This window comes from Pteronotus mesoamericanus, unplaced genomic scaffold, assembly GCF_021234165.1.
Source record: "Pteronotus mesoamericanus isolate MK-2021 breed Mesoamerican mustached bat unplaced genomic scaffold, CSHL_Meso_final contig_52, whole genome shotgun sequence".
Lineage (NCBI taxonomy): Eukaryota > Metazoa > Chordata > Mammalia > Chiroptera > Mormoopidae > Pteronotus > Pteronotus mesoamericanus.
Window position 1 is genome coordinate 10,310,899 of NW_026555189.1, and position 144,179 is coordinate 10,455,077.

The window sequence follows — 144,179 nt, forward strand, 5'->3', positions numbered from 1 at the left end:
ATATACTTCAGTGAGATATATTCCAAGCCCCAGAGTGATGACATTTTAGGAGAGAACTGGTTCACAGTGGTCCATGGAGTCTCCAGGAGTAGGGCATCCTGTATCCTAGGCACTGCTGGCAACATTTGGTGATCACTGGGATCTGGCTTCTTCCTCATGACCAGGTGCCTGAAGGATAGGGCTTGGGCAAAGAAGGGCTCCTAAGGCACAGATTTATGGATCTGTGCTCCCAAGCAGGGCCTCTTATCTAGGTTTGGAGCTGTGAGCACAGGGCTCAGGACAAGAGTTGGGAGGAAAATGGATTGGGAATACAGAATCTGGGGGTCTCTGTGTCACTTTCCCATTGAGCTCTGAGGTGCTGGGGGCCAGGCTTTGGGGGCCAGGCTGCTGCCTGACTATACCTCTTATGGAAGGGAGGGTCTTTCCCAGCTGAATGAATCTCTTAATTGATCTACAATTACTGTTAGTTCCATATTGTGTGTGTGTGTGTGTGTGTGTGTGTGTGTGTGTATGAGTGAGAGAGAGAGAGAGAAATTTTCCTTTTAAATGCTTGTATTTCAAAGCAAGTCTACATATTCTTTAGGCATGAAATTCTGAAAATAAGCAACAATTCAAGGTCCACTCTTGTGCGGTTAAAATTCGCAACAGGCTTTTCCAAAATAACAAAGTTTTACACAAACTAGTAATTCTAAAATGGCTCCTTTGTTCTTGACTTGTTAAGAGACTGAGGGTTATAAATGTCTTCATGATATAATATTTAATATTTTCAGAATAGAAGATACATCCCTTTATATTAAATTGATGTTTATGTATATTTGCCTCAACTTTTCCAGGCACAAAGTGTGTGTGCATGTGTATGTGTGCATGTGTGTGCATATATATAGGTATGTATGTACACTCTATATAATGTGCTTGTATTTACATTTGTATGCATGGTGTGTATGTGTGTGGTGTGTAGTGGGTGGTGGGAGGCTCTAAAGGAGTCTTTGCTGCACATTGAGTGTGCACTAGACTGAAGTGTGTGCTTCTCTAAACCACCTGAGATCAAAGATGTTGTAGTCCACCCTTCTGTTAAAAATTTTTTTTATTGAAAAGCACATTTTCATTCCAAAAGACTGACTAGGATGGCACTTTAAAAATAATTCTAGGCATTTAAATTTAAGGGCCTGAAAAAAGTCCCATCCATGATCCAAATCTATTCTCTGGCCCAGAGCCCAAAGTGTTTTCATTAGATTGAGAATTGAATACAATTTCATTCACTTTAAGCTTTTGCTGCTCAGAATTTTGTTCTTCAGAGACAAGCTAACAAGTGTCGATGGCCATGTTGGCCTCAATAATAGGTCTCCTATCCTTGAATGATCTATTTCAGTTGCATTATTACCATTTAAACACAGCTTTGTGCTTACAGACACATTTTCATTGAATGTATGAAGAATGCTGATATTTTCTTTACATGGTTTTGTCTCTACAGTTAGTAACTTGTTTGGAGAAAAAGTCCTTAATTTATTTTCTATGAAGCCATTTGCCAGAGAAAGGCTCTTTGAAGAATTCTCTTCTGTACCTTATTCTTGCTATTATCAAAGGAGATTTTATCCAAGTATATCAAGATTCCTTTGAGTTTTAAAAATTAATTAATGAAAATTTTACTGTGTTGTTTTCAGTAAATAGCAGTGAAATATCAGTAAGAAAAAGACAGATAACCCACAGAAAAATGGGGAAAAGTCACATCACAAAAAAAAAAATCCAAATGGCCAATTAGTGCCCAAATTCACTGGAATTAAGGAAATGTAAATTAAAAGGTGATGGACTTAAGGCATGCTAATTGGTAGTTAAAAATAGGCATGGGGATGTAAGGTAAAGCATAGGGAATAGAGTCAACAAATTTGTAATAACTATCTTTAGTGCCAGGTGGGCATTTGAATTATTGAAGAGAACACTTTATAACCTATATAAATGTCTATCTGCTATGCTATACACCTGAAACTAACACAAAATAGTGTTGAATACAAACTGTAATCGAAAAATAAAATTAAGAAGAAACACAATGAGAGACAACTTCCATACTCACTGCCTTGGCAAAAGTTGAAGTCTGACAATAACAAATGTTGGCATGAGAGTGACAGAACAATAGGATACTCATACACTGTTGGCAGGATTGTAAAGACACTACTTTCGAAAATGGTTTTGCATTATTTTGTAATGCTGAAAAGATGCCTGCCCCTTGACCCAGAAAATCCCTTCCTATAACTTAAATCAGTTGTTCTCAACGTGTGGTCCCTATTCCTGGCTGCAGCATCAGCATCACTTGGGAATCTGTTAGAAATATAAACTCTCAGATTCCACCCCAGCCCTACTGCGTTAGACACTTTGAGGGTGAGGCCCTCTAATTTGCAAGCCCTCTGGGTGATGGCAAAGAGCTCTCAAGTAAGAGAAGCACCACCTGAGAGAAATCTGTGAGCACCTGCACAAGATACATGAGAATGGTCACAGCAGCAACTACATGCCATCAACAAGACACTTTCTATTAGTTCAGTGGAATAGTACATGTAATGAAGATGAATGCATTCTGTGAATGAATCTTATAGTCATTATGTAGAGGGAAAGAAGTAAGACACAAATGAAAGAAAAAAAACCTCTTAAGAAAAGCAAGGAAATGATGACTCTAAGATCCAGGAAAATGGTTACATCTATTAGGGAGGTTATGGTCAAGAAGAAGCTCACAGTGGGGGTTGGGGTTGCTGAGGGGCTGGCAACATTCCATCCTTTGACATTAGAGGTGATTAATACTTTTTCTTTATGACTATACTTTAAATTGTACATATGCACTCTTTCAAATACATATTACATTTTAGAATATAAACAAACTATTGTATCTACCAAAGCTTTTCAATGTTGCTACCCAAATCAAACAAATTCTAACCACCTACCTTCACAAGTCTGCTTAATTCTCCATCCCACCATAAGAAGTTCTCCATCCTATCGTATCATTATTTTTATTATTCTTTTTTCCCCTCTCCTAACTGGGAAAAAGACAGTTAGGAATAGACTCTAAGATGATCATTTATATCAGCCAGAGTCATTGTCCCTTCCTCTCCCTAAATATGTGGAGGAGTCCAAAAGCAATTAGGCAGTTGTACAAATTCTCAGTGAGTGAGCATGATGCCACGCATCCGATCCAAGCTTCTGCTGCTACTTGCAAGTGACTTTGTTGTTTATTTGCAACCTTCTTTAGTGATTGTTGTTAGATAGACTTCGTGCAAAAGAGTTAGATGGAAAAAACAAAATATTGTCTCTTTTAAGTGTAACAGTGGCAATATAGGAACTAGTTGGCTCATACTTCAGCTGTCTATGTTTAAAGAAGAAGGTATTTTTCAAACAATTTTGAAACCAAGTGCTTATTTTTCTTTTCTTTCAAGTAAGACAGGTGTACTTTGCTAACTAGTCTATGACAATTGCATGATAGCCATTTATCTGTTCATGTACGACATCATTCTTTCATCAACAGTAATCAACACTTTAGCACTAATATATAAAAAATATAGCTATGCATTATGATACAATGTACCAAGCACAGTGATTGTACATACTGTACAGTGTACTCAATGAACACTAAGCTGATCTGAGCTGTTCTGTTGTATAAAAAATCTGAAATAAAAATATTATTATGAATTGCTATACATCTTAGCTGTCCAGTTTTTTGATGTGTGTATTTATTACATTTTTAGTGTGTGAAAAGATATAAACATAAAATTTGCCATTTTAACAATTGTAAGAGCACAGCTAAGTAGCATCAATTACATTCATGATGTTGTGCAACCATCTAGCTGTCCAGTTTTAACCCTCACATTAATGTCTTTGTTAGAATCAACTTTTATACTCTACATTTACTCTAATATAGCCCCTCCTTCTTCCTACGCTCTGTCTTTTGCCATCTTTGCCAGGTCCTTTGTCTCATTTACAGTCTAAGTCCATGTTTGTCACCTCATGCGTGGGGGACCAGAGATTTCTGTGTCAATAGGACTTTCTTTCCTTCTTCAGTTCAGCTTACAGTTGTCCAGTAGTGGAAGCTGCTACATTAAACTAACGAGAGTTAAAACTCAAAGAAAGAGTCCATTCTTACCAGGAAAAATGTAGACTGTTGCTTTCAGGATCCTCTGGGACCCATCGTGGGTTATCTAAAGTGCCAAAAATTATTAGCTTGATGTCTTAGTGGAAGTACTCAGGATATTAATTCACCAGTTGTGTATAATTCCCAAGTTAGTCTCTCGTGCCAAACAGTGAATAATTAAGCTGTGGATAATGTCATACTGCAAGCGTGATACAACAGTAACAGTGATGATGGTAACAACAGCTAGCCCTGAGCCTGCTGGGGCGCAGCGTGGCTCTGAGCCTGTTGAACATATTACTTTATTTAGTTATCATAGTAATCCTATGGCATGTATATAATTATTAGCCTATTTTATAGATGAATAAACCAAGGCTCAGAGAGGTAAATTATAAGTCCAAGGTTACAGGATTTGAACTCAGGCAGAAAGATCCCAGAGCCTTGTTCTTAGTCACCACACTATGACCCCTATTTGAGAATCTAACAGAACGTTCTGTTTTCACAGCCTTTATGGGAGGCTGGTTGCTCCAGATGAAAACATATTGGACGAGGTTAGGAAGAAGAATAACACACACACACACACACACACACACACACACACACACACACTTTGTTCCTTTAGGGGTCAGAGAGGGGTAGGTGTAGGAGGGAGTTGGGAGAATTAGCCAGTTAGTAATCAGTTAGCAATAAGTGCTAAAAGAAAGACATTTAGGGAAAAAAAATATCATGGCAGTTTAGTTGGGAGGAGATTATTTTTAGCTACTAGTCAGGAAGGAGTTGAGTACACAATGTAGAGCCATCAAAGGTTTTTCAGCACAAAAGGAGCATAATGAAAGCTATGCTTTTAGGAAAATAAAACTGCTATCAGTGACTATTATGGCCTGGAAGGAGAAAAGGCTCAAGGTGGAAAGGCCAATTTAGAGGTGTCTATAGAAACCCACAAGGCAGGGAGTGGGGGCTGAAGCTAGGGCCGCGGCCGTGGATATGAAGAGTCGGGGAGAGACTGGGGGAGAAGGATGGACAGGTCGATGGAATGAAGGGTCAAGCTGACTGCAAGATGCCACCCCGAGTGACTGGCAGAATGGGGTCTCATTAAGAGAAACGGGAAAGCTGCGAGGAGAAGAGGCTATGGGAGGAAAACGCAGGCACAGAATTTGAAGCTTTGGCAAGGTGCACAGGGACAGCGTCTAGGAATGTAAGTTTGAGAGAAAAGTTAGAGTTGGGATCTAGAGCTTCTGCAGGGCATGGACAGGCGAAATCATAAAAATGGATGAGAATGTGAAGGGGAGAACATAGAGTCAAATTGAGATAGATGAAGACAGAATGCTACAGGAACATTTATATTTAGAGGTAATGAGAAAAGAAGTCAGAAAACATGTCAGAAAGACAGGAAGAGAGTTGAGAGCAGCCGAGGGTCCAAGGGAGGAGAAAATGTGGAGTGAAGGGGTGACAGACAGCTAAGACAATGGGTCGCAGAAGGTGAGACCCAAGATAAGGCACTGGGTTCAGCCATACAGACCTGTGAGGAAGGGCTTCAGCTGAGTGGTGGGGGAAGTTGGGGAGAGGGGATGAGCGTCTGGTAAGAAGGGGGAGGGTATGCCAAGTGCAGAAACATCTCTCTGCGGTTTGATGAGGAGGAAAGGTGAGATCCATGAGGACAGCTCAGAGGGGTACCAGGATCAGTGAAAAGTTTAGTTTAGGATAAAGAAGCCAATGTTCATAGACCAAGGGAAAAATCTCATGGAACAGAGAGGAAGAAAAATGCATGAGCAAGAGATGGATGACAAACATAACCAAAGTAGGCAGGGCGAAAGCAAGAGACAGTCCAAAGATGGGGAGCTGTGGGCCATGGGAGAGAATTGCCTTTCTCTGCAAGCTGCAGAGGTGAAGGGGGTACCTGGGGACCTCATGTGGAGAGGCCACCCAGAATCAGGGAGGGTATGGGCAGTATAGAAGGTCCTGATGAAAGCAGAGCATGGTGAGAAATGCAACACAGAATCAACAAGGAAAGTGAAAGATGACTGAGGTGTCCTGAAGATCGTCTGATGCTGGATGACGCCCACATGGCAGATCCCTTGGCTTGGTTCTTTGACTTTCTTTAAATTGTACTGGGCAGGGAGGGAATAAATGTGTACACGAGGCAGAGGCTGGAATTTACTCTGGTTTGGGAGTTAGAAAATGACCCTAACAGAGGAACAAGGGGTCACGGTCACCAAAGGGCTCGAGAGGAAGGTGAGAGGACAGAGAAAAACACTGCCTGAGGTATGGTGGCCTTGGAGGTGTGCTGCTCAGCTCTCCCTGTAAGATAACCTGCTCTGGGAGCATAGCTGGTCGACAGCCTCCAGTTGTCTTTGCACCTTTGGGTTCACCTAGTATTTGCTCCAGGCCAGGCTGCCCCAAGCTCTGGTGGTGACTGAACATGGTGGGGGTATAAGAAGTAGGACATCTTCCCCCACGTGGGACTCCTCTAACAGGAGAATTTAGCTCAGGGACTCCTTACGGCTTGGTTGAGATTTTTCTCTGATTTGTGTGTAGTCTGAGGCTCTTCCTACCCAGTCCTTCCTTTCTCCCTCTCACAAGTGTTAGAATTGCCTGGCACTTGCAAGCCTCTCCGCACCCTCCCTCTCACTTTATGCTTCCCAGGCGTTTCTCCCAATAAATCTCTTGCATGTCTAATTCTGACTTGGCTTCTGCTCTTTTGGAAGTCCTGAACTGACACACTTGCACTTGCTACTATTACTGGAGGGCCTAGTGACTGGAAGATGTAGGTAGTGAGGTGACTGCAAAGATGTAGAGATTGAACTTCATGTGATTCTTCTTTGAAGTAATTATAGACTAAAAGAGAGTTGCAAAAAGAGCAGGTATTCTCACTATATCCCTCGCCCTACTTCCTCTGGTATAATTCCTCCTTATATAATTAAAACCAAGAAATTGACATTGATATAATATTAACAAATTCTTATGAATTTGTGTAATCAGTTTCTCATTATGTTTCTGTCTACCTCATAGATATATTGATCTCATTTTCATTGCAGAGAGCCGCTTAAGTGACAGTTACCGTCCAAGTCAGCCAGCTGTATAACCACAAGGTTTGTAAGATGCATAAACAAAACTGTGAATGGAGGGACAAAGAGGAAATGACAGGTGTCCACTGAGAAGAGACCTCTTTATCCATCCGCCCACCGACCCATCCATCCGCGTTTGCTAAGCTTTTCCTACGTGTCAGGAATGCTGCACTGAGCCTATCGCATTAGGATACTGACATCAAAATGGAAAAAGTGGCCACACCTCTGTTTGGGCTCAGATGCCCAATGAGGAACCAAGGTATATCATTGTTTAGGGGGCAAAGGATATTCTGGTCTGTCCTGTGACCATTTCTACATAGGTAGTAATTCAACCAATAGCAACCTCATGCTCAAGGGCCATGATCCTGCCTTTTTATGAGTCATTGTAAAGCTCCAAGTACATTGACATATACTTCATAAATGCTAAATAATAACAAGTCAGTGAACCTAAAAGTATTAGATTCAGTATTCGAGACATTAAATCCAAGTTATGCTGTTCTAGAAGCAAGGCAAACAAATAAATCAACCCCAAATCAAATAAAGCCCACATCCATCCCCAGCCAGTAGTGGGTGTTGTCTGGAACGCTCTTTCTGGGTGAGTGGTTCTCTCATGCCCAGGCACTTGTTAGTGTTTTACCTGACACATCACTCACAGTGCCTTGCCTGTGATTTGGGAGGAGAGTTTTATATCTCTACCCACAGCAGACAACAGCTATGCTATGTTCTTAAAGCTCCAATTCCCTTTATTTGATGCCAGAAAATAATATCTGCTGAAGCTCTGGAGAAGAGCCACAGCCACCCCACTGTGCAATTAGCCTGATCCTGTCAGGGAGTCTCTGTTGGCAATTTTGGGAGACCCTGTTTGTATTTCAAAGCTAGGATTTAGTTTTCCTTTAAGATGTAAGTCTCTTTAGGGGTGCCTGTGGTTCATTGAGGGTTTAGGTACACAGTCTAGAAAGCCGGAAAGGCACATATCCTATATTGGCATCCACATGGTCTCAATGCTTTTCTGATTCACAGTCTAGACTTCTGCGCACAGGCTGGTGCCCTGTGACTTGGGATCTCTGGGCAAGACCTCTTCTCTCTAGGAGTCGGCCATCCTGGTTCCACATACAAATATGGTTCATCCCCATCCACATCACTTTAGTCATTTCAAGGTGATGACACTCTCAGGAGCAAAGCCCAACCCTCTATAGCCAAAGACTGACAGCAAAGCCCATCGCACATGAGGAGGCGATGACTATGACATCTCTGGGAGCGACACAGGCTGACAAGGTCACATTCTGAAGAGAGCCAACAGGAGAGTCTATCCTTCAATGACTATTTCCAAAAAGATTTTACTCTCATTCAATTGCAGCCAAAGGGAGGTGAGCCAAGGAGCCCGTGTAAGACACCTAGATCTGGCCAAGGAAGTGTTGAGTGGAGGGTGGTGCCAAAGGGGAAGGTACGGAGCCAGGAAACCAAAGGTAACACAGCCTTCAGATGCCAACCTTGTTAATTCTTCCACAAATACAAGAGATTCTGGCTAGGTTTTGCCTGGCCCAGACCTAGCTCATCACATCTCACAGCACTGAAGGTACATGTGAACAGATCGGAAGGATGCTTTCAATGCCTAGAGCAGAGGTTCTCAAACAGTACATTGTATCTAATTCACCTGGGGAGTTCACTTTTTAAAAAAAAAAAAGAAGGAAAAAGTTTTGCTCTTCAGCCTCAGAGATTCTGACCTGGTAGTTCTGGAAAGGGACATTTTAGCAAGCACTACTCATCATCCTTTGGAAGGCATGCTCCTTTAAATCAATGCTTTTCAATTTTTATGTGAGTGCAGTATTAAAGAGTTTAGGGAAATACCTTCAAAATAATACAGTACAAGTTTCTCATTTTGCAGATGAGGAAACTGAAGAGTTAAGTAACTTTCTCAAGTTCATTCACGAAGTTAGAAGTAGAAACTTAGTCCTAGAAGCAAAGTTTAGTCACAGTGCCTTTGATAGTTACTATACTTTTTGGCTAGGTGAATCTCCTCTCCTTCAAGTCCTGTAGGACATTTACACACATATATAGAAACTAGAACACATATATATTATTTTAGTAATTTTTAAATCCTTTGAAATGATTGGCAAGAGCTTCAACATTGCCAAAGCAAACATTAGAGAAAAAAATTGAGTTCAGAAAGAAATGGTACTCACCCTCTCTAAAAATCAATGGTGAAGAAGAAGATACCAGGGACTCCAAAATCACAATGTCTGGGTTTCCCGAATCAGTGCCTAGGATAAGGCAAAAAGTAAACAGTTGAAAGAAATTGTATGTATTCTTGATGTTGCATTAAAAAAATAATAAATGCTGTTCACAGGCTGGGCCAGAATCAAATCAGCTTGAGTGCCATAAAGATGCTCATCATCTTTAGGTCAATTCCTCACTTTACCTTGTGTAGCCATGGTCAGTTTAAGCTGAAAAGTTCTATCTTGGCAAATTCCATGGCTGGGGCGACAAGTGCCATTGGAATATTAGCCTAAAGTTGTTAGAGGACCACCCGCTCTGTCCTGATATGGGCTACAAGGCTCTGAGAACCTCTGACTCACTTGTTTTTTGATTTTTCTCTTTATATAAGAAAATGAAAATTGAGTAGGCCCTCATTTCAAGTGAATGGGAAATCAGAGAAGTCGTATGACGAATAGTGACTAGATCTGTGTGATTTAAGAGGTTGCTCTCATTGATGGACTAATTCGTTCATTCAAGAAATACCTATGAAGACCTTCTATATTCCAGGCAGTTGTCTTCTCTGTACCATTAAGTTTTACCCAACATGAAGCTGGTTGGCTACAAGGAGGCTATATACCCATCACCTGTTACTTTAGTTATTCAGTAGAAAGTCCATGGTCTGATAACCTGATGCATTGTAGAGGTAAGAGCAATCAACTGGGAGTCAAGAGGCCCAGCTCAAGTTCTGGAGACTTTGGGATAAAGCAGGGTTTCTCAACTACAGCACTATGAAGACTGGGGGCACTATCTTGTACACTGTAGGATGTTTAACAGCATCCCTGGCCTATACCCACTGGATTCGATTAGCATCTCCCTGCCCCCATATTTGTGGCAACCAAATATGTCTCCAGACATTACCAAATATTCCCTGGGAGGTGGAGAGTGGGGCAAATATTCCCAGTTGAGAACCACTGGATTACAGTAATAACTACTATGTTGAGTACCATTAGGGCATTATGCCAGGGCTTCAGACGCATCGCCACATTCAGCCTTGACACCAGCCTTCCAAAGTTAGCCCTCTCATTCCCATTCTGCACATGGTGAAACTGAGGTCCTCAGAGTTAAGAAAACCACTGAATATTACCCAACCAGTAAGTGTGGGAGGAGCTCTGAACCCAGGATAATTTAACCTCAAGACTTATGTTCACTGTTCCTCACTTTTTTCTGTTGTTATGATATATTTTAAGTGCTTAGAAAAGTACAGAGAATAATCTAATAAAGACCTATGCACTTAGCACCCCAATTTGACAAATGCTAATATTTTTGTCATATTTACTTTATGTTACTGGCAATAAAATGTTACAAATACAAGTGACCCTCCTTTTAAGACTTTTTCCCTCCTGTTCCTCTCACTTTCTTCCTCCAAATAACCATTCTATTGAAGTTGGTGCTGTATCTTCTCCGGGGAAATTTTATACTTTCGTATCTGCATGTTCACAAACAATATAGGACACTCTGAAAATGCACAGAAACCGTACACACTCTTCTGCAATTTGCATTAACTCAACATTATGTTTTTGCATTTTTTTCTATGTTAAAACTATAGTTCTAATTATTTTATTTTAATTACTGTATTGTAATAAATAGACCACAATGCATTAAACCATCCTCCTTTTTGCAAACATTTAGTTTGTCCCCCATCTTCACAGTCACAGGTCCTAATGGTGGGGACGGGCCTGTGAATGTGTGTGCCTTTCTCTAGGACATTGAGCGGGAATGGGATAGCTGGTGGCAGGATGCGCACATCTTCAGCTATAGTGAACATTACCAAGTCGTCCTCCAAAATAGTTGTAGTAAATTATACTCCCTCCAATGGACTCTAAGAGTTTTTGTTTCTTCACACCCCTGCCAACACTTGGTAGCATCCAACTTTATAATGTTTGCTAGTCTGATTGGGTTGAAATAGCATATAATTATTGTTTCAAAGTTCTGTGTTCTTAACCACTATGCTTACTGCCTACATACCTGCAGCTTTAATTATGTAAAATGAAGAAAATACCTTTGCTTATTTCTTGGAGTAGCAATAAATTCTCCTGGTATAATGTGTGAATGTATTTGGTAAATACAAAATGCGACTTTCTGTACATTTGGTGGTGGAAGAGGACATCTCTATAGTAGGCAATTTGATAAAAATCTATCAAAATTTCAAATCCACATATATTTTCTTTTAACTAAAAAAACCAATCTCAAAATTCTAGAAAAGTTACAAAAACAGTGAAAAGGATCCCTGTGGCCATTGTTAGAATGTTACCACTGTATTACATTTGCATTACAATTCTCAGTCTCTCTCCCTCTCTTCTCTCTTTCTGTATATATACATGTCTATAAACGCATCCATATTTACATACATATTATTTTTCTAATTACTTCACTTCTGAAAATTTTCTAAAAACAAAGATTTTATTTAACCATAGAGAAGTTGTCAAAATCAAGAAATTAACACCAGCATATTATTATCTAATCTACATATCTTATTAAAATTTCTCCACAGTCCTAAACTAATGTCCTTCATAGTAAAACTTTTTCTCATCTCCTAGGATCCAATCTAAAACCATTTGTTGCATGTAGTTGTCATGTCTCTGTCTCCTTTAGCATGTACTTCTTTAGTCTCTTTTGTCTGTTAGGACTTCGATACAATATTTTGGGAGAGTACTGGCCAGTACACTTGTAGAATATTTCTAATTTTTGGTTTGTCTGATGTTCTCTCATGATTAGACACAGGGTATACATTTTTGTCAAAAATGTCACAGAAGTGACATTGTCTCTTTCTCAGTGCATTGCACGAGTACACACTTATGTCACAGCCTGTTATTGGTGTTATTATTTTGATCACTCATTTATGGTGGCGTCTGCCAGGTTCTCATTTTTTTCTTCTGTATCAAGTCTCTTCGGAGTAGATATTTAAGACTACAGAAATATCTTATTTCTATCAATATAGACTTATGGTTGTAACAGATTGTATTATGTTACTATCATTATTTATTTTGATGGCCAAATTGGTTTCATGCTTAGTCAGTGGGAGCCCGTTCAAGCTGACTTCTTTGTCCTTTTGACATAATTTTTCTGGACATTTTCTTACTTTCTGGTACAAGAAGATGTCCCAGGTTCATCTCATGTCTTTCCAGCTTTTGTCCTGGAAATGACCATTTTCCAAGGAGCTCTGGTTCCTTTAAGTGGAGCATGGTATTTAGAAACCCAGATCTAGTGCTAGGTATGTTCTTTGTTACTGGTGCACCTAACTTTTAACCTAGTGATTTCTCTTTCCGGAATTCTTGCAACAGATATGCATACGCATTTATTAAAAGATTTATGTACAAAGTTATTAATTGTAGCATTATAGAGAATAGCAAAAGGTTAGATATAACTCAAAGGTCCATCAGTAGGGGACTGGCTAGGTAAATTATTTAAATCTATATAATAAAATTCTATGCATCCATAAAAGATTCAGAAATTATTCCCCAAATACACTGTTAAAAAAAAAACAAAAAGGGTACAGGGAAGATAAATAATGATAGAAGGAGACTCGAGTTGGGGTGGTGAACACACAATACAATATATACATGATGTATTATGGAATTATATCCCTGAAACCCATATAATTTTATAACCAATAAATTCAATAAAACTTTCCCTCCTTTATATATAAATATACATATTTATTTGTATATATAACTGTATATCTGTATTTTACCATTTATGTTCTAAAAGGTAAAAACATAAACCTATTTGTATATGTATATGTGTTTGCTGACAAATGTGCTTGCTGATAAAATAGGTCTGGAAAAATGTGAAAGAAACCAAAAAACATGGACTGTGGGAAGGAGAATGAGGCAGCTTGGGGAACAGAGAGAAGAATGCTTTTACCATAAACTTTATTGTATCATTTAAAGTTGGGACCATATGAACTATTAAAAAATAAAATACTATAAAACATAATGTATCATTTTAATGTAAAGTATTCATTACAAACTCACATATCAGAAGAGGAAATCTGCTTTCTGGGATAACAGGCTAGCAAAGTGCATAACTGTAATTTGATCATTATCTCTTAGTATAAACATAAACAGTCTTACAACATTTTACGGTTTAATTTGCCAATCTGTAATATGGGTATAATAATGTCATTTACCTACAAGCAGAGGAAATAAACTTGAAGTAAGAGTAATAATGAAGGAAGCAGCCCGAAAGTATGAAGTGCCAGGCTGCGGGGACTGTTAATAATGGCACATTTTCACATTTATGTAAGCTTAAGAAATACTCGTGTATAAGAGGATAGATGGATGGCTGGATAAAATTATGAGAAAAGGAAGGTGGGAGAAGAATTATGTTTAACCACTTGAATTTCAGGGAAAAAATACCTTTAAAAGCACAGGCACACATTGAAAGAGCAGTCCGAATGCAGGCGGATCATCTCTGATGCACTGTGGTTGCTCAGCGCTTCACGTAGGCACTGTGATGCTCAGACAGGCCATGCAGTAAAGATAATAGGTTTTGGAGTCAAGGAACACGTGTTCATATTCTGGCTCTGCCACACTATCTGGGTGACCTGGAACAAGTTATTTAACCTCTTTGCGCCTCAGTTTCCTCTCCTGTAAAAGGGGACCTCTGGGGTTGTTTTTGAGGATTACATAAATTATTAGAGGTAAAGCACTTAGAACCCTGCTGATACATGGTAATCACTCAACAAATATAAGGTACAATTTGTTTTTATTTTATTATCATGAGAACATTTAACATGAGATCTACTTTCTTAGTGATTTTTTAAAGAAGTTTTACTAATTTATTTGTTTTTAGAGGGGAAAGGGAGAAAGAGAGGGAGAGAAACATTGATGTGAGAGAGAAACATCAATCAGTTGCCTCTCGTACACACCCCAACCAGGGACTGAAATCACAACCACGATGTCTGCCCCGGCCAGAAACAGAGCCAGCATTTCTTCACTTTTCCTTCGCTCTGTGGAACGATGCCCAGCCAACTGGGGCCAGGGCTGGCCACAGGTCAGGGCTCTCTTAGAGACTTTTGAGTGTATAGTACAGTATTGTTAACTATAGGCACCATGTTGTACAGCAGATATTCACAACTTATCCTGCACAACTAAAACTTTATGCCCATTGACTTTCAACTCCTTTTTTGAGGAACCTTTATACTGCTTTCCATAGCAATGTACCATTCTGAATTCCTGCCAACAGTTTCTCCACATCTTCCCACTATTCACTGTTAAGCTATAATTCTGATCATCATCAAATTTTAGAGCTAGAAGGGTCCTCAGAGATGATCTAATCCACGTCTCTTGCTTTCCAGATGAGGAGACAAAGTGGCTACCCAAGGTGGCATAGTCAGCCAGAGAAAATTTAACCCTAGAACCTCAGCGGTGGGAGTGCTAGCTGTGGTAGATTATAAATGACCAGAAATTGCTTGTAGCTCCTTCCCTCCTGAGGATGACTCTGCTTCCCCACCCCTTGAGGGGCGGGGAAGTGAGGTTGTGTGAGACCGGAGTCTTGGCCTCCAGGGGTTCTGCAGCTTCTGCTTTTGCTCTCTGGGATGCGGCTGCCCTGTGAGAGGCTTGGGCTAGCCTATGGGTGGACCAGAGGCTGTGTGGAGTGGAGGCGAGAAATCCCAGGGGAGAACTTCTAGTTGGCCAGCTGCCAGGCACATGAGTGAGACTCCCCTCCCCAGACCACCCAGTTCCAGCCAAGCCACCAGCAGACCACAGAAATCCACTGAGTTGGCCCAGAGCACAAGAGTTGCCTGAGCAGTCCAGCCATTCCATGGAACCACGAGCTAAATAACAAATGATGTTTTAAGTCGTTAGGTTTTGAAGTGGTGCTTTATAGCAAAAACTAACTGATAACAAACTCAGTGATGGCCTCTCATCAGTGAGATCACAGTTAGGATGGGGGGGACCCAAAAACCCCGGGATTATATTCTGGAGGGCGGGCCTCTCGTAGTACAGGCCTCCCTTACTAGGTGAGTGTTCTAGGAACCCATCTGTATCAGTGGACCAGCTGGTGTTGTTGTAAGAGTCTGCGTTCAGCTACAGTGAAATTTTTTTAGACTCTTTCAACCCGTTTGCCCATTTAATGACGTGTGACTAAGGAATGCACCGGCCCACGCCATGCTGAGTGTCCAGCAGTTTTTGACCAAAAATGGCATGGCCCCTTGTGCCCCACCCTCCGTATTCACCTCCCTATTGCCCTGAGTGACTATTTTTTTGTTTCCCCGGATAAAAAAGTCCTCAAAGGGAAATGTTTTGCCAATGTGGAAGAGGTGAAACAAAAAACAGCGGAAGCACTAAAAGGCATCAAAATTGATGCCTTCAAAAACTGTTTTGAGCAGTGGAGAAAACGGCTTGATAGGTGTATTGCATCAAATGGAGAGTACTTTGAAGGTGACTGAAGTTTAAACATATGAGAATAAATACACAATTTTTAATAAATAAATTCCATTTTTTGGGGTCCCCCTTCGTGTAACTCATCGCTAGGATGCCTGGGAGGACCACCCGTCCACCGAGGTTGACGAAGTCTTCCCACTCACGTGTTGGACAGTCCATGTCCCAAACCGACTACTTTCTCAGTTGCTCCCAGGAACACCCCTCGCCTCTGCCTGGGACACTGTCAAGGGAGGGAAGACCGTGTTCTCCAGAGGCAGACCACTGCCCCGCAGCGGCAGCAGGAGAGACCGGCGCCGGGCCCAGGGAACTGCGGCTGCAGAGCCCGTCTTGTCCCACCTCCTCCTTCACAGACTCAACCCCTGGTACTGGCCGTTGTTAAATTATTTCTGTAGGAAGAAGATGTAGGGGGAGTTTAGCTGGCACGGGCTGGGAGGTGCAGAGCAAACGGGGAAGGATATCCTATAAAAACAGGAGCCAGGGAGCAGATTTCTTGAGTCGCATGATCTTCAGTTTTCACTCTCCATCCTCTTTTCCTCATTTCCCTTTTACTTGACTTTCATTAATAGCATATTCCCCCATCCCCTCAAGGTGCCCATTTCCATTTCCAGAAATAAATTAAGGGTTTCTTGGTTCTCATTAAATTTTATGCCTCATCCTCCACCTCTTCCCCTTCCTTTCAACTTTAGGCATCTCTTTATTTTTTCCTTTTACAACTTTCCTAACTGCCCTCCTGTAGGTGATTCTAGAAATACGAGGCTCCTGACAAAAGTCTCAAGGTTCTCCAGATCGGAATCTTAGAAAGCTCTGCCACCTCTGTTACTAGGAGGCCAAGTGCACAAGTCAAAGGAAGAACCTGGCTTTGGAGAATCAGTTGAGGATCCAGAAATCACAAGGGGAGGAGAGGCTGAGGGGACAAAATAAGCTGGGGTCAGCTTGGCACTTGTTCCCTCCTCACCAGGTGAGTTCCCTTGCTTCAAGCTTGGTGCTTGACACAGTTTTCAGAATTCCAATGTCCTTGAAAGGCACATGGTGGCTCTTTGTGACGGCAAGTTCCTTCACAAGACTCTTGGGATGACTATGGAGCTGTTCTGACCATGCAGATTGGAGGGGCGTGGTCTCAGCCAGGCCCATCAGTCTCTGGGGTGTTTGGTACTTTTGGGAGGTACTTAGAAGAGAGATGAGGAAATTTCTGTGTCTCACCCTGGAAGCTCTGGTCTGTGACCTCATCCACCCTTCTGGAATTTCCCTGGTTGGTTTTCTGTCCCAAATGCAGATCATCCCCTTTAACTGAAGTTTCTGGGCACTCATGCAGAAATGGGCGCAGTAATTTGCAGCATTCTGATGGTGAGAGAGTAGGTAGTTCTGGTTGTAGCCCTTGTTTGCTTGCTAAGCACAAAACGCTCTGAAGAGGAAGCAGGAGTTCCTGAAGACAGTGGTGACAATGTAAATAGCCTCCAGGTATGGATGTCACATGAGCTACATTGTCTTCCAGCAGGAATTTCCAAAACCTGACTACTGGCTCAGTTGCTAACAGCGCAGAAGAAACATGGCAATCCAGCAGTCAATCGTGAAAACAAAACAAAGCAAAGAGATGAAAGTTTTTCAAGAGAAAGATCTAGCTGTTCTCTAATTTATCAAAATGTGACAGGGCAGTGATTACAAATGCAAATGTAACCTTTAGGTGCTATAAGCAAAGAAAACGCTCACAGCAGAACTAGTTTGAGGGTTGCCAGACTGCACCCAGTAGGCCATTCAGGCTGCGTTCTCTTCTGAATTCTGGTGTGTTTACAAGCCTATTAAAAATTCTGCATTTTTTTTTTTTTTTTGGTTTGGGGAAAATGTAGCTATTATACATTTTAAAGAATGACTATATTTTTCCCTTTCTGAAACAAACTTACATCCATGATAATATCTAGTTTTCTCTTTGAGATTCCAGAAATATATGAACAGCTATGAGGCGCCAGGCATCATGAGAAATATTATTACCTGCAATTTGCACAACACTTCCGTGAAGGAGGAATATTCATCAGTGTGCCCCCATTTTACAGATGCAAAGACAGTCTCCAAGCACTTAATTCCTTGGTTATTGACAGGGAGAAGAGGGACCCGAACCCTGGTATCTAGAGTGCAACCCCAGTTTATGTCCAGAACACCACTGCAGCTGAGTGCATAGTAATAAAAATAACAAAAACATGATTTGTGACTTGACTGTATTTATTTTGTGACAGACTTAGGAGCATAGTGAAGTTAAAGAGAGAAAAATATCCATGGCAGAGAAGCTAATTGGGAATAGTAGAAATGGAGGAAAGAGAAGGGGGTTCTGATCCATTTTTGATTGGATCAAACAAGCTATTCAATTACCATCTCTCTCTTCCATTTCTTAATAACTTCTTATTCCTTTGTGACACTATCCCCTTCTGCCTGTAATTGGAGAGGGTCATCTTGCGTTCAAGGGCACAGAGCATGAGGGCTCTTCTTGCTTAATCATGAAAGAACATGGCTTCAACACGAGTACCCAAACCTTTGATGGGACGGATAGGTTTCAGTGCAGAGAATAATCGGGAGAAGTGGGATTTGGGGATAGAGAGTAGTCCTTGGGGATGACTAACCAGGCTCAGATCCGTATTTACCTAGGATACCAGCCTTGAAAATGGGACATTCACTAAAACATGGCATCAGAAGGCAGCTTGGTTGGCATGGGGTGCTTTTCCCTCTGCAGTCCTGACCCCCTGCCATGACACCTTTGCATCCGGCGTTCTTCAGCCTGACAAATCTCTCCATCAGAAAGCTTGGCACCCTTGGGGGCAGGCTTGAGGGGCACCTGGGCTAGACTCTTAGGAGCAGGCCCAGTTCATACCCAGGAGATTCTGCAAGACTCAGCATTGCTGTTTCCATTTACTTTTAAGCAAATTTTCATTAAGTGAAATTTTTCCTGCTTTTATTTTTTCCAGAGTTGCATTTTTAACTATAGAAGTAATTAAAAATCACAAAGAAGAATATTTGTTTGTTCAATTCATGAAGTCTCATCACCACTTTTGAGTGAACAGTAATAGTAGTTCTATTGTTGACCTCCATTACTATACTTGGAAGATTTCAGAAGATTTGGTTTATTGCATATTTTTATCTCCATGTGTCTATGGTGATTGTTTGGAAGATAAGAAACGTGAAGAAGTAGGATGTGCACAAATTATTTTCCACAATAAATAATATTGAAATCTGTCATTTTTCCTAGACTTGCATTTTTGAAGAAGTGTGTGAGTTAAACTTGGCCTACAATTGGCTTTGCTTGAGTACAATCATTCCCTTACAGAGGAAATTCCATATACTGCAGAGTTTGGGGGCAGATGCTTTAGAATGTGCCCATTATTTCCCTAACTCTTAGTAAGTTTAAAGAACAGCACTGAATGCAAGTGCTGAGTGTATTACAGGGGAGGAAGAAGGGTGGGTGGTTGCCCAGTTACCCAACCAGAGTCCCGTTGGATTCCAGGCTCCTTCCCAACACCCTACCCACAGGAGACTGACATTTAGACAAACACGTTCTCAGTCACAGGCACAGCACCCGACACAGGGTATGGCTCTGAAAGGCTTTGGCATCTGTTTTGTCTTGCCTCATGCCCACATACTGGGGCTGCTTGTTTTCATCCAATAGCAATTAGCACCGTGCAAATGCCTTGTGCCCTGTGCTAATTCAGAAGAATAAGCGTGTCACTCTCTGCCAAGAATTACAGCTAATCACAGAGGGCTCCAGGCACACCTGCCCTTTGATTAGGCTTTTGTTTTAAAATGAGGGGTTGATGCAACCCGAAACACTGCATTCTCCCCTTGGGTAGGGATAACCATGGAGACTCAGGGAGGCCTGGAGCGTGGCCTGGTTGCCAGCCTTGAAGACGCACTTCCTACAAATAAGGACAGACTGTAGCAGAGAACCCAGGCAGCCACTTTCAGTGGGGCAACTGCAAAGAGGGTGGGCCTGGGAATTCTCCAAGACTGCGCAGCAGCACGGCTTTGAGCAGTACCCGGCACTGGAGACTGCTCAGAAACTACCGCAAACACTGAGCGGAAGTAAAGACCTGCAATGGCTCTACCTTTGGGGTGAAAAGCTCTTTGGTAATTCTTTTCTTTTAGTCTCACCGGGCACCAGCCCTTATTCTAAGAATTCACCCTTTACCCTAATTTGATATTTATCATTTATTGAAGAGTTGCTAGTGTTTTTTTTTTAAGTCAGATTTATTAAGATATAATTACATTTAGGAAACTCCATTCTTTAAAAGTGTGCAGTTCTATAAGCTCTGACACATGTGAACAGTCAGGCATCCATTAGCCCAGTCAAGACACAGACCAGTTTTGCTACCCCTAACCAATCCTCTTTACTCTTTCCTTGTCAATCTCCCTTTCTGGCCCCCAGATCAGGCGATGACTGGTTTTATTTTTGTTCCTATTATTCTGCTTTTTCTAGAATGCCATATAAATGGGATAACTTGGTAAGTAGTTTTTTGTTAGTGGCTTCTTTCACTTAGCACGATGCTTCTGAGATTCATCCATGTTGCCACGTGTATCAGCAGTTTGTTCTTGTTTATTGTGAAGTGGTTTCCCATGGATGCACCACAATATATCCAAATTTGCAGTGTTTGCAAATTTGGGTTGTTTACACATTTGGCTATAAAAAAAATGTTTCTGTGAATATTCATGTACCAGTCTTCGTGTGGGCACATGCTTTTACTTCTCTCATGTAGATGCCTAGAAGTGGAACTCCTTGGTCCATACATTTAACTCTCTAAGAAACTGCCCAAATATTTTCCAGAGTTGATAGACCATTTTGCATTCCCATTAGCAATGTATGCCAGTTATGGTTGCTCCACTACTTTGTCAGTACTTGGCATTTTTAGTGTAAAACGTTTAGTCATAAGTATCTCATTGCGATTTTAAATTATGTTTTTCCTAATGGCTAATGATGCTGAAATTCTTTTTAGGTTATAAAGTATGTAAAAATTCACTTTGAATCCACTGTGCCTAAATTCTGGTTGAAGCAAGTTCTCATGCAACTTATTGTAGTAAAAGATCTGTCAAATCTCTTCCAAGGGCCTTAAAAAAGTGTAATCCAGGAAAGACAAACACAACAATAACCAGTGATATGCCTTGAGAAGAGCCATTGCTCTTAGTTAACTTTTCTTACATGCTGAACTCATCTTAGAGCAGGGACCAGGTCTTTGCATTTCCCATAGCACCCAGCTCAGGGTCAAGCACATGGCAGGTACTTCAACAAATATTTGATGAGTTACTGAGGCAAGATGGGGGCTCATGTTGGGGTGTGCTCATATGTGGTAGGAGATATTAAAAGCTCAGAGTTGATTGGGTACTTAAGAGATTCCCCTGCCATGTAGAGGACATTAATGCTATATAGAGATCAGAAGTCCTCTATCAGGCTGCTTATCAGAATCATGTGAGGAGTTTTAAGAACTACAGATTGCTAGGACAAGATTCAGATTTCTTTTGAAGTTAAAACTAGAGTGCCTCACTTGAATGGTACCCTATGAGTGCTGAGAGGGACTGAGAGTGTTCTAGGTGGGGAAGGAAGAAACCAGGCTGCAATCAGGACATCTGAAGAGATCTCAGAAGCAATAGACCAGAATCTCAGTAATTTACATGATTTGTGTCCTCATTTAAAAGAAAACACTAAGCATGGGATTTTGTTGTTGGTGAGGGGGATTTTGTGTCCTTTTTCTCATTAGACGTTCTCATGAAACCTGGATCTGTCCTATTGGGCTTCCGTCCAGAAGTTGTGATTTAATTTTTCTGGAGTATGATCTGGGCATGGGCATTTTTTAGAGGTTGGCATTGAGTGGAACATGCTCCTGGGTTGAGCCATGTGGTTATACAGTGTCCACTAATGACCAAGTCTAGGCTACAGGCCATGAGGAAAGATCCTTGGCATGCGAGCCCTCGCATCATTCGAGGCAGCAACCACTTCAACCAAATGGGTCCTTTTTGTGTCCCTCTAAGCCAGTCTTCTAGTCTTCTTGCTTTTACTCTCTCCCTATTTCATTGTATCCTATATACTGTCCTCCTATGCCACCCCCTTGGGTTGGTCATGCCCCTGCTCACTCGGTGGCTTTTCCTGGCCTTCCGGCTAAAGCCCAGACTACTCTGTAGGGCAGAAAGCCACTGTCAAGAGCATGGAGCAGACACCTGGGTCCACACTGTAACCTGGCTTTCAAGTCAGAAAGAACTGGATCAGAATCGCACCTCTGCCACTGACTAACTTTGGGACTTCGCACCTCAGTTTCTTCCTCTGTAAACCGGGTTTTTGAATGGGGAGGAAATGAGAGGATTGTAAAGCACCTGGTACAGGCCTGGTGCAGGCAACACCTGATAAGGGGCAGCATTCCGTCCTAGCTGACTCAGGCCTGTGTGTTTTCTGGGCCACTCACCCCGTGACTCCCCACACTCCTCTGCCTCTGTCCTCCTCTGACAGCACCTTTAAGCCTCCCATCGTTCACATCACTCGTGGGGTATTTTCTCGTTGAGTGCTTCTCTTCCTATTTAAATGCTGAGTTCTTGGCATAAATGAGGTCTTAGTCTTGCTATCACTCTCTGTAGTGACAGCTCCAAGACAACAATATCATTATCCCAACAATAACAGCTCACATTCACTGAATGCTCACTATATGCCAGGCACAGATGGGTGATTTACATGCATCACCTCACTTAAAATAACCCCAGAGCTGGGTACTATTATTGCCCTGCTTTATAAACAGACAAGCAACTGGAATATCAGGAAGGCTGAGTAATTGGCTAAGGTCACACAGCCCATGGATAACATCCATCCCTGATGGAGTTTTCAGTAATCCAAGGCAACAATGAGAAAAAAGGAGCAGTAACTATATTTATTTAAAGAACTGCTTTTATTCTGAGATTATAACCCCCCCTTTTTTTGGTGTTAAATGCCTTTTCATTAATGACATAGCAGTGATAGCAGAGTGTAATAGGTGATTTTATATAACTTTATATTGCAAAAAATAAAATTGGATATCCTATATTTATCTCTCATTACTCTGAAGAAAAGCCATGTATAAAAAGATGTACAATATATATTTGTTAAATCAACGAATATGACACTTTATCATCTAGTGCAAACATGTTGCCAATGGAAGAAGAAAGAGAAAGTCCATCAGCTTCTAATTTAATTTCTTCAACCAATAGTTATTGAGCATCTAATCTGTGCTAAGCACTGTGCTGGAGTCTGAGGAAGGGCATTATTCTGAGGAAGAACATAAAACAAATAAGACACAATTGCTGCCTGCAATATGCTAAATGCCATTCCCAAAAGTTAGCTGGGAAAAGTAAAAAAGAAAACAACAAATATGTCTGCTAGAAATACTGATATTAGCAGTATATTACCAAAACATTCAATCAACATTTGTTATTCTTTTGACCCCTAAAGGAAAAAAATCCCGCTAAACAACACACGACATTCCTTCTTTGTATTGGTCTATCAGCTTCCTCATTAGGCTAAATTTAAAAAGGTATCCTAACACTCGCTTGGTCATATCCTTGGGATGCACCTGCTACAAGGAGATAGCACAGATGGCAATAGATATAACTGAATGAACTACTTGAAAAATGTTTATTAAAATATGAATAATATAAGTGGTCCATAAACCTACTATCTAAAGAATCTGTTGGATATGAACATAAAAAGTATTTTTATCATGTGGTTAGAAAATTCAACTTACAAATAGAAAGACAGAAAATAAAAATAAGTTCTTGCGCCTTTCATCAGGTCATTTCCAGGTAGCTCTGTTCAGAAACATTTTCCATGTGTATGCAGTTGATGCAAATACATGACCCATCCTTTTCTTTCTTAAAGGATTCATACTAAACCACATTCTTCTGTACTGTGTGTTTTCCGCTTGACACTATATCTTAGGGATGATTCCTTATTAGTCCATTCAGATTCACAGCCTTTTAAAAGGCCATATAATATTCTATCATAGGTTATCCATATTTTTTTAACCACTCCTCATTTGACAGACACTTAGTTTTTTGTCCTATTTAAAAATGATGCTTCAATGAGTGTCTTTGTATATGGGGTGAGCAAAAGTAGGTTTACAGTTGTTCATACAAAAAATAATATAATAATTAATAAAGAATACAAGTATAAACTGTGTTTTGCATACCCACACTGGAAACATAGTTTTGTCCACCCTGGTATATATCTTGGTATACTTTTGAGATATACTATCCTTATTTCATGTTTAGGTCTATTTCTGGAGTCTACCTGGATTCTATTCATCTGTCTATTTCTTTAGCCCTACCAAATTGCCTTAATTATTGCTGCTTCTTAGTCTGTTTTAATAATCTGATCAGGATAATTCACTCCATTACTCTTCTTACCTCTCCCTGAATTATCCTAGCCTATATATATATATAAAATATATAATAGTCCATATAACTATAAATATGTATTTAATTACTAGTATCATTTTCTTAATTTTCCCTACACTCTCTCCCCAAAAATGACTCAATGGGAATGCTGTTAAATGTATTTGTTGTGTATTTTAAAAAAGATTTTATTTATTTTTATAGAGAGAGGGAGGGAGGGAGAAAGAAAGAGAAACACTGATGTGAGAGCAACCACACCCCAACTGGGGATTGAACCTGTAACACAAGCATGTGCCTTGACCAGGAATCGAACTGGTAACCTTTCGCTTCACAGGATGACACCGAACCAACTGAGCCACACTGGTCAGGGCTGCTCTGTACTATTGATAGATACACTTTATGAGGGTTAAGAAACTGTCATATGCTAGGTTGCTAAAAATTTCTATAGGGAATATAAATTTGTTTAATTGAATGATTTTTCTCTCTGTTGAGATGATCATATGGTTTATTCCTTTTATCTGTTAATATGGTAGTTTATATTACTCAATTTTCTGAGTTTGAATCATTTTTGTACTCCTAAAATAAACTTTTTTAATAATATGAATTTTTATATTTCATGTACTACTGAATTCATTTTGCTAGCTTTTTGTTTATTTGCTTGCTTCTTTGGGACTAGGTTCATAAATGAGTTTGGTTTCTAACTTTCATTTCTTGTTTAGGTCTTGCCAGATTCTGGTATTATACCAGCCTCATAATATAAATTGTGCAACATTCCTCTTTTTTTGTTCTCTGAAACAGATTGTTAGGGATTTTTTGGTTGTTTAAAGTCTAGTAAAAATTTGTAAAACTTTCTAAATTCAGTGTGTCTTTTGTGGTGGGAGATTCAATTACACACTCAATTATTGAATTGTTATCATTTCTGTTCCTCCTTGAGACAATGCTCTTTATATTTGCCCTTGATAAATAGAAATTTCTTCTCAGTTTCAAATTATTGACATAAAATTATGATTATTAAATTGAATATATATATTTTTAAGTTGAGTATTTTGGATTGACTTTTTCCTAATATAGCAGTTTATAATATATATTCTCTGATCTAGTTGGTTGTGCTGTTTGATTTAGAAAAGCTGGCATTGGAGCAGTAATTGTTTTTTAATGGATGCATTTCTTACAGTATTATTACTTCCATGGAATAGGTTTGCATAACATTGTAATCAATAAAAGGTAAGGAAATTATACCCTTCCCTCATTTCCTTTTCCTTTTTTTCAAAGGTAGACAATATTTTTTCCTGCCTGCTGTGGCTCAGTTGTTTGGGTGTCATTCCATAAACTGAAAAGTCGCCAGTTAGATTCCCAGTCAGGGCACATGCCTGGGTTCCAGACCAGGTCCCTGACTGGAGATGTGTGTGAAGCAATGGATCCATGGTTTCTCTTTTACATTGATGTTTCTCTCTTTCTCCCTCCCTTCTCCTCTCTCTAAAATAAATACAATTTTTTTAAAAAATAGAAAATACCAGTATTTTCCGTGTATAATGTGCATTTTTTTGGTCCAAATTTTTGAGGGAAAAATAAGGATGCACATTATACATGGGTATAATGATTACACACCACGGGTATAATAATCCCGTGAATAATGCCCATAAAAATGTGGGTGCACATTATATACAGCAAAATACAGTACTCTCATGCTTTCCAGGGGAAACAGTAAAGACAAGTGGCAGAATTTCCAGGACTGTGGAAAATCTGTGTCTACATGAGGGCAAGGCATGTTTTTGAGATGGCACAAACGTCCCACCTTATGGGCTTAATCAAGACTTTCAGGAACTGAATCCTTGGAAATCTCTTTCTTCTTTCTACCTTCCAAAGTTTAGGAGGAAGTTCTGATGATCAGAACAGGTCAGAGATTCATAAAATATCAAGTGTCTTAAAGGAAGAATTCTACAGAAACTGGGAAATTGGTGAAATTATATAACGTATTTTGGATATTTGAATTTGTTTTTATTAAACCTACTGGTCTTATACTTAAATGAGTGATTAGGCCTCACATTTTTTTGTTCATTTTTCTCAAAGATAAAAACTTTCTAAAGGCTTGCAAGACACGCAAGTTGACTTAGGAAACACTGTTGGTACAATCTCAGCATTTTAGTCATGATAAATCGAAGGGCTGACAAACTGCATGTTGATGTCCTTGTTTTCTGTCTAATGAAAATATTTAATTTTCAGAATGAACTGCAAGTCACCCCGGATTTACTTAACACCAACCTTGCCTAGGATGATGAATCATTGTCAAGGGCAGTGCTGTGGCTCCTGAGTCCCTGAGAAAAGCCAATGTCTGGCTTTTAGCCCTAGGAGGCATCCTACTTGTCTTTCTTACTTGGTACATGACATCTTAATTAAAATCCAAAAGTATGATAATGTTTTCCTTAGGGTCCACCATTTGTAGAGGGAATAGCTCCCAAAATCGTAGGATGAATGAAATTTTCATGACTTGTTTCACTCTGTGTTTATCACACTATGAGAACATTTCTGTCTGTAGGATACCAGTGTACCTAATAAAAGCTGGGAGAACAATCACTCAAGATTTTCTGATTCACTCTACTTTAAATTCTTCTTCTATGCTTATAAGGAATGAGAGATGTGTTCTTCAATCTTTGTGTCCAAAAGGAAACTTTCTCTGATGCTTTTCCATTATTTTAATAAACGATAATTTAAACCTAAGGAAGATGTTTCTCATGCTGAATCATGATAGAAGTATACACGCTGGTATTCTCCTCAGTTAAAATAAGGTGTTTTTTGTTGTTGGAAATCTCCTGTTAAGCAACTTTTTCATTATCGTGTTGCAATTACAGTCTCAGATGGTCAAAATAGTGAGTCAATCCCCACATGCTTGCTTTTGGTGAAGTGTTCATATTGATGGAGAAATAAAGATGCAATTGCTAGCTCAGAGAACAGCTTCAAAGAATTTTCACCTCTCTTCTGTCTTTTCCTACTGCTAAGTGGGGGGCAAACCCCCACATCTCAGTTGCTTATAACACAACCTGTTTATTATTTTAACTATCCTATCTAAAATCCCATTCATAATCTTTACAAATTAAGATGCTACTCATCTTACCTTACAGATTTCTTTGCCCACCTTAGAGTGAATATATTTTGCACAAGTTTTAAACTAGGACAGAAGTTGTAACCCCCAATGAACCAGTCAAAGGTATTGGTTTTTCCCTTAAAGCGGTTTTCAGAGAACTGAGTTCCAGAGAGTAATTCCGTTCTGGTTATCACACATCTAAAGAAGATACATATATCTGCCTTAAATAAGCCTATTGGGTATTTTATTCTACTTAGAGTCAGCAGTATATAATGTATTTATAGTATATCACATATTAGTGATCTGAAAGTGATATACCATGTAATAAGAGAGAACAGGAAGAGCTCATAGTCAATGGAACATTGTGCCTTTTACATTGAGAAAATAACTTCAAAACAAAGGTAATGAGGAGCCCAATTGCTTCTGAACTGTTGAAGGTATCAATACTGAGTAATTTCTTTGTTTCTATACCTCTTATACGACATAGTAAATGCAGCCAGATCCTTTCATTCATATGGTTTGGGGATCTTTTCAACAATGGCATTATTCTTTGTAGTTAGAAACTTGGCAGGCACTGGAAGCCACTTCTCAAGCAGAATGCGCTCAAGGCATGAGGACATGTAGCTGCTTAAAGGAGGTTGCGTGGAATATTAACCCTGCTCTTCTCAGCACAGAATCCTGCAGCTGATCCAAAGGAGCGATCACCAGCTCCACAAATAAGATGCTGCAACGAATTAAAAAGGATCTAAGATGCTCCTGTAGTCTACTGACAACAACTAAGCATTGTTAGAAAGGCTTGTGGAACACAATAACCAGAGGATATAAATAGCAGGGCATTGGGGGGTTTGAGAGGCTGCCCACCTGATAAACTGGCCTGATTATGCCAAACTTAGAGAAGCCAACTTTGGAAACCACCAAGTGAGAATCCACTGGACTCCCAATACAATGATGCCTCAGGAAATGCACAGATATGCCAAAATGCAATATCACAAGAAAAACATAATTGCAATTCTAAAGAAAATTTCGGAAGTCCATAGATTGTGTACTTTACTTTTTTAGATATGTACTTGTAAACTAATAACTAAATAAACTTCTCCTTTGTAATTTTTTTCATGCTGGAGTCACATTTCCTTTTCCCAGGACTGAGTAGACATTTTTCCATGTCTCTGTCAAAGTGCAACTTTGGCAAAGTCAAAAGACTTTTGGGTTCCCACTCTGTCTTTTGCTGGTGTCTTCTATTAGATTTTGGAAAAAGCTAAAACAATTTTCTTTGCTCTCAAGATTAAACATGTTAACTAGTATATAGCTCAGGGTTAGTATGTCTCTACTAATCTGTATTTTACTTTCTATTTGCAATGTTGTTATTTCTTCATTTTAAGCATTTCTTTGGGCTACTTTATCTCTGAAAACATTTTCACTTGTGGGCTCTCTACTTCAGAAACATCAATTATTTTTACATTGGATCACTTCTGGACTGCCCTCACTTTGATTGCATTTTCTCTTATTCGTCTTTTTTCCTCTGCACTCACCATGATTAATTTAAGCCTTTTCTTTATATCAGAATTTTATTTTAGCTAGTCATATTTTAGTCCTTACTATTCTAATTTTTCTATGAGTTCTCTAATAGTGTTTTTTGTCCTCAATTTAACTTTGCTGTCTCCCTTCTCTGGTTTTATGTTCTTTGAGCTCCTTTAAAAATACATGTTTATAATACATCTTTAACAATGTAATACATTTGTATAGGATCATCTTTTTCTCTTTGGCTTATGTTTTCCTCCACATTAAGTTGTTTGTCATTTTTCTGCTCAGTTTCATTTACTCCACACTGATTTCTTGAGTATTTACTGTGTCAGGCACTATTGTTGATGCTAGGGGAGGATCTTTAGGGAAACTGAGTTCTTGGCCCTCATAGAGATTACATCCCAGACAGAGAAGTCAGAAAATAAAACCCGAATATATAATGAAACATTCAGTAAAATTTTCTCTGTAAAGGGCCACATTAGAAATAATTTGGGCTTTCTGGGACACATAGTCTCTGTCTCTTCTACTTAGCTGTGACACAATCTCAAAAACAGTCTTATAGACAACATGTAAACCCATGAGCGGTGCTGTGTTCCAATAAAACTTTGTGGATACCTGGTTCAGAGCAACTCTTTACCAACGTTATTCTCACCCTTTCCTTATATTGCTTCTTTGAGGGCATTCTACCTATTTTATGACAGTGAAGTATAAGGTCCTGGGTGAGGTGAGTGATGAGTAAAAAGGCTAATGACCATCCAGCATGGCGAAAATAAAAAAAGAGCTATGAGTGATTCTACATGGGCTGAGTCCAGTCCCCTTACAAGTAGTTCAGGACCAGGGGAAAGGGTCATTTGGGACACATACGGCCACATTGCATTTCTGGTCACCAATGTGAAAAGACTTAAAGTTTGGAACCTGTTGCTGGCTTCTCCCTGTAGCTCTCTGGACTTTGTCCTGTGCCAACTAATGGGGGGTGGGGGTAAGAGAATAAGAAAACTCAGATATCCACCCATGAAAGTTCCCTGAAGAAGTATGAGGATGGAGCTGTATTGTAATGGCACCTGCTGACTTGATATTTTTCGAACTGCCTGGCTTCTATTTTATGCACAGTGGATTTTAAGCACTTACTATTGGCTTATTTTCCTAGGCTACTAAAGTACTTTTTGAATACATTTTTATCCTTATTAAAAACAGTTTTTATTCATTGCAGAAACAGATGTGGACAGGCAAAGAGAAGAAAATAAAAATATATCAAATTCCCCCTCCAGAAATAACCAATGTTAACATTTTGAGGTATGTTTTTTCAAATATTTTTCTATAAATATAAATGCATATTGAATATTAATATATATTAAATATCTAGAAAATTATATATTGCTATATATAAAACATTAAAATGGGCTCATATTGAATATCTAGCATTCTGTCTGCAGCCTGCAATAAGTAATACATGATAGCAATAACATATGTAATAGAATATAGAATGCTCTAAAATTGGTCTGTTCTGTAACCTGCTTTCTGCATTTACTAATACTTCATGAAACTTTTCCTAGACTCTAAATGTTATTTTTGATAGTTACATAGTATTCCACTGCACATATGTACCATCACAGATTAAAAGGACCTCTCATTGTTGGAAATTTACTTTGCTTCTATCTTTCCAGTATTATAAATAATTCTGGAATGAATATTATTTCATCTAAATATTTATATGCATCTATTCCTTTTTCCAGTATGTACTTTGCAGTAGGATTCTTCTTTATAAAAATATTTTACTTTGTCTGGGACCTTGTCTTAATTTTGTGTTAGAAATTTTGGCTGCAGCTCTTGAGAAATTCTTGTTCCTTTTCCTAGCTTGGGTTGTTTGGGTGGGAAGAGAAGGAAACAGAGTAGAGAAGCGTGGGAGGTTCATTATTTACCCACCCACTCTGGATTAGGATATGGATACTGATGTGCTGTGAGGCAGTACCCACAAGGCAGCAAGAGATCAAGGGATCCAGTAGAGAGTAATTGTGAGAGCCAGAAATCCCATTGTGACTATTTCTACCTAACACCAGGAGGTCTCCATTAAACCATTAAGTACTAAAACTGGGCCTGAAAAAAATCCAAAGGGTGTCTCCAGCTGACAAAGGGTACAAAACTCATAGTCTGGGTTGACATTTAGTCCTTAACACACCATGACAGCGTAAGGCTCCATGGGGTACGCTAGAGCAGGGGATCTGACGGAACTCTCCTCTCCTCTCGCGGTCTGAGACTCTGCCTCATGTAATAATATTACAGGCCTTTGCATGAAGGCCATAAAATGCTTATTTTCTGACATATGAAACCTGGGCTGGTCACGTCCATAAGGGAAATAAATACTAAGATGGGTGGGGCTTTCCCACCTTATTCATATTTATACTTTTCTTTAAACCCCTTGCTATTTTCCTGAGAGTCTAGGATACAGCAGGCTCCTGGGAAATAACTATTGTAAAGTTGGCAGGTAGAAGGGGATTTTGGCTGTTGTTTTTCAAACATATTACACATATTTTTACATTATTAAAAACACACGCACACTCACAACACCATTTCCCCAGCAGCCTCTTCAGCTGACTAGTGTCAAGCCTAGTGATTTATAAGATTGTTTGCATATATTATATTTTAAAACACATATTGCTTTTGTAAAATGTGTATTTATTATACATTTTGGAATTCATAATATGTGCTGGAAAAGCTGCCTCTGCCTCACTGGATCTGAGACCGTCTGTCACGCACACAGGTTTCTGGAAGGGACCACCATACAAATGCTTCAGACTGAGCCAGCCAGTTCTTCCCTTTGTAGTTTCCATGGTCGGTCTCTCTCCTTCTCTCTACTGTCTGCACGTGTGCACACACACCTTCTCCCCTGCGCCCTTCCCCTAGCCTGCCACACCCATACAAATAAATAACAAAATCAGTGATGGAAAAACAGCCCCAGAAGAACAGTTGCTCTGTTAGAAATAAACCTGATTTTCAAACCTGCACAAAAGTCATTAGCTGAGATAACTCCATGAAAAGCAGAAATTCGGAATTCTATAGATTGGGTGGCCACAAATTAGAAATGGCTCTGGGAATCCCTGTGAAGGATGTTCCTCCGATTTCCCAAGCTGTGAATCTGAGGACAAAAGCAGAGTCTGAAATCAAATTGACCGGTTTGTGGATAGGAGGAGGGGCCAATCCTTCATCACCCTAAAATGTCTGCAAGTATGAGAGTGTTGGGGTGTGGGTGCTTGTAGGTGGATGAGCGTGTGTGAGGGTGTGTGAGGGTGTGTGTGAGTGTGTGTGAGGGTGTGTGTGTATGTGTGAGCGCGCTTGTGTGTCTGTGAGCCCGCACCAGGTCCATTCCATGCCCAGGAACACGTACATCCGCATTCACCAGGAGTCTCACTCTGAGGAGTCTCGCTGTCCCTCCGGGGCTCCCCCTTCTCACACGCAGGACTGGGAACGTACCACTGGGCTGAGATGGATGGCCCCTGCCCCCATTAATGCTCTGACCCTGCAGTTTGCTCTTAGAGGGCCAAGCTCAGCAGCGAGCCCAGGGGCAGGCTGGGGGTCTGCTCTTTATCAGCCTGGCTGCCCATATCCCCTGCCTGCTCCCACTCCATGGAGGGAGAGGCGGAAGCAGGGCAACACGGGCCTGGGGGTAGAGAAGCCGGAAGGGACTTCTGAAAGCATCCAGAATCATTTTCCAGATGCAAATCTGGCCAGGGGGAGGCAGGGCTCCCAGCTCCAGACAGAAGCCGCTCTCAGCATGCCTCCCCGGGATTCTGTTTCTCCTTTCTGTCCAGTTAGCAAAGGAAAAATGAGCCCAGGCGCCCAGGCCTCCTCGCGGATGCACACTGCCGGCTCTTTAACAACAAAACACACTCCCATAGATCTGCTCCTTCCCTGATAGCTGAAGATGCTTTTCTTCACCTATGGAAAATGGGAACCAGCTTGAAAATCACAAAGGCGCTGGGGCCAGGGGGCTTTGAGGCTCGGTCCTAGTTAAAGCTGCTGGCCAGGTGTGCCTACTTCGCTACTCCGCCTGCTCTCCACAGCAGAGATGGATTTCTGTAGCCTTCGTGTTATCAAGCCCCAGTACTTTGTCACCCACTAACTCAGATCCCCCCCCAGATGTCTGTATCCGCCGCACTGGAGGCTTGCAAAGGCTGCCGCCGCACAGCCTTACACAAAAGGCGGCTCCCAGAGCCAAGATTCTGTCTTCAGCGCATTACGGGCACATGCAGTGCGTATATCTTCGGTAAATAACCGTCCATTTTCACATGGATTATTTAGAATTTCTGATGAAACTGCAGAAATGTCAATGCGGGGTGTAAGCCTCCAATCAGAGAGCAGCTCCGCGACCCCTCTCTTCTTCACTCTGACTGCTATTATCTTCGAGGGGAAAAAAACCCTCCTTGTCTCTTGTTATACCTTTTTTATGATCTAGGATGCTGTTAATAATGACTTTGTGTTACATAAAACAGATCCATTAATGTCACCAGGTCCCAAAAGTACTGAATCAACCCTGCTCCTCGGAAAAAGAGGCGTGCGGTGGCCAGGACTCAAGGTGAGGGGTGCCTACGTGGGCTGTGTGGCCGAGGAGGAGGAGGATGCCTGTGTCTGGTCCGACACCCTCCAAAGGGAGCAAATCAAGCGTGCAGTTTTAGTTGCTGATTCAAAGCCCCTTTAACCCTATTGCACATGTGTTCCTATTCCACTGTGCACAGCAAAGGGGAGACGGAGACATCTGGGTGGGAATGTAAGTGGTGATTGTTTTCAATGCAGAGGAGGCCACTGCCCAGCTTCGCACCCGGACGCTGGGCCCCAGCCACTCATCTCTAACAGGGAGGGGATGGGGCCGATGGAGCATTTCTTGCAGCACAGAGGCAGGGCTCTCTCACCCACAGCTGAGGGGCCGGGCTGGCAGCTGCCATCCCCAGGCTGCGGGCTGTACATGCAGGAGCCACAGCTGCCCTTTCCCACCTGCTCTTGCGTTGCCCAGTAAAGCCAGCATGGCCAGTCTCAGTCCTATGGGTCAATAGGGGCTAAAGAGACGCTACTTACTCACTGTTCTGGGGAGGGCCGGGTGGGGCCCAAAGAACTTAGAGGGCGAATCAGGATTCAGACATACGCCAGGAATAAGGGAGCGGGTGTGAGAGAGGGGACTGCAGAAAGCCTTGCCAGGTGGGAGGTCCACGCCGAGTCTCCCCTCCTGTGCAGAATTACTCAGGATGCTTTAGGATAGCCCCGTCTTTGGTTCAGGACCACTGAGGAAAGGTGGTTTCTGAGCATTGGATGTAGTATAAAGATGAGAAAGGAGATACTACAGGTATTAATTGGAGGAAAAATCACACACACCCAAACACACGTAAGTATACTTTTATATATGAACTAAAAATAGAGTCTCATTTCTGTAAATCACAAGGGTTCTACCAGTATTTATTGGGTGCCTACTGCATGCCAGACACTGTGCTAGGCCTTTCCTAACAACTCGATGCGGTCCAGTCTTCTTATCAGGTTCTCATGGTGCTAAACACTCTGCCATTTTATACTCACTTCGTCCTTTGGTTAGAGGCTGTTCCCTTCTCTAAACCTTAACCTCCACGAACCCCAGTAGACTGTATGCCTGCCCCAGAATGGCAACAGCAAGAAGAGAAATGTGGCATTTGGGAGCAGCCCCAGGAGAACCTCTGACCAGGGCTAGGTAACCTCCACAGCTGACGGGGACAGTTTGGGAGATGCAAAACCTCCAGGAAGATGCTCCGGGCCATCAGGCTGATCTCTTCTGCTACAACTAACCAAACCCAACTAACCCCCACAGCCCAAAGCTGCACTGCCCTGAGCCAAAGTGCGGTACTGCCCAGGGCCCAGTGCGGTTACCTGACTCTCCTTCTGACAGTGCGCAAGGTTTGTGCTCCCCAACATTCAGACCCCAGGGCCCCAGGGTAGGTGCATGTCAGCCTCCATGGGACTACACCCCATCCTATACCCCACTAACTTCATGGACTGTCTAGAGCAAGCCTGGCTCACAGGAGTCATTAAAGGACAAGCTGAAGAGAGGGAGAGAGAGACCCACACCCCAAGTGGGAGCAGCTGCCCAGTGTGGAACAGAGGAGCTTGGGCAACGCCAGAAAAGCAAGCTTTCTGAGTTTCCTGGGAGTTGAATTTTCTTCTGAATGGAGGTTTATTGGCTCCTTGCTGGTTATGAGATTATTATATCCCAGTCCTCCAGGGGTAGGTGTGAAGGATCCTATAAATCCTGCATTCTGGCAGTAAGAGAAAAACACTAATTTTTACATTAGTGACATCGCAACATGGAGTTGTTTGGGAGAGCATCTGCTCGCCCCTGGTTAGAAAGCCTGAAGTGCGGATGGCATCTGCTCGTCTTGCCTCTCCCTTTTTCTCTAATGGTCTGCCACCCTAAAAGTGCTGAGCACCTGGTGAGCAGGTGTGCTGACCCTGAAGAAACAGGCAGGTGCCTTTAACTGCTTGCATTCTGGAACCAGAATCTATCAAGACTCATCATGGCCATTTCAAGAAAGCTTGATGTGCTTTTGCGTTCTGCATTCCACAAGAGTTCTATATAGCCCTGCCAAGGTGGAATGGGCCAGCTTTGCAGCTGGCTCTAAGCACTCCCCTTATTCTGGAAAGAGCTTTTGGGTGCTAATCATTTGTCAAACTTCTTGCTTTTAGCTTTGTTTGATGTTTTATCTACCTTTGCAGAAAAGGTCTTTATAGTATAGTGTTCTCTGAACTTCCCTTCTGATAAGGAGAGGGCATGCCCAGAACTGCCGTTGCTAAGTATTGACATAAGGGAGGTTCTGAGATGCTGTTTAAGACCCAGATTTAAGTGTGGCATGCTATTTATCTTATAGATAGTTGAACAGATTGAGGAGACGACTTAAAACAAAAATAAAACAAAACGAATGTAAATATTGACCACTATCATTTGTAAATCTAGAAGGAGAAGGAAATTTGTTATTAACAGCAGAAAGAAGTGGCGTCAGAGTGGAGTAACAACCCTAGCTGTACATTACTTAAGACGTCGCAAATGCGACCTTTCAATACGACATTTGAGGGCGATGATGGCTAAGATGCCTCAGACTTGCAGTAATGGGATTCAGAGCCTGCGCAGAAGTTCCAGCCTTCTCTACACCAGGGTGATGGGGCATGGTAGTGTCTACAGCTTTAATTTCTAGCCCACATCTAGAACACTTTGGCGTTTGTGAGTTATATGCCAGGATTCATTTTAATAGGATGCTTCTAGGAGGCTAAAATAAAAATTAGAAATATTTAAATTCTGGAGGAAACTGGGCAATAATTAAAGAAGAGATCATCTTTCATGGCCATCAGTTTCTTTCAAGTCTTTCTGAAGTGTCTAAGAGCAACTGCCTGGCTCTTCATGCTTCTGCTGTGTGCCTGCATGTGTGTATTTGCATGGGACACACATAAGAAGATGGGCATCTGATGGTCATTAGGGACAGCCTGAGGCTGTGGGTGGAGCTGTCCACCTGAGCCCAGATTGGTTTGATCCCAAGACACATCAGTTATCCTTGTTTCTGCATGGGTTGAAAAAAGAAGGTATCCTCAAGCTGGAAGCAGGGATGTTTTGGTATGTTCAACAGAGGGGGCTGAATGTTGTAAGTGATAGATGCAATAGTCTGCTGAGAATTCTAGAAGAAGCTAACACAACATAGCTGGGATGCAGGAATAGTGTAGCATGTAGCCTCAAGAGACAGGTTGTTCTAACTAACTTGGAACAAAAGGGAGAGAAACCAAGTGGTGCCTAAAGGTAGAATCAGCCTTAAAAACCAGCTGGTGTGTATAAACCTATAGAGGCCAACCCACAGAAAGGAAGCACACAGGTCTGGGGTGGGGAGATGGGGGCAGAGACTGTAGTCACAGATAGGTGTGATATTGCAAGGTTAGAAGCTTTGAGGGAGAATTCTTAGGCAATACCAGGAGTCAGAGTTGGTGAGAAGTCTGGCAAACAGGCTGTGAGTGACTCAATCCCACTAGATCTGGAACCAATTTATAGAGCTCTTAATTAGGCATCCAATGCCAATAGGGTAAATATGAACTGATTTTCAGGAGGAGACCACTGACTTTCAAGGAAGGGGATTAAGAATTTAAATGAAAGCCAGGAATTACTATACATAGTACTTCTAAGAGTTCAGTGCCTGTAATGTCCCTAGAGTTTAACTACATTCACTTCTACTCTATTTTCTGCTACTGGTGCATGAAGGCAATAGTGAAAAGATCCCCCCAAAATTTGGAAATGAGGAAAATGAATTAAAGGAAGGTTGATTTTAAAGTTTAACTCTTTGTGGGCCATCATCTTAAAGGGACAGAATGACACACAGGCCAGCATGATTGTGACTACTGGGTATGTATGTCAACCTATGTAAAGGAAGAGAATGTTCATGAAGGAGCAACATAGAGGGAAGATATTCATGGAGATAAACACTGGCAATACCTAGTAAAAACCATTCCTTGGAGCTGGAACAGTGTTAGCTTTACTGGCAAAGCCAAGATGGATATACATTCAGTGAGTGTTGGCCAACGTATGTAGGCTTATTGACAACACCATCCATTACATATTTTGCTTAACCTGTCTTACTATCAGATTCAATGCTCACTAGAAAATCTTTGGATTATTTCTTGATTTTCTAAGTAAATATGTCTGTAAGAACAAGGCTTAGTTTTTACAAATCTACAAATTCTGGTCTCTGGAACAGTTACTTCTCAGTGCAAATTAATATATTTACATTTTGTTTATGATTTGGGTTCCCATATATTCTTATTTCAGTGATAGAAAGAGCTGGTTATATATATTTTTTTAACTGTAAATTTGTAAACCTCCCTTGTTTCATTTCACAAATTTGTTTAAGAAACTTTGTCCCTGAGAGGAGGGGGGCCCATTCCTGGAAAGTGGGGAGCATCAGTTTCTGAGCCCATCAGATTGAGAACCACATCCTGGGAGGTGGGAGGCAACAAAATTGCCCAGGTGAAGGAGGCCACACCATGAGCCTCAAAACCTCTTCCCAGATAAGCCGTCCTCCCCGCCACAGTATTGACATTTTGATCATCCTCATGTTTTCTCCAAACATCAGCAAAAATTCTTAAAACTAGAAAGGAGGGGGCTAGTAATGTACTTAACTTAGAGGGAGTAGAATACAGGAAGAAGTTTCTAAATAGCATGCTTATTTGCAGCAGGCCTGGGAGTAAGGATCCAAATGGAAAAGCTGTGTTAGCTATAGAAAAAGCATACATATGGACCCCTCTGGTTTTCCTCTGTAGATGGATATTAGTCTTAACATAACCATACTCTTCTAGAATGGCTAACTCTCCATTGTCCTGAGATTGAGCCAGGTGAGAGACAGCTAAAAAATTCTCTTCTCTTTCTTCTTTTGTCCACCCTCCTCACTGTTTAGCACCTAAGCTAAAGAATGATTAAGAAATTACTGGAGGGGAACAGAGATGAGTAGAGAATGAAGAGGATAAAAGTGGTTAAATATATGGTGCCATAAAGAAACTAGACTTAGGATGGTGAGCACACAATGCAATCAATATAGAGGTGATGGATTGTAGAATTGTACACCTGAAAGTTATATGTTATTAAGCAATGTTACCCTAATAGATTTATGAAATTAAAAAGTAAAATTAACTGAAGAAAATTTGCCTGTGTCTGGATGTCTGTAGTTAATTGTAGGTAGAACTTTGGAAAAATTATCTAAAGAAAATGTGAATTTCTAAAGGCCTACTTTATACACTTATTAAACCTTTCTCACAGGCTCTGAGAATTAAACTCTGACTATACAATTAGGTTTCAGCACATTTTCTGAACTTCAACAACCTTTTTGCAGTGTTTGAAATTCTCTTGGAGTAATGTGCCATGTTTTTAGGGCTGCCCATTTTCTACTTCCAGAACTATGTAACAACATTTAGGATGTCAGCAAATCCATTTGCTTTTCAATTAATGGCATAGATGAGAGGCTTCTGTGAAGTGGCCATTGGGGGTTTACTGAGAGGAAGCAAGGGGGCTGGGCCTGGGTTGGGCAGGGACTGAAATGAGAAGGAAGTAGCTGCTAGTTCACACTTGGCCAAGGTGGAGCAAGGGTTTGTTGGGAGGGAGGAGACACATTGGCCAGAAGGGTGGGGAACAGAGGGTGGCAAAAGCTCTGGCTGGACTTCACCCATTAGGCACCTTCTTGGTGGGAAATAGCTTTCTCCAGACATGGTATGTGGTTGCTGCCTGCAGCTCCTTTCCCATTCCCTGTCGCACCCGCAGCAGGACTGGCATCCCAGCCACCCTTGTGACTCCATGAATGGCGTCCTTTGGTTCAGCCACAGTTCATGGATTGTTCTCAGAGAGTTTCACAGTTCTATCCCTTTCATTACAATCCCCCGTGCATGTGTGTGTTTTAAACCATAGTATCCTGACCTCTGCACATTCTGTTTAGAAATAACTCAGACAATTGGCTCATATTACCAGCTAAATGCTTAAGAAATTTCATTTGAAGAGACATAACTGAAAAAGCATAAAAATGTCCAAATTCTCTCATTTAAAAACATGACTACAAGCCAAGACCTTGTATGATAAAGTGTAAGTGCACTGTTACAACTGAATTATGAACAATCGCAGAAATAAAGTCTGGGAAGAAAAGATCAGAGAACTTTAATGGACCTTCCATACCCTCAGTGTGGGAAATTAACACCAAATGGCTACATTTCTATGGCTCACTCTGAAAATATATCCAAGAACAGACAGTAAGGGTCAGGTCACAGAATATGTCTATAAAGGATCCATGAACAAGGACAATGGGGAGGGGGAGGATTGAGTGTAAGGGTGGGGTGGGTAGGACAAGGGAGAGCAATGGGGGAAAAATGGGGACAACTGTAATTGAACAATAAAAAATTTTTTAAATAAAATAAATGAAGTACTATTCTAAAGTGAAGAAAATATACTATTTGAGCACAATTAGAAAATCACTCTAATTTAACATGTTCAAGATTGACTTATGCAGTAGAAGGTCTAGAAAATTTACCAAACAATAATTCTGTTAATGGTTTCCTTCTTGCTTCCTACTCTTATTTCTTAGTCTCTTATTTAGAGAGATATATAAACAGAATCCATGCCCTAGTTTACCCAAGATAAACTAGTATATACTGGGTCTTGGTTAGGGATAGGTTTTTGGCATTGATTTGCCAAGGCCAAAATATTACTAATAATGATATCAGTAATGATAATGATGATAAACACCTATTCAGCACCTATGATTGACTATGCACAATTCAAAATTCTTTATATGTATCATCTCATTTACTGTTTTAATAGTCAATAGTGAATAGTGAAAGAGAAATGATTATCATTCATTAGCTATGGAAACTGACATTAAGAAAGGGTAGGTAATTGCACAAGGTCACTGAGCTAGCAAGCAGTGGAGTCAGGATGCAAACCCAGATCTCAAAGCCCAAGTGTTTGGTGATGTAGATACCAATTCTAGGGCAAACCCAAGTAAGTGTCAGGAGGCACCATCACTCCCCAGGCAAGTGGTATCCTTGGGCAAGTTGCAGAACCTCTCTGAGCTTCAGTTCCTTCCCCTGAAAAGTGTCTGTAATAGAATAACCTTATCTTGTAGGGTTGCTCAGCAGAACAAGTGAGATAGCCCTTAGCATAACGCCTAGCACGCAGTGAGAACTTAATTAATATCAGACTTTATTTATGTTGTTTTCAACTCCTTCAATCAACAATTTTAAGACAGATTACTGTAGACTGATATAGAGGGCAATTAAGTAGAAAGCTTACAGGGTATATTTTAAACTTCTGGACCTTACTATATGATTGAAAAGGCCAGTGGTGATGTTATTAACTGCTGAGGCCAATGGATAGAAGCCGGGCTAAGCAAAATCAGCCAGTGAGTTTTTATTGAGGATCATCATTCTGATAGGCATGGGGTGGGCAAGGGAGATGCAGTAGATGGAGGAGAAAATAACAGCTGGCGAGTACCTACTACATGCCAGTTACACAGCAGAATTTCCTTCCATTGCTTTATAATGATGCCTCAAATAAGACAAGGTCTCTACTTTGCAGGGCTTCACATATGGCTGGGATGACTTGACTTTAGTTTGTAAATGCACAACATTAAAACTGTATTTTTCATATCTCAAACAACATCAATATCTGTGCAGCTAAACAGATCTATAAGAAGATAAAAGGTCCAGAAAAGGGTGCTATTTCTTTTTAATGTCAGAAAGTCTTGAAAGTGACTAATTTACCCTCAAATATAAATTATGATTATTATTATTTTATAGGCTGGGATCCCTTAGCTGTCCCCTAGGGTCTTATATAGCATCTGGGCCCAAATACTCCAGTCCTTCGACAATCTGGTATGATCTATATACATTTGAAATATATGTTCCTTAATTTATGATTCCAACCAGAAAATGAAATAAACTTCAGTATGAGAATGTTGCTGTTCAATCCCTTTTAGAGTAAGGGTGTTTTCCAGGGACATTTTGCTGGGAGTTCCTAAGAGAGAAAGGTACGTAACAATAGACTCCATCCTCAGCCACCTCCTGACTAGGCAGTTCTACCTCAAACATCAAAGCTGCTGCATTAAAATTTAATTTGAATTTAAAAACCCTGACAGGGACCAACACTGGGGAAGCAGGGGTTAACACAGAGATAATGAGGCTGCTGCTGCCACCGCTGATTCTGTTGACAGTATTGTATCACCTAATGAATGTGGCGATATAAATCTTGATGAGGGGCAGGCTAGAGTCTCCAGAAAGGTAATGATAATGAGGAGGGGCCAGAGCCAATGCTGCAGATGAAGAGGAAAACCAATAAAATGCCTCAGCTCAGGAGGGGAAGGCTGAGGCTGGGCCTGGAAAGGGTCGACCATTTGGCCCAATTGATGCACGTTGCCCTATATTCCACCAGGCACATTCTAGGGACCACCCAGTCCACAGGGGCTGAAGGAGGCAACAGAAAGTAATGGGAGGCATTCTGTGCTTTTAAGGCAGCTCTCCACAGGCCCAGCACAGTGCAGAACCAGGACAATTACCAACGACAGTTGGAGGTAATCTAACCTCTCTCTTTTTGGTAGCACAAGAAAAGATTTTTACAAATCTTAATTATCCACTTCATCATCTGAAATTTCTGCTTTATTTATACTACCATGAGTTTGCTGTGGTTCCTATGCTAGTGTCCTTTCCCAAATATGATCCAAGGGTCACTTGGTAAGACAAAGGGCTCCTCCAAAAGCCTCACTGTAGAAAACAAAGACTGCAGGAGGCCATTATGGAGTCAGGGTCTGATGTGTCCCAAACAGCACCTGAGCACCTGCACAGACCCTTCTGGACTCCATCTGGTGTGTCCTGCACCAGCTCTGGGCCTCAGGACATTGGGGTGGGAACAGGCAAAGAGTTCCCTGCTTTGGCAGACCAGTGGTCCAGGCTTTCCCAGTTCAGGAAGATGAGAAGTGGTAAGAGTCCAGCATACTCATACTGGAGCAGAATCTGATCCTTAAGTGGGGAAAGGAACCGCTTTTCTTTTTTTTTCTTTTTTAATTCCCTAGAGGTGACTATCATATACTATCGACTGAGGAAATGTCTTATGTAAAAGTGGGAAGCCAATAAGAGAGAGAAATAGGAAATTATACTTTTTCATAGCTTAGAGCAGGGTTTCTCAACCTTGGCTGTGTGGACGTTTCAGACCAGATGATCCTTTGTTGTGTGGGGTGGTCCTGCGCATTGTAGGGTGTTAGCAGCATCCCTGGCCTCTACCCACTAAATTCCAGTAGCATGTCCCAGTCACGGCAATAAAAAAAATGTCCCCAGACATTGTTAGATGTCCTCTAGATAGGAGTGTGGAGTGCAAAATTGCCCCCCAGTTGAGGACCACTGGCTTAGACAGACCTAGAGGCCTCACAGCCTGGGCATCTTAAGAGGTCTGGTTATTGAATGACAGAAAAATCATTGCTAAGTCCCTGATGGCTTATTGCAATAAGCCAGTCTTTCACTTTGTGATTATAACCCCTGGAAAAAAATTTTATTCCAGCCTTTTTTTTTTTTTTTTCTTAGTTGTTACAAGATACACTCTTTTAGGATGAGTGGTGGCTCTGAAGAGCACCCTACCACTTGCATCGGCTTTTCTCATAGCTTTAGTTTGCTCTGGCAGGGGCATCCTCAGCCATGCCCCCTCATTTGCATAGGAGCAAAGAAGACACCAAACAGGTACCAAGGCTTAACAAAGTCCACACCCAAACATGTGTACCAGCCACACATGGGAACACCCTCTCCTCATTCCAGTTGGTGTTGACCAGAAAATGAAAAATACTCATTAACAAAGGAAGAGTTGAAACTAAAAGGATCAGAAAGATGAAAATCCTTGAAGATATCTATTAGCAGAAGAAAGTTTCCTATTCTTTCTTCCCTCTCCCTCTTATTCCTCTCATTCCTCTCTTTCTCTTTCCTTCCTTTTCTTTCTCCCCTCTAGCTTTCTTTCTCATCCCTTCCATCCAATCTCTTTTCCCTCCCTGATTTTGTTCGGTTGGCTTACTGGGAACCTCACAGAAACTTCTCTCAAGAGCAGGCCTATTGAGCCTCGCTCTCAAATTGCCCCTAGAGCCCACTGGATATTCCTTCAGATGTCTAACAAGCGTTGAACACAACTGAGGTTTAGAGAGACACAGAAATCAATACTGCGGCTTCCACCAGTCACGCTGAGGGATTAGTTGTCCCAAGGAAAAGCACAGACAGTTGAATAAGAGAATCATGACTCCGAATACCCTAACAGGTTTATGAACTAGAAAGCAGCCTCTGGCCTCGATAACCTCCAGCTGGCCAGGAGGAAAAAGAGACTGTGAAAACATTCACTTAGCTTTCTCCCCTTTTGTATTAATGAGGTCAAGCGTTGGACCTTAGGGGGTCAGCAGTGATTCTCAGAGGAACGACTGTTCAGGCCAGTGGGCAAGGATGACCACCTGAGCAGTGGCGCTCAGAGGCTCTGGGCATCCTTCCGGATATAGTGAAGGCAGTGGTCGCATCCCTCAGGACAGGGCTTGCAAGAATGCTAGATCCGGAAGCCAAGTAGAAAAACAACAGTGTCCTGTGCTACCTGCTGTGAGTAGGCAGCGTTAAACAGTGGCAGAGCTTATATTTTGAAAATCATGGATGAGGGAGATCAACAGAGTCTGGGGAGCCTCTAAATGGGCAGGATTCTGAAGGAGCCAAAAGCAATGGATAAATTTTGATACTTTCTCCACTTTGTTAAGAATGTAACTAGAGGAGGCTCAGTTCCATAGATTTAAAAACTTGCATGCCCCTACCTTCTGCAGTTCACATTCTAGAGGCCAACCTTATGGACCAAAATGGATATCCCAAATGTCTCATGGATACGGGACATGTGGTTGGGAGGAAAATTTAAAAACAGATGGAGTATAAAATCTAAATGATGTCAGTTTCAATAAAGAGAGAGAGTAACTTTTCAGCTGGGCCTAAGGCCTGAGTGAAGTGAAGAATTGAAGCTATTATCTGTATAATTCAAACCAAAACCTACCTTTCTGTGAATTTATAGAACAATTTAGGTCCTAGCTGAATAATTCAGAAAAAGATAATCACCTCAATTATTTAGATGACCATCTTATCCCCTTATATATTATATCTCTCTAACTCAGATGTGGAAAGGTGACAGCAATTAAATCTCTTAACCAAGCCGCCCACAGGAGGCCATGGATTTGGACTCTAAGCGTGGTACCCCCAAAATATGATCAGTAGAAAATAACACAGATAAGCAAATTCATGTAAGAGACACTTGTCCTGAATCAGTAAGTAGTGCTCACCCATCTGGTTGAAGTTCTAAAACCCTAGACTCAGGGCCAGGCACGGAGGTCGTCTCCCCTCTGGCCCTGTATGGACGGGCATCACTGGTAGAGAAGGCAGGACTCAGCGCCCTTCTCGGGCTGCCACCCACCAGTCTCAGCCTCAGGGAACTCTCAGCAGAGCCTCATTTCTGGGCGGTGCCTGGGCGGAGGGAATGGATCAGGGATTGGCGCATCCCAGGCTGATTAGCAAGCAGCGTGGGGAATGACACAATGTACACGGGGCTGATGGAGAGCGCGTGAGATACCTGGTCAAGTCGGCAGCAGTCGGGGGAAAGCAGTCCCTCCCCCGAGTGACTCGGGGACAATGGGGTGGTCATCATGGCTGACCTGGCTTGGGCTGCCTCTGTCTGGGTGGCACTTCCAGGTCCCCATGTGTCTGTGTGTTGCTATGCATGTGGCTTTATGTGTACAGACGCAGGGTGTCTGCCGTGTCTGGGCTGGTGGGTTCAGCTTTCCTTTGTGCGAACATTAATCCTCCTGGTCCCATCCCCCATCCCTTCCCTGCACATTAACCTAAAATATGAGCGCATGCTCGGGTCTTGTGCTGGCTGCTCCTGCGCCCGCAGCATCCCTGCCCCCTTTCTCTAGCCCTCTTATCTAAAGCAGCGTGTCACTGCAATTTTATGGTCAACATTACAGACTCAAGCCCTCCTTTGAACCAATCAAACTGCACTGAATATGTTAAGGGAATCCAGGCTTTCTGGAAGGAGCCTGCGTCCTGAGCCGCACCGCCTGACCTCTCTAAGAGCAGCCCCCATAAATCTGCCTCACGTGATGGGAGATGGGCTTTTCAGGATCTCTCAGGGTGCTTTGAGGTAGCACTTCTATGAACTCCTTGCCACAATAAATAATGCTACCTGCAATATGTCTTTGGAAGTGTGTCAGCAGCGGCTGTCCTGCCATGAATTTTTATTCTTATGCCGTCTGGAAGATAGATTCCAGATTCAGCATTTCCCCGCACTTAGTGTCAGATCTCTTTACCCCCTTGCCCCGGCAGGATGACAGAGACCACAAATAAAACAAAACAAAAAAAAAAATTTAAAAAGCAGCCTAGGCAAAATGGCCCAAGACCAGTGGGAAGGCGCCTCAGTCACCTCACTACAGCGGAGGGCGCCACCAATGTGACAGCGGTGGCTGGGGGGGCGGGGAGGGGTAAGCCAGGCAATTCAGAGCCCTCAGGAGGAAGCATTTCTCCTAGGGGGTTTCTACCAGGGATGAGAGGAAAGCCCATTTTGGGTCAATAATCTATTATAAGGGAGAGAAATGGAAATCCATTTTCAAACATCAGTTAGGTGGTCATTACACTGGTCAGATTCTAGGCAATTGGTCCTTGAAAAGAGGACAATAGGATGGCCTAGAGATGACATCCAAGATGATTTGCTGTGCTCTGAAAGCTGAGGATGAGGAAGACAGATAGCACTATAGCTTTGGAATAACAATCAGCTGACTCCCAAATTTCACTGACTTGCATGTTTCTGCCTATCTGGAAATGAGCATCCCCATGGCTGGGGATGGTTTACTTGCTATCGTCTCTGCAACTTGAGACCTCCTGGCTGTGCTGAAGCCAAAACTCACCACGGAGATGCCCAAGCATTTCCGCTTCTCTGAAACGTCCCAAGTCCCAGGAAGGCTCTGCATTACTAACATGCCAGCCATATCCATTACCGGCAGGGTGGGGTGGGAGAGGGCACAGGAAAAGAAGAAAGAAAATACAGCTTTGATATGTTAACATCTCACAATAGCAGACTATTTCGCTTTATATGCTCCTTCCTCTTCAGAGAGGGTAAAATTCAATCGGTGCCTTGGCAGGAACAACACACAGGCCTAGCTTCCATGTACACTGAGATCTACCCTCTCCCTGTCTGATTACTGAACCCAAAACATAGTTCATAGTTCATAAAATCATAGGGGATTCCTGCAAAGTGCGTAGATATCACCTCAGGATCTTAAAATTCAGATTCTGGTTCAGCCAGCCTGGGGCAGGGCCTGAGAGCCTGCCTTTCTAACAAGCTCTCGAGTGCTGCTGACGCTGTGGGGGCCACACACCGGAAAACAAGGTTTTAGGTTCTGCCAAGTTTCTGTGTGCACAGCACTACTTTCCATCTCTAGACTTTGTGTGTAGGCCCCAAGTCCAGGAGAGAGTCCTCTGTTCCTTTGTTCCCATATATTTTCCCTCTGTTCTCCATATATATAATCAATAAACATCCAAATATGTTTTTAAAAGTTGTGGTAGTGTAAATAGTCACACTTAACACAATACTTCTAATTTCACATATCTCACCTGGAGAAAATGGCAAGAGTCAATATTCAGGACTATCTCTGAGTGTAAGATGCACACTAACTTACTTCGGGGCACAGCACGGAGAGGCTGCTAGGCCCCACCCAAAGGGAATCTGATTGCTGGTGCAGGATGTTGGTTGGCCTTGAGCAGTGACTTCCTCAATAGTGTCCTTCCCTAAGTCAGTGCCACATTATTGCCTCTAGCCTCCCAAAGCAGTGTGATCAGTTTCTCAGCTTGTACAATACCGACAGAGGGTGGGGACTTAGGTGGGAACCAAATGGAAACCTTTGCCAATTAAGTTGCCAATGGCCAACTGATAAGTGGGATGACGGCTTCATTTGGCATGCCCCAGCTCCTCTCTAACAAAACAAGAACAGCAAGCTCACAACTGTCAACGTAAATGGAGGTGGCCAACAAGGTTATTGACAAATGTATTTTTCTGATGGGGAATTCAAGTTTCTTGTGGTTAATACAGTCTTTGAAATAGTAAGTGTGGAAGCTTCTCGTATACCTCAACATGTTTAAATAAAGTATATAGCTGAGAATATAGCAGCCCTTGTCAGTCAAGTCATCTGAGGCCAAACATGATCACTCATTTGTAAACTGGGCCTTCTGCCTGCTGAATACCTTTCAAACACAGAAGCTCTCTCCTAATTGCCTGGGTTGACCTATATTTAGAAACCTGAAATGTGCTGGTGTAGCAGAGAAGCCAGAAAAATGTTGGAGTTAATCACTAAATCAATCTGGGCTGACCCCAAGAGGACAGTGAGCACTGAAGGTTGTTGGTCAAGGATCTTTTGGAGGCCGGACTTAAAAGAACTCTCCTACTTCTCTGAAACTGGAAAATCTGCTTCTTTCTGCAAAACAGATTCTCGGAATAGAATTTGGTTTGCTCTAGGCAGCCTTTCAAATCTCTCACACCAATAACCAAGTCAAGGTTAACTTTGGTTTTTTTAATGTACTCTCTGAGCTCCCCTAACTTATCATGGCAGTGGATACTGTGGAAGGATAGACAAGAGCAATATGCTCATTCTGAAGAGAAACAAGATCTTCTTTCTCTTCCCTTCCCACCTTGGCCATTTGTCCTCCTCTTACAGCATCTTTTTGGTTTCTTAGTAACCTGCGTTGTTAGAATTCATAGTTTAAATTTCCCTTAAACACTTTTTTTTACCCATAACATGAAGATGATAATTCCCTAAACGTTTGGAGTCTGAAAAATTAGGGGCAATGACAAAAAGTTCTAGGCTTTATTTTCAGTTAAAATGAACTGTGGGATGACATTTGGAAATAGGCACTAGGTACCTAACTGGTTAGTTATTACCTTTGCAGGAACATTGAACAGAAAGTTTAGGAAGGTCCTTGATTCTGTAGAGCCAGCACTCACCCAGAAATTTGCTAGCCCCCATGATTTCTGTAAACTATGCTGGATGGTGGCTTGGCTGTAAATGCTGAAGGGTAGAAACAGCTAAAGGGGCAGGGGTAGTCCCCAGAACTATTACAGATAGTTACTGATCATATGATTCTTACAGAAAATACTTGTCAGATAGATGAGTGATGAAAAAATCTGGTACCTTCTTTGAGATTTAGGTTTGTATGCCTAGCTAGTTAATTTTAAAGTTAAATTACAATATCCTAATGATACAAATGTATATTTTTAATACTTGCATTGAATTTTATAGAGCTAAGCTAGAAAATGTGGAAGTAAGTAATATTGGAACAGAACAAATTATTCATTTTTCATTAGCTATTTATTGAATAATTTTAGACTCATTTTTGAAAAGATATGCAAGCATAAGACATCTTGTCTTCAGAAAATTTATATTGTCAATTGTTGGGATGGGACTGAGTTACTAAAACAACTAGAAATACATGGATATGTAAGTTAAGTGCCAAAGGATAAGACATGACATGATACAGATCACATAATAAAGATAAGAGTTTAGAGAGAAGGAGAATACCAATGAGAGGCTTAGAACCCAAAAAACGCTTCCCGGGGGGTAGGGTTTGTATAGAGAATGGGAAGGGCATTCCAGGGAAGCGAACAACATATGCAAAGCCGTGAATTCTGGCGTGTGTTCATGGGGTAACAAAGCAGATTGGTCCCATGCAGCAGAAGCAGCCTGTCAGGGGAATGTGGGAGATCAGGTTTGATGACCTGGAAAGGGACAGTTAGAGTAGGGTTCACATTTGATTAGCAGGAAATAAAGACATAGAAAGTTATTTTTAAACAGTCACATTCTAGTGGGAACATACTTTGGCAAACTAGGAAGGTGCTGCAGACCCTCAAGTATATGGTCCCAGGAACCTGGGAGATCACACACCCTAAGAGAAGAGGGAGTTAGACTCCTCAACCTGATCCGGTAAGAAAACAGTACTGAATAGAGAAATAAGATGAATGTGAGTATAGTGTCTGTCTCCTGGCCTTGTCCCCAGTGGGTCTGAGGCCTGTAAGGATCAGGAAAGCAGTAATCAATAAAAGAGACAAAACTGGCCAAGAGGGTTTTTGTTTTTTTGTTGTTAAAATTGTGTAAAACTTTGGGGAGCATAAAGAGTGTGCTTTGGGGCTTTTTTTAAAAGAGACAATGGCAAAACCATTCACAGGGCACAGTGGTGGTGGAGATGGTGGGATGGTAGTGGTAGACTTCTACCCTGGCAGGAAGGAGAATTTTATTATTGACACTGTTGGCACATGATGGTAATAAAAAGTGGACCAGTTTTTAGTTTGAGTTACTATTGCTTTTAAATGATCTACTGCCAAGGCCTTCCCCTGCTCTTTGCATCTGGTATGGACTGCCCACCGCGCCCCACCCCCACCCCCATACACTGTGAAAGAGACAAAGACCAGTGGTTCTCTATGGGAGCAGTTTTACCTCCCAGCACAGGGGAAATTTAGCAATATCTGCAGACATTTTTGGTTGTTACAGTTCGGGGGTTGGGAATGCGCTACTGACATCTAGTAGGTTGGGGCCCGGGATGCTGTTAAATATCCTGTAATGCAAAGGACAGTCCCCCGCAATAAAGAATTATTCAGACCAAAATGTCAATAGCACTGAGCTTAAGAAACCTTCATATAGACAATGATGTCCACTGAAGCATTATTTATAATAACAAAATCTTGGAAAGCATCTTCATTTCAACAATACATAGAGGAATGGTTAAATAAATTATGGAATATCCGCATGTCTGTAGGATGTCCTTTGCAGTCGAGTTTCCAAATATAATTTAATGATGTAGGAAATTGCTCACTGTATAATATTAAATGGAAAAAATCCAAGCTGTATATACAATGCAATCTCAATTTTATAACAACAAATGCACAAACGATATAAACAATGCAAGAAACATGAATGGGAAGAAGTCTCCAAAATGTGAGAAATAAATAATATTTATTCTCTGCTTTTAACCTTTCTGCATTTCCAAACACCTTAAACACAAATTAATTTTCTAATACAAATATAATAATTGTTCTGTCAGAAGTTTGAAAAACAGGCCAAACTTAACAAGATGAGATGTTACTTGACTGTGAGGCATTTACATACAGGTTCAAAGCTTCAACTGTTAAGGGCAGGAGGAGCACAGTCTTGCTTATGGCCAGTCAATATATAGAGGGTGTGAGCGAACAGAAGGTCAAAATAAAACAGAAGAGGCCAACTGGGCTTACTAAAAGAGTCACTGCAAACTTAGGATACCTTCATAAAATACGATTATACCATGATGAGGTAGGTAGCAGTCCTCTGGGGCACAAGTCTGAACATCTGGAGTGCTGAATGCAATCCGTGTGACATATTTTAGAGTGACCATTGAAAACCTGGAGTAGGTCCAGAGGAGAGAAATCAATGTAGTGAGGGGTTTGGGGATTGTGTTATGTGACAAAAGGGTGAAAGATCTAGGGATGTTTAGTCTGATGACAAAAATGCTTAGGAGAGAAGTGAGTGCTATCTTTAAATATTTGGTGGGCTGTCATATGGAAAAGGGACAAATGTGCTCTACATGGGCCCAGACCACAGAGCTAGCACTAATCACTGATATTAACTGATAGCTTATCTTTTTTCACATAATTTCCAAACAAGAAGAGAAAAGTCTTCTAAATCTAAGAGTTGTCCAAAAAAGAGGTGGCTAACTTAGGATGTCATATGGTCTCCATCACAGACTTCATGACAGTGTGCCAGGGTTTTGGACAGAGAGCTGATGGAAAGCTGAGAAAATGAGAGAGCAGTGTTGCTACTAATGCATTCCTGGTGCGTGGTGCTTGAAGCATGAACTATAATGCACAGCAGCCAACATTCACTGAGTGCTTTCCGTGGGCCATGGGCCAGGAAGGGTGCCAAGAACTTCACATGCTCTGACTTGTTCCTCACAGCCACTTTGTAAGGAAGGTACTGTTATAGATCAACCCCATTCCCCAGATGAGGAAATGCAGATTGGGGGAAAATGCAGATTGGGGGAAGTTGAGGGCTTTGCCTAAGCCAACAGCTAATAAGTGTATCAGATTCCAAAGTAAAGTTAATGCTAGTAATACTCATCATCATGATAACTGTAGTAGCAAACACTTGTAAACTGCTTATTATGCCTCAGACATAGTTCAAAATATTACACCACTTTGAGGGTGAGCCTTGGGGAGACTGAGGATCTTGTCTGAGACCAGAAATGTGTCAGATTTTGTAGTAATGCTAATCATGATGCTATTCATCATTGTCATCATAATGGCAGCATAAACACTTTTGTAGTACTTACTATGGGTCAAACACTACACCTACATAAACTCATTCACTACAGCAGCGCTATGAGGAAACTTCTCCTTTTATCCTCATTTTACAAATGATGGAATGTAGACCTGAGAAGGTCAATGTCACACAGCTCATAAGTGGTAGAGCTGGATATGAAACCTGGTATATCAGACTCTATGATGCTATCAGTAATAGTGGTAACTAATAATTCTCATTGTCATAGTAGTCAAAGTATACTGCACATACTTTGTGTGTGCTGGTTAACTTTACGTGTACACTCAGAGGGTGATTTTGGATGAGATTAACATTGAAATCTGCATACTTTGAGCAAAGCAGATTACCCTCCACAATGTAGGCGGATCTCACCCAATCAGTTGAATAGAACAAAAAGACTGGCCTCCCCAAGCAAGAGGAAATTCACCAGCAGACTGCCTTTGGGCTTTATCTGCACAACAGCTCTCCCAGGTGCCCACCTGCTGGCCTCTGGACTGGAACCACTCTCTCAGCTCTCCTTGGTCTCTAGCCTGCTGGCCTACATTGCAGATTTTGGACTCATTAGCTTCTGTAATCATGTGATCCGATTCCTTATATATAATAAACATATACAAATCCTATTGGTTCTGTTTCTCTGGAGAACTCCAACAAATGGAGGTAGGTACAATTATTATCCCCATTTAAAACATGAGAAAACTGAGACTTAGAGATAGCACATGACTTGCTCAATGCCACATGACTAATAAATGGCCAAGCCAGGATGGAAACTCTGACCATCTGGCCATATAGTCTAAACTCCTGCATGAAATCTCTGGAGCTCTTTGCTCTCTTGACTGCTGCATATTTTACCAACTAGGCAATGTGAACTTAGACGACTAACAGAGGTAAGCTCTTAATGCAGGGAAAGCTGCTGGCTGGAGAGAAAAAATGGCACCTCTGGGCTCCCCCTTTACCTAATGACTGTTTCACTCCTTCCAGATAGGCCCTATCACTGTAGGACATTTCTCAATATTTGGCAGATCAAAGGCAGGAATATACAATACCTTTGTTTCTCTAGTCATCATTCAATGCAATTGAAACAGAACCTACTGAACACTTCTCATTTTTCATTAAGTTAGAGAAAACAGTATTGCCACCCTCACCCTCCAAATTCATGAGATATTTTGTGTTTTGAATAAAGAATATTTAAAATAGTTCAGCCACATGAAATTTCTTCTCAGTTTCTCCTATCTAGTGTAAAAGCAAAAGCATGTGCGCTATTGTTTTTTCAAAGGTTTTTAAGCCTTCCCTGGTTTTAGCAATTCCTGTGATAGGGTTTCTACCTTTTGGTTTACTAAACCCTTCACTGAGGGGGAAAAAAACCCTCTTGATAGTCTCAGTTAAATTTCACTGTTGCCAGATTTATGTTAATATCTGTATCTCTTTGGACCATCCAAAGTGTACTCTCTTTTGGTGGTTCATCTTTCACATAATTTTCAAACAAAAAGACAATACAGACAACGCAGCATAAAAACATGCCATGGGACCAGGTATTAAAAAAAAAAAAAAAGGCATTGAAACAGACCCAAACAGAAATACAATGGTTTTATTATATGAGCCTTCAGCAGTAAAGAAGAAAGAAAAAGCAAGGCTAGCAAAAGAGGGGAGGAAAGCAGAACGACTAACACGCAAAGTGCCTAAGGAAATGGCCTTTTCTTTGTACACATCAACATATGCTCAAAGAGTATTTCCCTATGAGGATGGCATTGCCCGCTCACTTCCTGTTTGCAGTTATGTGTAAGAGAAGCTTTTAAATCCATTTGTAGCCCCCCTGGGAGTTGCAAGGAGAAAGGTGTTGCCACTAAAGTAGGAGATGCTAAGCTTGAAAGTCAAAGATATGAGAGGCACAACCTCATCACTGTCCATAGCCCCTGCTCCGACAGTCCCTGCCAGGTCCAGACCCAGTGAGGGCCACAGCCAGGCCACAGTGGCCAGTCCACAGTGAGAAGCTCTTAAAAGACAGTCTCCTCTTTCCGTGGATGTTTCATCACAAAGAAGGTGGATACCAAGAGGTAAACAAATTCTGGAGCTTCTAGTCCAACCAAAACCCTCGGTGTCCTGAGACAGCAGATTTCTCCCTTCAGGGGAAATTTTCTGGTGTGAACCCATTTCCCATCACAGTAGAACCCTGAACATCAGCGAACGAACATCACTGAGGAAAGCCAAACAGTATATGGAGAAAATGCAGGGTCTTAAGCAATAAAATCCAAAGGCAACAGGAAAATAGGCTTTCTATATAGGCATATGTTACCTCTTTCTTGCAACCCCAGACCCTCCATTCCTATCTTCCTATATCCATGCCCACGCCCCAACCCCACTGCCCTTTACCTTCCATCTGCCTTGCAGGTCATTGCTTGCCTTGGGTTGTCTCTGCTGTCCCCGACCCATAATGGCCTGTTCTTTATCTGACCTCAGATGGCTTATGTATTCTCTACTATTCAACCCAATACTCGGTAGATGCTATTTGGTGTTTTTCTCAAATAGTTCCATTTATACAGGGTCTTTTCTACCAAGTAATACTCTTTGTACCTTGTTCTACCAAGTAATACTCTTTGTAACTTGAAGGAAAGAACCTTGTCCCCACCCCTCAGTAGATCTAATATTTTGGTGACTTCGATAAATCCTTTCTGATAAAGTCCTTAACTGGTTTCACCTTCTGTTTGTACTTTCAAACAGTGCTACACATCAGCCTCTACATTAATGCTGCCTTCCCAACCAGTAAATAAAACCACTCAAGGCGTAATCTTGCATAAAAATTATGATCTGAGTGGGGAAAGAAACTGTCTTTGCCAAAGAATCTTTGTTTTGGGGACTAAAGGAAGAGGAAATCTTGCGAGGATTTCCCGGGAGATTCGGTGTTGGGGTCTTGGCCCTTCGGTCAGAAGAGCACAGATGTTTTGTTCAGTCTGTGGGAATCTTTGACACAAAAAGAGGAACCTTGAGACTAGCTATGCCTTCTTTTCATCAACACAGGAGCTGTGAGATGAACAGGTCCAGGGGGATGGGGAGAGGTGATACTGAATTTCATTTCTCAGCTCTATGCTAGGGAATGAAGTATGCTCAAGCGGGAGGGGGGCCCTGGACACAACACCCAACCATGACATTGATTGAGGTCTGAATGTTTAACTTCTGCTGAGGTTCAGTAAGATCCCAAGGTGAGATCTCCAGGTTTCAGAGTTGCTTTTCCTTTAAACAGGACCTGGGGGGTATTGTTTTGGCTTCAGCATTAATCTTGTTTTCTTTCCACTTGCACCTGCCCATGCTACCTGGCAGAGTCATGGCTGCTGCCCTACCCCCTCCCCTTTCCAAGTTTATTTATTGTGGCTATTTTACCAGCTATTGGCTCAACACACTCCACTCAAATATTCATCATTTAGCTCTCTGGGTAAATCGTATTTAATCAGCACAGGAGAGAAAATAGCATAATTATAGATGCCGGATGCCATTACACTCAGAAGAAATTAAACCCTGTCTCAAGTCGACCAGCGGTTGCTGTGATTGCATCACCACTGGGGTTACGGAGAGGTTAGTGGCCTTTCGGAGCAGCAGTACCTTGTAAGATGCCTGACCCCGATGCGCTGTAAGGTGACACACCCGTGCGCACGCACATTCGAGGCATCAAAAACTCATCAAATGGCAGCCAGTAAATTAATCTTTTATTGTTCTGAGAATGTGATGAATGAGAGTGTAATAAAGCAAGATTCATGCATGGAGATGTAGAGACAGTAAATAAATATGCCCCAAGAGTTTTAGGCCTAAAAGATGACAGAGGGAATTCTTATTCCGAGTCTTCTTCAGGGTACTGTCTGCCAATAGCCAGAGTGGCACTGACAGTTAAAGAAAAGGAGGAAGGAAACCTTTCCAGTGAAGCAAAAGCACCTGTTTGGGGCATGTGAGCTCTTACGGGAAATCCTCTCATCTATGGAAGGGGTAAAAGAAAAGGCCAAACAAGAACCACATTAGCCCTACCATAAGTAGGCTTTACTTTTCTCACATGCAAAAGTTTCCATGTCAGTATTGCTAATGAGGTATTTTGTTTGGACAAATGAATAAGGGAGAAAGTTTTTTTTGTTTTTGTTTTTGTTTTTCAAGCCAAACAATAATATAGCATCAAGCCCTACCTACGTTTTGCCTGCTGAAACGGCCTCCTGGGAAAGGCCAGGCCCTTGGGGTCAGCTTCCCTCCAGTCATTCACACCCAGCCTCTTCCCACACAAATCCAGGGCCACCTGTGTTTGTCCAAATTAAAGAATAAGAGTCACCTTCAATCTCACGACAAGGCTTTCTCTGCTCTGGACCTAAACCCTGGGTCAGCAGACCATCCACTGTGGAGCATTGTTTGTAAAAACTCAACAATGTCCAAAGATGCAATTAGGCTTTACTTATTACTATTGCGTGACTGTTTTTGCTCTTTTTTTTCTCTCTTATTCGTTTTTCTTTTGGCTAATAATGCTTCTGAGGTTTGGATAAGTAACTAAGAGGAAGGATATCTCCTTCTAGTCCATCCTGCTGCCGACAATTAAGAAACCTCAAAGTAATTTTTGAAAATGCCAGCGTCTCATTTAGCAAAAGGATAAATAATAAATGAAGCATAATCACTGTCCTGTGCTGGTGGTACAGCTTCGCGGTGTCATTAGTAAACTAACGGTATAATATCTTTGTGTCACAGTTTAATTATATCTTGTAATTAGTTTCAGCAATGGATTGCATAGAGTCAGGCCCCCTGAGCTAAACAAAAGGTAATAGAACTTTCAGCGCCCCTGCATAAATCAATTATGAAAGTGTCCTGCATTATTTGAAGCTTGTTTCCTATAATTTTATGCACAAAGCTGAACTGGTTCTTCTTGCCCGTGGAGGGCATTCACCCATCTAAGACTTGCCTGCAGCTGAGCCTTCAGTGGGGCCCACACACACACTGGCCTCCAGTGCATTTGTCCCTACATGCTCAGCAGTGACTGCCATGGAAGGGGCGAGGAGCTGAAAGGGAGGGGAGTTTCAGAGGGTGGGGGCAGGGGACGCAGGAGGACCTGAGCAGGTAATGGATGCACCATGTACAAGAGAGCAGGGGATAAAATGGGAAAGATGTGAGGCCCTGGAAGAATGATTCTTTATGCTTCCCTGAACAAAGATGAGGTTAAGAGCATCAAAGGCCAAGCAACATTGATGAATATGGGCAGGCAGACACGAAACATGTCCCTTTATCATTTGTCCTTTCAACATCCCTGCTCTCCCCACGTGGTTAGAATTGGAACCAGCGCAGGTTACTTGGCAATAGGAAATGAGGAAGGAGAATCCACATCTTTAATTGGGTCTAATTCGGGCCCTACCGAGCTCAGAAACTGTAAAGGGCTGCTGAGCATAGTTGAGGGCTTAGCTGTGGTCACCAGGCCCACTCGGGAGAGTCACAGAGTCCCTGCTGGGGGAAGGTAAGAAGAAACTCGGGGGCGGGGTGTTGGTTAAGTCCAAATGCCCCCAATACGTGTGATCGTCCCTTTTTTGATCAAACTGCAAAGCATGGCAGAGAGTGGGGGTGGGGTCCACATTCAAAGTCCTCATCAAGTCTGCTTTGAAAGTAAGTCTAGTGCCACACTGGCCTTTCTGTTTATACAACAATTTACAGGTTTAAACGAAACCCTGCTTGAAAAAGCAGTCTGAATCTTCCTATTGTGAGCACTTCAGCAAATTTAACAAAAGAGCGAGCCCCAGCGAGGAAGAGAGAGAGAGGGGAAAAAAAAGGTCCAGTCCTTAGACTGGTGTGCAGCAATCTGGCTGGTTGCTATGGTGATGTGATGGCTTGTTCACATGGCAACATACCTTAGGTCCACTATTAAAATGATGAGAGTGAACTCAGTTGCATTAAGGAGAGCACGCTGTATGCTAAAGCAAGTCTTTATCTCTGGAGAGAGCTGGACAGAGACTAGCAACCAGTACAAATGAGGGAGAAAAGGAAGAGGAAGAAAAGGTTGGAGGTCTGGAAGAGAGAAAAATTGCAGGGATACAATAACTATGAAAAGAGAGATCCTCAGCTCTGCCTAAATTGAAACTCAGAAGATGGACAATGAGTTCTGTTTGATATAGAATTCATCATCCAACTTGACCCCTCAGGCAAATAACCCCTTATTTAAAAAACACATTCCAAATGAACCTGCTGTACCTTGGTTCCAGAAAACATCAACAGTGAACTATACCAAACCCATGAGCTGCTGTGATGACGAATAGACCAGCTACTGCCACTTTGATAAAATGCTCAAAGATGAAGGTAGCAAATTACACAGCATTTATTTATTGAATATAAAAGCCCATTGACAGCCACAGATCCATATCCTATCACATCAGAACTAGTGAAAACATTTCCTTTGGAAATCTGGTTTCATGTTTTCTTTAACGTAGTCACAATTTTCCGCCTGCTGATGTTGAGAGGGTAGTGATAATTCTGGGGATATTATCCCGACAACCCTTCCTACCAACCTATGCTTGATTTGTCTCTGCTGTTTAGCAAGCCCTGCTCAGGCATATATATGAGACAGCCAGGAGTTACGGGGCTATATAATCCCACTGTGGGCTCCGAGTGAGATCATAAACCATGCGTGGGATGCTTGAGTCCCGAACGCCCATGCCCCTCACTTATTCTGTCCCCATTCCCACCTTCTGTGGCTGGCTCTGCTTTATTTAAAAATATCATTACCATGAAGTAAGGGTCTCACAAACCATGAAGGCCCCCAGCTTTGGATACAAGACACAGCAGATGATGAGCTTGGCATTATAACATTCTTTGATGTCTACGGCCTTACAGTCAGAGGATTCAGTTCCATGTGTCAGCCAGTGACTGGGTACCTAATTTATGCCAATGCTTTAGATGTACAGGTGCCAGCAGAGGGGACGTGGGCCTTAGGAGTGTTTGCCCAGAGAGAGAAGAGGTGACATGGAACTCTGAACCTAGCAGGCAAGGCTGAATCCCCCGACAAAGAGCAAGGCCACACAGCTCTCATAAATTTCCTTTTCTCCATGCAAATGTCATGTCTCTCCTGAGTTTTAGGCCAAAGAACATTGCTTGCTAATATTTCCTAGAGTTCTAGAACAGGCTTTGGCTTCCTTTAAAAAAACCCAATGTGAGGATCAGGATAGCCAGTCTCAGCCCTGGACTTTGCAGGAGAAACTTGCTGTGTTACTGGCTAGCTGAATGGCCTCCCTAAGCCTCAGTTTTCATCGAAAAAGTGGGGGCGTGATAGTACCCGACCTTGGATTGCTGGACTAATTGAATGAAGTAATAGTTGTAAAAGAATATGCTTAATCCAGGGCATTTACGCTTTATTAATTATTGTTATTTCCTGTTGACCTAACCAGTCTGTAGCAAGCAGTTTCTTTCCATTGCTATTTTAGCAACAAAGAAAAGCATAATTTTCAGAAGATCAGCTCTTAAATATTAGTCCAATATCTTTTATTTTTTTACCTGTTTTGGAAGATTGCAGTGCAGAACAAAGCTTGGACATATTTGTTCCAGAACCTTCTTCTCTGAGATGCCTCCTGAGAGGCATTCAACTTGTCTCCCTCTGTTAGCTGTCTTTCCTTTTGTATTCTGACTACTGACAAAATACCAGCTTTGTCTCTCTCCCCCCAATGGTGGGTGAGCTTCTTCTCATGAGCATAGTAAACTGTATGCAGAAAAAGAGAAAGAGAGAGGGAAACCGTCTGGTGTCTATCAACTTTCCATGACAGCTGCACTTATGTCCCCTCCTGAGGACCAAAATGACTACAAAGTGTACGCAATCGTTAAACACATAAAAATCCCAGAGGTAGAGGCTGGGAATAAAACTCACGATTTTTCAACCCAAAGGCATCAAAGCCCGGCCCTCACAGTTCATTTGCTTCCCTCCGCTTGGCACAGGCGGGCCTGACTGCTCAGTAAGCAGGCCTCATGGGCGGTGCACACACACAGCTTGGAGGGAGGGAGGCTGGTGACCTGCTGGTGGACTAGCCTGGTGTGCATAATGAAGACAAGGAGCTCAGACACAGATAAAATCAGTCAGAAGGCGCTGAAAAGAGAGACTGGTTTTTGCAGCTTATGATATACTTTTCACACATTTAATGGCAAGGCAGCTAGGTTTAAGGAAACTTTCTCGTTTAAATGTGCCATAACAGAATAATAAGGTTATGCAGCATGTCTTGATGTATGGTCCCACCAGGTAGAATGCTTTGATACTGAAATCTGAATAGGAAATTTGGAAAACTATGTCCCTTTACCATTGCAGAGCAAGCCCAGAGAAGTGGCGTGGCTTCTTGTCGTGTAGGAAGAATTGCTTTTGGTTTCTAATCTTCTCCAACAGCCCCTGATTTGGGAAGTGTTTTTTAGGAAGAACTACAACATAAAATCCTGAACTCCTAATGTTTTCTGGGAGCTCTGCTGGGTGCTCCAACTATGCAGCATCCAGCTATATACCAGTGGTTCCCAACCTTTTTGGTACTAGGGACTGGTTTTGTGGAAGACAATTTTTCCATGGATGGTGGTCGGGGGAGTGAAGGGGTGGGGGGTGATTTCGGAATGATTCAAGAACATTACATCCAAGCTCACCTCCCGCTGTGCAGCCCAGTTCCTAACAGGCCATGGACTGGTACTGGTCTGTGGCCCAGAAGTTGAGGACCCCTGATATAGACCCTTATAAGGCCTCCCTCCACACTCATTGATTCTCTGCTGAAAACCTATGAATGCTTGCAGACTCTCGTCAGTGCATTTCAAAGTACTAAGAAATATGAAAAAGTTTCTATCTTCAAGGATTTAATAATTTAGTTGGAAAATAAGACATGCATTTGTAAAAAAATAAGAAGCCACTTAAAAGATTAAGGCTAGAAATGGCTTACATCAGGGTGCTGGTAAATTATAACCTGTGGGCTCAAACTAGACTTTCATTTGTGTTCGTAAATAAAGTTTTATTGGAACACAGACACGTCTTTGCTGTCATTTGGACACATAAAGAGACACCAGGGAGATGCATGCACAGAAGAAAGACCACGTGAGAAGTTAGCCATCCGCAAGCCAAGGAGAGAGGTCTCAGGAGAAACCAAACTTGCTGATACCTTGGCCTTTGACATTCAGCCTCCAGAATTGTGGGAAAATCCATTTCTGTTGCTTAAGCCATGCAGTCTGTGTTAGGGCAGTCATATTAGAATAATATAGGAGACAAACTTTTTCCCCATTAAATCACTGAGATATTGGGGTTGCTTATCAGCACAATACAACCCCATTCACCCTGACAAATATAGTGGGATACTTTAGGTTGGGTGGCAGAAACAGGCTCTCTGAGGAGATGACATTTAATTTTGGAACTAAATGGCAAGCAGGAGGTAGCTGTGGGAGAGTCTGGAAGAAGAACATTCCACGCAGAATAAATAGAACAAAGTCATGGGTTTGCATGTGGTGAGGAAGAGAGGTGAAAAAACAAGGTGGAGGCCAAGGCCAGATCACGTAGAGATCCTAGGTTAGGTTAGGGAGTCTGGACTCAATTTTATTTGCTGTGGGAAAACTCTGTGATTTTAAATAAGGAAATGATATGATTGTATTCAGTTTTGTTTTGCTTTGTTTTAAGGAGACCATTCAGAATTTGGTTTAAGAGTGAGCTGTGTAGGAGGGAAGAACAGAAACGGGGAGGCATTGCAGGAGTCCAGGTATGAGATATGATGATGGCTTAATCGGGGACAGAGAGAAGCAGATGGATTTGGACATTTTGATCCCAGCAGCTTCTTCTTTGGATAGCTATAAATGTTGGACTCACAGTGTACTGGCTGTTTCATACTCCTATTTACAGAGTTTATCATGAGAAGATGCCAAAATTTTTAGCAGAAGGAAGAATAAGGTCAGTTTTGTGGGAAGATCATGGACAGAATAAGTTTTATGGTAGTTTCCCCAAAGGGACCTGAATAAGTCAAGAGGACCTCGGAGCTTTCTCACAGCACCCTAGAGAAAGAGAAGAGAATGCAGTGATGACAGTGGGTGGAAGGACATTGTCCTACTGATTTTAGGATGGGTGTGACATCAGCTACTAATCTCAATATTACACACAGTACAGACGACTATTGGTAGGAGGCGCAGAGATGAGTGAGGCTTCGCCTGAACTGTGACTGCAGGGCTGCTGGCAGGAATTACAGAACTTTGGGAGCAGATGCCCAAAATGACTGGAGGGCTGAAGTCAGTTTCCAGGCCCTGGTTGGGGAGAGAGACTTGAGAAAGCAATTGTGCATCCTCAGCCCCAGTTCTGTGACAGAGTGCTTCCAATTATCTCAAGGGATGCAGCACTTACCCTTCTCTTGATCACTTTTATTCTAAAAATCAAAATCAGACAGGCATAAAATTAAACAATTAAAAACCTTATATGTGTACAGTGCTTTTAGAATTTGCCAATCTCTTTCATGTGTATTAGGTCTCATTGGACACTTTTACAGCCTCTCTGACTTCTGGGTAGAGGATGGGCTATAGGCAGGGAGAAGGGGAAGAGGGGACTTGAGCAGTCTGGGCCAGAGGCAGTGTGGTTGTTCAGTCTAGGCTGATGACACGAAGATGGAAAGAAAAGGACGGTTAATGAAGTAAATTCTCTCAAATTAATTAATATGTAAGTTTAACAAACATTTATGGGGATTTATTATGGCCCTGACATGGTGATAGGATTTGGGTGCTTAGAGGTGCTGTCTTAAGATTGCTTAAGACTTGGTGTGGGAGGTGCTGAGGTAGATGTGGAAACAAATAATTATGGAGCAATAAGATGTCTCTAACTGAAGTATGAACTAAGTGGCCTAGGATCTGGGGTGGGTTTGATAACTTCCTGGGGAATTTAGAAAGCATTTCATAGGGCATTGGGATATCTGAGTAGTGCCTGGGAGGATGAGAAGAGATTTTCCTGAAAGAGAACAACATATACAGAGGTATACGATGAGGTCTGTCCAGAAAGTACCAACCCATGTAATATGAAAAATAGAGACAGTTATTGAAGATACAAGATACAAGAAACATCATACACAAGACAATTACTCCTTAATCCCCTTCAAAGTAGGCACCTTGGGACTTCACACAGTTCTCCCAATTGCCATCAGCTACCCTGTTGTATTTTCATGAATCTCATCGATGGTCTGAAATCTCTTCCCTTTCTAAGGTGACTTTAGTTTTGGGAAGAGCCAGAAGTCACAGGGTGCCAAATCTGGCTTGTAGGGGGGACTGAGTCACCAGGGTGATTTAGTATTTTGCCAAAAAACTTCGCACAAGATGTGATGCACAAGCAGGCACGTTGTCGTGATGAAGCTGCCAATCACCATTTGCCCATAGCTGCGGCCATTTTCATTGTATTGCATCCGTCCACCATTGAAGAACGTTGAGGTAGTACTCCTTATGAATTGTTTGGCCTGGGTGGACAACACCTTCCCAATCATAAAACACAGTTAACATGGTCTTGATCTTGCTGAGATTTTCCTGTGCCTTCTTTGGGTGTGGAGACCAGGTTTGAATCAAGTCATTAACAACTGCAGTATGACATTCCTTCTGCTTTGGTTGCAGAAGCTATGGAACGAATTTTGCTACAACATGTCTCATGCCCAGATCCTGTGTCAAAATCTCAGACACTGTAGTTTTTGGAATCCCCACATCAGCTTCTGGTTCTTTGTATTGTCAGTTGCCAATCTTTGTTGATTACATCCTATACACATTCAACATTCTCAGGTATTCATCTTGTTGCAGGCCTTCCAGAACATGGATCACTTTCAAAAGATTCTCAATCATCTCTGAAACACTTGTGCCACACTTTCATTTATGCTGCACTCATTGCATCATCCCCAAAAGCCTTCTGAATCGTCAGGATTGTTTTCACGGAGGAATGCTCAGGATTAATGCAATATTTGATGCAGATTCATTGCTCTACTCACTCAGTCATTTTGAATGTGATGGCCACACAGTACACATGCTCACTCAACGGCATCTACTGCTCCCACTCACGGGTACAGTGAAATCATCATTGTTAGCACGCATGTACTTTCCAGTCCACTCTCCTTGGCTGCCAGGTTACATCGATGTTGCACAAACTGCTCTTGTTATATTAACAATGGCTGGACTTTTTCTGGACACACCTTGTATGTGTGACAGAATTAGGGAGTTTGGTCCAATACTACAAATGCACAGCAGAGATGGTGCTGAAGGGGTGATTTGAGACCATATTGTGAGAACTTCATATGATTATTCTAGGAAGTAGGTATTTGGTTCTCAAGCACTGGGAGTGCTGGTAGAGGTTAGAAGCCTGTGAGAGGCATGGTCATTTTAAAGATGAGGAGATAAGCTGAGACGCTAAGTGACATGCCCATGGTCACAAAGTCTGCAGTTGCAGGAACAGCAGTAAGGTACAGATCACCTTATTCCTGGTTCAGAACTCTTCTTTATTTATGCCCTGCTCTTAAAATCTCACTGTATTTATTCAATGTGTGGCTATTTTTTCTATAAGCAATTTTTGATGAAAAGTTCACAAAATACAGAATGTTGAGATTAGCCAATGTAATCTCTTATAAAACATTTTTCTTCAGTATCACTTTATATTTCCTAACACAGATAAATTATAAAAAATAATGTCATATCATATGCAAGAACCATTCAAAAATTTGGGAATCTGGAAAGAATCTGAATAGGAGACCAGAAAAAAAAGGATCATATATTTAAAGTCAGTAAAAAACTGAATCATATATCTAAAGTCAGTAGGTTAGCTCCAAATCCATTTGGATGCTAGCTCTCCATGTAATGGATGATGTGTGCACATGAGTTTTAAAAGAAAAGTTATCAAGGAATGAAGTACTGATTCATTTTAAATGTGGATGAACCTTGAAAATACACTAAGTGAAAGAAGTCAGTCAAAAAAGACTACATATTGTATGATTCTATTTCTATAAAATATCTAGAATAGGTAAATCTATAGAGATAGAAAGTAGATTAGTGATTGCCAAGGGTCAGGGGAGAGGACAGGATGGAGAGTGACTGCTAATGTGTATGGGGTTTCATTTTGAGGTGATGGAAATATTCTCAATTTATATTGTGGTAATGGTCATGCAACCCTGTGAAATATACTACACATTCCAGATTATATTCTTTAAATGGGTGGATTTTAAGGTATATAAATTATAACTCCATAAAATTGTTAAAACTAAGGAAGCTAGCCTTCATTTGGCTGTTTCATCTATTAACCTACCTTGGAGACAATGCAATTGATTACTTTGTCAGACTCATCACCCCATGTTTTGACATCTTAAGTAGTCCTTGACATGTATTTATAGTTCTAAAGAACTAAAACAGGACTTAAATATTCATAGGAAAATAAGAAGTCCTAGTCCTGAGAAGACCACATGTCACAAAGGCTCTTTTAAAGGCCTTGTCTAAATAATACAAAACAGAATATTTGGCTAGAAAGAAGCTGCAATAAACAGTTATAAGTCTCAATGCTCAAGCCATTTTCGTTTTCTTTTGTTGGCACAGTACTTTTCTGATAAGCCTTTGGCTTACTTGCTCTAGAGTTCTGTGTGTACCTTGTATTCCTCTTAGCTACTCGGAACAGGGAGATGCAATCCAGGTAAACAGATTTTAAGACACAAGTGAACTGTTTTCTATGGCTATGTCCTACCCATGACTGCAGTGACTGCAAAGACTGCTGCCCAGTGTCTCAGTTACTCCATGAGACCAGATATGGTGACTCATTCCCTAACCTCATTCCTATCCCTCAAAGACTCAGTGCTCGACCAGACAACCTGCTTCTATTTCATCCCCAACTTCCCCAGAAGAAGACCTGGGCCCACCATTTTGAAAACATTGATGACACATTCTCAGAGCAAACCACAGGTCCCTCTTTATATGACAGTCATCTGTACTAAAATGCTTCTTTCCCAAGGTAGCATCTGGCAGGTGAACAATGATGCACCCATGAGAACCCAGGGTGACTCCTCCTTTTTGAGAACCCAAAAGAGAATATCTATATTCAGCAAGTAGCTTGCCTTATTACTCAAGAACGTTGCCTTTATGTCAAACTTAGATCTGGCAGTCTGGTGTGTCAAATGTTGAACTGTCCTGAAATGGAATCCTTGTGATTGATTACTATTGCAATCTTACATACTGACCATGAGTGGTTTAACTGAATTTTGTGCACCACAGACACTTTTCTTTCTGTCATTTGCCCCTTGAGACTCTTAGGGCCCTGATGATTTTACTGGCATGGAATGTCCCAATCCTCCATGAATTTATAAGATACCAGAGGAAGCATTGTGCAAGGACAGAGAAGGAAGAGACACTAGCATTTAACTGTTTTCCTGGTCATCAACCTTCCAGCTCAGAATGAGGGAGGAACACCAGCCAGAATGCTGATCCTGTTTTGCCATTTTAATATCCTTTTTTAAAAAAAAGGCAGAGTGCCTCGGGGTCTTTTTAACAATGGTGTCTTAATAAATTATTAAAAAAAGAAAATAGAGCCCCAGGTCAATCTGTAATGCATATTATTATCAATTGAAAGTACCAGATCCTTGAAGGGGAGTAGAGAAGGACTGGAAATGGGAAAGTGGTTGCTGCATTGTAATATATTCTAAAGGCCTTCTTTAAATCCTTACTGGTATAGGTAGGTAAATCTAGTCAATTACAGGAAGCAGGTATTCCCTGTATTTGTTCAGTAAAAATACTTCACAAGACCATACATAGTCGACAAAACATTGATAGTAGCCGTGATTTTTGAGAGTCTACAGTGTGTGCTATGAATTCTGTGTGGATCAACTCAATCTTCATAAATTATTGGTGAGGTAGGTATTATTCGTATTCCCATTTCAGAGATGGGGAAAAGGAAATTCACATGTCTCATAACTTGCCTAACACCACATAGCTGGAAATAAAAGAAGCTGGGATAAGAGTCCAGGTGCATCTGAATCCTGCGTCTTCACTATCAGCCATATTCTGCCCTGCCTCCCAATGAAATATACAAGCAAACCAGATACAGTGAGGGAGGAAATAACAGGAAACATGCAACAGAATTAAAGATAAGTGCTCAGAAGAATAAAACTGGGGTCACTGCTGCAATAGCCATGCCTTGTGAAAATATTCCATTTGTTTCGTTATTGAAAGAGACCAATAAAGGGTAGGCTGAAAGCAAACATGAACTGACAGATACTTTGTCTTTCTGATCTATGCAAAGCCCATCCCAAAGTGGACAGTGTGAATCCATGCTGCTTTTCTCTTCTCTTCCTCAGCCAATTAGTACCCTGATGGACCACTCTGGGCTCCTGATATCTGCAAAGCTGAATTAGCTTGTTCTTTTCCTCCAGGACTGTTGGTAACAGGTATATTCAGACATTGCTACACGCTTCTCATTGCATCCTTCCTTCTTGAAATCCACCGCATCAGTAGCTTGCAAGCAAGTGTATAGCTAAAACCTTTTTAAAGGGCAGAAGAGTAGGTTTTGCTCTGCTATTTTGATTTCTAAATTTAAGGGTGATGAACTAGATTCACCTCTGTGTTTCATTGTGGATTCCACAATTCATCACACTTTTAGCAAGTGGTTGTGCTTCACACAGGGGGATTTCAAGGATTTTAGGTAGAGTGGGCGGTGTTGATGAAAGAGCTTCCTATCCTTTCCACCCTCTTGCTTGTGTCGACTATATTTTCGAGATTCACTCAATGATGGAGTTGTTTCTTAGCGTCTTGTGCGCTTAGCCATTTAATTAAAGCAATCCATATTGAATTCATGTCCAGATGCCTTGACCGGCGGAGCCAGATCCTCATTGGCATGCCAGCTGCTCAAAGAGGAACACGGCCCCTTGCATACTAATCAGGAGGGGAGGCAGTGATTCATCAGCCCATGATACTGCTCCAGCATCTACAAGCACTTATGACATGTAATTGGTGGTGCATAAGCAAGCCAGGCCACATTAAAAACCCTACAGATAGTCAGAGATAAAAATTAATGACTTTTGCTTTGTGTAATCCTGCATGCATTGGTGGGAAAGGGAGGGGGGTTGGGATTAATGGGCAAATCTAAGTAGGCACCAAGGAACAAAGGCTTTCCGGGCCTTGTTTACATATCGAACAATAAAAAACACAAGTGACAAGTTATGGGAAAGGCGAGTGTGAATTTTCGGCACGAGTGAGTTGAAAGACTGCTTGCAGTTTATTATGGATTCCAAATCTCCATATTCATTATTCCAAAACAAACGTCCTCAGTGGGCTCTTCTGGGACGGGCTAGAGCTGTTGCTATTATTCATCTTTCACTGGGGCTGAGGTTGTCATGATTAGGGCCGGGCTGTGCTCACTCTTCATGGCATGCCCCAGCTACTCAGGGACACAATGCAAACCTTTGACAAGCCCAGAGGAATGTAACAGGGATCAAGTAGGGTCATCCTAAGCAGCTGCTCTAAGAGCAGACACACACATTTAGGGCAGGAAGTGGAAAGAGAGGAGAGAGTCTTGAGCCACCTAAGGACTAGGAAGGGAAGGAGGAAAGGAAAGTTGAAGCAGTGGATGAACTGGACTTCATAATTAATCTGGGCATGTTAAGTAATATAGTAATTGGGGCTCTTGTTCAGGCTCTTTCAGGCTCTTGTTAAACAGATATTAAAAAAGGGACTGATTACAGGTGTGGTGAAGGGTAAAGCATGTTTGTTAATAGATAATGCAAAGTGAGGGTAAGCAATGCGTGCATGTGTTAGGAGATAGTTTATTACATTGACTATCACAAGGAGAATGTGATAGAAAAAAATGTCAGTGTTTTGTAGTCAGGAACTGCCTTGGTTGTGATTTAGGGACTTTCTTTAAGACACAGATGGCCTGGCTGATTCTGAAAACAGGCCTCGATAGGGAGGCACAGGCAGGTTCAGGGTAGATTTGGATGTGCTTAGGTAATATGACCGCGGAATAAAAGGGTGCTGAAGGCATGTTGGTGTTGAGGAGATGGGTTATTATTAAATATTTATGACTGATTTGGTGAAGAGGAGAGAGATAACTAAAAGACAGATACCAAGACAATAGGCCTAAGACACTCTGGTCTTTCCCATTGTCTGGTTTTATCCCTTCTGAAAGGAAGATCAGCATCAAACCAATTTGTGCTTCCTTCTCTCTTTTCACTTGGTCTTATTCTGAGAAATCCCTATACTTTTCTTTTCTGGCTGATCATGGATTATATCAATTATCCTTGATGGAAAAGCCATGGGCAGCATTTACAGAAAGGGCATTGTAAGAGTGGAAAATGTATATGAGAGGTGATTGGAAAGAATGTTTTCTGCATCCCCCAGTGCGAGAACACTAGTGCCTTGATTTGAGCCATCCCTGGCCTTCTGCCTGGAGTCCATTCTTCTTCTGTTGCCACAGAATAAAACCACACTACCTGGTCAGTATGGAGGGCGCATCTATAACTTTAGTCTTATGAGTGTCATGACTTACCCATGAGATGTGGTGAAGAGGAGTAACTCTCCAACTTATTTTAGTGGTGAAACTACCTAGAAGTCATGGCATTTTCTGTGGAAGAACTCAGTCTATTGACATAGTATATTGGAATAACAAATATGCAAGTTCTGCTATATTTACACTGACCTAAAACTTGAGTCCAGTGCAGAGAAGATGTTGAAATTTAATAACAATATAGGGGAGTTTTAAATCATGGTATTTCTATTCAATAGCTTATATCTGGGAGCTGGGAAAAGTCTGCCATAACTAAATCCCAGCAGTGGTACCCTTGACCTAGAAGAGAGAGCCCAGGGTCACATGAGAGTGGAGCTGGTGAACCAGTGGTTTAAAATACTGTATCATACACCAGCAGAGAAAAGGAAGTAAGCAATGAAATTCTGAAATTCTCTTACCCAGATGCAACTCTGTGTCTTACAGGAAGTGGTTTAGGACAAGGTGAATTTTATAGAGCCTGAGCATGCAAAAATTTACATTGATTCTCACAAAATTCCTTCCCAAAGAAAGGCTGGCTGGGAGATATTTCCAGTATTCTGGAAAAGTTGGCTATATAATAAAGGCAGATGATAAAAACAGAATTTGTGGAAAATTGGAGCTATTAAATAAGTAGGAAGTTATTTTCAGAAGATAGGGAACAATACAGGAATTGTATGTAGGAAGAAGGAAATTATATAACCAACCCTTTATCTACTGTCAAGGGATAGGAAAGAACCCTGATTTGTTCATGGGTGATTAAATCACTTAGATGACAATGTAGAGCCTAACCTGCCCTTTCTTCCCATGAGGATGAACCAGGAAACGTGGTTTGCCCATTCTCACTGGCTGTGAAGGCTCTGGAGTATCTGAAGTCACAAAAGATTGTGTATTGACCCAGTAACACAGGTCTCTGGTTAAACTACCATGCAGAGAAAAACATAACTAGTTGTCTTTTTGCCTCTTTCAATTTCACTTAATGAACAAACCTTCTTTGAAGTTTTCTCAAAATTTTTATCTGGTTAGGAGAAACTAAATCCTTTACTGGTGTTTAAGACTATAACTTAATAGATGGAAGTAAATCACTTGACCAATCAACACTTATTTTGACTTGGGAGTAATCAAAACCACACACAAAGGTGATGAGACAATAGTATTAACAAGTGTACAGCAATCTCTTTCTATGAAGGTCCTGTGGAGCCCTTGAAGTAGTCAATTAAGAATATATTCTATGCAACAAAAGCAGTGTCAGGTTTTTTCACAATTTTCTAGAGGGAAACTGAGGCATAGGGAAGGTCAGCAATTTTTCCAGAGGCCAAATTAGCAAACCTAGAAATAAATGTCCGATTGCTGTGTTGTAGTTCCTTCCTTTCTTCCTCCCCTATTTTTTCCTTGCTTCCTCCCTCCCTTCCTTCTTCCTACCTATCCATTTACCATCCACCCATCCACCCAGCCACCCATCTATTCATCCTCCCCCCGACATTCATTTACTATATACTTTTAGGGGAGAAAAGGGTTAAATATATGTACATGGTATCTACTGCTCTCCTAATCATGACCTTATTTTAGGAATATTCATTTGATGGTGGGGTGCAGGATGAACTGACAAGGAACAATAAAAAAGGTGTATGTGTGAAGGAATAGCCAGAAGGTACTAGATTTTCCAGGGGTAATGAGGGTCCTGAACTAAGGGTAAATGGCAAAGGGAATGGAAAAGAAGAGAATGGACGAGAGAGCTTCTTAAAAGAGAAATCATAGGACTGGCAACAGATAAGATGTGGGATGAGGGAGAAACAGGAGGTCAGAGGAGGTTTTTATCCTGAATGACCAAAGAAACTATGGTGCCTTTATGTGAAAGAAAGAACACATGAGGGGGGGCAGTTTATGGACAGGTTGCCAACTCCCACCTTCTAGGTAGTGACTTTAAGGTCCTGACACTTAGGCAGGTGAAAGACTTAGAAGGTGAAGTCTCAACTAGGTGAAGCCTGGAGATGCAAATTTGAAAATGCATGATGCATACAGAAATGAGTGGGGTATGATGTTCAGGACAAACCAGACTAAGAGGCAGAAGGGGTCAAGAACATGTCTTTGGAGAAGAGCTCATGTTCTGAAGGTAGAAAGACATAGGTTAACACAAAAGGCAGCAGAACCAGGAGGATGCAGTCTCCAGAGCAAGAGTTTGACGAAGGCAGAAGGGCCGGGGAAGTCATCAGCATCATCTCTTCCTGTGCTGAGCATAAGCCACACAGGGTAGGAAGGGAGGAGAGGCTGTTGAGTGTGTTGACCTATGGTGCAGATTGAGGACAGACTGCAGGGGGTTATGGAGTGAGGGGATGGGGAAGGCAGAAAGGCCATAAGGGCAAAAAACTCATTAACTATCCTAAATGCTGAGGACAGAGGGAATAATAAACTTAGAGGAGAGAATGAAATACGGCTTCGCCTCCAGGAGACCACTTCAGTTCTCGGAACTGAAGGAAATGGAACTTGGTGCCTTCACTGCTGTCAACTTCCCGTCCCCTTCAGGCCCAGAGGGTGGCAGAGGGCCCATTGTTCTGCCTGCCCCTCAAAGGACCGCCCGCGAGTGGCCACTCACAGTCCTTTCCTTTGTGTTTGGAGAGATTAGAAACAAGTTGCTGCCAGCTCAAGAGGCTCCAAGACAGAAGCAAGGGGCGAGTGGAAAGGTCTCAGTGTTGCCGCCAAGTTTGAATCTGGCCCCTCCTCCTCCCAGTCCTAAGATCTTCCATTAAATTGGATAAGGGGATCCCTTTTCCTCCTTTTCTTTCTCATTCCTTTTTGGAAAATGAATGCTCTCTGAATCTGCTTGACATAAAACTCTCTTTGTTCCACCCTAATGTTGATGGCTTGTTTTGTTCTTGAGTTTCCCTCCTTCTCACAAAAGAATAAAAAACCTAAACTAAACTCAGGCAGCTCTATTCACAACAAAGTTTAAAACATTTAAAGGTAAATTCAATTAGCAAATGTGGAACCAATTATTATGTGACAAAAAACGATTTTAAAGATCTCAAATGTGATTATTTTTCAGGAAAACCAAGAAATACATAATGCATTTCATTTTCCTATGTTAATAAGGTTAATTTAAGTAAGAAAAGGATGCAAACTATTGTAGTGATAACAGCAATAATAATATTTACCAAGTGTTATGTGTTAGGTCCTGTTTCCCCAGAAAACAAACAAATACATGAAGACAAGTTTCTTTTCCTAGTGACTTCAAACTTTCTAGAAATTTTAAAACTCTCAATTTAAAACACACTGGAGTGAATTGGGGGTGAAAAGATAAAGTGATAAAGAACTCCACACAGGGCTTATTTTTTTATTGTATATAAGTTTTCTGAATCTACCTAATATTACCAGTAGCAAAGCTTCAGCTACAGAATATTTTTCTCATTTAATTTATGTAACCATCTACACCTTTGTAGTTAAAGTGATCAAAACAAACTCAACTACAATTCTGACAGCTATTTCTATTGTTGGTTGCCAATGAAGACTCAAGGTCAGGGAATTGATTGTATTTGTTCTGGCTAAATTTCATGCACTTACAATAATGCCCCTGAATATACCAAAGATTTTTGCCATTCACTTCTCCCAATAGTCGGGCTCAACATCATCAGCTTTTGCAACTGTCTTCAAAATGTCTGGGCCACATTTCTATAAACTGCACATTATGGATTCCTTTTCTTCTAACTCAATACCCAGTCCTGTCTCTAGGTATTTAAAGCAGCATCTGTGTTTTAAGCTGTTTTTACAGCTGGAGATGGATCTATACTGATGAACACCCTTGCTCCCATTAGTCCTGTGGGCCCCACCTGCGTGCATTTGGAGACAAAGTTGGGGGCAATGGAAGGTGGCAGAGAGGGAGAGAACTATAACTCTATTCACCTACTAAGCACCAGGGACTATAGTTTCCTTGTGGGTGTGGGTGGTAGTTATCTCATTTAACCTTCCTGACAAATTCTGGGTTCAAACCTTCCATCCACTAAAGCTAAATCTACTCCTTGCCATCTCGGTTAGCTTACCTGCTCTACCCTCAAGGGTTATCAGTGCCTACCAAATGTACAATGGCCACAATTTCTAGTTTCTCTTTCATTCTCCCTGTCCTCTCTCCTTCCCCAAACTTCCCCTGTTACTTTTCTAAGTGCTCCCTATCCAGCTCTGACATCACTCACAGGGAGGTTTAAGGCAGGCCCGTTTCCCTAGCCTTGCTCCCCGGCCCTGACCACTGCCGTGGACCACAACCACCTATCTGCCCAAGGGATCTCCCACGAATGAGCTCTAATTTAGGACTTTCCCCTAAAATACCATCAGGTTACGTACCATTGTTTTACATCCCTCCTTACCTCAGTTTACGGATATGTTCACGACTCCAAATTATCCATATACTCCCAGATCCCTGTCTTCCAAGGCTGTGCATTCCTAATCGGATCCAATCTTCTGTTCATCCCTAAACCTCCCAAATCCTTATACCATATTCCCTGGAACTCAAGGTCTGTTATCACCAAAATCCCCTATCCCCAACATCCTCTGAATGTTTCCTTCACCACTTCGTGTCCCCATTATCCAGAGCTCTCTGCTTCTCTTACAGTCACCTTAAGTGGCGACATGTTTTCCTTCCATATCCCATGTTCCATAGAGCCAGAGAAGGTTGACGTGTTTCTTCATCACGCCTCATTGCTGCTTCCAGGCTACTCTTTATTTTCTCCTCCAGAGCCTCCTTGGGGGAGCAGGCCATCACATGGTACCACCCAATACCCGTCCTCATTTCAGTCATTGATCACCTTGCACAGCACACCTGCTGGTTCACTGAATCTTTTCATGCTCAGATTACTGTCTTTGTCCATCACTCCCTCTCATTACAAGCAACCTGTCTGACACTCCGGCCTCTCAGTTCCTTGGCCCCTCCACTCCTAATGCTCTCTTTTCTCTATCCCACTTATGTCACCGCTCTCATGGTCATACCCTAGACCTTGTCATTACCAGCAACTTCATCATTTTCCTTTTAAGCTTCTCTCTTCCCATCTCACTCTAGGACCTCAGCTTCCAAGAGTCTTCAGCTCCTTTTGAGGTTCTTCACCCTTTTTCTATGCCCATGATCTGCCTTGTGTTTCACTTCCATCATCACTCATTTTAGATTCCAAGGTTTATAACTAAAACCATTCCTTTGTGCATCTTATCTCCCTTGCAACCCTCTTATCTTCCACTGCCCTTGCCTGTTAAAACCCTAACTCTGCTTAAAGCTAAACATTTTTAAATCCTTACCTGCAGGTGAGCAGAAGAATATGAAGAATACAAAACAGCCAGGTGGACAAATCTCACTTTAAAGGTATGACCACAGTACTACCCAGCAATCCCACTACACATACACAGTCTCCAAGATGACTGCTTCATATTCCCTGCTCTGTCCTTGAACTCCTGTCCCCCCCTCCTCTATCTTAACTCTCAGCTTGCCTCTTATTTCATTAAAAATAGAAACAATGAGAAATTTCTCACTCTTCTACTGTGCAATCTATGAATGTTGCATCTCCAGTCTTTGCTCTGTGTCCCCCATTAAATGGATGAAAAGCCCGAGCTCCTATTTTGGCTGAACATCCCCACTTGTACTCTTGATACCGCCTCTCCCCTATTTACTAATCATCATGTTCTTATTCATCTTGATCATCATTTCCTAAACACAACATACTGTAAAGTGTTCCTTCTTTAATAATTACTCTTCTTAAACTCCATGTCTAACCTCTATGCCCAACAATCACCATTCCATTTTCCTGTTGCTCTTTATTGCAAACACCCTAAAAAGAGTGCTCTGTGTTTTCTGTTTCCATTCCTTACCTTCCATTATTTCCTCAGATTCCCCCCCCCCCCCCCCCCCCCGCTATACCACTGAAACCACTGAGATGCTGGCAAGGTCACCAACATCTCCTTCTTGCTAATTTTCTTGTCAATTCTATGTCCCCATCTCTGTGACCTCTTGGCAGCATTGACACCACTGGTCATCCCCCCTTCTCTGACATGTTTCTTTGGCATGCCTCCTGATCTCCACACTCTCCGTTTTCTCCTCTCTTACTGGCCCCTCTTTCTGAGTCTCCTTTCCTTGCTCTTCCTTCCTTTGTTACCTGTAAACACTGACTATCACAGAGTTCAGTCATCACGCTCCTCCTTTACCCTCTCTAATCTGCTCCCTAAGCATCTCTTTCACATTTAGTGCTTTAAATGCATCCAAACATTGATGACTCTCACATTTAGACCTCATGCCTCAACTTCTCCTTTGAGCTCCTGTACCTCACTGACGGCTCAGTTTCTTTACTCTGACATCTTCTGGGCATATCAAACTTCTCAAATCCACATCAGAAACCTTGATTCCCTGTGCAAAGGCTGCTCCTTCCTCTGACTTAGAAAGGGCAGTCATCCTTTATTCCGCTCTTCCCTTACACCCTGGGTCTTTTTCCTTGGCAACTGCTGTTGGCTCTAATGTCAAAGTTTACCCAGAATCTGACTCTTCCTCACCACCCCCACCACATCAGTTCTCTTCCTTTCTTATATCCTTTTACAGTTAATTCTCCACAGAGGAGCCAGATAAACTTTAAAAGGCCATCTCTCCAAACTCAAAACCCAACACATTCAAAATAAAATCAAACTCCTCGGCACGCGTGCTCTTGCCCCAGCCCCCCATTACATGTCTTACTGGTTTCCCCCCTTCTCTGACTAGGTCCGGCCATCCTGGCCTTAGGGCTGGTCCTCAACTACTGCAGGCTTGTGCCTACCTCACAGCCTCCGTACTTGCTGCTCTTTCTCCCTGGGACCCCATTCCTCTAGGTCTTGTCATGCTGCCTCCCTGACATCATTCAGATTTTGCTGCTCCAGTGTCCTCTTCTCCACCATCTCTTCCCTGATTAGCCTTCGGGAACACGCCTTTCTTAGCCTCCCCAGTTCTCTTACCTTGAATAATGTTTCCTTACCACCCTCCACTATCACATGATATATTAATTTATTGCCTGTCTCTTTGCGTTAGACACATGAACCTGTCTTGTTCTCTGCTGTGTCTCCAGTTCCTGGAACATTGCTCACCTGACAGCTGGTGCTCAGTAAGTACTTGTGGAATGAATGAATGACTGCATGGGAGCTTTCTAGTTCTCCTGTGTTGGCACCTTAGAGACTTTTGGTCAGCTGTTGACTCAGTCAGTCTCTGGGTCAGTTCCACTTCTGGAACGGCTTTCGCTTCCATCGCATCTATGCTCCAGGCCCTCATCCACCTTCAGTTTCAGAGCCTGTAAGTAGTCGTCTTCTCAACCATGGTCCCCCCTGTCTTCAGCCCACCATGCACACGCCTGCCAGAATTATCCTTCTGAAACATGACTGTTTTTAGAGCTTACACAGCCAGGTGGCTGGGCACATTATAGACAATTAACAAATATTTCATGAATAACTAATTAAATGAATCTCACTATATATTAATAAAATTCTAGGTCTTCACCTTCAACTTGGTTTCCCATACAGGATTTCTTACCCCCTCTAAATTAGTCTGTTAGTTCTACAACCAGTCTACGGTACCCCAACACATGATATGCTAGATGGAATCATAGGCACTTGCCAATATGTGACTGCTTTGACCCATAAAACAGTCATTTCATATGGCTCGATTCGACATATGTTTTTGCCTCTGTAATTTCGTTTAAGCCATTATAAACACCAGATTATCTTCCTGGGCCATCCCACTTATTCTTCAGAGTCTGATTTTAAGTCTCTTTGCTTCCAAAGAGGCTCTAGAATGGTTCTTCTGCTGCATACCCACAGCACTTTGCAACTTTTCTTTTTCCATTCATTCCCATTTGCTTTGTCATGCCATGGTTGTACCTCCCTCTCTCCTTCCACTCTCTCCTTCCGTTGTGAGTGAACTCTTGGGGGGCAGGATCTTGTCTTATTCACCTTTGAGCCCTTCACAGGTTCTGCTACAATCCTGTTCACAGAGCAGTTGCTCACCAGTAGTTGCATGGACTCAAATAGTGGTTAACTCTTACAAGCAAATAGCCTTATAACAATAAATAGGTTTACAAAGTCTACAACTATTTCTTTTCCTTTTTTCTTCTAAACAGCTCGTTCTCAAGCACAGATATATTTTCCAATTAGATTTTTTGCTATCACACCAAGAGAAGGGAAGGAAATTCACGTGGGGTGGGGGTCGAGGGCTGCTTTTCCAGCCCTTGTGAGATGTATCAACTCCTCAACCACACAGAGTAGGTGTGTGTGATGATCTTCCTCCTGGCCTATCTGACACCTTTAAGATGTAAACTGACCTACACGGGCTTACAACTTTGGGCATTCCACAGATAAGCCACTGTTCTGAGCATCAGCAGCTAGTTCATTTGCTGTAAACAATAGGTGAAGGAAGGGAAGCAGCTGATGCTTCAGCTGATGATGATGACAAAAACGATAATGGCATTTACATGATTCTGCAGTGCTTGACAAACTCAGCAAATTACTTGTAAAGTCGGCAGTCAGGGCTGTCAATGAGAGGGAGTCACCTCTGGGCCAGAAAGCAGCGGCCACATTTGCATAAAAGGAGAGAGCTCAGAGCACCTGACAGCTCAGAGGGAAGTGTGCAATGAGAGCCCGGTGTTCACAGGGACGCACAGAGGAAAGACACTTCGGTGGCAGTGATGAAGACTGAAGGAGATACAAGGAAGGGCTTCCTGAAGTCAAGGGTCTTAGCAAAAGAATGGGGGCTCATAAGAAATAAAACAGTGTCAGCGCCTGAATATACAGACAGACCACTAGAATAAAGCAGAAAGTCCGGAAAGAGACCCACACAAATGAAAACTTGGTATATACTAAATATAAAAGTGACACTGAAAATCACTGGGGTTCAGATGATTAATAAGAGGTGCTAGGACAACTGCAGAGCCAGTTAGGAAAGTTAGACCTGTACCTCCAACCACACTCAAGAATACACTCTGACATGGTCGGGGGGAGGCAGAGACAAATGTATTTAAAAAATAAAGAAAGAAAGAAAGAAAGAAGGATTAAAAAAAAGAATATACTCTGACATGGGTCAGAAAGGTACATGAAGAAATGACCCCTACAAATACTGGAAGGAAACATGGGTAAATTTCTGGGTGTGAAGAAAGGATTTCTAACTTGAATCAATATCCAGAGACAATAAAAGATTGATAAGTTGGATTACATAAAAAATTTAAAAGCTTACATTAAAAATACCATAAGCAAAATCAAAAGATGAAAGGGGAAAATGTTTATAATATATATCACAGATCAAAGGCTAATTTTTGCAAGTACAAAGGCCTCTTTAACACTGAGGGGAAAGCAAATCAGCAGCCTAATAGAAAAAAAAAAAGGCAAAGGACATGAAAACATAATTTGAAAAAAATGTATATAAATAGTCTTTATACACAAGAAAAAATTCAACCTCACACATAATAAATGAAATGCAAATTAAAACCATTTTGAAAATTCTGGCAGTTCCTCAACAATTAAATATAGAGTATCCATAAGACCTAGCAATTCCATTCCTAGGTATATAACCCAAGAGAAATAAAAACATATTTCCACACACAAAACAACATAAAAATGTTTATAACAAGATTTTTCTTAATAGTTAAATGGTGGAAATAGCCCAAATGACAATCAACAGATAAATGGATAAATAAAATGGAATATAATTTGGCCATACAATGAAATATTATTTGGTCATGAAAAAGAAAGAAAGTTCTAATACATGCTATAACATGGATGACCCTGAAAACATGCTCAATGAAAGAAACCAGTCACCAAAGGCCATATATTGTATGACACCATTTATATGGAATGTCTAAAACAGGCAAATCTATAGGTAGAAAGTAAATTAGTGGTTTTTAGGACAGGGAGATAGGGAGATAGAAAAGTGATACTGGGTTTCTAAAACTGACTTCTGCGGATGTTTGCAGATATCTGTGCATATGAAATAGGTGAGCTGTACAGGACAGAGCAAAGTAAGTTTACAGTTGTGACTATGTAAAAACAGAGTTTATTCTTGTATTATTATTTATTAATTCTTGAATTATTTTCCATATGAACAATTATAAACATACTTTTGCCCCACCCTATATGGTATGTGAACTAAATGTCAATAAAGCTGTTTTAAAAAATGATGTTAAAATATTATTTATCACCTATCAGACTGGTAAATGTTAAAAATCTTGGTGCATTTTGCTGGTGAAGCTGTGGGTAAACAGGCACTTTCATACCTTGTTAGGGGGCATACAAATTGGTACAGCAGTTAAGGAAAGGGATTTTGTAATGTTCTAACAAGACTGTGCATTTGTACACCTAGTGATCCAGCAGTCTCACTGCTAGGAATTTACCCTGAAGGTACCTGCCCACCTGTATTAAAATACATATATACAAGATTAGATATTGGATCATTGTTTTTAATTACAAGATATTGGAAACAATTTCAATGCCCACAAATTGAAGACTGGTTGGATAAACTATGGTGCGATCACACAATGAAGTACTATTCTGCTTTAAAAAACAAATAAGAAGAAAGAGCTCTATGAACTGATAGGGACTGACTTTCAGGATGTTAAGGGAGAAAACCAAGTGCAAAAGATCATTTACAGTACTTCTTTTTCTATGAGAAATAAGAGGAAATAAACTGTACATGTATTTACTTATTTTAGCAAAAGAAATATTGGGAGGAAAACCAGAAATGAATGAGGTTAGTTACCTCTAAGGGGTGGTGGGAACGAGGGAGAAGGGTTAGGGGGACAGGTGACACTTTTCTGAATAAGCTTTTTAATTTAGTTTTGACCTTTTATTTAAAAAAATCCACAAGGATGGGAGAAAGCCCTTAACAGAAACAAATGAATCAAACTATATTTCAAATGAATAGTATAACCACACTGTACACAGGTTGAAGGGAGGACTGTTCCAAGTAACTTTTGAAGACAGTGTTTTGACTATGCACCCTCAGGCTACAGATGAAGAGAAGCAGAGAGAAAGACTGAACTCTGGTTAATAGTTTTGTGTTAATAGAGGTATATATGAACAATTTGAAAACTGCTATGTATTTTAGGAAGGAACAAAGAATAAATAAATACATTGAGAAAAATGGGAGCAAATGCTTCAGTATTAGAGGAGTAGGTTTTCTTTTTATCAAACATACAAGAGGGAACTCTAGATGCTATAGGACTGGAACTGAAAGTATCAGTGTGTTTTAAAATTAGATATAGATCCTAGCTCTCTCCATTGAGAACGCCTAGAAATAATGACTCTCTTGTAGCCCTCATGCCCAGAATCTGATGCCCAGATCTTATTTTTTAAATTCCTTTCTCCGCAAACATATTCAGGACCCCTTAGAGAGATGGCTGATACAGGGCAGGAAAGGTACAAGATGAGCCTGAACATCTTGTTCCAGAAAGTACTCAGTAAGTGAAGAGGACATGTCAAAAGAACCAAAAGTACTCTCACTGTCCAATTCTGGAACAATTTCTATGTGAAAACCAACAGCGATAGTAATGGATTACAACCCATTGAATAATGCATAACAATCCATGAATTCATACTGGTATAAATAAATTAATAAACAGATAAATGTGAAGTAGGGAAGCCTCTTCACTGCAGTAGAAATGAACTAATACACGCAGACAAATGATGGAATTAGAAAAATCACTATTGGCAAATATCATAGTAATGACTGATTGAGGTAAGAATCACCAATGGATGCTAAAACGAGTGGGTGAAAGTTTGATGTGAGTTGGATAGTCACATAGTCTTTAAAGTATCTCCCCATAAATTTCCTATTAATCACAAAAGGAAAAATAGCAAAATAGTGAGGAAACCTGATACATATCAACTTGGCCAAGCAATCAAAGATAACGTCACCAATAATGGCACCAACCTGACATCGGATCCCTCTGGCTGGTTGTACTGAGGACGACACAACATTACTTCTGGGGTGTTTCTGCCAAAAATTCATCACCCAGATCTAATAACGAGGAAACATCAGACAAACCCAAATCGAGTAACCTTCTGCAAAATAAATGGCCTGTACTCTTCAAAAATGTCAAGGTTAAAGAAAGAAAAAGATCAGGGGAAGATAAAGAATGACTGAGGAACTGTTCTAGTTCAAAAGAAACAAAAGAGATGTGACAGCCAAAGGCAGTCTGTGTCCCTGGGTAAAGCACATGATTGGAAGAACGGACAAAATTTGGAATTGGGCTGTGGAGTTGGTTGATTGTATCATATGAATGGTCAATTTCCTAATTTAGATAATTGCGCTGTGATTATATAAAATAATGTCCCTCTTCTTAGGAAATAAATACTGCAGTATTTAAGGATAAAGGGGCACAATGTCAGCAATTAATTCTCAAATGATTGAGAAAAATTACATACATATAGTCTATGCCACACATCAATTTAAACATTTCTGCAGAAACCTGGGTCCCTTAGGTCTTTGTTTTCCAAACTGGATCAACTTGCCATTATTCCTTGTCTTGTTTGTGAAACTACTCAGCCCCACTTAGCGTAAAGGGTGTGAATGTGATCTGTTTGGGGAAAAAAATCCTGCTGTCAGTTAACAGCACCTTTTTTAACAGTCCGGGATTTAAACTCTTTTAATTAAAAAAAAAAAAAAGTACAGTGCCCATTCAGACCTAGCTATTTTCAGATATGATAACCTGTGAATGAAGATCCCAAAAGCTGCTCTGAAGCTGCCACACCCCTCCCTGCGGCCCTTCGGGGCACAGATGTGCCACCGCCTCTGCTGTGACTGGGGTTTGGAACACCTTGGCCCTGAGCCATGAAAATACCAGGATTCTCTACTGAGCTACTCCTGTGCTCTGTTTTATTTTTCAGGTAGGTCTCCTGGGCCGGATGAAGGTCCTGTACCTGTCATGGATCTTATCGCCCTAGTCCGTTTCCCTGAAGCCGCAAGGACGCTGCAGCACAGAGGGGCCTATTAATCTAATTGCTGGACCTTCTGCCTGCTTTCTGGACCTTTCCCAGGCTTCAGGTAAATATCTGTACCTCACAGGCTGCTGACACCTGGCTTTGAAGTCCTCACCTACCTAGGACCCCCTTGCTGTAGGCACGGCCCCCTGTGTACAGAAGAGAACAGGAAGCTTCCGCTTACTTGGCCACGCCTTGTGATATGTGAGGCAGAGAAAAGCCACTGATTGGCTGACTAGTCACAGAGAATGACAAAGCTGTGGAACAGGACACCCCTGGTTATCACGAGCTTCGAAATGGGGACTACAGCCCTTACAAAGAGACCCATGGCTTAGAGACTCCAAGGCAGAGATAGGAACCCCTGCTTCCCCTATCAGGGAGTTAAACATTTACTATTGCCATTACAATAATAATAACTAAAGAGAATTATTATTTTGTTTAAAAATGAAGATGGCAATGATGATTACTACAATCAATCCTCATACTCATAAACTGTAAGGAGGTATAATCATTCCCATTTTACAGCAGAAGAGAACAGGAGCTCAGAGGTGTGATGTAACCTGCACAAAGTCACACAGCGGTTAGATGCAAGAATCTGCTTTCAAATCCAAATCTAAGCAATACCAGAGTGATATAGAAGAGACCCACTCAAATAAATAATTGCTCTTTGAAATGACCACAATGTCCAAGTTCACCAGTTAAGTAGGCGATGTATGTCATCCCAAACAAATCTCTCCCATCCTACTCGCCAACACAGCAATGCACAATTGCAATCACTCCTCTTTCCTGGGGCAATGAGAACCCCAAGGAATTACCTCCTTTCCTTGACTTTACTCCCTTCCCCTCTACAGGCTTCAGTGCCCAGAACTGGGTATTCCTGCAACCTGTAACGGCCTTAGTGTGGAAGAATGCAGTGCACATCGGCACATCAGCCTCTGCTCCATGTGGGAGCATCGAGGAGTCAGACTGCTCCTCACACATATCCTTGCTGCCCAGTGGGTGTTTCTGTGCCGTCCTCACTCTTTTCAGAGGTAGGTACCAGCAACCAGGTTTACCGGGGCTCAGAGAGAGGGGCAGCGGGAAGGGAGTAATGAGAGAGAGAGAGAGAATGAGAGAGAGAGAGAGAGAGAGAGAGAGAGAGAGTCATCTACAGGTGGCTGAACCAACTTGGAGCTATGAGTTGTATTTAAGCATGACTGCTGTGGTAAAACATGCGCTCTGAGAACCACTCTCTCTATATATCTGTTACAGTAGTTAATTTCATCTGTTTTGCAGAAATATTTACTAAGGGTGAGTGATGGAGGCAGGCAGCTGTGGCTGCATCCACTGTAACCATATGGTTTATTTACAGCCAGGACTCCGTGGTGCAGATAGCTCAAAGAGGATTAAATTATACTTTGTAGATTAAAGTCTCAAGCACTATAAAACTCATAAGCCTTTGTATGCTAAGCAAGAACTTTAACTCCCATTGGGTTTTAAGCTGATATTTTGCACACAGAAAAGAGTGAAAACTTTGATATTTAAGTATTTTCTTAAAAAGCTGGCAGAATATCAAGCTTGTTCCTTAGGCAGTCGACTGGTTAAGGGAGGGAAAAAACTGGCTTCACAAACACCTTTTAAAGAACCAGTGTGGCTGGTTTCATTCTCATTATAAACAAGGCCTTTTCTTCTCTGTTTACTAATCTCCTTGAACTTGGGCAGGCAGCCTGCTTAAAAGGAAACTGCCCCAACCTACCAAAGCCATGGTTTATTTTCTGCTGGTGGTCAAGGCATACCCCATGTAATCACACCTCAAGCGCTCAAGACTCCAAGTTTACTTGAAGCCGGTTAGAAAACAGATCTTAAGGAGAAGCTCAGTATTGTCCCATTCTTTCAAGCAACTGGGATCCGCGCAGTAAGTCCTCCGGCAATGGATTGCTAATCACCTCTCTGGGTGGGTCCTTCACCCTCAGGATGTGTCATTTCCCCCCTTTTGACCCCAGCCCCCAACCACAGCCTCCATCCTCTTCAGACCCTGAAAGAATTTGGTTCAATTTAGCCTTCTCCTTGATCTTTAAAGTTTCTCTCTCAGCCACCTTCCACTTGAAGCCACGTTTGATGTTTCCATGAGCGTTTCTACGGATAGGCTTCACCCAGAGAGCTTTGTCGTTGACTTTGAGAGTCTGGTGTTCAGAGGATGGACTGATCTTTGCAGGTGATATTTTCTGCACACACTGCAATTAGCCACACAAGACAAATTGGCACAAGCAATGCACTCAAATCTCTTCTCGTTGACCCCTGGTGCTCATTGGGAGGCTCTTGTGGGATCCATATTTCCAGTGAATGATGGGAAAATTCCCTGTGGGTGACCAGCCCTCGCCATCACAGGCACGGAGCTTTGCCCTGCCAAGTCAGCTGCCAGAAGTTCAAGAAATTCTCATTTGCTGATGCATGGCTGATGTGTTTACATAGGGAATCAGAAATCTTGTGACAACAAAACTGCTTTGCTGGAGAAGCAATGACTTCATTAAAACACAGTGGGGAAATATATATATTTAAAAATATGGTGCAAGAATGGGGATGGTTTCACGACCCTACCAGGATCTTGCATTTCTTGGCCTTCCTTTTAGAGCATGAGTGACAGAGATCAAAGCAGAATGAATTCCCAGAGAGTATTTTCTAAACGTTTCCACCCAAGGACCCACCAACGTTGTCCCCAGAGCTCCCCAGCACCTCTACAATCTTCGTTCTGCCACAGAAACGGTATGGAAAATCTGACAATCTGGAAAGGATGCAGGGGAAGGTCTTGGGAGGCTCTACTGTCACTGCTGCCAACACACTTCCTTGGAATTCCTCCAGAAGCTCTTTCCACACCCTTCCCCTCTCCTTTACCCTGGAGTCACACTGGAATCCTGACACCTGATCTAACTGATCAGAAGAACTACCTCGAGCCAAGTGTACAATCATCATCAAACAGGGCCTGTGAGATCCTGTACTGTGGTTAGTGCTGTCATGTAGGACGTGTGATTAGCAGCCGTGCTAATAAAAGGTGATTGCATCATATCTTTCACTCACAGGATCTTGTTTCATTTTCACAATCATTTCAAGAGATAAGAAGTACAGATGTTATCAATCAGTGTTGTATGTGTGGAAGCTTGAGTAGAGAGCAAGTTTATCTTTTTTCTTACATCTTTCCTCTCCCCCTTCCTTTTTCCTCTCTTTCTTCCCTGCCTCTCTCTTTCTTTCCTTCCCTCCTCTTCTTCCTGCCTCCCTTTCTCCCTTCTTTCCTCCTTTAATTTTTTCTTTCCTTCCTTCCTTCTTTTCAGCCTTCCTTGCTCCCCTTCCCCCGCTTTCCCTTCCCCCTTCTCCCCCCTTTTTTCTCTTCCTCCCCTAACATTTTAGTGGATCATTGAGAGCTCAGGCGTGATGTCTATCCATGGCTCCTGTCTTCAGCTGTTCATCTCAGAAGCCACGCTGCCTTTCTCTACACAGAATAGACTACTTTCTCTTAAGCAAAACAGTTAGAAGGCAATGCTGAGTGTCCATCAGCCCAGATTCCAATTATAAGGGACCTATAGCAAGCTGCAGTGATATCACATCTGATTTATTCAAACCCTTCCTTTCCCCTGATGATTACCTTCTCCACCCGGGACAAGGATTTCTGCTCTTTCTGGGTGAAGGAGCAGCCTGATTATAGCTTCATTAGAAAATGGGGCTGCTCGCTCTTGCAGTCTAATTGGTTGACAGGGTTTGGGATACGAAAGTGTAAATCACTGACAGTGTGCATGGCCCTACTTTTGTCACAGTGAAATCCTCAGCTGTCAAAGTGAGTAGATATGTGGAGCGGTTAATTTTATGTGTCATTAAAGGAACCATAATTGCAGCAATAAGTCTTTCCTGCATGCTTTCAAGAGGTGTATGCAGGAGTCCCTAGGCCTTTCAATGTCTTCTGGACACCTGCTACCTCTTTAGGTGTGGTGGCAGCTGTTGCAGCTCCAGGTAGTGAAGACTCAACCAAGAGAGTTGGCCCCATGCGGGACTTCTCAGGCTTCTCGTGGGCACTCTCTCCTGTCATCATTTATCCTGCTTCTTAACTGTCCCATCAAGTGTAGTAACGCTCGGGAGGCCTGGAGGCAGCTGCTGTCTATGGTCCTGGTGGTCAGGTGGCACTCCCACTCAGGGGACTTTGTTTGGTGATCAGGATTGAGAGTTTTTAAGCTAGTGAATGTGTCTTGGGAGTCATTCCTTTAGAGGGAAGTGGCATATTTGAAGGGAAGTGTGTGTTATACCAGAGTCCGTGTTCTGCTCCCTGGGAAGTGAATCACAGGCATGTCAACCATGAACTCCTCAAGAACACAGGCCAGATCTCCTGGATCCCAACCCATTCACTGATCCAACCAGAGACCTGAAAAATGCAGGTGTCAGCATCAGATGACCTCTAGCACAGAGGAGAGGGAAGTGATACTGGTGGCATTAAGCGTTAACCGTCCAAGAATACATAAGGATGGCAAGTTAAACAGTAATCACTAGGTAACCACCTCAGACAGATAGAAAGAGAGGGGAAAAAACCCAAGAGTAGCTATCTTTAAAGAGAACAAGCAGATCTGAGTAATCCAATTTAGGGGAGATAAGAGCCTGCTGCTAGTACTGTCCTTTAACTGGACAAACGCCTTCGTTCAAGTGTCAACCCCAATCCGGAAGAGGTCACCGCACTGGGCCTGCCGCCTAATATACTCCTGAATTGGCTGAGTGGCTTGCCGAACAAACACACTGGTCCAACAGAATTGATTTTCAACAGGCTGTATTGGTCCCTAACGTAATTATCCAGCAGTGAGTCAGTTCACAGCAGCCCCTGCATTTAAACGCGGCTGGTCAGCCCTGGGTGGGTAGGGCCAGCGCCGAGGTGCCTTCTCCACTTGGGAAACCCTTTGTATTCCAGCTACTTTTCTCCCCCCTTCCTAAATAATTTCATGAACATGGGGATTTTACACAGCTCCATCTTGGGTGGGCACTGTCTTGCTCCTGCTCATAGAAAGCTACGGAGATATTGGTCTCATGGGCCAATGAATATGAAGTCCTGGCTGTTTGATAGGTGAATTCAGCTTACAATAAAGAATCAAATGGAATCCTTCGTAAAACACTACTATGCTTAACCTCTTCCCTTCTCTGGATTCTTGGCAATGCAGTTTCAGTTGCCGCTGTGTGTCAAGCCAGCGAGGGGCGGTTCCGTTGGGGGTGACCTCCCAAGCACAGTGCACCCTGCCAAAGGCTCTCACTCAGGTCACACTGGGTCCAGGACCTAGTTCATCAAACATAGAATGACCTTTGAGCTTCCAGATGAATATTACAAAATCTAACCCTCAATGGATCCCCAAAGCTAGAAGGCCTGCTATATGTGGTGTGATAACATTTATACCCCTGCCAGGATATTCAAATGCAACACCTTCTCCCTGGCTGTGGGAGTAGTGGAAAGCTCAAAAGACTGAAATTTTTCTTTCCGCTCATCATTTCTTCATCCCCCGAGAAACACATTATTTTCCCCAGTCTGGAGAACCACCATACTGCTGTGACTCTCTTATATATAATCTCTTTACTTCATGCTTCTAGCTCACAGAGAGGGCAGGAGTAGGGTCTAAGGTGTCCTTTGTCACCTAGTACCTGTTCATTGTACTGTCTAAAGTAATACCCAGCAACGATTTGTGGAGTCCCATTCAAGTTATCTGTAATGATAAATGGCGTACACAATAGCTGTGTGAAGCTGGGCAATAGCTTAACCTCTCTGTGCCTGTATATCTTTATCTGCTCTACCAAGGTGATAACAGCACCTACTGTATCAGGTTCTTATAAAGATAAACAGAATTACTATTTGTCAAGCTTTTGGAACCAGGCCTGGAATCTACGAAGTGTTAAGTAAAGGACATGATTGCCTACTTAGGGGGTAGTATAAGGAGAGTACAATAGAATTGGCCTGCCTGAATCTTTTCCTCATCTGGGACCTTATCTACTATAAAATCCATAGCCCGCTAATCAATTAGAAGTGCCATCCAGCCCACCCTCCCTAAATTGGCTTGGTTCAGGACAAGGGTCCCCTACCTGTGTGTGTGCCGGAGCCTGGCTGCCTTCCCGGAAGTGGAGCGGCCCGAGGGTGGAGCCAAGGCACCGGAGAGAGGTGCCTGCCTCAACCTCATTCGGGGGTGGGGGAGAGCCACACAGGCCGTGGCCAGGAGGCCACAGTGGCAGTGCCCATTGGGGAAATTGATCGCCTAAGTTCTTAAGAAGCGCTGTTCAATCACCATTGACCTGCTGGGAACTTCTGCTCTGGCAAAAGGTAAAGCACAGTTAGAGCCGGTTTGTAGGAGACGAGAAAAATGTTCTCATTTGCTTCAAACACTAAAGCCACCCAGGGGCTCATCTCACCAAAGGCGTTCTGGTTTTCACTCACTGACAAGCACCTCTGGCCCGAGCGGACCTATGAAATCCAAAGCGAGGACCAGCACGCACTGACTCACTCCCACAGGACGAACCAGCATCCTGCTTGGCTTAAGCAACCTCACTGAAACTAACATTTACTGCATTCCTTCCAGGGGAACCCAAAGTAACGTATGTGTTATTAGTAGTAATGCTAATGTGCTTGCTACTATTTTAAGCGATCTCCTTATAGGAGTTCATTTAATCTGACATGTCACATTATCATCATTTCATATGAGGAAACTGAGGCATGGAGAGATTAAAGAGCATGGCCAAGATCATAGAATTAACATCTTGAGGCAGCTCATGGTCACTCATCCATCCTGCACCTTGCTGGGGGAGAAATGGATGGAGACACTGCATTTTACGAAATACTATTAATGCTGTTAGTAGAGACTCAACTTACAGTGAAAAATGGGAGGAAGAGGAGAAAAAGAGACAGGAGGACAAAGAGAGAAAGAAAAGGCGTTGTGGATAAGGGATAGGAGGAAACAGAAAAAAGTGAAATACATGGTTAGTATTTAACATCATTATTTTCTTTGTCAAATAAATCCTGTTTGCTATCATCATAGATAACATTTACAAAGAATGTAACATGTACCAGGCATGGCATGGTCTGCAGTGCTTCACATCCAGTTATTTCACTTAATATTCATAACCCAGCAGTCAGTTACTGCTATGAGACTCATTCATAGAGAAGGAAACTGAGACCCGGAGAGGTTCCACCTCAAGAAGCAGAGGGCCCGAATCTAACCAGAGTAAGGCTGTGGGACTTAGCAAGTAACAAAATGCAGGACAGCCAGTTAAATTTGAATTTCAAAGAAACACCGAGCCATTTGGGATGTACTTATACTAAAGCAACAAATAATTTAGGACATACTTATACTAAAAAAATGATCCGTTTATCTGAAATTCACATTGAACTAGGCATCCTGTGTTTTATCTGGCAACCCTAAACAGAGGCATTATTAGGTTGTCTCAAGTCTTTATAGTTCCAAGCTGGCATAAACTTTTAATTTAAGGTCCCGAGTATATTCATGTGGTCAGATTCTCAGGGCATCTGTTACAGGTGCCAGCAGGAACCAAATTCTTGGCTGGCTTCAAATGCAAGTTTCAAGTGCCAGAGGAGAACCTCAGGGGTGCACAATGACCAGTTCTGTGCTTCGGGGCACACATGGGGTCCTCATGTCACAGGGCTCCCTTCCACACCCTGGTCACCTGCACGTTTCCCTGCTGACTTCCTAACCTCATGCATTCTTCCTCTCTCTCGGCTCGGCGTCTGCTTGCAATCAAGACTTTTCTGCCCTACACAGGATGCCAAGGCTTTCTCCACTTCAAGTGTGCACAGCTGCCTGGCAGATAAAGACAGCATCTGCGTCCACCCTTCCTCCTGCCTGTCCTTCCTCTAAAGTACTCCTGAATAGGGTCAGCTTCTGGCTGTATTTTTCAGTCTCTAATTAGCAGATTCCAATTCATCACCCTGAGTATCTCCTGGCATCAGCCCTGAGATTCCCTTCTCTCGCCTGGTGAATCGGTCTTCATTTAAAACCCTCTCTCTTAGTCCTAAATGGAAATCAATTCTGCAAGTTTAGCAAATAGTTAATTACTCCACAAAGGGGATTGATTGGCCTTTGATCACCAGAAAGCTCTGCAGTGCTATTAGTCTCTTTCATCTGTGATTAAACCACAGAGAGAAAGAAACAAAAACTAAATTAGGCTTCTCCTGTTATCCTACAAATATTTAATGACGGGCTAATCTTTTAGAGGTGTGTTCAGGGGATACGCATTCCATCAGGAGCCAGCTTCCATTCAACCTTGAACCCAGATTCCATCTTTGTGGAGAGCGCGGCAAAGAACTTTACAGAGAAACAGAGCTGCTCAAAGAAACCCTTTGTAGGACACACTCTTGTCTGCCTTTTCTTCTCTCTTCTAATGTATGTTTTAATGCAGATAAAGATTTTCCCAGTGGACTCCAGGCATGAATAATAATAATAATAGAAAGGAAACCTGGTTTTAAAAAATTCCATTTGGGTTTTTCTAACTCTCTAGCCAGAACCAAATAGTGTCCCATTGATTTATAGCTGACGAGGAGCCCTCTCCTAAGTGACAAATACCATCAGTTGGTGCAGAAGGGGCATGTGCTATAGAATGTACTAGGGTTACCTCTTCCTAAACAGGGGTGCCGAGCAGCAGTGCAGGAGATGGGGTGCTCTGCTTCATCCAACAGACTACATGGATGTGTACAGAAATTGTGCTTGTAAAAATGGACTTTGTATACAATACAAATGGACTTTGGATACAATAGTCCTACAAAACACATCAGGAAATGGAGGCAGAGCGGGGAGGAAATTGCAAGGATGTTGGAGTCAGGCAGAACTGAGTTCAAATGCTCCTCTCCTTAACAGATGGGTGACCTTGGGCAAGATGTTTAACATCTCAGACTTCTGTACAAAGGGCATTATAATGTCTACTTTATAGGCTCCTTGTGCTGTGCCAAGGACAGCGTCTGACACATAATAGGGGTATTAAATGGGAAGCACGCTCTTCTGTCTCACTCAGGGTCTGCCGCTAGTTACTGAGAGAGCCCAGCTTGGAGCTGTTGCCCTTCCCACGTTCAGTGGATTTTCTCCTCCCATATTCATGTTGCCTCTTCAGCAATCTTTCTGTTCCGTGGTTGCCATCCCTAGAATCTGCCCTAGAGATTTCTGACACAATATCAAGGCAGCAGAATAAAAGAAGAGATTATGGCTCAGAATAGAGACCACCAAGAAATCAATCAGTTTTTACTTGAATGGGCCCTTTCTAAATGGTGGGTTTGCCCACATAACCAGGAAGATAACCTAGCGTGGTCTCCAAAAGCAAACATGAGACAGTGCCTAATGGCTTGTTTTTCAATCTGGTACTTTTGCCTTGAACAGACAGTTTGTATATGCTTTTTATCACCCTCATTTGTTCTTCCTGCATTCTCATGTACATCCCTAGAGGTCATTCTGGGGTTTTCCTCTTCATAATTTTATCAGACAAATGCTGCTAATTGGGCTGACCCAGAGCAAGAGGGCGATGTTGGCCAAGTCAGCCCTCTGTATTACCCGTTCCACCTTTCTCCTCAGCTTGTCTCCACAGCTGAATCAGGACCCCTCAGAGCAGTGACACGTTCTTTGCTCTATAATCTAAAGACCAATGGACTCAGCACCGATGACCTGGTGGGAGTCCCAGCTCTGACGTTTACAAGCTGCATGACCTTGGACAACTCAGTGGCTATACTAACAAGTTTAATTAACATTTGTGAGCATCTTCATGTGTCAAGGACTAAGCTAACCTATCTGGGAGGATGAAAGAGACTAATTATATGAAAGCCTTTTAGCTGTTATCATTACAATAGGTTTTGTTAAGTTCCACTCATGTCCTCCCAAAACACCCTACACATGAAGGCTACTGGATGCAAACATGGGACCCCTTCCTGAGGGCTTTCTTTTCTGGTCACAGGAGTCCCCAGGCCTGAGCTGGCATGTGCCAAAGAGCCAACAGAGCAGAATCAGTCAAGGTTCCAATGGGCCAGGGTTCTTCTCCTCTTGGGTGGGACACCTCTGAGTGACTGTTCTGCACTGTCTCTCGAAGTGGCCTGTAGGCTGAAGCTCCAGTCATCTGCAGTGGAAGTTACTGTTGATAATATACATTATGGGCTTCTATCCCTTCTCTCCTCCCCTACTAGTGTTTCCTGGGATAACCTCCCAAACAGATAATTTCTCAAATTTTTATCTCTGGCTCTATTTTTGAGAAAACAGAGAGAGCCATGAGGGCACTCACATGGAGAACATGCCCACTTCTGTCCCAGATGAGCCTCCTCAGTGCCAGGGCGGTTCTACAGGAAACAAGAGGATTTACCCTAAAAGGCCCCCTTTCCTCCAGATTCTAAAAAGAACCTAAGGACGATGGCTTTACCTAGGACCACCAGACAGAAAGGTAGAAGGAACCAAATCTCACTGGCAGGAACTTTTTAGTGCTGCAGAATTTCTATAGGCCTTTTTGCTGGACAGTGGATTGGTTAAGTGGATTTCTTGGTCAAATTGTATTTCCCCCTCGTCACACCTCTTCCTCTCCAGCTGTGGTAGCCGCCCACCTGTTGCTCTCTTCCATTCCTGTCCTCTCTAATGCATTCTCCATATCCATATCCCATTTCCTAAAATCTTTCAGGCTCTTCTCATTGCTCTCAGGAGAAGGTGAAAGATCCTGGACCTTCCTACAGGCCTGCCCCAGTTTCATCTTGAGTCACCTTCCCTCTCACGCTCACACTCTAGTCTCATGAAGTGTCTTGCTGTTCCTTGAACAAACCCAGCTCCTTCCAGGGCCCATCATGATCTCTTTCAACTGTCTGGCTTCCTCACTGCATGCACACATCTTGGCCAACTTTTACTCATCTGTCAGCAGTTAACGTAAATACTCCTTCTTCAGGGAGGCTCCCCCTAATTGCTTTTATGGATTGTGGCAGGCAGCTTCTGAAGAGGCTCCCAATGATTTTCACCTCCTGGTGTTCACGCCCTGTGTAATCCCCTTCCCCTTAAGTGTGGGCTGGACCTAGTGACTTACTTCTAATGAATAAAGGATGGCAAGAGTGGTGAGATGTTACTTCCAGGATTAGGTTATGAAGACTAGAACTCCTGTCTTGCTTTCACACTGTCTCTGTGCCTCCCCTGGCATGCTTTGAGGAAAGAAATTGTGTGCTACACTAAAGAGAGACTACATGGTAAGGCACTGAGGGCAGCCTCCAGCCAAGAGCCCTCGAGGAACTGAATCTTGCCAAGGACCTGGTGAGTGGGCTTGAAGTGAACTCTTCCCCAATCAAGCCTTGAGAAGCACTTTGACTGCAGGCTTGTGAGGGACCCAGAACTAGAGGCACCCAGCTAAGCTCTGCCAGGATTTCTGACCCATGGAAGGTCTATGATAAATGTTGTTTTAAGCCACTTGAATTTGGGGGAGATTTGCTATGAACTCAGATTACTTCTTGTCATTATATGTGGTCACTCCATAGAGTCAGTGACTGTACACTTTAGGGAACAATTTCACAACAGGTAGTAATTGCAAACAACTCTGTATTAATCCATGGGAGGTCTAGTGGCTAAGAGCAGGTGCTCTGGTCATACTAGTGGGACTTAAATTCCGGTTTCATTGTTTGCCACCTAAATAACCTGGTGCCAGATATCTGACCCCTGGGCTTTGGTTCTTCATCTGCAAAATGCAGGTAATAATGAGCTACCTTATAAAGCAGCTGTGAGGATTAAACAAGATAACACTTGTAAATTACTTAAAATACTACCTGGTACTTAGTAAGCACTTAATAAATGTTAACTATTATTATTCTTATGAAGATTATATGAGGAGGTATAATATAATTTTAGGAAATTGAGGATCTTGTTTTCTGCCTAGGGAGATGCCGCAGCTCATGAAGGAAGAAAACAGAAAATAATAGACAATTAAGCTAAATTGTGTTCTTTAGACTCAAAAACTTGAAGGAGTTTAGAAGAGGTAAAAAAATGGACTGGACTTTTCTGGAATGCTTCATGGGGAAACTTTAACAAGGCATGAAAGATGATTAGACCCCAAGGTGGCCTAAAGGGAAGATGTAGGGAATTGTGGCAAGGAGCCCTGGTGTGAGCTCTGAATGAGAGCGAAAAAGAGGACTCGTAGAGTCAGGGGCTGGAGTGGAGGATGTGTATGGGGAAGAAAATGACACTAATTAATACTGAAACTCGTACAGCAGTGCAAGTGTGAGATGAGAGCCTGTAGGATGAGGAAAAACTTTGTGGTTTGCTAAGTATTTGTGAAAAGCGCTGAGGACAGGAAGGTTTACAGAGGAGAGAACCTGGGGGCTGAGAGGCCTCCTGTTACTATGGCTCAGTTTAGGATGAAGTGGAGACCAGAGGCTGTCTGGCCAGGTACTGTGTGCTCAGCAACACTTGGACGTACCCCAGGCCCTGGGAGAAGGGACGGGACGGCCTGGGGATGGAAGCCATGACTGCGGGGCTCTCTGGGGCCTGTGGCGGCGTGGCGCATCTGCGGCCGCAGTCTCCCAGGGTGAAGTGGGTGTGTCTGAGTGGCTCCCTTCACCCACAAGCCACAGAAGCCCTGAGGCAGGAGTGTTTGCAAGTTGGTGCATGTTTAAGGTCAAGAGAACATTGATTTCTGCCCTGAGTTATGGTAGAAGTTGTGCTAATTTGATAAGACAGAGCATTAAAGATTCAGCGTGGCTGGGTATTGATCATGGGGCAGGTCTTGTTAGATGGAATTTTTTTAAGGATCAAACAAGTATTGGTAGAAAACTAAATAAGGATCACCCACTAGAACATACCTTGTTTTAAGGGTTGTAAACCTGAGTAAGAGATCATGTAGTGATTGAGTGCATAGCTTTGAAGTCAGACAGAATCTTGATCTAGTCAGGTTTGAATCCTGGGTTTATTGTTCATTAGCTGTGTAGCTTTGAACAAGTTACTCAGCTTCTCTGTACCTCAGGTTCCTGACAGGTACAATGAGAGAACTAATATCTACAAAATGACATTGGTAGGATAATTAAGCAAGGTGATGATAATGGCAACAACAACAACAACATTGGGTAACCTTCCTCAAGCTATTGGAAAAATTTAATCCTCATAACCAATGAGGAAACTGAGGTGCAGAAGCTTGCCAAAGGTTACACAATGTGGAGCCAGCATTTGAAACCAGGTAGGCTATGTCGAGAGCTGCCACTGTTAAATGTGGAGATCGCGGCCTTAATGCACATACAGCTGTGTCTGGTGTATCAGTGCTGAGTGCATGCTGAGTTACAGAGCTGTATAGTTGATGGAAGACCTAGAGGTCCATGCTGTCCCTTTAAGTAAATCTTTGCAAGCTGCTGGAATTAGTTTCTTTGTGTTTTCCCAATGAAACAGTAATGCAAAAGAATGGAGGATCATGAGCCCCTTGCCCACCCATACCTCTAAACCCCTACCAAACTGGATGAGGAAGGGAAGAGAAAAAAAGAGACAACAGAAAAGGAAAAGCAAGGATAAGAATGAATGAAATGTGGGTAGTTTTGGCATTTGACCTTGAGATCTAGAAAGCTCATCAGAGCTTAAAAGCATTAGCAACTGCCACATCACATGCTTAAGCCCTGTTCCCTAGAGAATCTTGTGGTCTGGAATAACTGAAAGACTATGGTAGGCTGTTTATTGGTGGCCCCAGTGAACAACACCTCATGGGATTCATGCCCTTGTTAGTCCTTCACACACTGACTCCACTGACATCAGGTGATGAGCTTTGTCCAATGGAACAATTGTGTTACATGCAAATAGGGGTTTAATAAGTTCTTGTATGTGGGCTTGACCTCTTAGAAGCCAGCCACCCTCCTGCAAAGAAGTATGGGCTTGAGTGAAGCGAGAGAGACATGGTAGACAGAGACTCTGAAGCTCCAGCCTAGCTCACGGTTCAGTGGAGTGGCGTGACGACCCAGCTATCACACACGGTGGACTGCCCTCTGGCTCCTTAAGAAATAATAGGTTGCTGTGGTTTTAAGTCACTCGGTCTCGAGGAGATAGATAACAGAAGTGACTTCCCCTGCTTTCTCTTTCAAATTTAATTTCTAATTGCACTACAGGTAGGAATCCAATTTTTTAAAAAATAGAATACCATGGGTAAAGCTGAAGCTCTCTTTGATTATCATCCTCCCTAACTCTGGTCTCCTTCCCTTTTTTAAAAAGTAAGCAAATTAGGGGTTTGGTATCCATCCATCAAAAAATGTGTTTTTTGAAAACTTTTACATACATGGATATATACTCATAAATAATATATTGATTGGTTTCTGAGACTATTTTTTACTGCAGTTTTGGGACAGTACTGAAGTGACCATCATTATTTATTTGAAGATGAAGGTGATAATTCTCCCCTTCAACACGTGGCAACAGCTTGGCCAATGGAGAGATTTCTCTCCTTGAACATTGACTCTGAAAAAAAAAATCAGCTTGCTTCTAACCATGTTACTCATCCCTCTGCTACTGTGCTTGTAACCAACCTAAATCAGGGTGTGGAGTCCCTTTCTAATCATCCTCAGAGATGGACGTGCTCCCAGAGGGACTTCAGCAATTTTCATTTGTCATACATTCAAGGAAAAGAAATCCCACCCAGACTATGTTTCCACATGATCTGGGAGAATTATGGCAGCCAAAATGGTTTGGCTTTCCATCCTGGGCTACGTGCCCCATTGTCTTTTTTGGCTCCCCAGGACCTCTGTGTCTAAGAAAGGACATTCTGTGTCTAAGAAAGATTAACATCTGTATCAAGGGTTCGCAGATGCTCAGATCTCTGAGTCTGCTATGTCTTGTCAGTTTGCAGAGAGGACACAGGAACTGCCAAAGTTCCCTACTGTCACCTCCTTTGGAATCTCCCTATCCTTGGGCAGCTGAGGTCAGGTTTGCTGCCTGGACCCCTGGTCTTCCATGGGTTGGCCCAAGAACAGAGTCAGGAGGCCAGAGGAACATTCAAAAGTGTCTCTATGTAATTCACACCTTGGCACCACCTCACAGGGCCTGGAGCATCACATTTACAGCAGGAGTGTCTAATGGGGGTCGGGCCTCACCAGACTCACACAGCACTTCACAGAGTGTTCAGAAGGGCTGTTGAATAACCTGCAAATGAGTCATAAAGAAACATCCAAAACCATGGATCAATTCATCTAATATTGCAGTAGCTGGAATGTGACTGAGCTATGTTGCTTGACGCAAGATGTTGTAGGGCAAATAAGGCCTTTGACTACCAGCCAGTAATAAAACTTTTTCTCTTGGAGGTGAAAAGGAACAAGAGCATTACCCTAATGCAAGCTTTGGGGAAGGGCAGACAGGCTCTGGGAACTAAGGAATCTGAAATAGTTAACAAAATGTTGCCAAATAAAATTCCTGTTAGCTCTGTATCTCTTGAAGTATCATGCTTAGTTTATATACAAGAAAGAACTACTAAAATAAGATAACACTTAAAACATGCTTTGGTAAATGTGTTGTGGCAGTCCAAAAATACTGAAAGCAGGGTCTCAAAGAGGTACCTGCATACCCATGTTTGCAGCAGCATTATTCACAATAGTCAAAGCGTGGAACCAACCCAACTGTACGTTGATGGATGAATGGGTAGTAAAATGTGGTATATTTATACGATGGAATATTATGCAGCCTTAAAAACAGAGGAAATTCTGACATATGCTACAACATGGGTGGGCATTGAGGACATTATTCTAAATGAAATAAGCCAGTCATAAAAAGGCAAATACTGTATAATTCTACTTACATGAGATATGTAAAGTAGTCAAATCACAGAGATGGAAAGTGGCAAGGTGGTTGTCAGGGGCTGGGGAAGGAGAGAATGGATAGTTCCTGTTTAATGGGCCCAGGTTTCAGTTTTACAAGATAAAGAGCTCCAGAGATGGATGGCGGCGATGGCTGCCCACCATTAGGAATGTAGTTAATACCAGTGAGATGTACACTTAAAAATGGCAAATTTTATGTTACGTGAATTTTATCACAATAAAGATATATATTGTGGTAGATTTAAAAAATGATGACAATACTTTGTAACTCATTCCAGCAAGAGGTGAGGTCTATGTCTCCACCACCTGGACCTGGGCTGGCCTTGTGTTTTCCTTGGACTGATACAACGCAGCAGAGTGACATTGTGTGAGTTCTGGTGTCTAGGCTTTAAAAAACCTTGCAGCCTCAAGTTCTTGTACTTTCAAGCTCTTGGAGACCTGAGGCCTCCATGTGAATAAGTCTCCGCTAGTCTACTAGAGGATGAAGCCCCATGGAACAGAACCGAGGCACCCCTGCTGCCAGCCAGCCAGCCGGCCGGCCTCCGCTAAACAGGCAGCTCATTGTAGATGCCTGAATGAGCCCCAGCCAAGGTAAGTTGAGCCCTACCCATGTCAGAATTGCCCAGATTAAACCAGATTATTTGCTGACCCAGAACGACAAATTAAATAAAAAGTTGTTGCTTTAAAATATAAAGTCTTGGGTGGTTGTTATGCAGCAAAAGCTAATTGCTGCACATTTTAAAAACTGCTCCAATTTTTACTGACTTGCTTAGCCATGTTTTCAATACTGTAAAATCTATGAAGACAGACATTATGAACTTTATTTTTGCCCACTATATCTCCATCACCTAACCCTATGCATAACACAGAGTAGGCACTGAAATATTTGTTGAGTAAAAATAGTGTGAAATAGATTTACCTTGCTGCCACCTCAATTTTTTATCTAAATGAGGAAGGGAATCATGATAAATACAAAATAAATAAATAAAATACAAAGAAAACCCCAATTAGACTCTCTTAATTATCCAATATTCTTAATTAATGGGGCATGGATGAATGAATTTTAAAGCATCTGTAGGCTCCTTCCAACCTCCCTTCAACAAATATTTATTTAGTATATAATGTGTGCTATGTGCTAGTGCTAACCCTTAGGATACAACAGATAAGCAAGGCAGATAAGCATCTGCGGCTCATGGAACTGTAGAAAGTTATACCATTAATTCTGTGTACCACAGAAAATGATTAATTTAATTTTATAATTGTAGGTAGAAATTGTTAGTAAGACTATGTATAGGTATATCCACAAAAATGCTATCTCATCTTAGTACAAAGTTTTCTTTCCTGTAACTTGATTCTGGTTAGTGTATTTATTTGTATCCAATTACATTTTATAATTCATTCATATATTCAAGAACTATTTACTGAGTGCTTGGCGCTCAGGAGTGAGTGTATATAAGATGAACCTAACCAAAGCATTGGGTTGGCCGAAAACGCCATATGGTTTTTACCATAAAATGAAAGACACATTTTTCATTTTCACCAGTAACTATTGATTTGGATATTTTGAGTATGTTGGCTACCTCCAGCTATTGGCTTCCAGTGGGTAGAGACCAGGGGTGTTGCTAAACATCTTCCAATGTGTGAGACAGCCCCACAGTGAAGAATTATCTGGCCAAAATGTCAATAGTACCAAGAAACTTCACAGACCACTTTTCATATGTTTGATCAGTCACAGCACCTTCTCTATACACCGCACGAATCTTTGGTGTTTTTTTTTTTTTTTTGATTCATTTGTGGTTTTACTTTTCTTGAAATAATAAAGCATAATACACCAAAAATGTTGCATATCTTCTTCCATCTTCAATATTAAAATGGCTGCACAAAAATTCACCAATTTTGATAAGTTTTTTTAAATGCATGCTGATATGACAGCTGTCACAATGCAATCTAACAAAATGGTTTTGAATGAAGTTAAAAACAGCTAAGCGCTACTAGAGCCATTGCATGGAAAAAACTAAACAAACTTTTTGGCCAACCTAATGCTCTCTGACTTTACCGAACTTTTAGTCTGGTCAGGGAGACACGTGTGTGTAAGTGTGTATGTGTATACACATACATACATACAATTGTACATATACCATTATATGTATAATCATGCTGGTACACAAACAATTACAAATTAGCCAAGTGTCACCAAGGAAAAGCTCAGGGTCTTATTACAGGGGAACACAACCTAGTCAGAGGAGGGCGGCTGGGGAACTTCTGGTCATGGCAAACAGCACATCATTACCATCTGAGCTAGGTAGTTGTAGGTAGGACATTCTTGTTCTGTGTGGTTTTAAAGACTGAGTTTGAAGGAGTTTACAGAGCTGAACCGTTAGCTCGTGAGCACTCTGCGTCTGTGTGACTTTCTCTCCCTTTTTCCTTATCTCACAGTTGTCATTAGGTGGGCATTTTTCCATTCATGGATATGTCATAAACAAAGCCTAGACTTGGGACAGTAGATGTATGCAGGTGCCCTACCCAAGGTCAGCTGAGCCTGGCCCAGGCCAGCAGAGCATCGCAGAGGAGCCCTAACCAAGAAGAGGCCCTGGATTTGTTGGCTGTGCCTCACTGGCAGTGGGTGAGCCACTGAAACCCCCCTGGGTTGTATTTCCACCTGTGGAATGAGGACATGCTTCCTCTACCCCTCCCCATCCTTTCTTTGTTATCAACCCTCCTCTGCCATGTGCCCACAGGACATGCAGCAAACCACGCTGCACCGTCGCTCATCATAGGCATGCAGTGACAATCTCTGAGACGATGTCTGTGAAGTGCCACATGTTCCAAGAAGAGGGGCACTCTCCAGAAGGAACATGAGGGAATCATAATTATTATTGCGCCTCTGCAGAGAGGCCACGGGTCCTTGGCACGGCGCCACCACCTTCTCTGAAGACAGCTGCTGCCCGGCCGCGCGTGTACTCGCAGTCGCAGGCTGTTCTGCTTCACATCGAGCTTGCCCTGGGCTGCAGCAGGCACTGCCTGTTCATCTGCCCGGCTGTGATGAGCGAGGATGCAGATGAAGGCTGGTCCCCACATCTTGGAGCTATCAGTCAATGTTTATTCATTCAGCAAATATTTACTGAGTGTTTACTCTGAGCCAAGCATGAGACTAGACATTGCTGGGGTACGAAGGCTGGTAACAGAGGAGAGAAACCTCTGTTTATGAAACACTAGCCATAGGGCTCAACACCGGGCCAAGTGATATCTCATTAATCCTTTTACAGATGAAGAAAACTGGTGTTTAACAACATATACAGGGTCACAGAGTTAGTACGTGGAGGAGCTGAGACTTGATTCAATGGCAGCCCAATTCTAAACACCAGTACATTATTTCCAGTACACTGTCTACTTCAGGAACTTACAAAGGTTCCCACGATCTCCACCTCTGCAGAGGTTGATACCTTTACCCATGGGCACAGAGCCATGTGTGGCCCTTTAGCCCCAGCTTACTGTAATACATAGTCTTCACAGAAAGGCACATTTTCCTGCTTCCTACCCTGGAGTCACCCTGTGAAGCAATGCCTTTTCTCAGTCTACTGCTTGGTAGGATTTCCCAGAGGTAGGTGGGAGGGAAGGCTGTTCCAGGCAGAGGAACCAGCATGTGCAAATTCATGCAGGCAAGACAGGTTTGTTTAGACAAGGAGGACCTGGTTGTGCTTTGTGAAAAGGAAATAAAAGTGCAACAGAATAAAAGGAATAACTGGAAAAGGACGGGATGGAGCCAAACATCCAGTGGAGGAGGTACAGATGAAAGGTTTCATGGTCAGGCAGGAAGGATAGATAAAGTACATTTAAATCAAGGAAAGGAAATGATGGCCACCATGACACTTCAAGAGAATGGAAAAGGCTTGGCAGCTTAAATAGGGAATGGGAAATGCTGGTGGCAAATTGTTTGCTGAAATGTTAGTTAAAATAGCCAAGAATTGGGAACCATTTCAATACCCAGTGATGGGGGATTGCTTAAGAAAATCCTGAGACCACTACTGGATGGAATATTTTGCAGTCATTGAAAATGATTATTAGGAAGACTGTAGCAGCACAAAAAAGGGATTATGATATAACACAATGAAAAAAACTAGAAAATAAAATCCTGCCCTGTTTTGACTCCTAAGTAGAACAAGTGACAGAAAGAGGTGGATGGAAAGAGAAAGACACTGGACTTGGGGACTATCTTGAGACAGGAAAGAAATTCTATAGGGCAGTGATTGTAGAGGGAAATTCACAGATTCCATGAATCACTTAATTACGCTTACAAAAATATGTGTGTGTGCGTAGAGTGCATGTCAGAATTTTTTCTGGGATGAGGTAAGGGCTCCAAGATTTCACCATTTCTCACGTCAAGACAACAGCATGAGTCTTGAGTCAAGAGGCTCATTCAAATTACTGTGTTACAAACCATCTTCTCACTGGGAATTTCCCTCTGGTTGGGATTTTGAAAGGGTTCTTGTCTAACATCTCTCTCCCAACATTCTGAGGACCCAGTTGGGAGCCCATCATGATAAAGGATTTGCATGCGGGGTCCATGGCGTCCCTCTGCTGGATTCAGCACTGGGCGTGAATGTACACACACACTTTGTCTTTCGCCCAATGAACAATTTTCATCCAGTCTCTCAGGTCCCAAGGAGCTCATCAGGGGACTCTTCTGAGAAGCAAAGGAATTTTTAATAAAATAATTTCTGTGACCTCGTGTGGCTCTACAAAATATTAAATTCCCTCCCAATGAATGGTCACTGGGAGAATCAAACTCTATGGCTTCGGAGCCAACTCTGTGATTCATAAGACAGAAAGAGGTCCCATGAGACTATTGAACCAAGGTGGCTAATTGCCCAGAAGACCACATGCCCTTAAATCAAGCTGGTGCATTTCATGGTGTGAAGGAAGAAGAACAGTGTACAATAAAGAAAAGAAAAATGGCCACTTAGAAAAACAAATGTTTCACAGCTTCTAAATAATTCAAAACAATAGTGCACTTGACTGGGTCATGTGTTTAAACCAGTTCATACAGTCATGAAAACATTCTGATGTTCTTCTGATCCAGCTCACATTCCTTCACTCACTAAATATTTACTGACCACCTTCCTTACGCTTGGCCTTTTCCTTCTCATCTAAGAGCACAAGAACATCTGGCTGTGGTAGTAGAAAGCACAAAGGACCTTCAGGTATACAGGCTCTGGCCAGCCCACCCTGGGTTTGAACCCACCACCAAACAAAATAGCTCTAACCATTGAACCTCACTTCCTCATCTGTATAATGGGTAATATCACTTATCATGCAGGTTGTATGAGAACTCTGTGAATGTGTGTGCATACAACATCAAACACAGGATACAGGCATAAAGTAGGCTTGCTCTTGTGAGTATATATGGAGGAGATAATTAAAGAACAGTCATCTTTCTGCCACATAGATTGTTAGGTGGACCAAGTAAGCTTATAAAGTATGGAATGACTGCAAAAAAAAAAAACCAAACCCAAAAAACAAACCCTCAGTAAAATGTTCTAGAGATATTACAATTATGAGTAGGCCCGTAGCCTATACCTTTTCCTCCTGTGGGTGTGCAGCTGCCTGGTGTCTCCCCAATGTCAGAGGCTCTCCATTTTTCTTATGGTCTTTTCTTGTCTCTCAGAGCACAAGACATCATTTGCTCTAGTGAGCTCTTTTCTAGACTCTAGCTGAGCTTTGGATGAGCTTTACTACACTAAGGGTCAATGTGTCCCCAGACAGAATAGTATTTTAATTCAACAGCATTCAGTAGTTATTAAACTATGATAAATGCTAAAGTGGGAAAGATTACACTTAGACATAAGAAGTGTCACTTGAATCACTTAAAAATATTATAATGTATGGCTAATTGCACCTTGACTATATTATCCAGTGCTATGAAAACACTTTGGATCCTTAAGTAAGGTACCATTTAAATACCTATTTCAGAATGTTACGGGTAATATTCTTGAGTGCAAAGGTTGTTAAAGGCCTCAACAGTCATTGAGTATCCATTATGTGCTGGGCACTTTGTTCATATTAATTCATTTAATCCTCAAAACAATTCTCTGAAACAATTATCATCATCCCCATTTTACTGGTTGAGAAATTGAAATTCAGAGATGTCAAGTAACTTGCCTAAGGTCACACAGTTAATACATGACAGAAATGAGATGTCAGTCCAGAATCCATCGTCTTCATAGACATATGCAATCATATACAACACCTCTACTTTTATACTTAACTTCTCTGGGTGTCAGTTTCCTCACTTATCAAATGGTGATAATAATTATACTGTGTGAATTAAGTGATATGATTTACGAAGAGTTCATAACACAGTGCTCAGTACATGGAAATATTACTATACATTGTTTTTATTAGTTCATAGGTTGTCATTCTAGCGCACTTAATCTAATGACTCTAGACTTGGGATTCACTTTGGAGAGAAACACTCCCTCTTCCCTAGCACAGATTTAATATGGTTGAAGCAACAAGAGTGCAATGTCTGCACAGCAAGACTGGCTACAGGATTTGTGTGGCCCAGTGGAAAGTGAAAACCATGTCCTGTTCAAAAATTAAGAATTTCAAGGTGGCAGCAGCAGAGCTTTGAACCAAGCCTGGGGCTCCTACGCGCTGCGTCCTATGCAGCTGCACAGACTGCTCGGCCACGGGGATGGTGCTAATGGAAATCCAGGCCGCCTTGTCTACTTGGTGGCTCTGCAGCCTTGTACAAAGCCCTGCAACTTTCTGAGTCTCTCTCTGATTTCTCATCAATGAAATGGAGACCATTCCTGCCTCACGGGCTGCAGGGAGAACCAAAAGTGCAAAGCGCCTCGCCGGTGGTTCTCAGTCCTGAGTGTGCGGCAGAACCGTCATGACCCTGTTAAAAATGCAGAAAAAAAAATGCAAATGCTAGCCGCTCTGGAGGATTCAGACCCAGGAGCTCCAGTCTGTAATATTAGCACCTTCTGGGTAATTCAGATGCACAGCCAGGATCAAGCAGCAATGCACTATCAAGCAAAAGATATTTAATATAGAAACATCCATAGTTAATTACTTAGAATTAGTTTGGTCCTTTCTTGGTTTTGACACAGACTATAGGCAAGGCACATTTGAAGTTTCAAGTCCCTCAAAACTCACCCTATAAAATTATTTCAGTATAGCACTTGGTCAGTCAGTGATATAGATCTAGGACACACAAAAGATTCCTTTTATGCCACTAGGCAAGAAATTATTCCTCACTTGAAACTGTAACTTCAAGGCCAAAGTCCTCACAATGAGCTCCCAGATTCCCACCCCCAACCTCCCAGCTTCTAGTTGCCACGTAACTAGAAAAGACCGGCTCCAGCGAGAACAGGTAGGCAACAGCACCCTTTCTTTGGAAATGCTTCAAATCCTGGCAGAAAACTGATTGTATGGTGATAGCTTTCATGCCACCTGGCACATGTCACTGTAACTCAGCTGCATTCTCACCTGAGTGTCCATTTCCAGAAACAATAGAATGCCTATGTTTGACAAGTCACATGCATCCTCTCATCAAAGCCGTTTGAAATTTTTTTTTTTTTTTTAAAGAGATTGTGTTCTGCCTGAATGGGAGAACTAATTAAGGTTCTATTATATGGGAAGGCAGGTTGGGGGTACTTAAGAGCTGCAGGAGGGTGGTGACAAGGCAAAGCCAGGGCATGTGTACAGCCCTTAACTGGGTGTTAACTGGGTGGTACATGATCATAAATAGGAGGCACAGGGGTGCCTGGAGTGGTTAGCCGGTACACAGGAAAGCCCACGTGCTAACCCCATAATATGTTGCAGGCCCCACTCAAATCCGCTGGCTGTAATCCTCCCCAGCTCCAATACAGACACAGACATGTAGGCTGAGGCCCTCTCTGGAAATGTAGTGTTATTAGGGTCAGCTGGAAGAAGCTTCCCTGCCCTTGTAGCCTTGCGGGGCACACTGCCCTTGGCGTGTCAAGGGGCAGAGTCTTGGGCTGGGACGAAGACTGCGGGTTTCTCTTCTTCTGGTACTGACTGCTCTGAAACTCAATTCATATATGCCTCATCAGCCACAGGAAAGCCTAAGTCATTCTCTCTGTGCAGCCTTTTCAGATTTAAATGGGTCCTTTCCTGTTTTCTGTGCAGCCTGTGATGGATGCGTGGGTAGCTGGCTACCCAGAACTGCAAGATACCTAGGAACGAAGAGAGGAGGAAAAGCTCTTTGGGATAGTATTCTATGCATTGGGATCCTTTCAGGAAGTCAAGCTCTCTCCTTTTGTACGTCACTGTTGAACTGTAGAATGTTACATCTGTCAGGGGCCTTAAGGTCAGCCATTATAACCCCTGGCTTCATGGGTGAAGAAACTGAAGCCCAGAGAAGTCGAAGGAGTTGCTCAAGGGCACATAATGAGAAGTGCCAGAGGCAGGACTAGAAGCTCCACCTGCCAGCAGAAACCAGTGTGCTTTTTGCAACGCTGCGTCACCCACCTTGGTGCACTGGGGCAGACACTAGTGAGGCCCACAGGTTCCCCTGAACAGTAGTTATCCTTTATCATGCTTCCTTTAAATATGATTTCTTCATTCTCATGCTGAGCCCACTTTCCATACCTTGCTCCAGTTCTTGGATTATTGCTCCAGTCTGGTTTGGCGCTCTGAAGTCAATGTCACTGGCAAATAGTTCAAAGTCTCTCTCACTGATCTTGATGCCCTTTCCCTCCCATCCGTGGTCTCAGCCCAGCCCCTCTGGGCAAGCAGTTAAGATTTTCAGTGGCTATGAGCCCCCTTCCTGGACCTCTTCTCTCTTTTTCAAGCCTAAACATCAGTGCTGCGTTCACATGCACATGTCACACAAATTTTTCTACTCTTTCCACTTCCAACATAGCTTCTATTTCCAAGGAGTCAAAGGGCTTTTCAGAGTCCATAAAAGTCTATGTACACAATGGCATTTTATACTCAGCAGTCTTCCCTGGGACTTTTTCATTTTCTGCAGGTGATCCTGAGTTGAGAAATGACTTCTAAATCCTGCGTACTCTGGTGGCTGATTAAAGTCGAGAAGTCCCTGTAGTCTTCCCACCAGTACTTTTGTGAAGATTTTGCATAACTACTGAAAACAGTTTAAAAGATCATGTCTGTGATCTATTAAACAAGACTTTTTTTAAAAGGGAGATAAAGGGTTTAAAAAGAACACATGAAACAGGAATGGCTGGGTTCTGCTTATTATATGTTAGGAATTGTAAGAATAACACACTTACTGCTAATTAAGCAAGTCATTTATCATGAAACACTTGCCAGAAAACATATTTGAATTCCCCCAAATTCAAATAAAGAATTAGTGGGTAAATAATTTATGTTCAAGTAATTATTTGCAAGACTTTATTTAAACTGGAATTTAGTGGAAGTAATTCAGAGATGTTATTCCTTGCATCATGTCACAAAGTTGTTTAATTAGAATGACAACTTGCTCCTCTAGGTAAAAGGAAAGGGAAATGTGCACATTACAGATGATTCTCTTTGGCTGCTCAGAATGATCTGGTCAAAATGGTCCAAAGGAAAGATGATGCTTTGGGTGATTCTGGTAACAGTAGAGAAGCACAGAATTTCCAGAGAAATCAAACTCAGGGGCTTAGGGGCATTTCTTCCGTAGAAATGGTACAAAGCAAAAATATTAACCAAAGCCTTAACAAACTCACACCCATCCCTAACACACACAAACTCAGTGACACCTACATCTGAAGCATATACCCTGGCATGCAGACACCTTCACACACACCTCTTCCTGGCTAAAATAAATAACAGCACCAATCCTACCCCTAATGACAAAACACGTCCCAGATGCTGTCAAATTGCTTTCACAGAGTTTAATGAGTTGAGCATCCAGAGACAGACTTGCAGTTGCCTGTTCTTTAGGCTTCCAACTTTTCCGGTGTGAAGAGTTAGAGACACTAGGGCCTGGGGACTTAAATTTGTGGGGCCGGGGGGTTTCCAAAGTCTCCAGATCCATTTTCTTTAATTTGAGGGAGAGAAATTATCAGATTGCTTCTCAGCTTCCACTTCTCACCAGCTGGGTGGCTATTCACTCCACGGCATCCCTGGCTTGGCTGCACTGTTTTTTATGAAGCATCTCTCTCAGGTTAGGAATTTTGAGTAAGATGGATTAGATGAGCTGAGTCCAACTACATCCCACTCCCACTGACCTAGGAACCAACGAGGCCTCTGCTGAGCAATATGGAAGAACTTCTTATCTTAGTACTGTTTTGAAGAGATTCATTTGGGGGTAAACCCCATGAGTCTTAGGGGATGAGGATGTAGAAACAACTTGGGGTTTGGTCCCTTTCACCCCTTTGTTCAGTTCCTGTTAGGCAGCAAATCAAGCCACTGACAGCTCAGCTGAAGAGCTGATGGCAAAACTAAAGCAAAAAGTGTAGGTTCTGCTAAGGATGGATGCACAAGATTATTCATGTTCAAAAAACAAAATGAGGCAGTACATGATAAAATTCTCCTTCTATGCCTCAGGCCAAGCCTCTGAATACTTCTTTGGTCTAGAAATTTACAAAGAGAGCTTCATAAACTTCTACTTTGTCATGACTATAATACTATAAGATTTCCCTATACAATACAATAAAGCGTAACTCAAAAAATTAACCCTTCACACAACTAGTGCTTGTGTGAACTTTGGGAGACAGTGGCTTACAAAGCTATTAAAAGAAGTTATGGCTGCTAGAATAAACTGTACATTATTGCACATGAGGTTGATAGGATATGCAAAATCAAAAGTACACAGGAGATGCGCCGTTAGTATGGGAATAGGGATGGCATGTCGCCTGCACAGGGTAGGCTGGGCTACAGCCAGGTCCTCTAGCTCAGCGGTCCCCAACCTTTTTTGCACCAGGGGCTGGTTTCACGGAAGACAATTTTCCCACGGACTAGGGGGCAGTTTTGGGGTGATTCGAGTGCATCACATTTATTGTGTACTCTATTTCTATTATTATTACATTGTAGTGGAATAATTTTACAACTCACCATAATGCAGAATCCATGAGAGTCCTGAGCTTGTTTTCCTGGACAGTCCCATCTGGGGGTGATGGGAGACAGTGACACCCGAAGTGTGTTGCTTATGTCCAGTCTACTCCAGAAACTCATTTTGGTGGCTGTCACTGCAGAAAACCCTGCTTACAAAGATAGGATGTTGGAAATGGAAGCAGGCTTTTCGTTGCCTTTGTGGCAATCTCAGGATATTCTGCCTTGATGTTAATCCAGAATGTATGGAGATTTGAAGTCACCTCAAACATACTTTTAAGGCCACCATCATCTGAGATCTCAGGCAGTTGATCCCTTTTAGCACAGACAAAGTCGATTCACCTGGCTTATTCACAAATGGGTTGCGGATCCATTCCTCCCCAGGTCAGGGCTCTTTTGTGGTTGAGAAATAACACTCACACTCTTTTGAAATCTGAGATAGGTGATCATGCACCAGCTGGGAGAAAGAAGGCCCTGGCTCAGTGTCTTTCAAAATCTCTGCTAATGTTTGAAACATGTCAAAAATCCCAATGTTCACTTGTCATCCCCATAATTCCAGTTTGGCTTTGAATGCTACCACTTTATCTGCCAACTTGAACACAGTTGTCATTCTCCTCTGAAGTGACAGATTGAGTTCGTTGAGCAGGTTGAACATGGCTTTTAAATGTTTACTTTTATTTTATGTAAGTATTTACATGGTTTTAAAGTCAAATACACAAAACAAGGTATACACCAAGACGTATAACTCCTAGCATTCATCCCAGTCCTCTTTGCTGTGTTCCCTCCTTCCCACAATAACTTTTTAAAAAGTTATGGTTGATACTTCATTTGGATTCTTTTAAAAGATACGAGTAGCTTCCTTTTCACTGTATACTTTACATAATTTTTTAGTGCAGAACCAATGGGTTTTCTGTAGAATTTTTCAGCCACATCTGCAAGGCTTTCATCACCTCCTTGCTAAACTTTAATTCATTTTGTCTTCGTGGAAGGAAGGAAACTGAAAGCATTTGTTAGTTCTAAAAAGTACAACTCTTTGGGATTTCTTAACGTTTATTGCATGAGTAGCAATGTTGCACTTCTTTCACCAGTGGCTTCAGTCAATGTTGAAGTCTTAATTCCTGGTATTTACAATTTATGCTTTCTGGAAAACATGGCTGAGAGGCTGACGGAATGTAGTAGTAGTGGAGGAATATGTGCCTCCTTTGTATCCAGATGCATAAATGCAAGACATGGCGGACAACACAGGGGACACAGACCTTTAAATTCAATGTTCTGCTCAATGTTCTCTTCCTTGATGATTATAAAACTGGCCCAAGATCTAAGATATTTTATTAAACTGCCAATATTCGGGATAAGAAGTTCTTATTAGTGCCCTTCAATACCATGGACTTTGTACAGTATTAGAGTAACATCGTTTCTTTTCCCAGAAGCATTTCCATTGGCACCCCTATTCTTAATTACTTCAGCAGTGCCCCAGTTGGTTTTCCTGCTTTAACCTTAGAGTTCCACCTAAAACTCTTCTTTACATAGCAGCCAGAGTCGAGGGAATTAGACCTACCAGGTTTTAAGACTTATTATAAAGCTATAGTAATTAAGACAGTATGGTGTCAGCATAAAGACAGACAAATAGACCAATAGAAAAGAAGAGAGAGACCAGACACAGGCCCTTGCAAACGCAGACGCTTGCTTTATGACTGATACGGTCCTAGAGACCAATAGGAAAGGATGAACACACTCTCTTATGACCATCTTTCCATCTCAACTGCTATTCACAGACATTTTAAATAGCTACAGGGTATTCCATTGTATGAATATAACATCATTGTACCATAATCTATTTAACCAATTCCCTAACCCTTAACATTTAAGTTGCTCCTATTTTTCGCTATTATGAACAGTACAGTAATGGGGATTTTTTGCATCTAAAATGTTGAACATAGACATATTATTTCCTCATGATTAATTCTTCAGATGGAGATAATAGGTCAAAGGGTATGGATATTTTGGGAAATCTTGGTCCACATTTTTAAAGTCTTCCCTGAAATGTCTTATATACCTGATAGCAGTATATGAAAGAGTCAAGGTCACCTCCTCTGATAACGCTGAATATCATATTTAAAATCTTTTTGCATTTAAGGGGTGAGGAAGGGAACTTCATGGTTGTTCTAATTTGCATTTACTTAATGACAAATGAAGGTAACCATTTCCTGCCCCCCCCCCCCCCGCAATGTTTACTGGCCCTTTACAGTTTTCCTTTTGTGGAATGTTTGTTTTTGTTCTTGCACTAGTTACTAAAGTTCTCTCTCATACACCATTTGAACCCATCATAACCATTGTGAAATTAGTATTTTTAAGCAATTGTTGTGTACCTGGTACCTCTGCTTTAATACTTTCATATACTCCTTGCTGCCCACAAGAAAAAGCCCAAAGTCTTTAACCACAGCATGACCTGCACCAACCCAGCTCTAGCATGAACTTCCACCACGACTCCTCACACAAACCCTTGTCCTCAACCAGCTTGGTCTGCTCCCTGTTCCTCCTCTTTGAGATGTATGCCCCTCTTTGTGCTTTGGCTCTCACCTTAAAATTTCCTTCTTTTCATTTGCTTAGTTTCTTACCTCCCTTTAGCCTAGCTCAAGTGTATTATCTCTTTAAATCTTTCCCTGGGAGAATATTTCTGACCTTCTGAGAACTTTCAGATGTTTAATGAAACGGACTGATTTCTAAGCCATGGAGGAGTACAGGTGTTAAGCTCAAGTAAAGGTTATATTGGCATTACTCAGTGCCAGTGGCAAAGCTGGTGAAATAGCCATTATTGAGTCATTCTGGAACGCTTGCACTTTCTGCCTCTGTCACCACAGCCCCCGTCTCAGCACAGGGTGGGCCTGTATTGTGCGTGGGTGGACTTTGGGGAAGGAAGAAGCAGTGTACGGAGTAAAACAAAATAAATGCCAAGTGTTTTTGTTCTATTTTTAATAAGCTTTCCGCATCATCTGCATACTGTACCATGTGCTTATTGCCCAAGTCAAGTCTCTTTCTGTTCTCATTTATCTCCCCTTTGCCCTCTTCCACTTCCTCCCACCCCCTGTCCCTCTGACTTTTACCATACTGTTGTCTGTGTCTCTGTGTTATTATTTCGCGGGGGGGGGGGGGCGCTTAACCCTCCACTGTTCTCACCAAGCCCCCAACCCCTTTCCCTTGACAGTTGTCAATCTGTTCTCTGTATCTATGCTTCTGGTTCTATTGATATTTTGTTTGTTAAGTTATTTTGTTCACTAGATTCCACAAATAAGTGGTATTTGTCTTTCTCTGACTGGCTTATTTCACTTAACATAATATTCTCCAGGTCTATCCATATTGTCACAAAGAGTAAGATTTCCTTCTTTACTATGGCGAGACGTATTCTATTGTAAAAATGTACCACAGCTTTTTAACCACTCATCTACTGATGGACACTTGGGCTGTTTCCACATCTTGGCTATTGTAAATAATGCTGCAATTAACACAGGGGTGCATATATTCTTTTGAATTACATGTTTCAGGTTTCTTCAGATATACTCCCAGAAATGGAATTGCTGGGTCAGAAGACAATTCCATTTATTAATTTTTTTGAAGAATCTCTATACTGTTTTCCACAGTGGCTGTACTAGTCTGCATTCCTACCAACAGTGCAGGAGGGTTCTCTTTTTTTTACATTGTCATCAACACTTGTTGTTTGTTGATTTATTGACCATAGGCATTCTGACAGGTGTGAGGTGGTATCACATCGTGGCTTTAATTTACATTTCCTTGATGATTTGTGATGTTCAGCATCTTTTCATATGTCTATTGGCCAGCTGTATGTCCTCTTTGGAGAATTGTCTGTTCAGGTCACTTGCTTATTTTCTAATTGGATTGTTTGTTTTCTTGGTGTTGACTTATAAATCCTTTAACTATTTTGGAAATTAACCCCTTATCATTGGTGAATATGTTCTCCCATTCAGCGCATTGTCTTTTCATGTTGTTAATGGTTTCTTAAATACCAAGTTTCATTTCTGCTCTTAAAGGCTGTGTTTCCATAACTTAATACTCTTCATCTGTATACTTGGGAGAGGAAAATATTCTCTAGGATTACTGTGAGGTTTATGTAAATTAGTGTGTCTAGAGTATGCAAACAGCTTGCCACAGAACCAGACTCAATACATGAAAGTTAGTGTTAATATAAGCAGAAGAAAAGAGTATTCTGCTGGTCATTTCTGTGTTTGCATGAATGAAGAGGCTGGGCCAAGATGAAAAAAAATAAAAACAGGCACATCCAGGACAGTAAAGGATGGAGGTTGCGGTCTGGTCTGGAAGCTAGCACTAAAGCACTTCTCCTACTCAGTAGGGCCCTAATTCCAGTGCTGTCTTAGGGGTTAAAAACTATGGAAAGGGCAGAGATATGAGCAATGCTTATTTCTGACTGAAGACAGCATCCAGTGTTGCTGAGACACAGTGGAAACAACTGCCAGAGGTGTCAGAGTCTGAAAACACAGTAACTGTGGAAACTTCTGGAGAAATGCAAGAGTGACAGCTACATTATTTGGATCTACAAGGAGAAGCTGAGACAGGAGAATTTAAATGGAAAGTACAGGTAAAGAGTAACCAGGAAAAAGAATGTAAAAATAGCAATATGGATTTCAGAAAGGTGGGATTTAAGGTTGAAGATACACAACAGAATGAGGAGTGACAGTATAATGTTAACGAGTGTGTTTTATAAAGGAGCTATAATATCCATAAACCTGTATGCACCATGCAACACAACAGTTAAATACATAAAGGAAAAAACTATTCAACATACAAGAAGACTTTAAAATAAAATACGATTTTGAGATATCCATATATATCTCTCAGAATTGGATATATCTAGCAGACAAAAAATAAGAACAGGGAATTTAATATAAAAACCCACAGAACAGATAAATTGCCAAAGTTAACATTATCTGAGGAATTAGTGAATGCACTGAGGCAAGAAAATGAAATCACTGATATCAATATTGTAAAAAATAGATAAAAATATCTCTTTTGTACTGACATACTTAAATACTTGGAGAACCCAAGAGACTCTAATAAAACATTAGCCAAATAAATGAGACAATTTATTAAAAATAGTAAAGATAGATATACAAAAATCAATAGTTTCACTCTCTGATAGAATAAGCACCTAGAAATGAGAATGGCAAAAAAAAATGGCAATAGGGATTAAAAAACTATAAAAATACATATAAACAAATTTAACATGAAAGGAACTTAAACCAGGCTATATTTTCCTATGGCAGTTAAAGCCTCTGAAGTGATATCTTAATTTCGGCTTCAGTTCTAGGGAGTGGGGGGCTATCCCTCTTCCAAGTTCTTTGTTCCATCTTTGTGTTCTTTCCTTCAGCCCAGGAATAGTAGCTACTTCTTGCATTTGCTATTTGTGTATTCCTTAGAGTCTTTTTTTAACCCTTTTAGAAGTTAACCACCTTTTATTAGTTAATAAATCTTTATAAATATACTGTGTTCAAATTACTGACATGGTTTCTATCTCTGACCAGACCTTGACTAATACAGATCTATATAAATAAAATTATAAAACCTTATTAAAAGACCCCAAACAAGAACCAAAAAGAAAGGTATTTTCTTAGATAGAAAGATTTAATATTACAAAAATATCCATTCTTTCTAAAATACATATATAAATGTAATGTAATTCTTATTAGAATTCCAACAAAATTTTCATTTTGGGAAATAGATAAAAAAATCTTAAATTCTAATGGAAGAGTAATCATATGAGACCAGCCAAGAAAAGCATACAAAGTAAGAACTGAGAGGAGGGATACGGTCTGCTGGAAGAGAATGTCACAGTAATCAAATCTAAGGGGCATTGGCAGAGAGAGAGACAAAGAGATCAGTGGAACAGAATGGAAAAGTCCAGGAAAAAATCCTACGACGTATTAGAATTTCATATATGACAAAGACAGAATTTCATTTCAGAGGGCAGAGAGTGGTTTATTTAACAAATTGTCCCGGCACAAACGGCTAGCCATCTAGAACACAGGTGGTCAAGCTTTTTCTGTAAAGAGCCAGATATAAAATATTTTAGGTTTTGTGGCCCTTATTGTCTTTGCCACAACGATACAGTTATGCCATTATAGTTCAAGAGCAGCCATCAACAGTATGTAAACAAGTGGTCATGCCCATGTTCTGATAAAACTTTATTTACAAACACAGCCTGTGGGCCATAGTTTGCCAACCTCTGATCTAGAGGAAAATGAAACTAACTCCCTGGCTCTGAACAAATGCAAAAATAAATTCCAGTGGAGTAAAGACTTAAATATAAAATATAAACTGTGAAAAACTCTTAGAAGAAAAGCCCAGCTAGACTATAGTTCTGACCCTATGAAGCAGGGCATCCATATGAATCAAGTCAAGAAACCCAGAAGCCATAGAAGTTGGACATATTTTACTACATAAAAATGTAAAATTTTATACAACAAAAGATGCTAGAAACAAAGTCTAAAGACAAAAGAATAGATTCAAGAAAAATGTTTGTACCACAAATGACTGATGTCTCTAAACTATAAATGGCTCTTACCAATAGGCGAGAAAAAAGACAACCCAATAGAAAAATGGGCAGAGGGTGTGTATTTTAGTTTAAGTGCAATTGGAAGCCCTTGGAGGTTTTGAGCTGGGGAGTGCTAATGACTTGTAGTTTTATAAAGACCACTCAGGCTGCTATGCAGAGAATAGATTGCCGGGAGCAAAGGGCAATCATGGAAACAGGAAGGCCAGCTGGGATGTTTTTGCAGACTCCCTGGAGAAGGCTTAATAGGTGTTCAATAAATGTGGGCTGGTTTTTGATGAAAACATCTATGGCATGCTGCCTACGGCATCTAGGCCAAGGGTTCCTGAGCTGGCTCCCTGATCTTTTCTCTGAGGGAAGGTGAGGTTTAGAATGTGGTATGACTCTGTTAAGTTTTTCTAGGTAAGTAAATGTGAATCCAGGGTGAGCCAGCAATAATCCTGCCTTCCTGGCCCACACTGTTCTGTCTGATCATTCTTCTTGGCTCTGGGTATAGGGAGGAGGAGGAGAGGCAAGAAGACTTGTTATAACTTTGAGGAACTGGAGAATTCTAGGCCTATTGAGGCCAGGCATGGGAGGAAGAGGATGAGACTGAGGTGGAGGGAAGACTGACAAACACAGGAGGGGACAGGGCCTGTGCCTGCAGCCCCGGTATGGGGGAAGGCTGCGCCAGATAATTCCTTCTCTGACTGTGAGGTCTGGGGACCCAACAACCCGGCTGCAAGTTGTTTTTCTACATGTGAAGCCAAGAGTTTTTGTCCGATAAGCGGTCAGAGTGACAGAACAATGTGCTTCTCCTCAACTAGAAAATGAGTTCTACCCAGACAGCAGCAGGACCGGCAGCTGGAGTGACAGCACAAAGGAGTGTCCACCCTCCCTGTGCAATATTTAGGGAGCCCGAGGCAAAAACTGCGAGGCTGCACAGCAGTAGCGGGCCTGGAGGTGGTAACTCGGGCTCTGTGCAGAGGCTCTGCTTTTTCAAATGTAAAATAAAAAAAAGTCCTGGACAGGAGGGATCTCTAGAGAAAAATGAAAGAACACACACAGATGTGAGCTGCTGGGGAGAGGCAGTGGAGCTGACATTTGCTGCAAAGGGAAGAGAATAGCATCTCTGCAGAGGGACCCTGCAGCCTGCGACAGAGCTCTGTGTGGCTTATCTTTGTGGAGGCCTCTCTGTTGCCAGCAATCCCTTGTGGAGCAGGCAAAGGAAAGTGGATCTGAGGGAACTGAGAGATGGGGTGGACACTGTCAGCTCTCCTACAAATCTGCACCTCACAGCTGCCTCTGGGCAAATTGAGGCTGCTCTATTCTCCATGACCGAACCTGTGTCTGGTTCCCCCAGGAGATGGGCACAAAGGGTCCCACTCATCAAATATGCTGGCCTATGACAAAACAGTAGAGTCTTGCACTGTGCACACATTTCTGTACGCCAGAAAGAGCGTGTGCCTTCCGGAGAGCACTGCCATGTTGCAGGCACTCAGGAAATTCTGAAACTCTTCAATCATTTTCTCATTGCTGAAATGCCTCTCAAATACTGGATACTCAACACACACATCCTGAAGAAACAAACAAATGAGCAGATTATTTTTAAGTCATGTTCTAACAATCCATCCTGATATGGAAACCAGGGGACTTCAATTCCTGCCATAAAGCCTGATCCTCTGGACAAGAAATTGGCAAACTACTACCCCAAGTCCAAATCTGGCCTACAGCGCATTTTTGTAAATGGGTATTTATTGGAACATAGCCACACCTATTTCTTTACATATTGTCTATAAGTGGCTTTTGAGCTCCAATAGCAGGCAGACTTGAGTAGTCATGACACAGATATATGGCCTGAAAAGCTGAAATATTTAGTATCTGGCCCTTTACAGAAAAATTTGCCAACACATGCTCCAGGCCACTACCTGGATTCAGCAGGTCTGGGGTGAGGTGAAGAATTCCACATTACTAAGATGCTTCCAGGTGATGCTGATGCTAGTCTGTGAGCCACTCTTTGAGTAGCAAGGTTCTATGACAGTCTTTTCAAAAACAAAACAAAAGTATGATGAACTAGTATACATCAAGTACCAACCATGTACAAGGCATGCATCTAACACTGTGGCTTCATATAACCTGGGTATGCTACCATCAGAGAAAGTCTTGAGCGTCCATTTTCCTTGCTTCATCAGCATTGCTTACTGACACAAGCCTAGCAGCATGCACCAAAGGAAGGGACTGGAAAATGGAAGAGTGAGGCAATTAGACATGATGTTGTACAGGTTGTTTAATCTGTCATCCAAATTCAAGGTCACAGAGTCTTCTGAAACTTTTTTTAAATTGATTTTGACAAACACACACACACACACACACACACATCAATTTGTGTTCCACTTATTTATGCATTCATTGGTTGTTTCCCATATATGCCCTGACTGGGGATCAAACCCTCAACCTTGGTGTATCAGGATGACACTCTAACCAGCTGAGCTAGTGGTCCGGGGCTGCATCAGTTTTCAAATCTGATAGATCTGGATTTGAATCCCAGGCCCACCACCTACTCAATGTGTGAATATGGATAAGAACTTTACACTCTCTAAATCCTGCCTTCCTTATTTTTAATATTTTTACCTTGCAGAGTTATCAAAAGGAGTAAATGAGATAATGCAGTGATTAGTTGTAAGACTATGACTAAAATAATAAATATAATATTATGACCATAATATTAATATTGTTTTAGCTCCTAGGAGGTAGTCACATTTTCATAGGGAATAATTTCTTCTTTACCCAACATTAAGAGCACTGCTAGAATTTCAGTCACAGCAACAGAGCTGTTCCTAGGTTTATATCTTAGAAGGTGGCCACTTACTAAAGGTAAGAGCCCTGAAAGGTTCTTAGGCAGTGACCTTGAGAATCAGATACACAAGTGATATATGTGGAAGCCAAAAGAGCAATGCCAGAGATTGGAGTGGCCATCAGGTGATGCTCAGATCTTAAAATATGTGGTTCTTGGAGGTCCTTTTCATCACTGGATTCTGATGGACTACCCTGATATTGGTTTACGGTGGGACAGCCATGAGCCTTTCACCATGTAGGTCTTCTTTCTATTTGGTCAAAGGTGACATCATCTAGTGAGTAAATCTAAAGCAATCTTCACATAAACTAGGAATAACCTCAGAATCCATTTTTCCAGTTGCCTAGAGAAAGGGCCCAGTAGCAAAGAGATGTAGTTCTTTTACTCCAAGAACAATCATCCCAAGATTCCTCCTTAACTAACAAAATAGAGGGACTGCAGGGGTCAGCACATCCCTGGAATTTCCATTCCATCTGAGAGCATATCATATGAGATTGTGCGAGTCCCATTTCCTTGGTATACTAATAACCCATAGTGCATGCATTATGTGAGCAAATGACAAGGTCCTGAATTTAAGACTCATTAACACCGAGTGTGGTACCCAGTGGCTTTGTGCCATGCAAGCAAATCCTTATCATTTCCCATTTTGGAAATTCACATTACATTCTGCTTCATGAATTCCACAATTCCATGGTAATATAGATTAACATTTTGAAAAAAAAAAAAAAAACAAATAGCGTTCTACATAGGGGAATTTCAGACATTAGCCTTCTGATGAGAAAAGAGGGGTAACGTTGAAGACTTCAGGATAGCACATTATCTTAGAGAATAAAAAAACCATTCATTGTTTTCATTTCCCAAGGCTGTGGGAAGAATTATTTAAAGATTATTTTTATAACTTCAAGTACAATTAATTTCTATAAAACCCATGGACAATATTCCTATTTTTAATGATTTCCCCCATCTTCCTCCCAAGAGCCTTTCAGTTGGACAACATTTTTCTTTTCAATTAAAAAAAAAATGAGTGGATGTGACTCAAGAGGGCTGGCAGTATTTTCAAAAAGCAGCAGTAATTCATTCAGGTCCATATATAGTCACATTATCTTTACACACGTTTCACAGAAACACGCTGTCCACGCCCGCCATTCTGCAGTGTGGTTTCCTTCCTTGGTGGAACACACAGGAAACTTCCATATATCAGAGATCACTTATGACAGCCCTATCTTCTGTGTAAAAGGTCATCTCCCAGCAGAAGAACAGCTCGCCTAGTTAGAGGGAGACCGATTTTTAAGCGCTCTGCCAGGCTGAAGACGGACTGAATGAGGGAGAGAGGAAGATGTCAGATTTCAAATGCAGGGCATGCTCACTGCACGCTCGGGTGCTGAGCTGGTGGGAGGGGGCAGAGAAACCTCTGTTTAGAGATGATTGGGGAAAAAGTCAGCCCTGCACAGAGCACTTCAGAAGGAACGGGGGGAGGCTGTTCTTTCCATCTCTTCAGATGCGACAAAATGGCTGTGGTGGAAACCTAAAGCTGCAGCAATGGTGGCAGAGGGGCTTCCCGCGGACCAGAGGGAGGGTGCGTGTGCGCCCGGGCGCCAGAGGAAACGCGCGCGTGTGTCCCAGGTGCTGGAGGAAACGTGTGCATGTGCCCAGGCCGGGATTGGGGAGCGTGTCAGGAGGACTAGGAGGCTTATAAAGTTCAGATGGAGAAAAAAGGATGCCAAGGAAGGGGCAGTGGACAAGGAAAGGGGTCAGAGAACAGCAAAGGATAATGATCTGGGAGAGGCAACCCTCCAGGAAAGTATGTTGACTCCAAGAAACAGAATTTGCAGTATTTTCACCCCTTGAACTATAACTAGGCCAGATGATCAAAGGTACAAAAATATCCCAGCTCTGTAAATGCTCATCAGTGGCTTTAAAATCCTTTTAAAATGACTCTAACACTGGTCCAGATAAATGGGCAGAGGATTGGTGGGACAGACACAGAGCAATCTCCACGCAGACCTGCTGAGCAGGCAGTGCAGACCTGGGCAGCCCCCACCTCCTCTGCTTCATCGCTCCCTGGCTACCTTCCTTCCAGGAGTGGAGGTCTCCTTGCCATTCCTAGCTGTACCCAGCGCCAATCAGGCTTGATATTGCTATTTGAAGGCGCGTGTGACACCCAGCCAATCTGATAGACCAATCTAAGTCACTGTATTTTCCCTCTTTCAGACCAGAGTTACATTCAGTTAGGCCTTTTCCTTCACAAGGCAGATGCCCAAAGCAAAGACAGTGAAGTGATAGGAATTGCAGACACTGTGTATACCTCCCCTTGGGGTACCTCTGGGGCTGGAGTCTTTGTATCACTCTGACAGAGAACTGGTCTGTGCAGACCATGACCAGCATGCCTTATGGGTTTTATCTGTGTGTGTGCAGATGTGTGTTCTGCCTCCTTCTCTCCTGCCACTCCCAAACCACACTATTCAAACAAATGCACATCACGGCACACAAAGATACACATATGTGTGCTACACATGAGTGTGCCACTCATGAGCACACCTGTGGTATTAGCATAGTCTTTTTATTCCTTCAGCTTCTCACTACTGTCTAAAGTGTATGTTGATAAAGCATGGCTTGTGGGCCAAATTGAGCCCACTGCTTGTTTTGTCAATAAAGCTTTATTAGAACACAGACATACTCATTTGTGTATTGCCTATTTGCATGTTGTCTTTTCCACTATAACAAGGTTGAATGATCAGCCACTGCAGAGATTATATGGTCCACAAAGTCTTAATTATTGTCTGGCCTTTTAAGAAAAAGCCTACTAGCCTCTAAAGTAGCACTCATATTTAGAAAATGGATATTTTTTTCAATTTCTGAAAGGTCTTCCCCTCATTTTTAAAGTGATTCATGGACATTCACCTCTTAGACTCATAGAAGCCTACAATTAGAAGGCATATTTTAGATTATTAGTCCCACCTAAAGCCTAGTGTGTGATTCTCTTCTGGAGCACCTGTACAGGGCCCACCTCTCTCAACAGTTCCAACAAAAGGAGACACCCAATGGCTCACAGGGGAGCCTGCGATATTTCACAGCACCTCTGCGGGAAGGTTTTTGGTTTTTGTTTTGTATTTTTTATTCTCTAGAATGAAAATCTGATATTCTATCATTTCTACCCATTGGTTCCCATTCTGTCTTTTGGGGTTGGTCAGGATGAGGGAGGACAACCCCTTTTAAATAACACATCAAGTATTTGGGGGCAACTGACAAGCCTCCCCTTTGTATTTCGCTTCTCCAGATTAAGTGTCCCTAGGCCCTTGAATGTTCTTTGCATGGTGTGATGTAAATCCTCTGCTTCCTCTGTCACCATTCCTGGATGCTTGTGTCCTTTTTACACTTAGGTTGTGAAGACATTGGGTCCCTCCTCAAGTGGGGCATTTATTTTTATGGTCATGGTTCTGATAGCTCATCTGAGGAGCCTGCAGAGGGCAGAAGGCAGAAGCTGGCCACTCTCTTTCTGGCGTCCCAGGCACAGGGCAGCACGCTGATCCGATCAGGCCTCATGGTGCCCTCTGAGAATGGTCACACCAAGCCTTTGTACCTGTGCAGGAGACCTAGCAGGGATTCCACTAGAGAGCTGGCTCTAGAGAATGGTGCATTTTGAATTAACCACTCCAGAAATCATAAAACAGGATTGTCAGATTCATTATGGAAAAGGCTGTGCTGAATATAATGCTTTAAGTACGTGTGGTGGCTGCTGGGGATACAACTGGTATTAGTGGCTTAAGGGGCTCAGAAAATTTCCGAGAGACCATAACAAAGGAACAGCTTGTGTTTGGTGAGAACAATGGAGGATGGACCCTTTTCCTTCCATTGATGAAAGGAGAGCTTTCTTATTATTTAAAAATTTGACACTCCAAACACCCACTTCCCCCCAGTGTACCATGTCAGCGCTACTGAGGGAGTAAAAAAAAAAAAAGTTAAAAAAAATCATTAAACAACCCCCCAAAAAGAGGGCTCAATGAGGTCTCATTCCGTGGTAATGAGCTCCAATTTAACACGATCATTATTTCTGACATTAAAGGCCGAAGAATAGTGTCACATGCCCAGAAGCTATTTTTTTTTTTTACCCGCTAATCCCAGAAATAAGAAGCTGCCATTAGGGACAGTGAGTCAGGGGCTATAAAGTGTTTTAAAATAGCAATGTTGCAACAGACTGACTTGAACATGGGAAGCACAGCCTACACATGGCTTTTAGCCACCTGTGGGTGCCTCCAGCTTCTGCCACCTTAGCAGATATCTCAGCCAGGATGGCCAAAAGTGGTGCTGTGACTGTTCAATGAGTAATTGAGGGCATGGGTTTGTTGTCAGATGGATTCTGGATTTGAGGTCTGGCTGTGCCATTTGTGCCCGAACCATATGACTCTGGGAAATTTTGCTTAAATTCCCCATGTCTTGGTTTGGCTCATCTGCAAAATGGAACTAATAATAGTATCTACTACTGGGTGTAGATACTATTAAATGACATGGGATACAGAAAACAGAGACTCCAACATACCACAGGGGAGAAAGGAGTCCCAGGGTGATGGGGAGGAACATCCTAAGGCAACAGATGGGCTCCAGGCTTACAGATCAACCAGTCTTGATGGGAGCAGATCAGAAAGCTCTAGGAGGATTTTTATAAGAAGATAAAATTGATATAACACCCAATATATTTGAGTATATTGAGAGAAAATGTACATAACTGGGGGAGAGTTTATAGACATGCCCATAATTGTTATAAAAAAGCAAAAACAGAACCTCTGAAAACAGTTATGTAGGAACGGAAGAGTAATTATAGTATACTACATGGCTTAGCTAGCTGAGTATTGACCTAATGAAAATTTTAATACCCCAATATTGGGAGGATGGGGATTTTATGTGGTTTATTTAAAGGGGATTTAAAAGAAAGTTGGGTCCTCTTTTTCCATAGTAGGAAGTCAAAAGATAATGCCTAGAAGTAAAAATCAGGTATAGAAATTTTAAAAATATTTAGAGATGTGGAGATAAATTTGTAAGGAATCTGTTAAAAGAATTGAAAGAGCATCTACAGGCAGTAGGCACTGGGTGGGAGATTTTCAGGGGCGATTGTGTATTTTTTTAATGAGGCTGGTAGGACTACATGAATCTAAAAGCTATGTGTATGAATAACTTCCATAAAAGTAAAACTAAACTAAAAGAATTAAAATTCATATTAAAATGTGTCCCACCAAATGATGTCATCATTAGTTCTTCCACATTTATTAGAATCAAGTCTTGTTTTCTCACCCTTCTAATAGATGAAATGTTAAACAAGGGAGGTCAAGAATGTTTCAGGATGCATATCTTTAAGAGATGGAGATACATAGCAAATCTGGGGAGAGTTGACAAACCCTGAGAATGGTGTCCTTTGCATATGTGAAGTGCATAACCATGGGTAACAAAGTATGAGCCAAGTGATCTGTCTGACTGGGTGGTCTGAATTATATTCCCATAAGGACGGCACTTCCATTTCTTTCTCTGTTTATCCAGATGTACACAGTCTCTACCACATTTCAGCCCACTGGCTCAAGGATCCCCTACCTTGTCATTCAGTTTTCAAGAACTTACAGAGCCTCTTCACACCTGCAGTAAACTTTCAAGTTCACTTTGTTTCTTAGTCACATAAGGTACATTGGGGGCACAGGTAACTGGAGGCATAAAGGCTATCTGATTACCATTCCTGTATTTTTTTTCTTTAAAAGACCAGTAGACTTCTCTTATTCTTTTAATGTCTTTTCATAATCTTCTACCACATGTAATTTTTAAGAACTGCATATTTTTCTCTATCATCTCTCCAATTTAAGCTTAACACTCCCTTGATGAAATCAGCATGTCACTTGTCATTATATCGTTGTCAGTCCCCAAAGTCTGATGATTGGTTCTAATGATCTCCCCAACGATCATTAACAGTGTTTCACCATTGTGGTACTGCAATTCCTGGTTCTCCCCCTTCCTCCATTAAAACTTTACATTCAGGACTACTAACTGGCCGGCTGCTCACGTGCCAATTCCTCTGTTATCAAAGTTATGATCTTGAAGTTGAGGCAGAGGTGAACACATACCTAAAGTAATTGGTGCTATTCACAAGTTTAAAGTCACTAGAGAGGAAATCCAGTTTCTACTGGAAGGACCATTTATTCTCACACAAATCTTCCTTCTGATACTTTGCACTGTTTCCCAGCTTCAATTACAATGAATCAGCTAAGGAAAGTTGGGAACCTGATTTTTGGAAAAAGAGGACAATGGTACCTGCAGGAAAACATAGACTCTTGGGAGCCACAAAATCCAGTAGGTTGAAGAACTGTTGCAAAGGAAAGTGCTAGAAAATACTGAATTGTCAATTAAGAACAAGAGCTCTTTGGTAGTTTCCATCTCTATATCACCAACGCCACTGCTGTCCTGTGCATAGAGACAGGAGGGCACAGATGTGCTTAGAGTGGTGCGCAAAGTCCTGTTAAAATCATAAAAAACTGGCATAAGTAACTGTCTAGATTTTATATTATCTGAAGCTTTTTTGTACCCTTTAGATAGTATTTCTAGAGCCCTTATATGAGCCAAACACCGACCTAAATAAGCATCTTCCACGCTTTATCTCATACCGTCTTCCTATGAACCCAGTGAACAGATTGGGAAACCAAGGCCCAGAAAGGTAAAAAAAAGCTCCCTAGGGTTTTAAAGTGAATGTTGGCAAAGCCAGGACTTGAGAACCCAGATCTGATGCCAATGACTATGCTCTTCCCCACTGGAGCAGAGGTTCTTAAATTCCCAGGGGAATTTGGCAATGTCTGAAAACAGTTTTACTTGTCACACCTGGGGGTGGAGGCGCTACTGGCATGTAGTGGGTAGAGGCCAGGGATCCTGCTAAACACCCTACGGTGCATAGGACAGGCCTCACAGCAAAAAATCATCTGTCCCCAAATATCAACAGGTTGAGGCTGAGAAACCCTGCACTATGCTATACTTGTTTTTCTTTAAGAAAGTCTGAATTAATTGCCCATTGCCTTCTCCCCAATACCTAGAATAGTGCTTGGTACGTAGTTGCTATCAGTGGTCTTATAGCTGTTAGCAAACAGTTTATTTTTTTGAAATTATGAAAGCCCCTATACTGCTACGTAAGGGACACCAATTGTTTTCCTTTTGTTATGTGACTAATACTTTTATAAAGTCTATAGATTGGGCTTCACTGAAGATTCTCAGAATAGGGGCCCTGATGTACAAAACTCACTACAGAAGAGTACAGAAATTCCACTAATAAACCCCAATTTCCCACATTAAGTGCTGATGTATAAAACATCTACAGATTTTTCCCCCTACCTACCAGCTGTCCCACAGGACTTTGTTAAATATGCTCACATGCACATCCTAGGTAGAGCTACACTTTTAATAAGACTTAGAAGAAAGCAATGGCTTGCTATAAAAATTCTTGTTTTTTTTCCCTTTGTCCTTGCATAATCAACACCCTACCTGTAACAAATAGGACAGGGCCTTAGAGGAATGCAGTATTCTGTTGAAGTTGGGGGAAAGCAGCTGGAGGTCTCAGAAGGAAACAGGGAGTTAAAGAAAAAAGAAATGACACAATACTCTCTATTAGCCTCCACGGGGGCATCTTCTGCCATTACTTTCTAGTTAGGATGGGCATAGGCTTCTGGGGAGGAGAGGATGGAGAATCTGGTCAATCCCATGGCAACTGAAGATTGGCTTATTTACAAATGTCTTCCACGGTGCAAGTGTGCCATGTAGGATCAAACTGGGGAAGCCTGTACCTTGTCTTCTTCACCTCCTTTTGCAGTTTTCATGGTTTCCAAAGGAGAATTGAAATGTTTACTTGCTAAACTAGAAGATTCAATTTTCAGGCATTTAACAGGTACTAAGTACCAGGGTATCCTTCTGGGTACATGGATGGGCTACATTTCCCAGCCTTGTATATAATTAGGAGTGGCCACATGGATGAGTCTCAGGGGTGGCGGATGAGTGGCAGCAATGTGAGCCATATCTATGCCTAGACTTTCAGGCAGTGGTCATGCTCCCACCTCTTCCTGATCCCTCTCCACTGTGGGGAACCAGTGGGGATCCAGATTTGATCCTACAGATGGTGACAATACTCTGAAAGACAGTGGAGTGACATGAAGGAAGCAACCTGAAAAGTTCTTGTGAGCCAGCAATGAACTTCTTTGTTCTTTTAGCTACTCTGTTGTTTGGGCCTCTTTGTGATAGCCTTTGTTAGCCTTTCCTTTTCAAGGCCATATATCATAGCCTAAATGATACCGGTTTATGCCCTCCTGGAACGTACATTTTAGACAGACAATAAATACCCAAGGTAATCAGGAACAACCTTTTAAGATGAGACCTGAATGATAAGGATAGTCAGGCCTATAAAGACCTGGAGACTCAGGCAAGTAGAAAACGGAACACACAGGCAGAAGCTACCTCGTGTGTGAGGACTAGAGGAGTAGCATGTCTGAAGTGCAGAGATTAGGGTGGCAGTACTAGACGAGGTTGGAGAAGAGGCAGGACAAGGAGTCTGGAAGCAATTTTAAGTGTAATATGAATCCATCAGTGTCTTAAACTGGGTATAGGTGCATGCATATAGAGAGGGAAATGGAGGGAGGTGTTATTTGATTTGAACGTTGAGATAACTTTGGGTACGGTATAGAAAATAAATTGCAGGGGCAAAGAATAGAATGGAGAAGAGCAGTGAAGACGTAATTGCAGAGGTTCAGGGAGTGGTGGTGGTGGCTTCAACCAGGACATACGTGGTTGGGATGGGAGAGAGAGGGCTGTATTCAGGATGTGTGTTGGAGGTAAAGTCCATAGGTCTTGCTGATGGACTGGGTGTGGAGGGTGAAGATGGATTGGATGTGGAGGGTAAAGGAGAGGTCTTACCTTGAGCAACTGGGCAGTGGTGCCACTTACTGATCTGGGCAAACTAGGGAAGAAAATTTTCTTTGGTTGGGGGAGGACTTTAAGAGGCTTGTTGTAAAAATGTTAAATTTGAGATGCCTATTAGAGGTTGAAATGAAGAATATGGGGTTCAGGGGAGATAATTTAGGGATTCTTCAGCAGATGAAATTTAAAGGCATGAGCCTAGATGTGTCCTCCTGGGGAATGGGAATGGAGAAGAGAAGGGATCCAGGAAAAGTAAACTTGGCCTAGCAGACATTTAGCATTTTTCCACCAGTCTCTGGGAAAAACACCCCATCAGATTTCTGGGAGAAGGAAGGAGGTCATGCCATGGTTGGTAATTCCAATTAGCCTATGGGAATCCCTTTCAGTGAGGGGTGCAGAGGATGGCCTGTTGGCTCATGTGAGCTGGTCGTTAAATGTTCAGGAATCGTGTAAGCCAGTTGTTAACTGCAGCCATTATGGTGAAACTCACAGTGGCATTTATACCCCAGAAATCAGAAAATAGTCCAAATTGGGGCCTTTTTTGGTAAAATGTGAAGGCCAGTTTACCAGCACGTCACTGATCCCTCCCCACTTTGGGGGGATATAGTACTCAACCTTGTCAGGGATTGGCATGGGATCCCCAGACACCACCTGTGCACACTCACAGGACCTAATTCCTACAAGAGTGGAGCCACATGGCACATAATTTATAGCACACGGTGGCAGGGTCCTATCAATCAGGAGCTCCTGTAACATTTCACCCATGATCCAGTATTGCTTCTTTGCCACCACAAGATGGATGGTAAGTGGTGGTGGGTCTTAAACAGCCCTGCGAAAAGGTCAAAAGGAAGGTTTGGAATCTGAGTACCCAGCTTTTCATGGAATGAGTCCTTAGAAAGGTAAGAGAGTATTTCTACTGAACAGTAGCTGCGAAAGAACTGGGGATTTGGGGAGTTTGTTCCCTCTGGGGCATTGGTAGAAACACTGCAATGGACACATAGCGGCAGGCAAGAAGGCAGGGGGAACTCTGGTCTCTTGAATGTCTGGAACACCTGTGCAACCCCAAGTTTCTAGACATGCAGCACCCCTCTTCCCTTTGGAAAGGCAGCAGGTTTGTTCATTGTAACCCTTCTCTTCCTTCTTTGATATTGTCTCTACCACATCTATTTCATTGACTCCACAACGCGTTTTCATGAAGGTGCAAATGGGTTGATTAGTTTATTCAGGAGTATTGACATGCTACAGTGCACTGGAGCATGCAGACAATCTCCCTGCATGCTCGAGTGGGCTGTGGTTACCGTAGCTGCCTCCAACAGGAAGCAAGTGCTGGTTTGTATTGGTGCTCAGGACTTGAGAGATGTGTTATTCCAGAATCGCTCTAATTATGATTTTCAGAACATATAGCTGTCTAGATATAACAGGGCTAACAAAAGTGCATGGAAGGTTACAAAGGAAAGAGTGCAGAGGGCACACCCCAGGAGGCTGGGCTCCAGGGAGAACCAATGGAGTCCTTGCATTATCTGCTGTGCACAGCTGGGTCATGTGCTAACACACACACACTTACACATGCAAAAACCATGAGCCCTCCTGAGTGAGGTTTTCATTTAGAAAGGAATTCATTGAATCTGAGAATGTTGAGTCTGTAAGGAATCACAAAGGTCATTAAATCCAGAGCTTCATTTTTTTTTCAGATGAGGAAACTGAGGTTCAGAGAGGTTAAGTGATGTCCCTGAGGACACACAGCTAATCAGAGCAAAGGAGAGTCCTTGCCTTCCTTACCTCCAACTCTTGCACCCTTTTCCCCATAAAAATCTGCTGAATCTAAATAGTGATCTAAAACCTCAACTACTGTACATTGTGTATGTGTGCATGTGTGTGATTGCATGTGAGTGTATATGTCCTTGTGTATAGCACTGTTGGTGTGTGATGGGAATTTGCAGGGATCTCTCTCCTTGCTTCTTGTTTTCACATCTCCCACAAGACAGGAATTAAAAGGAAGGAATAGCCGACCCATTCCCTCAGGCAAGTAGATCTGTGAAAAAACAAAAAGAATCAGTAGCTCCATCTCCAAGGGGTCAGGCTAACTTCCTTCTCTCAGAAGAATCAAGGCTACTTTTTCATCTCTACCATGTCCCAACCTTGCATAATCTATAATAATGTAATTCCAAAAGCATTTTAGCAAATGAAGATGGAATGTGACTCTCTCAGCTCCTACTGAATATCTGATCTGCAAAATCCATAAGGAGTTGCAGCGGAAAGTTCACTAAGAGAAAATACAGACAGTTGCCCATGTAGGAAAAAAGATTCCCCCGAGTTGGTGATTCATGGTCATTTTTGTTGCTGTTCCTAAAAAAGGGATGACACACTGGAGTTGGAGGCTTACCTTTTACTCTTGTGTTTAATGGTTGCAAAAGCCTTTTATTACCTTGTGTTCTTCCCTAGAGAGAACATGATCTGTTACAGCAACCGGGCCTGGCTACCTCTGGCTCATCTAACTGCACAGAAATGATGCTATCACCTCTGTGAGATTCTGGGTCAGCTCCATGGCCACAACTGTCTATCTCCAGTTCAGGACGGCCTTCATGAAAGGGAACAGGGCAGGAACAGGGATTTCTTTCCTTCTTTGAATTTTGCATAAAACTCCCTCCCAGTCCACATAATGAGAAATCATCAATCATCTGTCTTTCCCTGGAATGTCGGAGGCCATCCTGAGCCGGTTCTCTGTCCCAATCATCGGTACACAGGAAGGGCTTGTGAAATTGCTTTCCCTCAGAAAAATATGTTCATTTCCACCTCCTCGGATGGCTCTCACAAATGAAAGTGCTTTGTCATTTTTAATGCCCAGTGTTCCCTTTCTCCCCACTGTCTCCAGTCACAATCCAGCCAATAAAAGCCACAGGTATTTGGCTTAAAAAATATATGCCTGAAAACTCAGAGGATGGTCTTAATCCACCAGTATCCCCTTGCAGGTTCTCTTGGAGTTACACGATGCCAAAAAAAAAAAAAAAAAAAAAAAAAAAAAAAAATGACTGCAAGGAAAGGTTTTCTGTTTCCTTGGAATATATTCAAGCCTTGGGCAGCATGTGGATAGACTCACAGATGGGGTGGAGCAGATGCGTTTAGGTACCAGATGCCTGCCTAAAATGGAGGCATGTAATAAGTCCTGCCTGATCTCCCTTGCTGGCCGGATTTGAGCATCCAGGTAATTAACAGAGGTAAGCACTCTTTGTAAGTGGGGAAGTGCATTAAAAATGCAAGTTGTTATTATTTCTAAAATGTCTCCAGCCCACAATTTGTCATAGACACCTATCATTCTCTCTAGATGCCTGGTAATTGTTCCTCAGGCCAGAAGGAACAAGTTTCTCCTTGAAATGTTTCCATGTCTGTGTAGAGGCTTAAGCATATAGAACCCTGTTTCGCCTCCATGGAGGAGTGTAGATGCCAAAGGACTAACAGTATCCTCCAAAAAGCAATCTATTGAGCTTTTAATGAAGTTAGTAGGACAGCCTGATTCCCGTATAATAGTCACCCTCCAGAATATGATTAGGGGGTCAACATTCTAGAGTCCAAGGTAGCTTTGGAGGAAAGATTTGCTGCCCAAAAGTTATTTTAAAACAGATGTTTGGCATAATATGAGTATTCCCCACATATCTACATTTACTCAAGACTGGATTCCCTTCTTTGAGGTCTTTCTTTACACACCTATGAACTTTAACTTTTTCTGTCCTTTCCTGATCACACCAGCCACACAAACAAAGATTTGCAAACAAATATTTAATTGCATCAAAATAATCTAATTATTCAAAGGAACCCCTTGTTTCTCTAAGTACAATTGAACATCTCCCTGATGATGGCAAACTTGCTTCTTAAATTATTTGTGGTAAAGGACAATTTATTATTGTTAACATCCAATCCTTCATGAATTGATATTTTGTAAAATATATAAAAATGGATTACTAGAAAAATAAAATGTTGCTTGAATGTTGCAGCATGTCTGATTGCTACAAAAGTTTCTAAATTCTTGCTCTGAATTTCCCTACTGAGGTTGTGGAGGACCATGGTTCACAGACTAGGAGTGGCCTGTGAACTATACATTGAGTAGCACTGATGTAGAGGCAATTAACTGTTTGCTATCTTACTTACAATGGGTCAAATTCCCACTAAGTAACTTTTCACTCATAAGAGTTTGTAAACCTGATGTTTTAACAGTAATTTTATTTAAGCAGGGATAGGTCTTTATACAAAGACTCTAAGCTAAGTAATCACAGGGATATATCTTTATACAAAGACTTTAAGCTAAGTAATCAATTGGTAACTAAGATGGAGGGCATAGTTAATACCAATGTGAGTCACATAAGGCACTGACCAAGAATAAATCAGGACGTTACTCTAAGGTATGGTTGAGGAAGGGAAAGGTTTGGAGCTGACTGCAGTATAAAAAGGTTAAAAAAAACTGAAGTGATTTTTAATTTGTATTTTACATGATACGAGATTAAGGGGATATAAAGACAGATAAAACCAGACCGACCGGATGAAAGGACAGGGACTTTGTGAGGGTTGTGAGACAGAGACCACAGTCAAGTGTATGCGTACGCACATGCACGTGTGTGAGTGTGTGCATGTGCGTGCGCCGTCTGCCTGGTGGGCAGGCTGACGGGAGCTGAGTAAGGAAGGGAGAGAAAAAAGGTTGAAGGAGCATTTTCAGAAAAGGGGTCCAATTTATATCCGTTGCTGTAATTGGTTTGTTTGTGTGGAGCAGGAAGATGGGGGCAGTCGGGGACGTGATGGAGTGAAACACTGAGGGCTGTGATTCCCCTGCCTGATGAGTTGGAGAGAAATTGTTAGTAACCAAGACTGGTCCCGCAGGGGTTCATTAAGTGACTGGCCCTCCACAATATCCTGTCATTTCCAACCTGGATGCATCAACATTAGCCAGCTTTGCAGTATGCAATTGTGTGGTGTGCGAGGGTGTGTGAAGGCATGGGAGTGCCTGCAGGCTGGGTTTGTGTGTTGTGTTTGTGCCTTTTCTTAGGGATACAGTTAAGTTTTCCATGGGAATTAGAATCCTGAAGGCCACATGCAATTAAAAAAAAAAAAGGCAAAAAGCAAAAGGTGCTTTCTTACTGGAAACGCAAATTTGCTTTGACACTTAGGAAGTACCGTGGAGGTGAACAATGGGGAAACCAAGAAAGGGTTTGAACTGGGCGGGTGGGGCTGGTGGGGAAGTGAAAAGAAGCTAGTGGTGAACACATCCAACTTGTGACTTCTTAAACACGCCCTGAAAGGAAGAGCTCGCAGCATTCATCTCCAGGCTGTGAGACCTGTCAGCCGGGGAGGGGGGGGGGGGGCTTGGGGGAGGTACCAGCAGGAACCAGAGTTACAGAGGCGAGTGAGGGAGGGAGAAAGGGTGAATACGCCAAATGAACTGAGTGCCCAAACACCTTGGCCCTGGTCGCATGTAGAGTCACTGCTGCTTCGGATCTCAGGATGGCCCTTCCCAGGTAAAGAAGGAGGAAAACTCACGTGAGAAATTTTAAAGGAGTAGGACTCCCTCTGGGGACCCCACCGCTCAGATCTTAGAAAAAACACTAAGGAAAAAAACAACAACAAAAACAAACCAAAACCAAAACCAAAACACTTCCTACACTGGTGGGAGCTCTCAGGATTCAGCCCCAGAGCACGGTGCCTTTTGGGAGCAGACAAGAAGCAGAAGCAGGGCTGGGGAAAAGCCAAGGCCATTTGAGGAAAGTCCCCAGACTTCCTGCCCCCTAACTCTGTCAGCTTGACCTTGGGCAAAGCCAGCCTTTAGTCTCTGGACAGATGGTCCTCCATTCAGTACAATAGAAGGCTTAATTTCAACCTATTTTCTATGGCTTGTAGTGGTTTCCTGGAACTATGAAAATCTAAGCCCTGCAAGGAATGAGAGAAGCCACCTTTATTTTTCTCTGCTTTCTAAAACACATGTTCATCATATCTGAAGAAGAGGAAAAACTCTTCCATCTCCTAGGACGAACCTTGGCTCAAACTTAGTACTGTGGGTCCTAATTCTCCATCATTAGCAAATCGTAAGTAGGGGGAGTCACAATACTATTAAATCACATTACCTAAGTGTTTGCAAATTTCAGGGCTGATTACAGGTATTGCTGTTAGTGTTGTTAATAGCTGCCATTCACTGAGTACTTAATACTTCATAATACTTGTCATCATCTCATTGTCATCATCACAATAACAGTGTGAAAGTGTAACGTAGTTACTATTACTGCTCCCATTTTTTCCAGCTTTACTGAGATATAGTTGACAGATAACATTGTGTACGTTTAAGGTGTACAATGTGTTGACGCGATACACATCTATTGCAAAATGATTATCAGCATAGCACTAGCTAACACCTCCATCATGTTACATAACTACCCTTTCATTTTTGTGGTGAGAACATTTAATATCTACTCACTTAGCAATGATTACCTATCTCATACAGGAGGACACTAAGTTCCTAAGTTTCAGATGTCCCGAGATCTGCCCCAGAGATCTGAGCCACTCACTCCACTGTCCGTCCAATTCCTGACTATTGCCTTTTTCCGAGTGCCTCCCAGGTGCACACCTGCCCTAAGAACTTCACATAAATTATCTAATTACCTCACTAGGTTCTCGAAGCCACAAATCAAGGGAAGCAGACATGGCCTCCAACCTCCAAGCATTTGTAAGCTGGCTGCTCCCACAGAGTTGCATCCCCCTCAGGCCATCTGAAGTGGTCCAGGGTGGCAAAGGAACCACTTGCGGGCGTGAGTGTGGTCCCTACAGATGGCCATGATGGCACCTGGGTGTCTTGTACTTCAAAGGTGATAGGAGCCTCTAGATAGTGCAGAAAGTAAGATTTCAACCCACATCATTCTTCCCATCCATGCTACTCTTAGCATCAGTGACCAAATAGATCAGAAATGCAGAAAGACGTTAAGAGTGATGTTCACTTTGCAATCAACAGAAAGCAGATGAGACCTTCCCGATTTTCTTTTTAACACTAGGGAGCCAGAATTGATATAAATGCCAGTGTATTGATATAAATATTCTACTTTTATATGTCTACCAGGGAGGACGAGGCTTAGCTGTACACCTTAATATTGTCCTGGATGATTAAAAAAAACATAAAGCAAAATAAAATGAAAAAAAAAAAAAAAGAAAAAGACCGAAGTGCTCTCCCCCTACAGAACCCAGTTCCAGTGAGGGAAATTTGGAGTTGTTTATATAGGACGTCTCTTTATCCATGTAAAGCAAAGAGCATCTCTAGGTATCTTTAGTGGATTGATCTCATCAAAAAGCAGATTTATTAAAAAGAAATTCAGATAGAGGGAAACAGGCCACTGTAATTACACATTAGTGGTTTTTTTTTTTTAATAAAAACTGACTCCAAATTTTTTTATTCATTGAAATGGGCCCTGCACATCATGTATGTGATGTAATGACAGCTTCAGACAGGGGATGCTTTTGATGCATTATTAACCATAAAAAAAGACATTAAATACCAGACTTGAATGCCACAGGGATGCATATTTCACTAGGAATTATTTTTCCATGTATGCTTAAAGTTTATTTTGGTAAACAGATGACTGGAGGCTGTCAGAGCTGGGGTGAGATTTATGTTCCTGTGGAATCTTCTTGAAAGGAGCGGAAATGACTGGGATCTGTTGAACACCGACAGCAAAATGTAAATCTTTTCTTGGCTCCAGGGGAGGCTGGAAAGTGCCACACAAACAATTCCTCCTAGGAATGTGGTTTCCACGAGGCATCAGGGTAGATGCCCGAGGGGGAGCACCATGCGGAGGGCATGCAGGGGACACACATTCCATTTTCCCTAGGAGGAGGCAGAAGAGCAAACACATCTGGACGGGAAGGCTGGCTTCAGGATGCCCTCCAGATGCCTTGCTGAGTGTCAGCTGCAAAGAGCACCCTGAATTAACTTCTCCAGCTCAGAGTCAACCCCATGTGGGCACCCAGAGCTCTTTCCATACCCACAATACATTGCTGGTGATTCTGGTGTGCAACGTAGAACCTACTGACGTGATGGGTTCTATGATCCCTGGTAAACAGTGGAGGCACCTACGTATTGTGTATGTCTACTCACGCCGTGCTTGGGGTCTCTGCAGCCAGAGGGGCTAGCACAGAATTACAGTCAAGGCAGGACTCATTGGGACCTTGCTGGACCTGAAGACAGTTTCACGTAACCACAGATAATAGTGCCCACCTTTAGGGCCGATCCTGCTTTTTTCCCATTTGATATTTAAAAAGTCTCATCCTAAAGACATATCTATTTTGGCAGATACTAATAGTTTAATGTAGCTGCTCCAGGCTCATACAATCATCTGGATTGCAATAAATTCTGTTTAACACTTGTTACGTAGACATTTAACTACAGACCCAGAGCCAAATGGGCACACCTAACCCGTATGTGTCTGTAAAATACTTCCCTGCTCACATCCTGCCTGTGCCTAAAAAACTGAGTGCCAACAGATGTTACTACAGCTCTAGGCCTGTAGGGTGGTCTTCCTCAGGTCAGTGACCCATGATTTGTACTAACAGGACATGAGTGGCATGAAGAATGCCTACGGAATAACAGAGAATGGCTTGGGAATGTATTTCTTCCTTGCAGCCTTATCTTCTTGAACTTTTGTTGGGACTGGTTTATATTCTCTCATGACATTCCAGGTCCTGAATAAGGCTGTGAATTAGCCTGTGTATTTATGTCTAAGTTTCTTAGAGTCACAATTAATTGGATCAGGGTTTTTGATGATACTTTCTCCAAGGTGGCTGATTCTAAGGCAGTGGTCCTCAGCAGAGGGTGATTTTGTCCTGCAGCATGTGTCTGGCGATGTTTTAGAGACATTTTTGATTGTCCCAACTGGGGGTTGCTAAAGATATCTAGTGAGTAGATGTCATGATGCTGCTAAACATCCAACAATGTGCGGGACAGCCCCTCCACCACAAAGAATGACCTGACCCCAAATGTCAGTTATACCGAGGTTAGAAACCCTGTCCCAAAGGACTGCAAAGCTAGCCACTATGCTTGGCGACCAGAAGCACCTGGGATTAAAGTTTGGCTGTGCATCCTCTAAAATTGATTGCATTTCAGAGTGAGGGAGGAGTCCACATGCTGATTTCCCACTGAAGGTGATTTACACCTTGGGTCCTGTGTACAATGGTCAGTGCTATAATGATGTCATCGCCATTCTGAGACCCACAGAGTGTGGTAGAGGACACATCAGTAGTCCACATAGGTGTCACCACACTTATTCTATGGCTGATGAAACAGAGGCACAGGCCAGTGTAGTGACTTGTCGGAGGCCATTGATGAAGGAGTGTCAGGGTCAGGAAAAGACCGCCAACCTTTCCACCTTTAGTCTTCCAATTCCTAGTCTGGAGTTAAAACCAGGAGATCTTGTGGAACACACACACTCCCTCCTTCCCTTCCTCTCCCATATATAGAGATATAGCAAAATGCAGGTTAAGTTGCCTTTAATCTTTAATTCATACACAAGGACGTGCTGCACAGAGAGATATAAAGAGTAAACTCCAGAGGCAGCAAGTTCTGTAGGTTTGGCCAGATCTTCCTTTTCAAAGACAGACAGCCTGGGGAATCGCAGGGATGGCCTTCCATTGCCCTCTTAGATTCTTTTTATGGCAAAATGCTTGCTTTTATCAATTTCTACCCCAACCTCTGATTCCCATAGGCAGGGGGAAAGCAAACAGCAGTTGAGGGAAGTGCACCTACCCTTTCCTCTGATGGAAACAGGAGATTTGGGCCACAGGGTCGGTGGCCACGGATGGGAGTGGGAAGGTTGTTGGGGGTGGGGGTAGCTGGGGGAAGAAGCTGACTGCAGAAGCTCATGGAGCTGCTTTTTCTGCTTGGGTGGAGGGATTTGGCCTGGGAACTATGTGGACATCATTCATTCCAAGGCCCCTGCAGGCATTTCTGCACTTAGTTATATCAGTGCAGATACAGAGGAAAGAGACTATTATATCGATCATAAAGACAGATGTGCAGAGACAATGATCTTGGAAGATAATTGACTAGAGAGGATGAAGTTGGGGAATAGCACAAGCCTGAGTCCCAAACAGGGTCTTGAGGACTAAAGCCAATGGGGAGACAGAAAAAGGGATTTGGACGCCAAAAACTCTAACCAGCAGCAGGCGCAGCTGCCAGTGGCTCCTCATTGACACATATGCCTTTCCTTTTCATCCCAGAGCAGCCTGGCCAAGAAGTAAAGGCGAGTCAGAATCCCAACAGCTGGGCTGGCGGTGGTTTGGTGTGTGGTGCCTGGAAGCCTCTGGGCTGGAAATATTCAGTCCTTTGGGAATGAGGGGAGTGCAAGCAGAACAGCGTTTTGGAAATCTGGTTTCCAACTAGCTGACCTTGGGGCCCTCTAGATTTGAAGTCAGGGCAGTGGTGACCTTGACGGTCCCATCGGGTGGACCAGTGGGCCAGGCCATTGGCCTAGATGCTGCTGTGTGTCAGTGTATGAAGAATGGCTCAGCTCTGCTCAGAGGGAGACAGGGATGGCCTCCCAAGGAGCTGATGTGTTATCCAAACTGTCCCTCGGGAGAGGCCCATGAGCTACATTAAAGCCAGCTGAGACAGCCAGAGTTGTCCTCATCTGCCAGACTGGGTTAAATTTTACATACACGAGCTCTATGGATCCCCTAAAAGATTGGCTCTCTTCCCATTCATTTCAACATGGCTTTGTGCGAGGGATTCCCACTGTGTGTTTAAATAGCTCTTTCCCTGCATTCAATACAGAGATTCATTCATATGGCCAAAGCCAACTATGGTGAAATGAAGGTGTTAATTCATCCCCTAGATGAGTATTTCACCCAAAATGAGTAGTTTCCTCTCTAAAAAAAGCAACTTAATAAGTACCTTTTTGTTTAGAGTGCCAAGCTAGGCATTACAGACAGCAAGACAAAAGAATATGTTAGGTCCTTTAAAAACTTCTTGTTCCCTGGAGAGCCCAATGATGTGTCTGTGTGTGGAGAAGACACATCATGGCTGAATCACCAACTCTGAATACACCCAGAGAAAAGAAAAAATAGTTACATTTGGTGTGGAGGAGACAATCTGCCCTAGATAAGGTGATAATAAGTCTTAGCTCCTGATAAACACTTGTCCCTCTCATTTTAAGTGTCTCCAGTTTGTACCCACAGCACAGGTGGATGCTGACCCACCTCCTGCTCCTCGACTTGTGTGATCTTAAGGGACAGTCTCATGGTGGAAGAAGACTCTAACAGGATAGACTGCATCCTCTGGTGATGCAAAGATTACTAAGAATGAACAATTACAATGGTTACCATCCACTGAGTGTAAAATTATGTGTTACACACAAGCAAATTTCATCTCATTCCCGTAATAACCCATGGGGCGGGTACCTTTTTGGTGATGTGGACACTAACATACAAAGTCTTTAGGTGACTTGCCCAGCACAGTGGCCATTCTAGAACTAGAATCCGGCACATAAATTTAGGCAAGATTCCACGCTTTTGATTTCCATTTTTTTCTCAACAGGTACAGTATAGAGCTCTGACATGTGAGACAGAGCTGTGGTTTTGTTTTCTTTGGGTTTGTTTTTGTTTTTTGGGTTTTTTTTTTTTTTTTTTTTTTTTTGTATGGCTGCTGATGGCATCGAGATTTTCCTAATAAATCTTTGATGGCCACCAAGAGAATGGCTTTTACACTGGTGGACCCTCTCAAAGGGTGAACAGCTCATAGCCAGGGACTTTTAGGCCACTGGACTCTGGGTGAGCAGCTCTAGTGGCTACTGCAGAAACACAGAATTTTCAAGACAGTGTCCTGTCTGTAACTCTGCAGAGAATGGGAAAGGCCGTGTGCTGGAGCTGACTTCAGAGATGCTGACGTGAGTTTTTGTCTCAAAGTAGCCCAGTCCTTGGTGGAAAACTTCCTCAGTTTTCCAAGTCATTTCCCTCTATGTTTTAGAGGTGTTAGCAATTAAAGTTAATAGAGATTGAAGCATTATTGTTAAAACTGTATCAGAAATTTGCACTTGCCCCTTGAAATATGGACACAAACTATTTCCTAAAGTGTGATTTTTTTTTAAGTGTGTTGTTGAACAGAAATATTTTTCTGTGGAAGCATGTACATCTCTGAAATTTTAATGTCCATCAGATGAAATATATGATTCCACATACAAAAATTTTGTTTATAATTCTTCATTTTTTTTCAGGGCCACGTTAAATGAACTATGACTGTGTACAGCAAAGATCTCATGGGTGGGACCCATAAATATCTGTGCGTTGTGTGCATGTATGTGTGCATGTATATATGTTTGTCTATATAATATTTAAAAATTTTAAATTAACTGTCAACATAAAATCCTGGGGATTGTACAAAAATTCAGGTAGATGGCTTCCATTGGAAAAGTTGAATATTTTGAACGCAGGGTGAATGTTTCAACTTATAGAAGCTTCTACCTTCTGATGGGCATATGCTGGGCAGGTTGCCTCACTCCCAGGCATCCTTACTATGTCTGCATCCTACGTTTCCTTGGCCTGCCTGGCCTCTGAGGTATTTAAGTTTGTGGCCTCCAGTCTATATAATAGCAGGTGCTCTGTGTGTTGAAATAACTTCTTCCTTGTTTTCTTGGTTGATATACTTAATTCCTACTGTGGTTAAAACTAAAGAAAGAATAATCAAAAACCTCCAAGACAGAAATAGGCAGGCAGCCTCCCAAAGACTTTCCAACAGAAATAAATGTCAGAGAACACATTTATCCCCTATGGTCCCGTGTCCTGGGCTCACTCTCTACCCATTACGCAACAATGGCCACCGTATAGCAGATGCCCGAGCTGGGTTTCTTGTGGCCCCTTTCCTTACACTTCTCTCCTTCCTACTCAGTCCTTCCCTCTCCTCCTCCCTCCTTCCCCTCCATCACCCTCAGCAGCTGGAGACTGGGCCCCTTATCCAGTTCCATCCCTGCCTAGCACTTTGCCTCAGGGCAAGGTCTGTAATGTTAAGATTGGCAATGGCCTGAGAGAAGAGGCCGATGAGCCCCTGGGGCTGCTATTAGTATCGGACTTTAGACACATTACAAGTTAAATAGGCTTTTGTGGGCTGGCTGGGAGATACAACCACCTCGCATAATCCTGTTTCTAAGAGAAAATTTAACCGAGGTTTCCAACAACAGACTCACAAATGAACTTCGGCAACATAGCCTATTAGTAAATTTAATGCTTCTAAATTCTCGAAAATAATTGGGCTTCCCATTTGGAACTTAAGTTTTCTTAGGGTGAGACCTGTGTCTCTCTGTGCTTTTCTATTGAAAAGCAACGATTTAGATACACTAATAGGTCTTAAGAGGAGTGCACAACTCACCAAATACCAGCTGAAGGCCTACTGTGTACAAGGAACTGAGCTAGGGACTAAAAGCAAGAAAGAGTGGAATACTGCCTTTCAGGAGTTTGTGATTCAGTGTGTGTGTGGTGGGGATGATGAGGGGCAGAAAAGGCAAATGGAGCAAACTGAATGCTAGGTAATTATGAGTGATATAAAAGTATACCATGGAGATTCAGAAAATAGCAAGACTTGGGATATTCTCATGATGGAGATGGTTGGAAATGAAAATGAAAAATAGGTAATATTTCACGAGGCCCTTTCCACAGATGATGTGGGATTTCCCAAGCATTCCAGACAGAGGAAACAACACAAATAACAGCATGGGAATGAAAACTTCCTGAGTGTATTCAGGGAACTGGGGGAGGCCGGTCTGGGTGGAATGCGGCCTGTACATAAGAGGGGGGATGGAAGACTAGGCTGGTGGGTGGCCCATGCTGTCAGGAGCCCTGGGCACCAACCTAGGGACTGCCATCTGACTGACTGACTAACACAGTGGCATGCTGGGGGTGGGGGGCAGGGCTGGGAGTGATGGAATAGAGGACAGCAAAATGTGGAAAAACTGGTTAAAAAGCTGTTATAATTAGAAAAAGATAAATAGTTTAAGGGGTGGCAGGGAGGAAGTGGCAATAGGAATGGCCAAACAGGTCACATGTGAGAATATCTGTAGCATGGGGAAATCTCAACAACTTTCTTAAATGTTGGTCATGATATGTTATCCCTATATCATTTATCTAACGATATTATTCTTTTTTAAAAAATTTTATTTATTTACTTTTAGAGAGAGAGGAAGGGGGCAGAAAGAGAGGGAGACAAACATCAACTGGTTGCCTCTCATACATGTCCCAACCAAGGACCAGGCCTGCAACCCAGGCCTGTGCCTTGACTGGGAATCAGACTGGCGACCTTTCACTTTGCTGGATGATGCTCAACCAACTGAGCCACACCGGCCAGGACTCTAACAATATTATTCTTATATAGCCACTAATTCACTCATCCACTCACTGAACAAGTAATTAAATGCCTAGGGCCATCTTTTCATGTTATAGCCTTGATTCATACACAATAGTACAAAGTCAAATATAGGAGAAATCAGTTGTTCTAAGATGATTTACCCAAATAAAATGCTTTGTATACTATCAATGTTTCTCAAGTTGCTCATTTGATTATTAGCATGAAAGATACTCTAGGAAAAAAAAGAACAGATTCAGAAGTCAAACGCTTAGTGGCTTTCTTGTAGGTCCCGACACCCATTCAAAGCAGTAAAGGCCCTGATAAGCCCTGCAGTTCAAAACAATGACTTTTAACTTTCACAATTCAAACTTTGACCACAGAACTTTTTTTATTGACTAATCTTTATTAACTTTTAAGATGCATTTAAAAAAAAACATTTTTACAAAGTATTATATAAATTCTAGGTATAGACTGCCACATACAATTATTCCTGTTAGATCATGTCCCGCCTACAACTACCACCTCAAAGGTAAGTGAAAGGGGCTATAGCTGACAGTGTGATGCAACAGAAAAAACTTCTATAATCAAACCACTTATTTTATTGAGCACCTACCATGTGCCAGGATTTATTGAGCATCCATTCTGTGCCAGACACTGTGCTTGGCATTAGAGACACATCAGTGACTAAGAGAGAGCTGTGTCTCTATCTGTGAGGAAATAAACTCATAGTTTAATCAATAACCCAGAATCTTCACAATAATTCGTGACACAGTGGCTACTCATTCTTCCACCCTCTTTCCCTGCGATCTTCTGAATTATATTTTCAGAAAGCATTTTTTTAGTGAAATTTTAAAAGTTCCTTATTTAAAATGGGGAATTAAGAGGTAGGATCCCACACCAGTGCCTTCCTCTACTTGTTAGCAGATCTGAGACTAGGCTAGTTGAGAAAAAGAGATTAATAAGAACTGGCTCAAATAAAAAGAGTTGGGGACTAATTTTGATTTCACTTCTCTTTGGAATCAATCGTCTTCCCCTGTAACAGACGAGACCACTGCCCATGGTCAGCTTCTGGGTGTCTTGCTTCATTCAGTATTCAGTTAACTTTAAGAGCCAACTCTTTTATAGTAACAAATATTCCTCCCTCATTCTTTTTTTTTTAATGATGTCTGATATTCTAACATTTTTAAACAATGTCTGATGTACCTAAACGATAGACAAAATAACTGTAATCTTTAATTTTATATTTAAAATATTAATAAAAATCGGCTCTGGGTTGAAAATCGGTAGAAACAGGCTTATAAGAGATTAGGGAAAATTTTAGTCTTGAGAACTGGATGTTTTGTGAGGTTTATAGAGAGGATAAGAGTGAAACTTCAGCTCTTACAGAAATCCTGTTAAAAACTATATTTTACATCCAGTGTAATTCTGCAACCATTAAGCCTTAAATGGGTATTAAGCCTGATGCAAAGTAATGAAACTGGGAGTGGAAACACACACTATGCATTCTTCAATCTGGGGAGAAAGGGCTGATTCATCTGTTTCAAGAGCCAGGCAAAGATAAAAGACCTCATCCCAAATGGGGCTGCCTCCTCCCCAAACCTTAGCTTTTCCCTCCGATGTGTTTCTCAGTGTGGAAAGTATTATTAATGTCAGTATCACTAGTGCTTGTAAAAGATTCATGGACCATTTCCTCCCCTTCTCCTTGAATTCCCCTGTCTGTGGCTGTTGCTACCCTGTGTTCCTCTTACTGTTGGGCACTTTGGTGATACCAGCTGCAGATTTTGTCACAACCCAACCTGCTGTCATGGAATCATAGTGTTTCAGAGAAGGGTCCTTAGATATGGCATTTTGAGAAAAGAAAACTGAAGCTCAAAGAAAGAGAGTGACTTGTTTAGTGTCACGTATTGAGCCCAGACTAGAATCTTCCCCAGGCTCTTTTATTCCTTTGTCATTTTTTTCCCTCCTCCTCCTTTATTTAAAAATATATATATATCTATAGAGCCCTTTTTAGATTTAGGCTAGGCAAAATCCTACAGGGTAAGGATGCAAATTCTGTGGATTATTAGATAAAATGTCTTGAGAGATCTGATTAATAAAGGCAGGAGGAATGGAAGACATGGCACATTGCTGTTAGTTCACCACAGCAATGAGTGTGGCAGGAAAGATGCTACTATACATGTTAAAACCAGCAGAAAAAAGTTTGGGGAGAAATAGGATATTAGAATAGTCTCAAAATATTTCCCACCGAGATAATTATTAATTACAAAGGGGAAAATAGTAACTTTACAGTGAGAACACTCAGCAGACACCATCTTAACCAAGTGACAAAAGTCAGTATCTGTAAGAAGACAGATGGACATCATGAACTCCTGACATAACACACAGAGGGAAGTACAATCCCCTCTGGGGTATTCTTGCACAAAATGCATTTCCTCATTCTAATCATGAGAAAACATCAGACACACAGTAATAGAGGGACATTCTATAAAAGAACTGGGCAACAATTTTCAAAAGTGTCAAGGTCATGAAACACAAGAGAAGATTGAGGAACTGTTATAAATTAAAAGAGACTAAAGAGACATGACAATTAAAT